Genomic DNA, 137,195 nt, shown 5'->3' with positions numbered 1-137,195 from the left:
ATTTGCATCCTTCACTCTCCCCTTTGCAGGGACATCAAACCTGACAACATCATGCTGACGGCGGAGGGCCACGTCAGGCTGGGGGACTTTGGTTCCTGTCTGAGGGTCCAGGAGGATGGCATGGTGAGAGACCCCAAAGGGCCACAAAATACTCACAATTCACTCCACAATACTGTTGTGCAAAAGTAACATGAGTGGGTATCGAACCTGGGTCTACTGTGACTCACAAGGTTGTGTAAGCCCTTCGAGCTAAAACCAAGGCTCAGGGAGCTAACCCGAGGATAGAATTCTAACTTTTGTAAATGCTCAGGGAGCTATCCCGAGGATAGAATTCTAACTTTTGTAAATGCTCAGGGAGCTATCCCGAAGATAGAATTCTAACTTTTGTAAATGCTCAGGGAGCTATCCCGATGATAGAATTCTAACTTTTGTAAATGCATTGGTGTGCCTTGACATGTGTCTGTGTATTTGCAGGTGTACTCTTCCCTGGCGGTGGGCACACCCGACTACCTGTCCCCAGAGATCCTGCGTGCGGTGGAGGGAGGGGGAGGCTACGGCCCTGAGTGTGACTGGTGGGCCCTGGGGATCTGTGCCTATGAGATGCTGCAGGGGACCACACCCTTCTACGCAGACTCCATCTCTGAGACCTACGCCAAGATCATGAACTTCCAGGTACGATGATGACTTTATACAGAAACTAATCTTACAGATTGATCAAGAGAACATGTTGAGGGTCATCAGAACATTTTCCATATGTTTCTGTAGATATCAGTGCAAAAAGTCATAGGAAATACGAAGAGGGAAGGATGTCGAACAAGAACTACAATCCCAAATCTACCCCTAAACCCTACACTTGTGGAGATATTAGAGAATTAAATAGTACAAGCAGTATGGTGAAACTTCCACATAGCTTCCTAGAGCTATTATAATATTGCTTACACCTGTCAAAACCAATCAGATCTCTGCAAGTGCATAGGGCGTATAACTTTTTTTTGTTTAAATATATATATTTTTAAAGTGTATGGGTTTAGGGGTCAATTTGGGATTGGGCCATAGTGATCTTTGAGACCATTTTCTTATACATCTGCAAGGAGTGCAAAGAGGTATGTATTGAGCTCAAACCTAAAGAACTCTGAAGAACTAAGAGGAACCAACCATTATGTCCCCCCAGGAGCACTTTGAGTTCCCCCCGTCTGGCCCCGAGGTTTCAGATGAGGCCCGTTCCCTCATCATGGGGCTAATCTGTGAGAGGGGGGATCGTATGGGGGCCAGGGGTTCTGGGGACTTCAGAGCCCACCCCTTCTTCTGTGGACTAGACTGGGGCTCCCTGCATGAACTTCCAGCACCCTTCCAACCTGAAGTCTCCAACGCCACTGACACCTCCAACTTTGATGTGTTGGATGACTGCCTCAGTGAAATGGTATTAATCTGAAAAGTCAATATACAATCTACAATCTATATACGATCCATTTAAATGTAAAGGAGTCTAATACAGAGCCTTAAGGGACTCCACAGAATATTACATGGCTCCAGAAGCAAGCCTGAAAAGCAAATATGGCAGATAACATATAAACATATAAAGCACTCTATTTGTAATGCTGTCTTGTGTTCTACAGGAAACACTGAGTGATGTTATGGACAAGGCCCCTATCGGAGTTCACCTGGCTTTCGTTGGCTACTCCTACACAGCTACAAGGTCACATTCATATCATATACTGTCTCAGTATCAAAGTACCCCAAATTAATGGGGTATCATACAAAACTATATCAACACAGTTATAATGTTTTCTTTGTCTTTTGTTCTTTCTGGGGTTTTTTGTATCTCTTACAGACAGACAGGTGCCTTGGATCGCAGTCGTGACATCATGATGGAGATTGACCACCAGCGACACCTTGGGTTGCCAAGCTTCAATTTCCAGGATAAGCTTGTAGGTTGACTATCCACACCTAACAACTAGCTGAGTTACGTTTTAACAATCAAGACTAGAATGCTAACTGCTAGATTGGCTACTAAGGACAATTTGAGTAGTCGGGTAAGCGATGTGGAACCACTAGCTAGTTAGCTGTAGGTTGGGACTCCCACCCTGTTACACATACAGTCCATTTATTTATGCAGGAACGCTAAGTGCTTTCCTCATCTCGTGTGTCACTAAGCAGTGAAAAAATGCTTAGCTCTTCCTGAGCTAGCAACATATTGAATGTGTTTGTGGCATACGTCAAAGTTAGGCATGCAATAAATACTAACGGCTGCTAGATTAGGTTATGCTGAGCACAGGTGGTTGGTGGCACCTTAATTGGGAAGGACGGGCACGTGGTAATGGCTGGAGCGGAATAGGTGGAATGGTATGGTTTGATGCCATGGTTTGATGCCAACACATGGTTTGATGCCATTCCATTAGCTCTGTTCCAGTCATGATTATGAGCCCGTCCTCCCCAATTAAGGTGCCACCAAACACCTGTGCTCAGCATAACCTGTGCTCTCCCCTCAGCAGCCTCCACTGATGCTGAGGGCTACACAATGTTAACCTATATCAGGCGGTGTATGTCTAACACTGAGAGGGGTGCTGTGGGCTTTCAGAGTCAGATGTGGCAGCTCAGAGATGTCCTGACCACGCCTGACAACCTGCCTGCCCTGCTTGAGCTCCCCCTAGCCTTGGAGCAGGGTACTGCAGAGTCGACTCACACCACAACAGAGGAGGAAGAGGAGGAGAACGACCAGAATTCAGTACTTGATGAGGATCTGCATAGGTTAGATCACTTCTGAGTGAGACAGACAGATACATATATAAAAAATTTTGGTAACCTTTTTTAACCTTTATTTAACCAGGCAAGTCAATTAAGAACATGTTTTATTTACAATGACGGCCTACCAAGAGGCAAAAAATAAAAAACTTAGACAAAACACACATCACGAAAAGACACACGACAACAATACATAAAGAGAGACCTAAGACAACAACATAACATGGCAGCAGCACCACATGGCAGAAGGACAAACATTGTTAGGCACACACAGGTAGATATGGGGCCTATGCTTTTATTTCAGTTTTGCTCTACTGCTAAAATGAGTCTTCCTCACCTTTTCCTTTCATACTTGACAGACTCAGCAGACAAATGGGTTGCTTTGCAAAAGTTTTTACTATTTTGTTGCATTACAACCTGTAATTTAAATGGATTTTTATTTGGATTTCATGTAATGGACATACACAAAATAGTCCAAACTGGTGATGCGAAATTTAAAAAATGACTTGTTTCAAAAAATTCTCTCTCAAAAAAATGGAAAAGTGGTGCGTGCCAATTCCCCCCCCTCTGCTACGAATTCCCTAAGTAAGATCTGGTGCAGGCAATTACCTTCAGAAGTCACATAATTAGTTAAATAAAGTCCACCTGTGTGCAATCTAAGTGTCACATGATCTGTCACATGATCTTAGTATATACACATCTGTTCTGAAAGGCCCCAGAGTTTGCAACACCACTAAGCAAGGGGCACCACCAAGCAAGTGGCACCATGAAGCCCACGGAGCTCAACAAACATGTCAGGGACAAAGTTGTGGAGAAGTACAGATCTGGGTTGGGTTACAAAAAAATATCAGAAACTTTAAACATCCCACGGAGCACCATTAAATCCATAAAAAAATGGGAAGAAAATGGCACCACAACAAACCTGCCAAGACAGGGCTGCCCACCAAAACTCACGGACCAGGCAAGGAGGGCATTAATCAGAGAGGCAACAAAGAGACCAAAGATAACTCTGAAAGAGCTGCAAAGCGCCACAGCTGAGATTGGAGTATCTGTCCATAGGACCACTTTAAGCCACACACTCCACAGAGCTGAGCTTTACAGAAGAGTGGCCAGAAAAAAAAGCCATTGCTTAAAGAAAAAAACCTAACACCTCTCATCACCCCGAGAACACCATCAGTGTTCAATCCCCTCCCCTCCCACAGTGAAGCATGGTGGTGGCAGCATCATGGTGTGGGGATGTTTTTCATTGGCAGGGACTGGGAAACTGGTCAGAATTGAAGGAATGATGGATGGCACTAAATACAGGGAATTCTTGAGGGAAACCTGTTTTAGTCTTCCAGAGATTTGAGACTGGGACGGAGGTTCACCTTCCAGCGGGACAATGACCCTAAGCATACTGCTAAAGCGACACTCGAGTGGTTTAAGGGGACACATTTAAATGTCTTGGAATGGCCTAGTCAAAGCCCAGACCTCAATCCAATTGAGAGTCTGTGGTATGACTTAAAGATTGCTGTACACCAGCGGAACCCATCCAACTTGAAGGATCTGGGGCAGTTTTGCCTTGAAGAATGGGCAAAAATCCCAGTGGCTAGATGTGCCAAGCTTATAGAGACATACCCCAAGAGACTTGCAGCTGTAATTGCTGCAAAAGGTGTCTCTAGGAGGGGGGGGGGGGGGGGGGGTGAATAGTTATGCACCCTCAAGTTTTCTATTTTTCTGTCTTATTTCTTGTTTGTTTCACAATAAAAAATATTTAGTATCTTCAAAGTGGTAGGCATGTTGTGTAAATGAAATTGTACAAACCCCCCCAAAAATCTATTTAAATTCCAGGTTGTAGGGCGACAAAATCGGGAAAATGCCAAAGGGGGTGAATACTTTCCCAAGCCACTGTACATTATATGTAGCTAATACAAGCTATAATGTAATGATGCCTTTTGATATTTAGGTGAGTATTCATAGCCAATACCAGAGCCATTGTATTCAAAGCTGATCTTATCCAATCATCTACGTAGGCGGCTGCAAGAGGCAGAGAAGAGGAATGGAGAGCTGGAGAAAGAGATGGAGAGACTGAGAGGGGAGATCCAGGGCCTGAAGTCCCCCAAGGAGACAGGCAAGGGACCCAGCACTCATCCCTCCTCATCTCCTCTTCAAAAAAACCTCATACTTGAATCATTGCCTGTTCTATCATCATTCCTTGGGTTTCTTTTCCAACCATTTTGAACTTTTGACCTGAAGGTTGTGTCGTGTTCATAAAAGTACACAACTGAAAAATTGTAAAACTGTTTTGCAACGGAAAACTAAAATGAGCTTTTCTTATTGGAAGAATCCAGCTAGTCCCTCCCTTTTTCAAAACATTTTCATACATTTGATGCCTTATGAACACAACCCTGGAATTGTGTAGCAGCATTACCTCATCCTATAGACATCTATAAGTGCTATAGTATCTCTTCACAGGCAACAGTGTCTAACAACACAAATGTGATATGGTAGGATTTCCAGACCATATGAGCCACATACTGTGAAAAAATAGTGTTTCATAGCAGGAGCACCAAGCAGCATCTGCTTATGTTGGAGCCCTTGGCCAGAACAGAACAATAAATATCCCCTCTAAGAATAGGCCTGGTATGCAGCCATTGGCCCTCCCTCTCTATAAATCAATACAGTGTAATGAGACTTTTAAAGATGCAGTGTTTGGGGGTCTCCTTCAGGGTAGGTTTCTAATGGATGGATGTGTGGATGGAGGGCTGGATGCATTCAGTCCCTTAGAGGACTCCAACTCCCAGAACGCACCAAATGACAGGCGCTGTTGACAAGCAGATAACCAGGACCGGCGAGCTTGTTTAAAGGGGAAACAACATTGTTAATGAAATAATAAACATATTTACGTACTATACTTTTAAAAAGTTGCCAAGAAATACTGGCAAAGCCTCACGCCCTTTCCAATCACTCCATTTTCATCACATTCTCTCTTTCTCTCTCTCACTTCCACACACCCATTCACTCACGCAATCACTGCTGCTGAAATTGTTTGCGTTTTTGTTGTTGTTGTGACTTTCACAGCTGGCTCGTCAGCAGTGCACCCACCCAAAAACAGTTTCCTGCAAAAGTGCAGCTACTCAGTCCTGGGCCACGTTCAGTAGGCAAACATTGAGGAATGCTGCAGATAGAAATGTTATGCGGAATAGAACTCCCAGCTATTTGGCTCCTTGGAAGTTGTGTAAACATACGTTTTTGGTTTCCTATTGGTTCTGGGAACGAAGTCATATGTTTCCTGACAGGTAAAACTGAATGTTTTTAAAGCATTCTGAGAACGGAAATAAACAATTTGCCTGTTCTGGGAATGTTCATTTTTGGGTTGTAGGGAGGTTCTGAGAACGTTTTACTACTTTCCCTGAAAGATTTCATTAAAGTTCTGAGAACGGAAATTATACGTTATTTCAAGGTAATTAAATAATATTCTGAGAAGATGTTTCAATAAGACTTTTAATAACACTGTTTTGAACTTCAAGTACAGATAGCAAATTCATTTCCATGTGTCCTAAGGCATTAATCATGCAAACACATGTATTTTTATTGTGGCTCAGCATCAGTGAATTTGAACCGATGATCTTCTGTTCTCTATCCATGGCATTAGTCCACTGCGCCACCAGGATGGAGCTAGCATGCCATGTTCATTTTAGTCTATTCAAACATACCCCATTTCAAAGGAAACAAGCACTCATCAAGATCAGATGTGGCCAATTAGTGGGCGTGGCCAACACACCTGAGCATACAAGATAGAGGATATAGTTTTGTTGATGCTCAGAGCAGAACGTATATGTGTTTAAACTTTTTTTGAATGTTACTAATGTTTTCTTGTCATTTATATGGAATGTTTTCCTGATGTTCTGAGAACATGACTTTAAATAGAACCATGAGGAAACCCGTAGAAATTGTTATGCTGATGTACAGAAATTCCCACCTAAGAAATATATGGTTCTCAGAAAGTTATGTGCTAGCTGGGTATCGTGCACCATTCCCAGAATGTTGTGGGAAGGTTTTCTGCAAAATAACAATAGGAAAACCACGCTCTCACCAAGCGCTAAGAAACATACCGTATGGTTCTCAGAACATAATGTGCTAGCTGGGCTGACACGATAGAGCTAATCCTCAATTCTGGGTGACAGACAATCATATCTGTTCTACACAATATATTTATATCTGAACATTCCTGTAACTTTTCACCCTCCTGAACAGGCCCCTGCTCTCTTGGGCTAGGTTTCCCAAAAGCATTGTAGGACTAAGATCATCATTCGTCCCTTTAGTTTCAATGGAATTAAAATGATCTTAGTGCTACGATGCTTTTAGGAAACCCAGCCTTGGGCTGTTCTAATGTACCTCTCTCTTCTCCAATCACAGAACTGCGTGTCTGCCCGTCGTCTCTTTCTCTGCCTGCACACTGTCTGGACGATGTAAGACTTACTCTCTTTCTCTTTCTCTTTCTCTCTCTCTCTCTCTCTCTCTCTCTCTCTTTCTGAGATGATCAAAGTCTTTCTGAGGGCAAACAAACAACCTATTTGGCTGTCTGCTTGGTCATTTTGGAAACATCTTGTTTTAGCAACTAACATTGGCCTTATTTGGGGTATATAAAGAGAATGTGTGTACATTTCCATGTGGATATAGAGGTAGTGCAAATAAAGCATAACAAGCTCTTACCCCACTCACACCCAGCCCATATTTCTGCTCATGCAATGGGTCCCACTTTATTTGGATAGTCCTCTATAGATGGTTTACAACTTGCCGGTCTATACGCCTTGCTGGTCTACAGCTAGTGTTAGGGGTAGGGCGAGAGTTAGTGGATAACTGTACTATCCGGTCTATACGCCTTGCTGATCTACAGCTAGTGTTAGGGGTAGGGCGAGAGTTAGTGGATAACTGTACTATCCGGTCTATACGCCTTGCTGATCTACAGCTAGTGTTAGGGGTAGGGCGAGAGTTAGTGGATAACTGTACTATCCGGTCTATACGCCTTGCTGATCTACAGCTAGTGTTAGGGGTAGGGCGAGAGTTAGTGGATAACTGTACTATCCGGTCTATACGCCTTGCTGATCTACAGCTAGTGTTAGGGGTAGGGCGAGAGTTAGTGGATAACTGTACTATCCGGTCTATACGCCTTGCTGATCTACAGCTAGTGTTAGGGGTAGGGCGAGAGTTAGTGGATAACTGTACTATCCGGTCTATACGCCTTGCTGATCTACAGCTAGTGTTAGGTGTAGGGCGAGAGTTAGTGAATAACTGTACTATCCAAATAAAGCATTACAGGTGCAGTCTTTTTTGGGCACGTCACAGCACAGCATGCCACACTCGCCTGGCGAAATATATTTCACTGCATTAATCTGAAATAACGAGTCCTCGTCATGCCCAGGGCCAATTAAATTATTTTGTGTCTGCCTTTCTCTCACGGATTTTGACCCAGGCGAGTGCGGCAAGCTGTGCTGTGCTGTGCTGTGACTCGCACAAAAAAAAGACTGCATCTGTACCCTGGCCTGCAATCCTGTTCAGTTCGTGACTGTGAGTGTGTTTCAGGGGAAGAAATCGCCCCCTGCCTGTCACTACCCGCTGGTGATCCCTCTCCACCGCCACCTGCTGCTGTTTCACAGGGTAGGAGATTTGAAACATGAGGACTGGAAATTATGCTTTTGTCCCAAATTATACCCTAATTCCCTATTTAGTGCACTTTTGACCAGGGACAACAGGGGTCTGGTCTAAAGTATAGGGAATAGGGTGCCATTTGAAACACCCATATACTTGATGAAAAAAATGACTGTATGACTGCATCTCTCTCTCTCTTTGCACTGTTGCTCTATCTCCCCCTCCTTCCCACAATGGCGCCACCTTTCTTTCTCCACCTCTCCCCCTTTATACTCTCTCTCTCTCTCTCTCTCTCTCTCTCTCTCTCTCTCTCTCTCTCTCTCTCTCTCTCTCTCTGTCTCCCATCTCTCCCCCTTCATGCTCCACTCCCTCCCTCCCCTTTCCTCCTCTATCTTCCTCTCACCCTCTCCCCCCCTTCCCTCTCCTCCTCTGTCTCCCTCTCTCTCAGATGCGCTGGCCACAGCAGAGAAGTGAGTCCTACTTGTTGGTGTGTGCGGAGGGGGGAGATCTCCAAGCCTGGGACAGACACTGCTGTACTGAGATCTCCTGAACCCCCCCCCCCCTCTTTGTTTAGCTACCTCCCCCTCTTGGGATCGAGGGGCGACCCAGATGTGTCACCCCCTACGCTACAGCTGCTCCCTTCCCCCAAACACCCCCTCGGCTAACAGGACAGGAGCACCACATGGCTGGAGGGATGAAGGGTGGGGATGAAATGGGCTTAACGTGAAGTGGACAGAACACACTGGAGTGGCAGCAGCATGATGCTACTCTGCATCCACCACAGAGTCCTATTACAGTACCTCTGAAGGAGAGAGTTTTGAGCTAGTATGGTGGACGGGCGTTAAAGCGAATGCTATACTCATTGCACTTGTCCCATTTATAGAATTAAGAGTGAGCAGAGTGCTGGGCATGAATGGGGTAACGGGGAACATGGAGCAGTGGGATAACCATAGGAAAGCTAAGGACTGTCACTAGCTTAAAATGAATGGGGAGGTATAGAAAATGTTAATGAAGGACATCTCCTCCTGGACTACTAATAGATGCCTGTTGCTTTCCGAGTGTCGCTATGTGGGCACTTATATCTCTGAGCGGACTGAGGTAAAAGCAAGCTCTGACAACAAGAAGACACCACAGCAAAGAGACATTGCTGGTTTAAGTGACAGCCAGAGGGGACAATCAGTCCACTCCATAAGCACACACTCTCCAGCACACCTGGACATTATTGGTGCATTTTGTCCAATATTATTGTGGTACAAATGTTCAGTCATTAATTTTTAACAGCATCATCTAGTGGTTTACTTTGTATATATACATGTAAGAGTGGATTGTGTTGAATGTGAGAGGTATTCGTTGCACTACAGGCTTTGATGAAAGCATGCTATTAGATGGGCCTGTTTGGAATACATAGATGACATCTACAGAACAATACCAAGCAAATGTTGACTGAAGGCTAAGGACAGAGAGATCGGAGGTTGGTGTGTTTTACGATTTCTGGGATTGCAAGGTTACACTTTAAGGTTGCACTTAGCTCAGGTCCAGGGCTTGCTGATGCTGAGCCTTCCTACATCAAGGCTGTGTAGGATGTAGGAAGGCTCTGCGTCAGCAAGCCGCATGTAAAGCCTTGAACCAGTGCTAGGATAGGTGATGTACAGTTTAAGTCGGAAGTTTACATACACCTTAGCCAAACATTTAATCCTAGTAAAAAGTCACTGTTTTAGGTCAGTTAGGATCACCAATTTATTTTAAGAATGTGAAATGTCAGAATAATAGTAGAGAGAATTATTTATTTCAGCTTTTATTTTTTTCATCACATTCCCAGTGGGTCAGAAGTTTACATACACTCAATTAGTATTTGGTAGCATTGCCTTTACATTGTTTAACTTGATCAAACATTTTGGGTAGCCTTCCACAAGCTTCCCACAATAAGTTGGGTGAATTTTGGCCCATTCCTTCTGACAGAGCTGAGTCAGGTTTGTAGGCCTCCTTGCTCGCACACGCTTTTTCAGTTCTGCCCACACATTTTCTATAGGATTGAGGTCAGGGCTTTGTGATGGCCACTCCAATACCTTGACTTTGTTTTCCTTAAGCCATTTTGCCAACTTTGGAAGTATGCTTGGGGTCATTGTCCATTTGGAAGACCCATTTGCGACCGAGGTTTAACTGATGTCTTGAGATGTTGCTTCAATGTATCCACTTCATTTTCCTACCTCATGATGCCATCTATTTCGTGAAGTGCACCACTCCCTCCTGCAGCAAAACACCCCCACAACATGATGCTGCCACCCCGTGCTTCACGGTTAGGATGGTGTTCTTCGGCTTGCAAGCCTCCCCCTTTTTCCTCCAAACACAACAATGGTCATTATGGCCAAACAATTCTATTTTTGTTTCATCAGACCAGAGGGCATTTCTACAAAAAGTATGATCTTTGTCGTGCAGTTGTGCAGTTGCAAACCGTAGTCTGGCTTTCTTATGGTGGTTTTGGAGCAGTGGCTTCTTCCTTGCTGAGCGGCCTTTCCGGTTATGTTGCTATAGGACTCATTTTACTGTAGATATAGATACTTTTGTACCTGTTTCCTCCAACATCTTCACAAGGTCCTTTGCTGTTGTTCTGGGATTGATTTGCACTTTTCGCACCAAAGTACGTTCATTTCTAGGAGACAGAACGCGTCTCCTTCATGAGCAGTATGACGGCTGCGTGGTCCCATGGTGTTTATTCTTGCGTACTATTGATTGTACAGATGAAAGTGGTACCTTCAGGCGTTTGGAAATTTCTCCCAAGGATGAACCAGACTTGTGGAGGTCTACAAATTATTTTCTGAGGTCTAGGTTGATTTCTTTTGATTTTCTCATGATGTCAAGCAAAGAGGAACTGAGTTTGAAGGTAGGACTTGAAATACATCCACAGGTACACCTCCAATTGACTCAAATGATGTCAATTAGCCTATCAGAAGCTTCTAAAGCCATTACATAATTCAATGGAATATTCCAAGCTGATTAAAGGTACAGTCAACTTAGTGTATGTAAACTTTTGACCCAGTGGAATTGTGTTACAGTGAATTATAAGTGAAATAATCTGTCTGTAAACAATTGTTAGAAAAATGACTTGTGTCGTGCACAAAGTAGATGTCCTAACCGACTTGCCAAGACTATAGTTTGTTAACAAGAAATATTTGGAGTGTTTGAAAAAACGAGTTTTAATTACTCCAACCTAAGTGTATGTAAACTTCCGACTTCAACTGTATAGTTAGAATACATGATTGGGGGCAATGGGGCACAAGGAAGGCAATGGTATGAAGGAAAGTTTGCTATTCTGGTTAGAGTACAGTATAGCCAATTAATAATGGCAAGAATATTGGTTTAAATCCACAAAATGTATACTGTGGTAGCTATAGATCATACAGCCAAAATGCTATGCACCTTGCTGTTAGGTAAAGCCATGTTAAATCATATAGGCCTAATATGGTCCTTTGGACGGTGAAGCATGCGAGAGAATAATACCGGATTTTGGTGAGAGAATTGCTGTATGCTACAAAATATTCACCATAGCTTTACAAGGCCTTTTCTGTGTGAGCAATATTTGAGATGTGCATGAGGCATTACACGACTGTTCAATCACTGGGCACTAAAGGTATTTTTTTCTTTTTCTTACTTAATTTGCTTTAAAAGAAGTGGTATTATATTTGATTACTGAGATGCCTTAAAGTTTTTCTGCACATATTTAATAATCTTTTGGAAACCATATTGATTATACTAATAAAGTATTTATTGTGGATCTATCTCTTGGCTCATGAATGAAGTGAGACGTAAGCCAATATCGCCCCTATGTGGTCGAAAAAGGATAAAACACGCATATTCATTTTGAAGGGAATTACAACACTTTTTGCTGTGATTACTATTTCCTATTAACATTTTTCCTGTTGTCAACATTTTCAATTGTGTTTCAAATCATTTAAATTCAAATTATGATCATCAAATGTGCTAAGGTCTATATTAGGTTATTAGGCTACCAACAATCAAACCTTCAATTATAGTGATTAAAAGGAAGGGGGGCAAGGAGTCCATAGAGAAAGCAAGAACAAGATGGGTGTCAGGAGTGGGGCAGCAGTATTATCATAAGGAGACTTATACTTGGAAAACTGAGGAGGAATGGAGGGAAAAAAGAGAGGGAGAGAGGTCTAAGAGAGAGAGGGAAGAAGAGGGTGAGCTTGAGTCGGAAAAAAATGGTGGGAAAAAGGGAGATGGTTTGTTGAAGAAGAATGGTAGAAAGTGTAAGCAGATGGAGCTGAAGACAGGAGGAGAAAAGGAAGTGAATGAGGGTGAAGTATCGGAGGCCGTAGGTGCTGTGAAGTTATCGGAAACCGAGGTACCTACCGAGGATCAGGAAAAAAAGAGTCTGTGACAGTAGGAGTGAAGTTTATTGTTAAAAGTGGACTCTTGCCTTTTGGCTGATCCATTTGCGGTTTCATGGTGGGTGAAAAAAGAGTTGGGTCATGTGGAATCGATGAGGGTAACCAGAAGTGGTCTAATGATAATTGTTAGTGTTTCTGTTGGGCAGAGGGAGAATGCGCTCGTAGTAAAACGAATGGGGGCAAGAAAAGTGACTTGTTTTGTTCTCAAGATAAGGGCACCAATGAAAGGGGTAATAACTTGGGTAGCAGTAAATATAAAAGTTGATCAGCTGAGGGGAAAGATTCCCGGTGTATGTGATGCTCATCGTTTGATGTGACGCAGACAGGGTGGCAAGAGTGGGGAAACAGAAGAGTCATTGTCTGTTCTTTTGAGTTTTGAAGTTGAGTCTTTGCCCGACAAAGTGAAGTTAGGATATATGTTATCCTATACAAGTGTATGTCCCGAATACATTACGATGTTACAGGTGTCAAGCTTATGGGCATGTGGCAGCAGTGTGTAAGAGGGAGGGTCCAATGTGTGAGAAACGCTCAGAAGGGCATGAGACAAAGGAATGTGTAGTATTGGGGAAAGTAGTGGAATGTAGAGGTCGACCGTTTATGATTTTTCACCGCCGATACCGATTATTGGAGGACCAAAAAAAGCCGATACCGATTAATCGGCCGATTTATATATATATATATATATATTTGTAATAATGACAATTACAACAATACTGAATGAACATTATTTTAACTTAATAAATACATAAATAAAATCAATTTGATCAAAAAATAATAATGAAACAATTTGGTTTAATAATGTAAAAACAGTGTGGAGAAGAAAGTAAAAGTGCAATATATGCCATGTAAAAAAGCTAACGTTTAAGTTCCTTGCTCAGAACATGAGAACATATGAAAGCTGGTGGTTCCTTTTAACATAGTCTTCAAAATTCCCAGTTAAGAAGTTTTAGGTTGTAGTTATTATAGGAATTTGTAAGACTATTTCTCTCTATACCATTTGTATTTCATATACCTTTGACTATTGGATGTTCTTATAGCCACTGTAGTATTGCCAGCCTAATCTCAGGAGTTGATAGGCTTGAAGTCATAAACAGCGCTGTGCTTCAAGCATTGCGAAGAGCTGCTGGCAAACGCAGGAAAGTGCTGTTTGAATGAATGCTAACGAGCCTGCTGCTGCCTACCACTACTCAGTCAGACTGCTCTATTAAATATCAAATCAGAACTAATTCTATGTCATAATGTCATAATTATTTAAAATTCTGGCAAATGAATTTGCAACGAGCCAGACGGCCCAAACTGTTGCATATACCCTGACTCTGCATGCAATGAACGCAAGAGAAGTGACATAATTTCCCTAGTTAATATTGCCTGCTAACATGAATTTATTTTAACTAAATATGCTGGTTTAAAAAAAAAATACTTCTGTGTATTGATTTTAAGAAAGCATTGATATTTATGGTCAGGTACATTCATGCAACGATTGAGCTTTTGTTAAATCATCACCCGTTCAGCAAAGTAGGCTGTGATTCGATGATAAATTAACTGGCACCGCATTGATTATATGCAACGCAGGACAAGCTAGTTAAACTAGTAATATCATCAACCATATGTGATTATGTTAAGATTGATTGTTTTTTCATAAGATAAGTTTAATGCGAGATAGCAACTTACCTTGGCTCCTTGCTGCACTCGCGTAACAGGTGGTCAGCCTGCCACGCAGTTTCCTCATGGAATGCAATGTAATCGGGCCATAATTGGCGTACAAAAATGCCGATTACCGATTGTTATGAAAACTTGAAATCGGCCATGCCAATTAATCGATCAACTTCTAGTGGTATGGGTTAATTGTAGGGGTGCCCATGGAGCTCGAGATCAGAAATGTCTCGTGCGAGAGAGGCAGATTGAGGTTTACAGGGTTAGAGTAGAGCAGAAGCTGTCATATGTTGAGGCAGTGAAGAAAGTAGAGGAAGATGGGTTAAGGGGGAGGAGTGGTGAGAGTAGTAGAGACATACCAGTACAGAGGGATAGGCCAAAAAGTGATATAAGTTTCAGTAAGATTGGATTTTTAGCATTTATATTAATGGTTATCAACTGTACTGCAGGGATGGATCAGAAGTCTCAGAATATTGAGATTGTGGTGGCAGCTGCAGAGAGGTATTTGGGTGTGTGAGACTTGACATCAGAAGAGTTACAGGGTGTGTTAAGTGGTGATGTCCCACCCTTTCAGGATGATGGCATGAGGTAGGAATAAATACATTTAATTAGAGGAGTAGGGTGGTGTTCATTTTATTTCATAGAATTTTGAAATTAGTGAGTGTAGTGTTAGATGGTAGCGTATTTACTTAGTACATTTATTTTTTCAAGCAAAGTATTAGGGAGTTGTACTCAAGTCTAGTAGGTGGCAGTAATGCAACAAATTAGATGCCAACCGCCGTTAAAACTCATAGAAGAAGAAGATAGTAATTAAAAGTTCTGTGCCAAACGAACTGGTTCGAACAACACCTGTTGATATACAGGTAACTGACTAAATTAAGGAAACACCAAGTGTCTTAATAGGGCGTTGGGCCACCACGAGCAAGAACAGCTTCAATACACCTTGGCATTGATTCTATAAGTGTCTGGAACTCTATTGGAGGGATTCAACACCATTCCTCCACGAACAATTCCATAATTTGGGATTGGGTGAATTGTCATCCTATGGCAGCAAAGCCATGGTAGCCAAAATAATGGCCTTCCCAGCATTTCATACATGACCCTAAGCATGATGGGATGTTAATTTCTTAATTAACTCAGGAACCACACCTGTTTGGAAGCACCTGCTTTCAATATACTTTGTATCCCTCATTTACTCAAATGTTTCCACTATTTTGGCATTTACCTGTTAAACCAACTGTCATGAAAGTGCGCCCACTTAATTAGGCGTGTCGCAGTCTATCTGTATGACCTTATAGCCTACCTGTGGACGGGGGTGTTTGGTACGAGCACCTTGGATCTTTCCTCTTCATTTTCCCCCGCTTTTTTGTACAGGCGGACTGTGTGTCTCTACTCCGTTTTTTTTGTGATAACAGCTCGGGGAACTGGCAGATAGTCCTACCGCGAGCAAGAGATGGGGAACACGGTAACGAGGGATGACTTCGAGTGGGTATATACGGAGCAACCGCACTGTAGTCGGAGGAAGCAGATATTAGGTAAGCAGCCCATTCTCTGTCTGTTTCAATCGCCTACTGCTCGAAAATACATTGGCCAAAGGAATGTCATTTTGTTGTCTTGTCGAATGGCATAAATGCTTGTTTACTCCTGTAAAGTCCAACAGATGCTTCCTTAGGCTTAGCCATATAGTCTAACTAGGCTATATACATTTCACAATATGGATAAGACTTTACATAGTCTCTAACTTTTTTTAAAAATTAATCACTTTTTCTTTAACCATTGGTTATGCATGTTTTCACTGATTTACTCTTAATTCAATTAAGCCTGATCATGTTGTACCACCAGAAAGATGCCGTTCCCATGCAATGATGAGTGATCACCATCATTCACATCCTACATCAATAACCTATACTTTATCAGTCAAGTGGTCATCAGGTATTTTGATTTCTTGGGACATGACATCCTACTACTCGTGTATTCCTCCTGTTATCTATAGCCTAGTAAATATTGTCTTAGAGGCACAGGATATAGTCAAGACCGAAACTGGTGTAACCACCTGTTTGACAGGTAAGACAAGTTTTCCTTGCTAAGTAGTTGGAAACTTGGGTTCAAGGTGAGGAAATGCAGATACTACTTTTGAATGGGAGCTTCTTTATTTGAATGATTGTGGCCATCTTGCTCTGAGGCGCTACAGACAAATATTCATACTATTAGTTAGCTTTAAGTTTATTTCCTAAATTGCAGTCCCATAATTTTGATTTGAGTTTAGCCCAATGGACAGATGTAAGTCATTGTATGATTCTGTTGGCCAGTGTTAAACCTCCAATGACATGTATTTGTATTTATGAAGCCCTTTTTACATCAGCAGTTGTCACAAAGTGCTTATACAGAAACCCAGCCTAAAACCCCAAACAGCAAGCGATGTAGAAGCACAGTGGCTAGGAAAAACTCAATAGAAAGTCAGAAACCTAGAGAGGAACCAGGGTCTGAGGGGTGGCCAGTCCTCTTCAGGCTGTGCCGGGTGGAGATTCTAAGAGTACATGGCCATTTAAGGCCAGATTGTTCTTCAAGATGTTGAAAGGGTCATCGATGACCAGCAGGGTCAAATAATAATCAGTGGTTGTAGCGAGTGCAACAGGTCAGCATCTCGGGAGTAAATGTCAGTTTGTTTTTCATAGACATGCATTCAGAGGTCGAGACAGTAGGGAGAGTTGAAAACAGCAGGTCCGGGACAAGGTAGCACGTCCAGTGAACAGGTCAGGGTTTCATTGCTGCAGACAGAACAGTTGAAACTGGAGCAGCAGCACAACCAGGTGGACTGGGGACAGCCAGGAGTCAAAGGGCTGTTCAATATCCAAATAACATTTTATTTGTCACACACACTGTTAGCAGATGTTAATGCGAGTGTTGCGAAATGCTTGTGCTTCTTATTCCGACAGTGCAGTAATATCCAACAATTCCCTAATACACACATCTAAAGGGGTGAATGAGAATATGTATATCTAAGTATTAGAGGTCGACCTATTAATCTGTATGGCCGATTTAATTGGGGCCGATTTCAAGTTTTCATAACCGGTAATCAACATTTTTTTGGGGCGCTGATTACGTTGCACTCCACGGGGACACTGGGTGGCAGGCTGACCACCTATTACATGAGTGCAGCAAGGAGCCAAGGTAAGTTGCTAGCTAGCGTTAAACTTATCTTATTAAAAAAAACAATCAATCTTAACATAATCACTAGTTAACTACACATGGTTGATGATATTACTAGTTTAACTAGCTTGTCCTGCGTTGCAAATAATCAATGCATTGCCTGTTAATTTATCACCGAATCACAGCCTACTTTGCCGAAAGGGTGTTTTTTATTTTTATATATATATATATAAACAAGCGCATTCGCTAAAAAAGCACTGTTGCACCAATGTACCTGACCATAAACATAAATGCCTTTCTTAAAATCAATACACAAGTGTTTTTTAAAACCTGCATATTTAGTTAAAATAAATTAATGTTAGCAGGCAATATTAACTAAGGAAGTTGTCACTTCTCTTGCGTTCTGGGTATACAGCAGTTTGGGCCGCCTGGCTCGTTGCAAACTGTGAAGACCATTTCTTCCTAACAAAGACCAAAATGAATTTTACATAAATATGACACAACATTGAATGTTGTGCAATGTAACTGCAATATTTATACTTCTGGATGCCACCCGTTTGATAAAATATGGAATGGTTCTGTATTTCACTGAAAGAATAAGTGGTTTGTTTTTGAAATGACAGTTTCCGCATTTGACCATATCAATGACCTACGGCTCATATTTCTGTGTGTTTATTATATTAGAATTAGTTCTGATTTGATATTTAATAGAGCAGTCTGACTGAGTAGTGGTAGGCAGCAGCAGGCTCGTTAGCATTCATTCAAACAGCACTTTCCTGCATTTGCCAGCAGCTCTTCGCAATGCTTGAAGCACAGCGCTGTTTATGACTTCAAGCCTATCAACTCCTGAGATTAGGCTGGCAATACTACAGTGGCTATAAGAACGTCCAATAGTCAAAGGTATATGAAATACAAATGGTATAGAGATAAATAGTCCTAATAACAACAACCTAAAACTTCTTAACTGGGAATTTTGAAGACTATGTTAAAAGGAACCACCAGCTTTCATATGTTCTCATGTTCTGAGCAAGGAACTTAAACGTTAGCTTTTTTACATGGCATATATTGCACTTTTACTTCTCCACACTGTTTTTTGCATTATTAAAACCAAATTGAACATGTTTATTTGAGACTAAATATATTTTTATTTGTATTATATTTGGTTACAATAAGTGTTCATTCAGTATTGCTGTAATTGTCATTATTACCAACATATTTAAAAAATTGTCAGATTAATCGGTATCTGCTTTTTTTGGTCCTCCAATAATCGGTATCGGTGTTGAAAAATCATAATCGGTCGACCTCTAAGTATATGGATGAGCAGCATAGGCACGGTGCAATAGATGGAATAAAATACAGTATATGCATGAGTAATGTAATATGTGGCATTGTATAAAGTGACTAGTGATCTATTAAAGTGGCCAGTGATTGGGTCTCAATGTAGGTAGCAGCCTCTGAATTAGTGATTGCTGTTTAGCAGTCTGACCTTGAGGTTGAAAAACAGCTTCTGTCTCTCGGTCCCAGCTTTGCTGCACCTGTACTGACCTCGCCTTCTGGATGGTAGCCGGGGGAACAGGCAGTGGCTCAGGTGGTTGATGTCCTTGATCTTTTTGGCCTTCCTGTAACATTGGGTGCTGTAAGTGTCATGGAGGGCAGGTAGTTTGCCCGCAGTGATGCGTTGTGCAGACTGCACCACCCTCTGGAGAGCCTTGCGGTTGAGTGCGGTGCAGTTGCCGTACCATGCTGTGATACAGCCTGACAGGATGCTCTCGATTGTCCATCTGTAAAAGTTTGTCGGGATTTTAGGTGACACGCCAAATTTCTTCAGCCTCCTGAGGTTGAAGAGGCGCTGTTGTGCCTTCACCACACTCTCTGAGTGGACCATTTCAGTTTGCCTGTGACAAGTTCCTTGGCATACACAACTTTCCACGTTCTCCACTGCTGTCCCTTCAATGTTGGTCCTGGAGGGGCAAAGCACATCTGGTTTTCATTATTTTCTTATAAGGGACTAATTTCTGGTCCTAGAAACCAGGTGAGTGCAATTAACTGACTGGTAGAAACAAACCAGAAGTGCTTTTGCCTTCCTGGACAGGAATTGAACAGCCCTGTTTAGATGTCATAACACTCTAAGGAATCAATAACTATTTATATCTGAAATCAGCTGCATTATAATATTAAGTCTGTCACGAGAGACCAGTGTAAAAGTAATGCTGTGCCTCAATTTATTTTTATTTTTTTCCCTCCCTCTCCACAGCCAAGCACCCAGAGATCAAGTCTTTGATGGGCCCTGACCCCCAGCTCAAGTGGGTGGTGACAGCCATGGTCCTAACCCAGGTGCTCTGCTGCTTCCTGGTACGTGACCTCAGCTGGAAGTGGCTAATCTTCTGGGCCTACATGTTTGGCGGTTGCATCAACCACTCCCTCACGCTCGCCATCCACGACATCTCGCACAATGTGGCCTTTGGGAATAAGGACGCTATGTGCAACCGCCTCTTTGGCATCTTCGCCAACCTACCAATTGGCGTGCCCTACTCCATCAGCTTCAAGAAGTACCATGTGGACCACCACCGTTACCTGGGTGGCCATGGACTCGACGTGGACGTCCCGACCCACCTGGAGGCTCGTCTCTTCAGCTCCCCCGCACGCAAGATCCTGTGGCTCTTCCTGCAGCCGCTATTCTACGCGCTTCGTCCCCTGGTGGTCAACCCTAAACCTGTAGGCAGGCTCGAGCTGTTGAATTTAATGGTGCAGCTAGCATTCAATGCTTTCATAGTGTACCTCTGGGGGCTTAAGCCTCTGGTCTACCTGATAGCAGGTTCGCTGTTGTGTATGGGACTGCACCCGATCTCGGGGCATTTTATCGCCGAACACTATATGTACCTGAGCGGGATCGAGACGTACTCGTACTACGGGCCGCTGAACTATATCACCTTTAATGTGGGCTACCACATGGAGCACCATGACTTTCCCAGCATCCCCGGCAGCCGGCTCCCTCAGGTAACTCACTTTTCATGAAGGATAAACTGATTGTTTAGGATGAAGGTGATTTGTAAGATATTAACTAGACTTGGTTCAAATACTTAAAATCTTTCGTTACTTTGAGTGTTTGCTTGAGTCTGCCCGGAGTGCCAGATGGGCAGGGTTTGACTTATTTGTTTAATATGCCAGACAACAACAAATGGGCACAGATAAAGTATTTGAATTGATTTCAAAGTAACCCTGGATTGGATGTGAATTGTGATATAGGATGTGAACTTGTGTAGGATATCAATGGTGAAATGTAGCCACAGTTGTTTTCTGTTGACTAATGTGCCCTCAGTATCATTCCGTTTAGGGCAAACCCCTGGCCCTAATGATCGCTGAATCACACCAGTCACATGGCATTCAACTCTAAACCTTGCTGGCATTCCACTGACAATTGTGAAAGATTCAAGGCCCATATTCATAGTGTCTCAGACACGGAGTAAGTCACCTGTCCTTATAATCTTATTTATATGATCTAAAAAGCTAAACTGATCCCAGATCAGCACTGACAAAGGGCAATCCTGACGGACTGACATCAAAGGGACGATGGATACCGAAAAAGTTACTACAGTGGTGTGGTGAAACCGAACACATAGATGGCTTCATCTTGACTGCTGTTATGGGTGGAAGCACAACGCTGAGCAATTAGCTGTGTGTGGCTAACACTATGAATAGGAGCTAAGGTCTGTATCGTTTGTGTACAGCAGTCATTAGGGAGGACTGGTGACACACAAAACAACAGTTAATGAGAACCTCGGTCTTTGTAGAGATAGTAAAAGTTGTTAGCTTACAGTATCACAGGATCATAAGGTATAAGGAGCAATAAAGCAGTTATGGTTGTGATTAATGTCTTTTCAAATAAACCATCTCACCTAGCATAGTGGCAGAAAGTAGTGGTACTGAGGGTGCTGCAGCACCCCCTGAAAACAAAGTAAATAAGAAATGTTTTTAAATGTTTCTTTGGGAGGCCTTTATTACTCCTGTATGCGTGGACAAAAATAGTCCTCAGCAGTGTAGGGAGAATATCTCCAAGTTACTTATTTGTATACTTACCTTGAAAGCAGTCTATGAACAAGGAGAGACTGCAATCCACGCTTAAGGCTTGTTTACCTAGCCACTGCCAGCAGCTGTGCTAATAACAGTAAAATAAACATTTTGAACCAAGTCATTGAGCTTCACTGTCTTTCAGACTGACAATCTTTCACATTGCTTTAACTTTTGTGGTTATAAAATGCAATGGGAACAAATAAGTTACTTTGTACTTTGGGTGAACTATCTCTTCAAGCAAAATAAAATGTTATAAAACCTCAGTTATGGAACAAATCCCATGATGCCTCACAACGAGCCTCTAGATATGAGTTTCAGTCATAAACTGTGGAGGAATGCTGCAGGCCCACCCCTATGTTTTCTCGCCTGGCCATAGTGGTGTTCCTATTCTGTCAATACAGTATCTAAAGCCTTGTTCACACTGCAGAACGTAATGCTCCTTTTCAAATACGTTTTGGAATACTGACTGTCCAAACAGTTACAAGTGACAAAATGGGATTTGTGTTCAGACAGCAGTCATTTTCTGACATGGCTACTTCAGTCATGGTAGTGATGGGATGTGTGCACAGTGGTGTAGGATGATTGGTGCTTGTGCTTCATATCACCCACAAGTTAAGGTGAACAATGCCAGCCATTGACGTTGCTCTGAATGTTCAAAATCATATCGTAAGAACACTTTTAAAGCTTCAAAGGATAAGATGATCCAACTTTCAAAATAAGTCCTTATTGGCTAGCCAAGGCAGTCAACAAGCTAGCTCTTTAGTGTTGTAGCACATTCACAAATTTGTTTTGTAAACCATTAACAAGCTAGATGGTTTGAAATTGATCAGATTCCATGTGATTTCTGGCTGTTCAGACTGCAGGAAAATGAACAATCGGCTAGGCAATTATTTTATTTGAGTCACTTCAAACTGCCAATGTGAACATGGTTTAATAACTTGTAGGCCTACTTGTCAGACGATCCTGTTATGACAGTTAGACAAGACAAAGGCAGACAGAAAAGCTAGAATGACAGGGTGACATAAGCCTTCTTATGAAAGAGCTGATCTGGTTGGTCTAGTTCTATCCTGACTTGGTGACGTAGTTCGACAGCTTATACCATATTTTAGGATTGTTCACGTTAAAGTTCTGAATTTCATTCTTGTTAGGAGTGGACATTTTTTGTTTTCTGGTTACAGGCATGTGGCTCATAAATTAAACAACTGACAGGACACAAGCGGTAATGTGTTTTGAACAATGTTCTCCTGTTATGTTTTACCCCATTTATTACTTTTGTTACTATGGGTACAGGGATATTTCCAACCTGTTTGACATGTTTTATGTTTCAGAGTCTCACTTTTCCTCAAACTATTGGCATCTTGAAATGACCTAGTCTCTCCCACTGGTCAAGCTAATCAAATGTAATTTGTATACTAGTTCTTTGTACAGATGGCCTTAAAAAAAACATGTATCCCACACTCTGAGTAAGCTTTGTTTAGGCCCTTCTACCTGGGGTCATGATATAAAGATATACTGAACAAAAATGTAACTGCATCATGCAACAATTTCAAAGATTTTACTGCGTTAGTTCATAGAAGGAAATCAGTCCATTGTAATACATTCATTTAGGCCCTAATCTATAGATTTCACATGACTGGGCAGGAGCGCAGCCACCTGTGGGCCCACCCACTTGGGAGACAGGCCAAGCTAATCAGTGAGGTGTGTGTTTTTTTTTTTGTTTGTTTGTTTTGTTTGCCTCAGTAGACAGACTAGCCATAGATAAGGGGCCAGTATTCATAGAGTAGGAGTGCTGATCTAGGATCAGCCCCTGTCCCGTCCATGTAATCTTATTTATTATCATCTAAAAGGCCAAACTGATCAGAACTTACTGAAATGCTTTGTGAATATTGGCTGTGTACTTGTCTGTACACTAATGGATCCGTTGATTATCATCCTCTGTGTGAGTTCTCATTGCTGTGCTATTTACTCTCATCCCTTCACATTGTAATTAAAATGAACTTTATCTCGCTCCCTCTTTTGTCCAGGTGAAACAGATGGCTCCAGAGTTCTATGATGATTTACCACAGCATGACTCATGGACACGGGTGCTCTGGGACTTTGTGTTTTGTGATTCGCTTGGACCTTACTCCAGAATTAAACGCACCTTCCCATTGGCTAAGCAAGACTAAGAGCCCATGCTCTTGATCTTCTGACCAATGATCTTCCACAAAAGTGGCTTGACAACCCAGCTGGCGGGGAGTGAAAGGCTTCTCATTTCTTGTCCAGATCTTTTACTCTGTAGACAAGACTGGTGTGCTGGTGTCACATTCAACTCACCAGCATGAGAGGACTCTTAACACTTTTGAATGTTATGTTACCTTAGAGATACTGTAAACTATGCTATCCAGATGTATTGTATATACTGGGTAGAATAAAAGGTACTCAGCTGATTGTGATGAATAATTGATCATAAACTTTATGACTGTGATGGTAAATCTAAACAGTTGCAGTTGTTCCCCCAGAAAAGTCTTATTTGTACATTAATTTCCTGGGTCATGTTCTTTATGCACCAAATGGGATGAACTACCTGAACTTGTCCAATAACAAATATTATTTTTTATTGTTCCCTAAATCCCATCTTGGATTAATGATTCACGCAGACTTCTCATTCCTAACTCACAATATTGAACTAACTTGTTATAGTATTTACTAATTGTTATGGCTTACTGGCTTGATCTTCTAGAGTACAAATGTTACCATTTTTCCCTGATCTGTGTTGCAATAAGTAAATATGTGCCTAAGTTACAATCTGTTTTAGCTGGCTGCGCCTCAGAGAAATATGGTTGTTGACATACAATGATAAGCAAACACTAAAATCCTTTAGGCTCTTGTTTACATAATGCACTTCTCTCGTACCCTGCTTTAGAGTATTGCAGAAAGCAAATACTATTGAATAATGAGATTAATATAGTGTAGAAAGGCCAAGCTATAGAGCACCATGAGATTGGCTCACACCAAAGTTCTAAAACCTAGAGGGGTGCCGCTATCGTTTCCATTTATTGCTTTTGTGATGACACAAGGTAGCACAATGGAGGGCTGTGGCCAGAAGTCAATTCTAATTATGTGGCTCTATACAGGGTAGGCTGTCATGGTAAATACAATTAAAACATTTTTTTAACTGACTTGCCTAGTTTAAATAAAGCAACAAAAAAATGGTTTAATACAATGTGTCCCAAATGGCACCCTATTACCTATATAGTGCACTACTTTTAACTATATCCTTATGGGCCTCGGTCAACAGTAGTGCACTTTATTAGGGACATGACCCAAGTGGAACTTCACCTCCAAGGTGACCCTCTCTGTTAACAGGGCTGTGTTCAGTGAGGTGAAATGTTACAGATAGAAACAATGTATAGAGTTAGTGATTCCCAATTCTACTGAACATACAAATATATATGTTGAACATGATACGTTTGAAACATTTTGAACGTTTCACCTCACTGAACACAGCCCTGGTAACGTCGCATAACATTCAGATAGAAAGCAGATAGGCAATAATTTTTCTATACAAGGTATTTCTGATGGGTCTGTAATGTTGCGCCCTCCTGAACACAGCCCTGTTAACATACAGTATTATACAGTATCACATGCCATTCCATGTATTGAAATTAGGATTAAAAGGACTTTATTATCCTGAGATTATCCTTTATTATCCTGAGATTGGAACATTTATTTGGTATTTTATGCGGCACATCTTTAAAACACTATCATAATGAAACGTCAAACATGCAGCAGCAATACACCATGCAAATAAATAAGAAGCAAGTCAATATAACATGGGATGGTTGTAACTGTACAGGTGGGAGGATGGGTGGCAAGGAGAGGAGGGACAGGCATGTGTGCCAGGGATACCATTTATTTTGAAGGACACATCAATAAGTCACCACTCCACAAAAACATACCTTTAATCAACATTGACCGTAGTTGACTATTGACCAGACACACCCTCTCCTTAATCTCTCTGCATTACCTAAAGTGGACACCAGGAGGTGGTGTTTTTAAAATAGCCACACCAATGCTGATGATTTTCAATGTTATTTTGGCCTACTGGCCAGGCACTGACTGGGTGGGGAATAACCCCAAACATATTGTCCATTCACCTTACTGTAAAATTGATGTGTTAGCGTTGATACTAGCCTGTTTCTGCTCTGTGGCAAGGTTACAACGAAGGAATTGACTAAGGCAGAAACCGAAAAGCACACTTGAATGTTATTAGTGAATCTTCACCCAGGACTTTAAATCAACCCACATAGTACCCAGTGGGATACATCAAGAAGGGACTGAGTTTGTGTTCGGCAGGCACGTTGTTGGTGCCCTCGTGTGCCTGGCGACGGTAGTAGCGCCGCAGGGCGGGGCTGCCCGGGTGGCACTGGCGCACGTGGAGGAAGTACTCTTCGGGACGGTTGGACGTGTAGCCACAGTCCTCGCATACAAAGATCTTGGAGCGGCGCTGGCGGTAGGCGTACTGCTGGCGCACGCCATGGATCTTCCTCAGGTGGGATTCAAGGGAGCAGCGCTGTGTGAAGGCCTTGTCACATAGCTCACAACGGTATGGACGGATACCTGGTGGGAGGGGAGAAAGGGTGAGGAGAGAGTGTGTGTGTGTGGGGGAGAGGGGGGGGGTCAAGACTGAGCAGTGTGTGTGTCTGTGTTTTCACACCTCACCTGTGTGTGTGCGCATGTGCCTCTTGAGATCGAAGGTGTCGTTGAATCCCTTGCCACAGTAGCGGCAGGGGTGTCTCTTCACCATGCTGTGGCACTTGAGGTGACGCGTCAACATGCGTTGCAGGGGAAACACCTTGTGACACACCGAACACAGGAAGTCACCCGAGCTGGGGGGTACACGGGGGCGGGGCTGAGTGAGAGAAGGGACGCGGAGGTTAAGACACAGACACTGCTTCAATTTACTGTCAGCTCTTTCATAAGGGACTCTAGGACACATTCAGTCAAACATGGTTTTTCATGAGTTGTGAACCTCCTTTTACAGCATATCACTAAGTTTTCCAGGTTTCCTCTGAGTGATGAACACGACTTGGAAGGATGGCATTCCGAGACTATCTACCTATACATAACTGTGTTTCACAGCAACCAACAGACATCTCATAGACACCAATGTCTCATAGAAATGCAGTGGAAGTTTACCTTGGCTCGGGATGCCAGTGCCAGTGTAGCAGGGTGGTAGAAATGACCCTGGTGCTGGCCCATGGTCCGGGACAGGAGATTGGACCAATCTTGGCCCCTGTCTGGTCCAACCTCTGGTCCTTCCCCTGGTAATGGTCCTGGTACTAGTCCTGATACTGAGGAGGGGGTAGCTGGCTCAGGCAGAACCACAGGTTTAGGGAAGTCAGGGCAGGTGACTGTTGTAGACTGCACCTCAGCATTCTCACACACTGAAAAGGTAAGAGACACACACTCAAAACACGCCTAGACATTCATAAGAAATAACCAACCTATGAGGCAACACCAGTATCAAACTGCCTGTGAGGCTATTCTATAATATTCTGTCCTCTGACAAAAACAAACCTGTAACTTCCCTACAAATGACAACAATACAACTCAAACTAAATGCAAATATGGATTGTCTGTATAAATTAATATATTATTATTATTATTAGGGTTTATTGAACAAAAATGATATGTTGTAATAAATACAGTAATGATCAAACAAAATAACAATGCTCCAACACACCGGAAGTCCTACAATTCAGACATCTGTGGCATTGTGTTGTGTGACAAAACGGCACATTTTAGAGTGGTCTTTTATTGTCCCAGAACAAGGTGACCTGTATAACGATCATGCTATTTATTCAGTTTATTGATATGCCACACCTGTCAGGTGGAAGGATTATCTTGGCGAAGGAGAAATGCTCATTAACAGGGATGTAAACAAATTTGTTCCAAACAATTTGAGAGAAATAAGCTTTTTGTGCATATGGAACATTTCTGGGATCAACACTTTACATGTTGCATTTGTATTTTTGTTCAGTGGTTTTTCTTTCCCTTTTTTTGTACACATTTACTATTTTCTCAGATACTACTATTTACAACAGTAGTAGAAGAAGAAGAAAAATAAGAAGAATCCTTGTCTTCTTGAACAATATGAATAAACATATCCCGAACTGACCTGTTCTGTTGTCCTCTTTCCAGTCTGTCTGCTCTGGGTCTCTCCACCTCCATCCTCCACATGCCCCCTGTTTCTTCTTTTTCTTATTCAGTAGGAACGACCGTGGCATCCTCTCTCTCTCTCTCTCTCTCTCTCTCTCTCTCTCGTCTCTGTATGAATCTGCTACTTTCTGACTCTGAGGCTACTGTCAAATGCTCCTGCGTCCCACCACTTTGGTTTTGTGTTCAGCTACAGGACCATGTATCACTTTACACCCCCCTCCCCCCCACTCACCGTTGGCCATCCCCTCACCATCGTGCCAATACCCTCTATCCAACCTCTGTCCAGGTAGCTCAAGAAAATCACAGCGCTCATTTCCATAACACTCATTTAGATGGTTGGGGCGGGGTGGGGTTGCGGAGGGGGGAGGCTTTTTTACTGGTGCACACCTGCGTTGACTGTGCGCGTGCGCCTCTTTTAACTGGTCCCCCACTGGTTTTGCATGCCAGGCAGTGAGAATCTGGCCTCCACATTCAAGTGGACCCTGTCATGCAAATGTGGACCCGGCTGTGCCTGGACAGAGGGCCCGGTCGGAGTAACAGGAGCACGCACAGAAGAGCCACAGCCTTTTCTTCTCCCCCCTGCTCGGATTGTCTGGTGGATTTTGGTCTCAGACAATGGCCATTCAAATGCAATAGAAAGGGCTAACTCCTCTACTGTTTGTCCTCCGTTGACTGCTCGGTTTAGAGAAACTAATAACACTTGTGAGCGTTCCATCCCCACTCATGGCTGTTGATTTATTGAGTGAATTATTCTGTAAATAGACAGGTGAATGTGGCAGGTGAATGCACAGATATTCCTCCATTCAAACCACCTCCATTCAAACTGCCATTCAGAATTCACTGGAAACAAACTGTCATTGAAATGAATGATGAAACTGAAAGGAAATTATTGGTATAAGAAATATGTTGAAAACTCCACCTAATCTACACCTTCACTGATCAAAAAAGCTTCATAAAGCTTTTGGGAAGTAGTGAACGAGTGCACACTTCAGGAGAAATGTGATATTATTGGCACGCACCCAGTGTGTCCACCCATGTGTTAGGCTACCTTTTTCTATGTTATTGGTATCTACATATTAAGCCTAGTCCTGGACCAAAAAGTATTTCAGGGAGAGAGAGAGAGACATGGGGAGAGAGAGACAAGGGGAGAGAGAGACACAGGGAGAGAGAGACAAGGAGAGAGAGAGAAGGGGGAGAGAGAAGGGGAGAGAGAGAGAGAGAGAGAGAGAGGGAGAGAGAGAGAGAGAGAGAGAGGAGGGGTGAGAGAGACAAGGGGAGAGAGAGAGAGAGAGACGGACAAGGGGAGAGAGAGACAAGGGGAGAGAGCGAGAGAGAGAGACAGCGGGAGAGAGAGAGAGACAGGGAGAGAGGGAGCGAGCGAGCGAGAGAGAGAGAGAGAGAGGGAAAGAGAGAGAGAGAGAGAGAGAGAGAGAGACAGAGAGAGAGACAGACAAGGGGAGAGAGAGAGAGAGAGACAGACAGACACGGGGGGAGAGAGAGAGAGACAGAGAGAGAGAGAGACAGGGAGAGAGAGAGAGAGAGACAGGGAGAAAGAGAGAGAGAGAGAGAGAGAGAAACTTCCACAAAGCTGTGAATGATCTGAGAGACAAGGCAAGAAGGGCATTCTATGCCATCAAAAGGAACATACATTTCAACATACCAATTAGGATTTGGCTAAAAATACTTGAATCAGTCATAGAGCCCATTGCCCTTTATGGTTGTGAGGTCAGGGGTCCGCTCACCAACCAAGACTTCACAAAATGGGACAAACACCAAATTGAGACTCTGCACGCAGAATTCTTCAAAAATATCCTCTGTGTTACACCGTAGAACACCAAATAATGCATGCAGAGCAGAATTAGGCCGATACCCACTAATTATCAAAATCCAGAAAAGAGACGTTAAATTCTATAACCATCTAAAAGGAAGCGATTCCCAAACCTTCCATAACAAAGCCATCACCTACAGAGAGATGAACCTGGAGAAGAGTCCCCTAAGCAAGCTGGTCCTGGGGCTCTGTTCACAAACACAAACACACCCTACAGAGCCCCAGGACAGCAGCACAATTAGACCCAACCAAATCATGAGAAAACAAAAAGATAATTACTTGACACATTGGAAAGAATTAACAAAAAAACAGAGCAAACTAGAATGCTATTTGGCCCTAAACAGAGAGTACACAGCGGCAGAATACCTGACCACTGTGACTGACCCAAAATGAAGGAAAGCTTTGACAATGTACAGACTCAATGAGCATAGCCTTGCTATTGAGAAAGGCCGCCGTAGGCAGACATGGCTCTCAAGAGAAGACAGGCTATGTGCACACTGCCCACAAAATGAGGTGGAAACTGAGCTGCACTTTCTAACCTCCTGTCCAATGTATGACCATATTAGAGAGATATACAGTGCCTTGCGAAAGTATTCGGCCCCCTTGAACTTTGCGACCTTTTGCCACATTTCAGGCTTCAAACATAAAGATATAAAACTGTATTTTTTTGTGAAGAATCAACAACAAGTGGGACACAATCATGAAGTGGAACGACATTTATTGGATATTTCAAACTTTTTTAACAAATCAAAAACTGAAAAATTGGGCGTGCAAAATTATTCAGCCCCTTTACTTTCAGTGCAGCAAACTCTCTCCAGAAGTTCAGTGAGGATCTTTGAATGATCCAATGTTGACCTAAATGACAAATGATGATAAATACAATCCACCTGTGTGTAATCAAGTCTCCGTATAAATGCACATGCACTGTGATAGTCTCAGAGGTCCGTCAAAAGCGCAGAGAGCATCATGAAGAACAAGGAACACACCAGGCAGGTCCGAGATACTGTTGTGAAAAAGTTTAAAGCCGGATTTGGATACAAAAAGATTTCCCAAGCTTTAAACATCCCAAGGAGCACTGTGCAAGCGACAATATTGAAATGGAAGGAGTATCAGACCACTGCAAATCTACCAAGACCTGGCCGTCCCTCTAAACTTTCAGCTCATACAAGGAGAAGACTGATCAGAGATGCAGCCAAGAGGCCCATGATCACTCTGGATGAACTGCAAAGATCTACAGCTGAGGTGGGAGACTCTGTCCATAGGACAACAATCAGTCGTATATTGCACAAATCTGGCCTTTATGGAAGAGTGGAAAGAAGAAAGCCATTTCTTAAAGATATCCATAAAAAGTGTCGTTTAAAGTTTGCCACAAGCCACCTGGGAGACACACCAAACATGTGGAAGAAGGTGCTCTGGTCAGATGAAACCAAAATTGAACTTTTTGGCAACAATGCAAAATGTTATTTTTGGCGTAAAAGCAACACAGCTCATCACCCTGAACACACCATCCCCACTGTCAAACATGGTGGTGGCAGCATCATGGTTTGGGCCTGCTTTTCTTCAGCAGGGACAGGGAAGATGGTTAAAATTGATGGGAAGATGGATGGAGCCAAATACAGGACCATTCTGGAAGAAAACCTGATGGAGTCTGCAAAAGACCTGAGACTGGGACGGAGATTTGTCTTCCAACAAGACAATGATCCAAAACATAAAGCAAAATCTACAATGGAATGGTTGAAAAATAAACATATCCAGGTGTTAGAATGGCCAAGTCAAAGTCCAGACCTGAATCCAATCGAGAATCTGTGGAAAGAACTGAAAACTGCTGTTCACAAATGCTCTCCATCCAACCTCACTGAGCTCGAGCTGTTTTGCAAGGAGGAATGGGAAAAAAAAGTCTCTCGATGTGCAAAACTGATAGAGACATACCCCAAGCGACTTACAGCTGTAATCGCAGCAAAAGGTGGCGCTACAAAGTATTAACTTAAGGGGGCTGAATAATTTTGCACGCCCAATTTTTCAGTTTTTGATTTGTTAAAAAAGTTTTAAATATCCAATAAATGTCGTTCCACTTCATGATTGTGTCCCACTTGTTGTTGATTCTTCACAAAAAAATACAGTTTTATATCTTTATGTTTGAAGCCTGAAATGTGGCAAAAGGTCGCAAAGTTCAAGGGGGCCGAATACTTTCGCAAGGCACTTAATGTAAAGAAAAAAGTATTTCATAAGAATATTTCATTCATTCAGATCTAGGATGTATTATTTTAGTGTTCCCTTTATTTTTTTGAGCAGTGTATATCAACGAATTGTCGAGGGCACTAGAACAGTCTGCAGCACATGGCCTCACCGTACTAGAATCTGAAGTCAAATGTCTACTGTTTTCTGATGATCTGGTGCTTCTGTCACCAGCCAAGGAGGGCCTACAGCAGCATCTAGATCTTCTGCACAGATTCTGCCAGACCTGGGCCCCGACAGTAAATCTCAGTAAGACCAAAATAATGGTGTTCCAAAAAAGGTCCAGTCGCCAGGGCCACAAATACAAATTCTTTCTAGACACTGTTGCCCTAGAGCACACAAAAAACTACACATACCTTGCCATAAACATCAGCGCCACAGCTAACAATCTGAGAGACAAGGCAAGAAGGGCATTCTATGCCATCAAAAGGAACATAAAATTCAACATACCAATTGGGATCTGGCTGAAAATACTTGAATCAGTTATAAAACCCATTGCCCTTTATGGTTGTGAGGTCTGGGGTCCGCTCACAAACCAAGAATTCACAAAATGGGACAAACTCCAAATTGAATTTCTGCATGCAGAATTCTGCAAAAATATCCTCTGGGTACAACGTAAAACACTTAATAATGAATGCAGAGCAGAATTAGACCAGTACCCGCTAATTATCAAATCCAGAAAAGAGACGTTAAATTCTATAACCACCTAAAAGGAAGCGATTCCCAAACCTTCCATGACAAAGCCATCACCTACAGAGAGATGAACCTGGAGAAGGGTCCCCTAAGCCAGCTGATCCTGGGGCTCTGTTCACAAACACAAACAGAACACACAGAGCCCCAGGACAGCAACACAATTAGACCCAACCAAATAATGAGAAAACAAAAAGATAATTACTTCACACATTGGAAAGAATTAACAAAAAAACAGATCAAACTATAACACTATTTGGCTCCAAACAGAGAGTACATAGTGTCAGAATACCTGACCACTGTGAGTGACCCACACTTAAGGAAAGCTATGTCTATGTACAGACAGTGAGCATAGTCTTGCTATTGAGAGAGGCCGCCGTAGGCAGACCTGGCTCGCAAGAGAAGACAGGCTATGTGCACACTGCCCACAAAATGAGGTGGAAACTGAGCTGCACTTCCTAGCCTCCTGCCAAATGTATGACTATATTAGAGACACATATTTCCCTCAGATTACACAGATCCACAAAGAATTAGAAAACAAACCCGATTTTGATAAACTCCCATATCTACTGGGGGAAATTCCACAGTGTGCAATCACAACAGCAATATTTGTGACCTGTTACCACAAGAAAAAGGGCAACCAGTGAAGAACAAACACCATTGTAAATACAACCCATATTTATGTTTATTTATTTTCCCTTTTGTACTTTAACCATTTGCACATCATGACAACACTGTATATATACATAATATGACATTAGTCATGTCATTATTCTTTTGGAACTTCTGTGAGTGTCATATTTACTGTTTATTTTATTGTTCATTTCACTTTTGTATATTATCTACCTCACTTGTGTTGGCAATGTTAACATATGTTTCCCATGCCAATAAAGCCCCTTGAATTGAATTTGAGAGAGGGAGAGAGAAAAAAAGTTAGTGTGAGAGAGAGAGAGTGTGAGAGAGAGAGAGAGTGTGAGAGAGAGAGAGAGAGAGAAACAGAACTCTGTTTGGCTCATTTCACTGGACTCTGAATGGCAAATACAGCTGCAGCAGCCAGACACGAAACCCCAACATGCAAATGCCATAGAGGTCAACAGAAAAACATCCCAACACCAGAGCAAGAGAATCCTTCACCTTAGAAAGGTTTTCAATTGTCTTCACAAACTGTCAGTAGCAGAATGGGGCTAAAGAAAAAGTGTAAGCCTCAGAGGTTGCTTCAGTAAGGCAGGGGTGTCAAACTCATTCCATAGACATCCGACTGTCTGCTGTTGTTTGCTTTTTCATTTCAAATAACCCCTAGACAACCAGATGAGGGGAGTTCCTTACTAATTAGTGACATTCATTAATCAATCAAGTACAAAGGAGGAGCGAAAACCTGCAGACACTCGTCCCTCCGTGGAATGAGTTGACACGTGCTGTAAACAGTGGTGGAAAAAGTACCTGAATTGTCATACTTGAGTAAAAGTAATAGAAAATGACTTAATAGAAAATGACTGAAATAAAAGTGAAAGTCACCCAGTATAATTCTACTTGAGGAAAAGTGTAAAAGTATTTGGTTTTAAATATGCTTGAGTATCAAAAGTAAATGGAAGTGCTAAAATCTAGTTAAGTATCAAAAGTAAAAGTATAAATAATTTCAAATTCCTTATATTAATCAAACCAGACGGCACAATTTTCTTGTTTTTTTATTTACGGATAGCCAGGGGCACACTCCAACACTCAGACATAATTTACAAACTAAGCATTTGTGTTTAGTGAGTCCACCAGAACATAGGCAGTAAGGATGACCAGGGATGTTTTCTTGAAAAGTGTTTGAATTGGACAATTTTCATGCCAAAATGTAACGAGTACTTTGGGTGTCAAGGAAAATGTAAAAAGTACATTGTTTTCTTTAGGAATGTAGTGAAGTAAAAGTAAAAGTCGGCAAAAATGTAAATCCTAAAGTAAAGTACAAATACCAACAAAAACGACTTACGTCGTACTTTAAAGTATTTTTTGGAAACATTCACATAATGGTTGAACAACAGTCATCATGCCTGACTTTATGTATGTGTGAGAAAAAAAAATGTTCCATGTAGTTGAATATGTCATTCCTACAGGCTCCTGTAGACAGGTTTGACAGACATTCCACTGGGCACAGACGTAAATTCAACGTCAAATTTCTATTTAGGCCTACGTTTGATTGGACATTTCCGAAACTTCTTTACGTTGATGACTTCTTTCAAATCAAATCACTTTTGCACTTTGATTCAACATCATCAGAAGGAAAAATCTAGATTTGTTTTGTTAAAATGACAGTGAAACAAAGTTGATTGAAAAGGTTTGCGGGGATGGCTGCCTCTTTCAGACAACCAGAAGACTGTTGACTGTACTGTGTCCTGATGTCCTCCAGAGCTGCGCTGTAACTGTATGCAAATGTATGATGCAGCATGCAAATCAATAGGAGATCCACACCAGAGGGAGAGAGAGCGAGAGAGAGAGAAATAAATCCACTGAAACTGATTGCTCTAAAATGCATTTGAAAATGTTGCCATATTTCCTATTTCAATTCCATTATTAATCAATTAAATTATTAAACTTGTATGACACTTTTGTGTGAGAACAAGCCTACTACTGCTACATAGCCTAAATCAGGCAGAGATCACACATGCACTGCATTTGCACGTCAGTAAATCGTCTCGTGTGTGAGATGTGTGGACCAAGTCGGTTTAAACTTATTGATGATGATGAAAGACACAAAAGACTCAAAGAACCAGCACAGATACGCAGATACTACACTAGGTCTTATTTGCATAGTTAAATTTGCGCTGACCAGTCTGAACACGAAGGAAAGAGAGGGCATGTTTGACTGTTAAATATCTGTGTCTGCGGTGTGAGCCACGCCCGTAGCTAATTATTTTACTGAAAAGGATGAGAAAGAGAACTACATAGGTGACACCAGAGAGAGTGTGTGTGTGTGTGTGTGTATCACCATTTCAAAAGACATGCCAAAGAATGATGGTGCCTATGTTGTCAACTTTGTATCTGTAAAAGCGTTTTTTTAAATAAGAGTTCACAATACTTCTTATATCTTGTTCAGTTAATCATGATCATAGGGATGGATTACCACAAGATGAGTAGTCACAATGACATGCAATTTTCAGTACAATGCTAACCATAGGGCAAGGAAGGGTGACTGCAAAAACGGTTATGCTACCCATTGTTGCTATTTTGAGATCAATACGATACAAAACCTTAATTGACATGTATATCTCAATCAATACCTGAAATATATTTGGGGAGAAATTAATGAATGAGCTGTAGTGTAGTAGCATTTATACTCCTTGCCAGTAGATGCCGCCACATTGTGTCCATTGTTAGGACTGCAGAGGAGCCTTTAATTTACCCGGAAGTATTTGGTATTTTTCGCGCAACGTTTTCAGTCCGAAAGAATTTTCTCCTCATTCATTCAGAACATAAATAACACCAATTCACAAACATGTAAGTTCAAGAGTGCAGTTGAGTATTCATTTAATGTATCAACTAAATGCGTTTGTTTTGCAATGTGTGCTGGGATTTGGTTGTAATGAGCTTGCTCAAAGTTTACTGAATCGTTCTTATACAGGCTAGCTAGCTAACGTTAGTGTGCTTGAATCTGAATTGCTCACGTTAGCTGCAAGTTATAGAGAGCTAGCTCGCTAACCATTATTGATAGCTAAACAAAATAATCAGGTAAGGTTTAACTTTGTTACTCTTTCCCTTTGACCTCATCATTATGCAGTTTTTTGTTTAGTCTGATGTATTTTCTACAATTATTTATCGACTTTGGGTCCTTGAAAAGAGCTATATAAATCCCATGTTATTAATATTTTGCACATTTGAGTTACCTAACTAATACCTATAGCTAGGTTTTAGATTATGCGTTTTGACACATGTTATTTGGTCTTTCTAGGAGTTTGCTGAATAAACCCAAGTCTGAGATGACTCCAGAAGAGTTGCAGAAACGAGAGGAGGAAGAATTCAACACTGGACCACTGTCTGTGCTCACCCAGTCCGTGAAAAGCAACACACAAGTCCTCGTCAACTGCCGCAACAACAAAAAGCTACTTGGACGAGTCAAAGCCTTCGACAGGTAATGAATTGAATGAATAACTGAAAATGGCAGAAAATAAACTACTTTTCCATCACCTTCCAGATCATGACCTCATGTCTTGTTTGGATTATTATATTACTTGGTTCCCAAAACCCATTTCACTTAGCGTGTACACTGAACAAAAATATAAATGCAACATGTAAAGTGTTGGTGCCATGTTTCATGGGCTAAAATAAAAATCCCAGAAATGTTGTAGGCGCAACTAAAAGTGTATTTCAATCACATTTTGTGGACAAGTTTGTTTACATCCCTCTTAGTAAGCATTTCTTCTTATTCAAGATATTCCATCCACCTGACAGGTGTGGCATATCAATAAGCTGATTTAACACAATCATTACATAGGTGCACCTTGTGCTGGGGACAAGGCCTCTTTAGAATGTGCAGTTGTCACAACACAATGCCACATGTTTAAAGTTTTGGGGAGCATGCAATTGGCATGCTGACTACAGGAATTTCCACCAGAGCTGTTGCCAGAGAATTTAATGTTAGTTTCTCTACCATAAGCTGCCTCCAACGTCGTTGTCAGTACGTCCAACCAGCCTCACAACCGCAGACCACGTGTAACCACGCCAGCCCAGGACCTCCACATCTGGATTCTTCAACTGCGGGAGGGTGCTGGGGAGTTTCTGTCTAAAGCCATTTTGTGTGGAAAAACTAATTCTGATTGGCTGGGTCTGGCTACCAAGTGGGTGGGCCTATGCCCTCAAAGGTCGACCCATGGCTGCACCCATGCCCATTCATGTGAAATCCTTAGATTGGGGCTTAATGAAGTGGCCCTAAAATAAAGGGCCTTTATATAAACTGTAACTAAATTGTTGCCTGTTGCGCTTTATATTTTTGTTCTGTATAATTTCACATTGTCTTCTCTCTATGTAGGCACTGCAACATGGTGTTGGAGAATGTGAAGGAGATGTGGACAGAGGTCCCGAAGAGTGGCAAGGGGAAAAAGAAGTCCAAGCCAGTGAACAAGGACCGGTACATCTCTAAGATGTTTCTGAGAGGGGACTCTGTCATTGTTGTGTTGAGGAACCCTCTTATCACTGGGACTGGGGGGAAGTAGACTGACATCTCACCCAAAGTCTGTACCACACTGGGTCATAATAATTAGTACACACCGTCCCGCCCCGTTTTGGTCAGTTTTCTTCTGTTTCTAATGAATACTACCCTGCTTTAGCTGAGAAACTGCAAGAGCAGGGCCATGTTCATCAGGGCACAATGTTGTGGAATGTTCAAGCCCCTTTTTAGAATGAGCAATCGCATCAATCTAAAATGTTCCACAGCATTTGTCAAGTACATGAGATTGTTTTAGTCACTCGGTCTTTTCAATCTGTTTGCTCTCCACACCAGGGCTGCGTTCAACAGGCCACAATGTTGTAGAACATTTGGATATAAATCTACAATGTGGAACAAACATGCGTCTCTGACATCTAGAATAAGGAATCACGTCAGCTCTATTCATTACATTTCTATATTAAACGTTCCACAATGTTTGACTACTAAACGTGGCCCTGGGTCAAGTTCTGTAGGCATGACATGGAGAAACTTTTTTAGTAGTAGTGGTGGTATTTCTCGAACACTTTGTTTTCCATTTTTAAGTCTTATATATTTCTGCTTACTGAATTCGGCTCAGAACTCGATTAATCATGGATATTGGATCTCTTTCAGTAAGGCCCAAGTTTTCAAAAAGTGCTCTGCAACAGGACATCAACTAAATCAGAATTTATTTCTTCCAACCTGTTAGAGCTGAGAGATTAGTTTGACCATATGTGACCATAAGTTGCCCTTTTGAACATGACCCCTCTGTTTATGTTATGATTTAATATGGTTTGATATGATTCCAACATCCAACACACATAATGGAGACAAATTAATATTATTGGCTAATCTTGTCATAGTTTTTCAAACTGCTGAATTTTGTACTCAAAGCTCCAATCTGATCTCGGCCTGTTTTATTATTGAGGCGGTGATAAAATTCCTACAAGGAACATATTGTTTTTTCTCTTTGTTTACTATTTTAATAAACAAATGTTTTTGTTCTATATCTCTGAAAGCCATGCATTTAATGTAAATTAAGAAAACCTGCAAAACTAGCCATCTTGTGTGGAAGTCGCTTGATGGCCATGCTAGAAAGGACAAAATGGTTAAGTACACAGTGTACAAAACATTAGGAACACCTGCTCTTTCCATTAGACTGACCAGGTGAAGGCTATGATCCCTTATTGAGGTAACCTGTTGAGTTCACTTCAATCAGTGTAGATGAAGTGGAGGATACGGGTTAAAGGATTTGTAAGCCTTGAGACATGAATTGTGTATGTATGCCATTCAGAGGGTGAATGGGCAAGACAAAATATAAGTGCCTTTGACCGGGTATGGTAGTAAGTGCCAGGTGCAATGGTTTGATTGAGTCAAGAACTGCAACACTGCTGTGTGTTTCACTAAACAGTTTCCTGTGTGTATGAAGGAGATATTGACAACTGTGGGAAGTACTGGAGTCAACATGGCCAGCATCCCTGTGGAACGCTTTCGACACCTTGTAGTCCTTGCCCCAAACAATTGAGGCTGTTCTGAGGGCGAAGGGGGCTGCAACTCAATATTAGGAAGGTGTTCCTAATGATTTGTACACTATATAGAGTCTAAACTGTTGTAGGGAAGTAGGGAATGTTTAAGGTTATTGGTTAACATCACATTTGTGGTAAAAGTAAAACTTGGGTCCTTGCAAAGCCAGGAAATGGATGAGTCTCTCAGCCTTGAGCACAGTACAGCATGCAGAATGTGATATTTCAATGCCCTCTTGTGGTGGGCTAATCTGCATGATATCACTGAGGGTGTCTTACTAATGTTAGGTTTTGGTATACAGTACAGAAAAATAGACTAACAACACCACCACTCTTGTCAAGAGGGCGCAACCACATCTACTTTCTAATGGGGCTGAATAAATTCTGCATGCCTCCCCGGTTCCTCCAAATACAGTACTACCGAATCACCATCGAGAGCGTCCTGACTGGTTACATCACGGCCTGGTACGGGTTTTAATCCATACAAGACAGCAAGGCCCTCCAGTTGGAGGCTAAGATGGCCCAGTACATCACTGGAACCGTGCTCCCACCCATCCAGGACATCTACTCAAAACGGTGACTGAGGAATGCTCGCAGCATCATCAAGGACTCCACACACGAGCTGCTCTCTCCTTTGGTCTCGGAGCATGAGGTCTGATACCAACAGGCTCAGAGATTCTATCTACTGCTGCTGAACAATTTAAATGGACTGACGCTGCACCTTAGCACACATGCATTCATGAACACACACATTTACAGTTGAAGTCTGAAGTTTACTTACACCTTAGCCAAATACATTTAAAGTCAGTTTTTCACAATTCCTGACATTTAATCCTAATAAAAATTCTCTGTCTTAGGTCAGTTAGGATCACCACTTTATTTTAAGAATGAAATGTCAGAATAATAGAGAGAGTGATTTATTTAAGCTTTTATTTCTTTCATCACATTCCCCGTAGGTCAAAAGTTTACATAGACTCAATTAGTATTTGGTAGCATTGCCTTTAAATGGTTTAACTTGGGTCAAACGTTTTGGGTAGCTTTCCACAAGCTTCCCACAATAAGTTGGGTGAATTTTTGCCCATTCCTCCTGACAGAGCTGGTGTAACTGAGTCAGGTTGCCCACCAATTTTCTATAGGATTGAGATCAGGGCTTTGTGATGGCCACTCCAATACCTTGACTTTGTTGTCCTTAAGCCATTTTGCCACAACTTTGGAAGTATGTTTGGGGTCATTGTCCATTTGGAAGACCCATTTGCGACCGAGCTTTAACTTCCCGACTGATGGCTTGATGATGCTTCAATATATCTACATAATTTTCCTTCCTGGTGATGCCATCTATTTTGTGAAGTGCACCAGTCCCTCCTGCAGCAAAGCACCCCTACAACATGATGCTGCCACCCTTGTGCTTCACGGTTGGGATGGTGTTCTTCGGCTTGCAAGCCTCCCCCTTTTTAATCCAAACATAGCGATGGTCTATATGGCCAAACAGTTCTATTTTTGTTTCATCAGACCAGAGGACAATTCTCCAAAAAGTATGATCTTTGTCCCCAGGTGCAGTTGCAAACTGTAGTCTGGCTTTTTTATGGCGGTTTTGGAGCAGTGGCTTCTTCCTTGCTGAGCGGCCTTTCACGTTATATCGATATAGGACTCGTTTTACTGTGGATATAGATACTTTTGTACCTGTTTCCTCCAGCATCTTCACAAGGTCCTTTGCTGTTGTTCTGGGATTTATTTGCACTTTTCACACTGTTGTGTCTTTGGCTATGCTGGATTAAGTGATATGACATGCTATTCTATAAAATAATTTATCTGTAATTAATATTACCTGATTGAGCTAATCATGTAAATGTAATTAACTAGAGAGTCGGGGCACCACAAAATAATATTTATAGAGCTGTTAGTAGTAATATTTTACATCAATAGCAGTCAATATTAATCGTCACCTTAATTCAGTCTCATCTGAAAGTTGTACATTTTTGGTTATCTTCGCGAACCCTGGCTAACAAGTGGAATCAGCGATACAAAATTGGGTTTAATTATTTATTTACTAAATACCTAACTAATCACACAGAATTACGCATACACATAATTAATCATAACTTGATTACAAATTACGTCATAAAGGAAAACGTCCCTAGCAGGCGGAACAGATATGACAGCTTGTTACACAAAAGAAAAGGGTCTGGGTTTGAGTGAAAGAGCGGGAAGACTGAGGAACAAAGGGCGAAGCTGTGCTATTGTAAATACAGTATCTTATGCATTCTAGATTACTGCCGATTTGGAAAAGGAAAATGCAATAAATATTTACTCTGAGCTGCGCTTCAGTAGGTTGGTGGTAGATGGAAGGCCGTGTTGCCAAACCGAGTCCTTTGTCCTTTGAAGAATGTCTCTGGTGGTCAATTGGATACGTTGTAGTAACGTCGTTGTGTGATAGACGGGGTACTCTGTCTATTCCTTCCTAACCCTCGTTTGCAGCTGCTGTTGCTAACTCAACGGCTAGGAGATATCACTTCTGCAGTGAATAAGAGTTCAAAGTTCATACCATTCGCAACCAAAGCTCACGCTGATGTGGCTTCGTTCTGTAGTTATTATCGGACCGTCGTCCTCACAGTTCCTTGGAACAGGAGGTTATATTGTCGTCAAGGCTTTATATAGGAAGGGAGAGGAGGGTGTGTTTGAAACGTTTTATAGCCCATGTCCCTTCGCAGGGGCGGGCCACTGATTGAGCAGAGCCCTACCTTATGAAAACCCAAATATCACATTTTAGAAGCTAAAATCACATTTCATCCCATCACGAATAATTTCATATTCAAACATTTAAATTAAACAACAATTCCATTTGATTCCGATAACTCTGATGTGTAGACTTTCCACTGTAGAGTTTGTCATCTTATCATTGATGAGAATGTCTCAGATGCAAACCGAACTGACATCATATTCATTAAGTACCACCGCATATGTTCAATTGGTCAGATGACCAGAATATAGTTCATTTCCCCTCACCTTCTGATGTTCGCAGAATCTCTATGTTAACCAAGGGTTTTGCAAATGTAACATTAGTAGGATAGAGAGAGGAAAAATGGGGGTAACAGGTATTTATGACTGTCATAAACCTAACCCCAGGCCAACGTCATGACAACACCAAAGTACATTCATCTCTAGGACACAGAACACATCTCCTTCCTGAGCAGTATGATGGCTGCGTGGTCCCATGGTGTTTATTCTTTCGTACTATTGTTTGTAGAGATGAATGTGGTACCTTCAGGTATTTGGAAATTGCTCCCAAGGATGAACCAGACTTGTGGAGATCTACAAAAAAAATTCTGAGGTCTAGGCTGATTTATTTTGATTTTCCCATGATGTCAAGCAAAGAGGCACCGAGTTTGAAGGTAGGCCTTGAAATACATCCACAGGTAAACCTCCAATTGACTCAAATTATGTCAATTAGCCTATCAGAAGCTTCTAAAGCCATTTCATCATTTTATGGAATTTTCCAAGCTGTTTAAAGGCACAGTCAACTTAGTGTATGTAAACTTCTGACCCACTGGAATTGTGATACAGTGAGTTATAAGTGAAATAATCTGTCTGTAAACAATTGTTGAAAAAATTACTTGTGTCATGCACAAAGTAGATGTCCTTACCGACTTGCCAAAAGTATAGTTTGTTAACAAGAAATTTGTGGAGTGGTTGAAAAGCGAGTTTTAATGACTCCAATCTAAGTGTATGTAAACTTCCGAATTCAACTGTATAGACATTCATTCTACACACACATCACAACTTCTGCTACACATGTTATTATACTGCTTAATTTATACACTTGCCCACAACCTTCCCCAATACAGGTGTAAATATTGGACTATAAATTGTGCATTCCTGTATTATAATAAATGCTAACATGTTTATTCTATTCTAATGCCATTTACTTTGTATTCTCATATTTTATTATTTAGTGTTGCATTGTCGAGAAGGAACCTGCAAGTAGCATTTATTTGGACGATGTATACCATGTGTATCCCGTACATACAACTATGGAACCCTAACCTGTTCACCGGATGTGCTACCTTGTCCCGGACCTGCTGTTTTCGACTCTACCGCTCCAGCAGTCTCTAACTCTGAATGCTTGGCTATGAAAAGCCAACTGACATTTACTCCTGAGGTGCTGACCTGTTGCACCCTCTACAACCACTGTGATTATTATAATTATTTGACCCTGCTGGTCATCTATGAATGTTCAAACATTTTGGCCATATACTGTTATCATCTCAACCTGGCAAAGCCAGAAGAGGACTGGCCACCCCTCAGAGCCTGGTTCCTCTTTAGGTTTCTTCCTAGGTTCTAGCTTTTCTGGGGTATTTTTCCTAGCCACCGTTCTTCTACATCTGCATTGCTTGCTGTTTGTGGTTTTAGGCAGGGTTTCTGTATAGCACTTAGTGACATTGGCTGATGTTAAAAGGGCTTTATAAATACATTTGATTGATTGATTGAATACAATTTGAACATATTTTTACCATTTTTACCATATCACTTTTTAGAATGTCAATATATAGCCTAATCATTGGACAAATGTAATTTCAGTAAGTATTTCCCGTTTTTGAAGTACCCATGCATAAATGACCCAATTTGTCAGTAAACAGGAAGGTTTTTTTTGTGTGAAGATGTCCGGGAAAGGATATGAAAGCCTCAAATTTCAAAACTCTGAAAACACTGTTGGTGCAATACATTTGACATTTGCTGCAGAGCATAGCCATAGACATTTGTTGGCACGACAATGTTCTCGTTCGTGGCTACACAGTCTCCCATCTCTTTTCCCCATATGTGACTTCATTTCAGGCTTGTAAATTGTACTTTGATCTCATTCTCATTTAGGGCCCGTAAGTGACAACTAAAATGCTAACTTCCCAATGGGAAATGGATTTCCATAGTATGTTTTGCCAACATAAGCATCCTTCTATTTGTATATGTTCATGTTGAGTAGTAATAGGCCTATCACTAACCCTGATCCTAGAGTGTGCATGCACGTATTGTTCCACCTCTAACCTGATTCAACAAGACCCTGACTATTGTGTTTTAGTGCTGTGCTCTCCTAAAATTCTACAATAAAGAATACATTCTCTACCTTAACAATTGTTTTAATTCCAAAAAACATGGCAAGCCATGGGTGAAAAAGCTTATTTAGGCCAGGGAAAGTCTATTTGAACCCAGTCTGTAATACCTACACGTTTCAACTAGACAACCATAGTCCCTGTGCCCAAGAATGCCAAGGTAACTTGTCTAAATGATTATCACCCCGTAGCATGCACATTTGTAGTCATGAAATGCTTTGAGCTCAGGACCCTGGGACTAAACACCTCCCTCTGCAACTGGTCCCTGGACTCTCTGACGAGCCACCCTAAGGTGGTAAAGGTAGGCAACAACACATCCGCCACGCTGACCCTCAACATGGGGGCAACTCAGGGGTGTGTGCTTAGTTCCCTCCTGTACTCCCTGTTCACCCACTATTGTGTGGCAAAGCACAACTCCAACATCATCATTAAGTTTGCCGACTACAAGATGGTGGTAGGCCGCTTGGTATGGCAACTGCTTGGCATCTAACCGTAAGGTGCTACAGATGGTAGTGCATATGGCACAGTACATCCCTGGGGCCAAGCACCCTGCCATCCAGGACCTCTATACCAGGCGGTGTCAGAGGAAGGCCCTAAAAATGGTCAGACTCTAGCCACCGAAGTCATAGACTGTTCTCTTTGCTACCGCACAGCAAGTGGTACCGGAGCACCTAGTCTGGGACCGAAAGGCTCCTGAACAGCTTCTATCCCCAAGCCATAAGACTGCCGAACAGTTAATCAAATGTCTACCCTGATTATTTGCAGGACCCCATTTTTATTTGCATGGACTTTCTTGCGCTGGCTCTATGCACACTTACTGGACTCTACCCACACACTCACACATACTACACACACACTATATATGCTCACACACCTAAAACACACATGCACATTTACGCCACACCCACTCTTTCACATATGCTGCTGCTACTCTCTTTATTATCGATCCTGATTGTCAAGTCACTTTTACCACTACCTACATGTACATATTACCTCAACTATCTTGTACCCTTGCACATAGACTCAGTACTAGGACTCCTGTATATCATCTCCTTATTGTTATTTTATTGTGTTAGAATTTTTGGCTGACTTTTCTTACTTTATAACTGCATTGTTGGGAAAGGAAGGCTCATAAGTAAACACGTCACGGTAAAGTCCACCTGCTGTATTCAGCGCACGTGACAAATACAATTTGATTTGAATAGGCTCAAATGAACAGCAACAATGGGCTACGTGGATGGGCGTTCAGATCAACGCGAAATCTGGCGCCACGTGAAAGAAAATAGTTCCTCATTCAAATCGTAGCCCCTTTAGCACGATCCAAAACAATCTCTGCCTCTGTTTCAGGAGTAAACTTCAGTAATCGAATAGAAGCGGTGTGGCCTGAGGAGAGATGGTGATAGGATTTGACAAGCTTGCCCCACTACTCCATTCAGTCATCCATTGAAATATGTTCCTTTGAATGAGGGGTGTACTCCGATTCTGTTACAAAGGTTTCGTGTGTTGCAAAACGTTTTGCTACAGAAATCGTTTACTCCAAACTAAAAACCTTTTGTAACGAAAACGAGAGTTTCTAGTTGACAAATTCAAGTAGACCCCCTCCCCGTTTAGGTCCATTTGCTCGGTTTGCTTCCGTTTGGTTGTTAAACGGTAAATAGCCTAAGTCTATGGCCGGTGGTGCAATCATTATTCCAAAACGTTTTGCCACGGAAACGTTTTACTCCAAACGGAAATACCGCGAGAGTTTCCATTGGACAAATGCATGTAAATCCCTCCCCATTTCGTTCTGTTTGGTTCCTAGTGAATACACCCCTGGAAATTGTCGTGGTGTGTGCTGCTGTCTATTTCGCCCATTCGTGCACAGCCCGATTAGGGTGGCTAGATTGATACATGTGTGTATCACATCTTTACCATCGTTATATCTTATGTCTTCTATTTTTCTACACCGGCTTCTCATCGGAAACCAAACATCTAGCTTGGGAGAGAAGATTTGCAGTCTCGCCAAACAATGAGGTAAGGGCGTGGAAAATCTGATCTGTGCACTTGCCTGTTTTGTTTCGATATTCTATAATGTTACAATTTCGCGTTTGCAACCTTGATGTTAATTGTCATGATTCTTTTTTTTTTTATAAAGGAACACATTGTATCCTCACAATGGTAGAATGTCCCGTGTCATTTATTTTTTTATTCTCAAAATGACAAAATGTTCAACAAAAGAGGCTACGAACATGATTTATGGTTAGGCTATGCACATGTGGGGCATAGCATTAGCAAAATAGTAGACTACCGGTGTTTTATACCTATCTGATAAAACATGACCATACTCAGGCTGCTGCAGATGTAGGCCTATTTATCATATTTAGACGACTGGTTATAGCCCGCCCCCATACAGTGTAGTTTGTAGCCTATCTCAAGGGGAAAATATTTGCAATGTCACATTTTCTCCAGTAGCCTAGATTCTCGCTTTCAGCCAAGTTATGGTCCAAACGTAAGCTTCTTATTATACAAAATTCTGATTTAAAAACAACTCGCTGTGGCACTTCGCTAACTCAACTTCTTGAAGATGTTGACACTGAGAAGACACTATGGCCTTGATAATAGGATGTAGGCCAGGGATCATCAACTAGCTCTTGATCATTCATGACTCTCCGTTCCATTACATTACACATATGAGTCATTGGACGAAGGCATTTTCTTTAGGGGGGAGTTTTAAGAATCGCGACGCTCGGTCTGAACATCGCTTGAGGTATGGTTTTTGGAAACCATATCAGCAATAAGTCATTTTTGAAAGCAAAAGGTTACCTTGATACACACCTTTTTATAGGGTCAGGTTTCCCACACAGCAATATTTTCATCTTTAAAGCGCTTGTTTACGGAAAACAGACGACTACTTGCGCAATTAGCTACCTGCATCTCCGAACTCCTGTGTGTAAATAGAAGAGACTCCACAAACGTGTTGTCACTGAGAAATACTTTCGGCTGAAACTGTGTTGAAACAGTAAGTGTGTATTTTGCACTTGTGAAATTATTTAGATGTTATATGAAAGTAGATGGATTTGTTTATATATCCGTACCACAATTGACAATCGGTTCACATTTAGATGGTGTGTTTTGGCTTCCGGAGAGCCAATTCGACGCTTTAACAGAACCTGTAATGTCCTTGAACTAAGAAGTATCGTTAGGCACATTTAGTCCAATATTGGGTTAATCATCAACTAGATTCAGCCGAAGGTCGATTTTTTTTCTTGATTGGATGGTCAGGGGTCAGAACATAATTACAAATAACTTGTACTCTGCAAGAGTTCCCAAACCAATATAATATTTGACTAAAACATAATCCTTTCAAAACTTGCGTACATTTGTATACGATCACCTTTATGTCTCTGTTCTGCGTGAGAATACTTTGGAACAGATTTCCTAAATTCAATTCACTTTGAACCAGGGAGGTCACTAGGGCCTGGCTTTCGTGGCTTTAGCCCGAAATAATTTTGGGTCAGCCCAGAATCTTTGGCGCTCCTGCTATGGTGTAAAAAATAATGATTGCGCTTAGTTCATTGAGCTATGGTTCCGTGAAACTCCCAAATTCATCCAACCTTTATAATCCGCCACTTTTCAGAATGGTGCCATGTCTAGCAAGATCACTTAATGATTCATTAGTATTCTACATAACAAACCGATTATAATATCATGATAATGTTCGGCTACTCTTATACTAAAACACCACGTAATTTCTTGTGCTGAAATGTTGAATATGCTTTGATTGAAACAATACAGGTGGCTCTGTTAAACTCCATCTTCTCTAACATTCGATTAAACCGTAGTTAGGCTGATTAACCTACATCATTCAAGAGGATCGAAATGCATATTTCCATGAAATTGATTGGGATCAAATGGTTGGCATTCATGCAGCATGGACGTTTCACCTGTACTACTTGAAGAATTTGAATTCAAGATTGACAGTGATCACGTATAAATAAGGTAGGCCTAATTTTGTGTTTTAGGATTTAAAAAATTGAACATTTTCATTGTGCCACGTGTGGACATAGGCAACAGTGCAATTTGGATGTATGTATTGTGCATTGTATGTATATTCTAAAATTATTTTATTCAATAGGTTACATGTCTGCACCAACATTCATTCAGAAATTATGATGTAATAATAATAAATAATTATGCTCTGGTAGGCTACCAAAACAAACAGCGCTTCACCATTGGTTATAATAAATGTCAATAATAATAGATGTAAAACAATTGCCACCTGTGGTCAACTGATAATTCCAGCACTGTTTTGATTGGGACAGCATCATTGCACTACTTTAGGACAAGCATGGGAACTCCACTTGATAAATAAATCAATGTCAGATTTTTGTTTTCACTTCATCTCCGTTTGGATATTTGGTTTTAGAATTAGGCTGGGAAATCTAAGCTAAGTTGAGGTGAGTGATCATTAGTCAAACAATTAAAAGCAATGCAGATCTTCTCTACACACACATTACACCTATAGCCTACCTAATGAGCTTCCCTGATGTTTTCCTTTTCTGATTCATTTCAGTCACTTAGCCTACTTATGCAAATACACATTTTTACACTATTCCCATATGCTATTCAAGTCATCTGACATCTTTGTTGGCTAGGCTACTTGCTCATAGATCATTTAAAATATTATTGTAACAGTAGGACAACCAACTAAATAACCTCCATATGGGGTTACTGACCACAATCCATTGAATTTAATAATAATAAGTGTTGATTATTTGGCCTTGTGGAAAATTGCTGTAGATTGTGTTTTGTCACATTGCGAGCGCATAGCCCTACAGTCGGGAGTCCCGCAATTGGGCAGCCCGCGTAGCAAATATCAAGCATGCTGATTGTTGAGATGTGGTTGTCAGTGAACAGCAGGTGGCCCCTGAAAGGTCTTTTGCAATATTTCAAAATACAATTGCGGGAAAAAACAGTTTGGATATGTAAGTGCCAATGGAAAGTTGGTGGACTAATTTCCTCATATTTTGTCCACTCTATTCATGGGCCTATGCTATTGGTTGCACTTAAGAAATGGGTCATTCATTTTATTGATCTTAGTATGTCAATGTCAAAGTAACTTGTAATTTTGGTCATTTGTGTGGTGTAAAAGATAATTGTGTAATGTAATATGACGTCGAATTGCAGGAAATTATTTTAGAAAAGGCAATTTTTTTTCTTGGACCTGCAAACCCCTCAGACTCTGGTCTTCAGGACTGATCCCCAAATGTTATGAAACTCTGGTGACCGTCCTGCTCGGAGCTGATTTGCTGGTGTCTTTAGTCTTTTATAAAAATAAAAACATATTTAAATTTTTTAGCTCTGGGAACTTGGGGTGCCAAATAAAATCGCCCACAGGCCACCAGTTGGGCAACCCTGATGTAGGCTATGATAACATCATAATGCTAGTGTGTAGGATTACTGCAGGGTATGTGCAATTGCTTTTCTTACACTTAAAGTATTTCTTCACAACGGGAGAGACTAAATGCATTTGCGTTGTTATACAGAAAGGAAATGGACGTGTCACTGTGCAGTGTGCACCTATCCAAGCCAGAGTGAGTGAGGTGAGTGTATCTCCCCCATAAGGTTGGACCTCAGAGGTCAGGTCGTCCTTTAGAGTTCATTACTATCCCAGCAGCTGTGGTGTAATGGTGTGAGCAGAGACCCTCTCTCAACCAGCTATAGAGGATGAATGCAGAAGCCTAATCCCTGAGGTATCAGCAGAGAAGGCCCCAAAGCTCCCCACCAGAGTGGGAATCAGGTTCCATTAACACTCATCCTTGATTACATGACATCATGTGCAGACTAATGTCATAACCCCCAGGAAATGCTGCCAGTAAATGAAATTCAACCTGATGGACATGTCAATAGATAAAGTAGTGGATGGATGATAACGCTGTCTGAGAAGCAGGTATCCTGTGATAGGGACAGTTTCCTGGATACAGATTAAGCCTAGTCCTGGACAAAAAAGCTTGCTCAATTTGAAATAGTCCAGGACTAAGCTTAAACAGCGTCCAGGAAACAGTCCCAAATGTCAGATTTAGTCAACCATCTATCTACTGAAGCAAAGTTTGCATCTGCTGTTTTCAAGAGAGGGGAAGAAACCTCAAAGGAAGGAAGTACAAAGGGGTGAAACAGGCTTAGAGAAGAACTCATGCTAATGTATAAATGTTAAAGCTACATTACTTACAATATAGTAAACTATCCCATATGACTCAAATGATCACTTTGCCATTAAATAAATGCTTCATAAACTTGACTGAAGGGGATGTATGGCAAACAGACAGATGGGAAAGGATGAGGAACGAAAGGCTGATTGTGAGAGATGTCAGCACATTAACATCACTTCAAGCTGCAGAGTCTTTCAGTATGTGGCTGTCAGTGAGATGACCGTGGTTAGTCACACACATTAAAAATAGCTGTCACTCATGCCTTTCCTCAGGACTGGTGGCTTGCTCTCTCACCCGCACACACACCTCTGCAGTACAATAGACAGACACAGTCTCACATGCCACTATACACTATTATGGACACACAAGCACACAAAGGGTGGGGGACATTTCTGTCTGAGTTGATACAACTTTTCCAGTTATTTCTGAAGTCATGAGCCAGGGCTTGAAGGTGTGAGGCGCTTGAATTCTGTCTTTCTATTTTTAAATACATCTTGCTTCTCTATTTCTGCCTATGTGTATGAGTGTCTCGGTGCCTTCGGTTTTTACGTTATTATAGTGATAGCCTTTATACTTGTAGCTAGCAAGATGAAAAGTCACTAGGCTATTATTCGCTATCCATTATAGGTATATACAGAAAGCCTGTTTTCTTGAATTGTAAAGTTGGGTTGAAGGTGGAGCTGTGAGTGTTTGTATAATGCTCTATAGGTTGGAATATTCTGTGTCTCTATGCATTTATTTGTTTTCAGAGTGAAGTCAGACAGTCTGTGGCTGAAACACTGTGTCACCCAGGCCACATTCATAGTTGGCAATAGGAGTTGGCTAAGCAGCACGAACAGACCAGTGACCTGGCTAGAGTGAGTCAGGGTGTGAGTTGGCTCATTTAATGCTAGCTCTGGTTCCTCTTTTTGGGGTGAGCCTCAGTACTCAGAAGTGGCTTCATCTCCTTGTCTCCTCTACTTATTATGCACTGATCTGAAAGTATTTGAGAGGCGTAAATGCAATATGATGGATGACCTGCCAGGGTTGTGTTCAGTACGCCACGCAGCAGAAAACATTTTAAAAACGTTTTGCAACAGAACTCAAATGAGAACTATTTTTTGGATATATCCAGGTAGTCTATCTCTGTTTCAGTCCACTTTCTTCCGTTTAGTGCATAAAAAACACAAACCAGGTATTTCTAATCCATCTTTTTGAAATGCAGATGAAAGGAAACATCTTTAAATTATTACAAACGATCTTGGAAACCTCTACCAAAATATCATGATCTTTGACTCACCCTTTTAGAAGAACGATGGTGGCCAGCTGGTTTCTGTTATCTCAGTGCTACAACTAATGACAACCATACACATCAATCATAATATTTTATGACACCCACCTTCTAACCTTCTAACCCACCTTCTATATATCCCCACTTGTAATATAAATATATATTTCTTTGAAAGCAATTTTGGTGCATTGTATTAACTTTGGTTTATTACAAACTATAGACCATTTCCATGGTCTATAACCCAACCAAGCCGCACTGCTTAACACAGTGCGCATCCAACCCGGAAGCCAGCCACACCCATGTGTCGGAGGAAACACAGTGCACCTGGCAGCCTTGGTTAGCGTGCACTGCGCCCGGCCCGCCACAGGAGTCGCTGGTGCGCGATGAGACAAGGATATCCCTACCAACCAAACCCTCCCTAACCCGGACGACGCTAGGCCAATTGTGCGTCGCCCCACGGACCTCCCGTTCGCGGCCGGTTGCGACAGAGCCTGGGCGCGAACCCAGAGTCTCTGGTGGCACAGCTGGCGCTCTGGAGGCCCTCATTTCTATGGTCTATTGATGAGGTTTATGACTAAAGTGCATGGAGATGGAATTTCCTTAACCTAGAGGCAGGCATATGACTATCCGGTTTATGACATTTATGACAACAAAAACAACAACTCAATATTAGGAAGGTGTTTTTAATGTTTGGTTTACTCAGTGTGGTTTGTTTTATATTTATAAGAGCTGATAAGAGCTAACCCAGTGTGTTTGAAAGCATTCCCCAGTGAACAAGGCTCTGGAGTGAAATGTCCCCTAGTAGGTACAGATCTAGGATCAGATCTGGACCTAACCTTAACCATCAGTGGGGAAAATGCTTAACTCACTCAAGATCAGCATCTAGGCAACTTCACCCTAATGCTCACCTAGTGTGTTTGATAGCATTCATTACCCTAGTGAGCAGGAAGTTGCAGTGGCACCAACACTGAATTTGTGTCTACACTTCACTCATCGCATGTCTCATTCTGTAGCCGCTCCATCAATTATTTTCACACCTCTACCACCATCTGGCAATGTCTCTGTGTCTCTGTCAACTAGTGTCTGTCTGTCTCTCAACTAGTGTCTGACTGCTTGCGTGTGCGCACATGAATGTGTACTTCCTGTCTAAGCTTAGACACGAAGACAAAACTGTGTGAAAGTGATGATAATATTATGACCTCTCAGTAGCATACAGCACATTTGGCCTTGGATATGTACTGAGCAGAACGCTAAATCTGTCAGTACTCGAAGATCAAGTCAACACTGTAGTTGAGTCAGGCTCCCTGATTTACAGTCTGTATTTTAGGGTACATTGAGAGAACTGAAAGTAAGCCCTAAACACACTTGCCGCTATTCTTAGACACGTTCAATGGCTTTAGTGGCTCTGCTATTGTATGTGGGTGTTTCAATTACCTGTGTGTCTTTGTTTGTGTGTCTCTGTCAGACTTTCTATGCAGCACTGGTGTGTTTGTGTGTGACCTGTGTTTGTTGTCACTGCTGCAGGGCTGGACACACACACACACACACACACACACACACAGGCACCATGGGTTCTGTAAACAAACTCAACCCCTGATACAGAACAACTCCTAGAAACCAAGAGAGGTGGAGGGAGGGAGATGTGGGTGAAGACAGGGAAAATGGGTTGAGTTGAAAGGCACACACACACACACACACACGTGAGGAACAGGAATTTGCACTGCCTTTAGGTAGACCTGAGCATCAGATACTGTTTTTAGTCTTTAACCCTTTCATATCTGACTGCATATTACAGTTGACTTTTGTCACATTGTTGTTTTTCAGATAGCCTTTTAGTTAAAGGGTGTCGCCGAAACAGTTATGCAGTCATGTCATCATTTTTCATTAAAGAACCTTCAGAATTTAGGTTGATGTCATAATGTTTTTGTTTATCACTGTACTCAATCAAATGCCTGTCAGATAATGCAGCATGATAGATGGCAGAACTTCTCTGCCTGATTGAGGTAGATTGAAATAAGATTAAATCCCACCACCTCGGAATATAATGCCTTCTGTGTGTGCCTGTGTGCATGCTTTTTGGGTGTTTTTTTGGGGGGGGGGGGTGCATATCCTGGTGTACATTTGACATTTGCACCTTTTGTCTGTGTGTATGCCTGTGTGTTTGCAGTGTGTGTGCCTGTGTGCATGCTTTTTGGGTGTTTTTTGTGGGGGGTGCATATCCTGGTGTACATTTGACATTTGCGTATGCCTGTGTGTATGCCAGTGTGTATGCCTGTGTGTATGTTTACACTGTGTATGCCTGTGTGTATGTTTACACTGTGTATGTTTACAGTGTGTATGCCTTTGTATATGCTAGTGTTTGCAGTGTGTCGATAGGCAAAGCCAAGGGCACTGAGCCAGACCATATTAGGCTGCAGTTTGTGAGAGCAGGAAGTGTTCAGGGCTCGGATTCCCCGGGAAGTCGGGGATTGTTTCACGTCTCACACTGCCGCGGAGGAGGAAGTAGCTGAGACTTTCTCACACGCGTTACTGTGGTGACGCCGCATGTGACCTTGCATGGTAGCAGAGTCTGAGAAAACGAATCCACAAAGGCACACTCTGAAAGAGATTATCCAGTACATTTGTATTCTTGTTATCCAGTAGTGGACTATACCCAAAGATCCGATCTGGGACCCGAGCGGGTACGGATCTGACGGTTCTCGGGTAGGTGTAATTTTATTTATTTTTGTATTTTACTCCCCAATTTTGTGGTATCCAATTGTTAGTAGTTACAACTCCCGTACGGGCTCGGGAGAGACTAAGGCCTTGCGTCCTCTTAACACAGCGCGCATCCAACCCGGAAGCCAGCCGCACTAATGTGTCGGCGGAAACACCGTGCACCTGGCGACCTGGCTAGCGTGCACTGCGCCCGGCCCGCCACAGGAGTCGCTAGTGCGCGATGAGACAAGGATATCCCTACCGGCCAAACCCTCCCTAACCCGGACGACGCTAGGCCAATTGTGCGTCGCCTCACGGACCTCCTGGTCGCGGCCGGCTGCGACAGAGCCCAGGCGCGATCCCAGAGTCTCTGGTGGCACAGCTAGCGCTGCGATGCAGTGCCCTAGAACACTGCGCCACCCGGAAGGCCCTGGGTATGTGTAATTTTAACGGACTTATCCTGAAGGACCTGTACAGATACGTACGTGACTGATACAGTTGTGAGAGAGAGAGAAGTTGTATAATTTATGCTGCTGCTCTTGCTTTTCACGAGAGTGGCACGTGTAGCTTGTTGATGTTGGCCAATCATAAGTCATCAAAGCTGCAATAGGCTACAGTCATAGAGCATCGTTAGGAGATGCCTAATCAATGGAAAATGTTATTAAACATTCAAGTAGAAGGATAGGCTACAATGAACAAGAGCCAACAGGTAGGTTGCTACTTAATATTCTGAATGGAGTTGTTGTTTGTAACTGTGTAGGATGAGAAACTGCATGTTGCTTCAATTAGCCTAGCTAGCTAGCATAACTAGCTTCTCACGATTTTGATGCAGTCAAGACTGGTACTAAGACTGGTACTATGTAATCATATTGGATGATAAATAACCTAGCTACTGTATGGCAGCTATTAGTCTACTAAAGTGTGAGTCGGCTTGGTTGGTTGGTGTATCATCTCTCCCGCCGTCCTCCCTGCTCACCGCGTCACTCGCTCACACTCACAGTAGCCTACACACACAGCATGGCCCCTCGCCCCTCTCTACCTCCTCTCCCTCAAGCTTTATCAGCTCTGGTTAATAAAGTTGCTTCCTTCACTCAGATCCCACCTGGTGTGGATCCGACCAGGTCTATACGGAATGAATTTAGTTGTCCTCGGGTCCGTTAGGAACGGGTGTCCTATATTTAGTGTATGCATATTGGGTCCGGGTGGGAAAGCCCCAGGCACATTTCGGAACAGGTCAACATTTTTGGACTAGAGGTTAAGGCCTCTAGTTCTTAGGGCCGGGACGATACCAGTATTGCGATATTCGTTTGTATCGTGGCAAGGAAACAAAACACAGAGGATTTAACTTCTTTAGGAAAAACCTTAAGTTGTCATCCAGAGTCACGTATTTATTTCCCAAGCTATAGCGTACCATATTTTACATACAGCAGGTTTTAAAGGTCCAATGTATAAATATTGCGATACTGATATCTTCCCGGGCATAGTAGTTCTCAAAGTAGTGTTCATGAGCCAAAAGTGGTCCCTGGAAATTGCCTACACACACACACCCCTTCAAAATAAAAATCAAAAATGTATTTATCCTTTATTTAACCAGGTAGGCCAGTTGAGAACAAGTTCTCATTTACAACTGCGACCTGTCCAAGATAAAGCAAAGCAGTGCGACAAAAACAACAGATTTACACATGGGAAAAACACACGTACAGTTAATAACACAATCGAAATATCTATATACAGTGTGTGCAAATGTAGTAAGATTAGGGAGGTACGGCAATAAATTGGGCATAGTGGTGAAATATTTACAATTTAGCATTAACACTGGAGTGATAGATGTGCAGATTCTGATGTGCAAGTAGAGATACTGGGGTGCAAAAGAGCAAAAATAAATAACAATATGGGATGAGGTAGTTGGGTGGGCTATTTACAGATGGGCTGTGTACAGGTGCGGTGAGCTGCTCTGACAGCTGATGCTTAAAGTTAGTGAGGGAGATATGAGTCTCCAGCTTCAGTGATTTTTGCAATTCTTTCCAGTCATTGGCAGCAGAGATGAGTGGATTCAGTTATTTCAGCCACACCAGTTGCTGAAAGGTGTATAAAATCGAGTGCACAGCCATGCAATCTTCATAGACAAACATTAGCAGTAGAATGGCCCGTACTAAAAAGCTCAGTGACTTTCAACGTGGCACCATCATAGAATGGCACCTTTCCAACAAGTCTGTTAATCAAATTTCTGCCCTGCTAGAGCAGAATGGGAGTAACTCCCCAAATACAGGTGTGCCAAGCTTGTAGCGTCATACCCAAAAAGACTCGAGGCTGTAATCGCTGCCAAAGGTGCTTTAACAAAGTACTGAGTAAAGAGTCTGAATACTTATGCATATGTGATATTTCAGTTTTTTTTATTTTATACATTTGCACTAATTTCTAAAAACCTGTTTTTGCTTTGTCATTATGGGGTATTGTGTGTCGATTGATAAGGAGAGAAAAAAACATTTTAATCCATTTTAGAATAAGGCTGTAACGTAACAAAATGTGGAAAAGGTCAAGGGTTCTGTATACTTTCCATGCTGTCACTCAAATGGATAGGGGCCTGGCCCACGTGGGGGAAAATGTCGCCGCACAGCTTCCAGAAAAATGGTGCTGAAAAGTCACTCGTGATTGTATCTGTTTACTGTAAAACATTGCTTCGTAAGCTCTTTTAAGCGTCCTGAAGTTCCTCGTCTTGCTCTTACTGGCATAAAGCAACATCGACAACAAAGCAATGTCCACAACAGTGCATTAACTGCACTCAAAACCCAGATATGGGCGATCTCATTATTTCCTTGTCGGAGATGACTGAATTAACTCCTTCCCTCTTTCTTTCCCTCCACACACTCCCTGTTTCTATCTCTCTTCATCTCTCCTCTTCCTTCATCTCTTAATCTCTCTGCCACCCTTTCCCTGTTCATCGCTCTCTCTCTGTCCCTCTCCTCTACCCTTCTATTCCTTTCCCTCTTTCCTCCATCTTTCTCTCTCAGTGAGTCCAGTATCTGCCAGGCGCGGGCCACGGTCATGCTGTACGATGATGCTAACAAGCGCTGGGTGCCAGCAGGCACAGGGGGCCAGGCCTTCAGCAGGGTCCAGATCTACCACAACCCCGTGGCCAACACATTCCGAGTGGTGGGACGCAAGATTCAGGCCGACCAGCAGGTAACTAGTGTACACACACACACCATGAACAGAGAAATTCCGAGGAGGCACTGTCAGATATTCGATTGAGCAAAATGGCTGTTTTGTTTTACTTTTTTTAAGCTTTCACGTCTTTCATCAAGTATTTCTGTCCGACTTCTCACTAATCAAACTACTGGGCACAGATGTCAATTCAATGTCTTTTCCACGTTGGTTCAACATCATTTAATTGAAATGATGTGGAAACAATGTTGATTCAACCAGTGTATGCCCAGTGGGTATCTATAATGGCTACAACAGCTGTTGTGAGGTTGGGAGGAACCACTATGGTGGCTCATCAAGATCAAACACATTTTACAGTATTTACTGTATTAAACATTTTAATCTGTGATGTCTTGAATCAATAAGTATTCAACCCCTTTGTTATGGCAAGTCTAAATAAGTTCAGGAGTAAAATGTTGCTTATCAAATAACAAGTTACATGGACTCTATCTGCAATAATTAGTTTTTAACATAATTTGGAAATGACTACCTCATCTCTGTACCACACATACAGTCATCTGTAAGGTCCCTCAGTCAAGCAGAGAATTACAAGCATTAATTCAACCACAAAGATCAGGGAGGTCTTCCAATGCCTAACAAATACGGGCACTGAATATCCCTTTGAGCATTATGGAGGTATTAATTGCACTTTGGGTGGTGTATCAATACACCCAGTCACTACAAAGATACAGGCTTCCTTCCTAACTCCGTTGCCGGAGAGGAACGAAACAGCTCAGGGATTTCACCATGAGGCCAATGGGGACTTTAAAACTGTTACAGAGTTTAATGGCTGTGAGAGGAGGACACTGAAGGTGGACCAACAACATTGTAGTTACGCCACAATACTTGCCTAATTGACAGAGTGAAAAGAAGGAAGCCTGTACAGAATAAAAATATTCAGAAACATGCAACTACGCACTAAAGTAATACTTCAAAATAATGTGTCAAAGCAAATCACTTTTTGTCCTGAATGCGAAGTGTTATATTTGGGGCAAATTCAATACAACACTTTATTCAGTACCACTCTCCATATTTTCAAGCATAGTGGTGGCTGCATCATGTTTTGGGTATGCTTGTAATCGTTAAGGACTGGGGATTTTTTCAGGTTAAAAAAAGGAACGGAATGGAGCTAAGCACAGGCAAAATCCTAGTCGGCAAGCTTGGTTCAGTCTGCTTTCCACCAGAGACTGGGAGATGATTTCACCTTTCAGTAGGACAATAACCTAAAACACAAGGCCAAGTCTACACTGGAGTTGCTTACCAAGAAGAGAGTGAATGTTCCTGAGTTATCTGGTTACAGTTTTGACTTAAATTTGCTTGGAAATCTATGGCAATACCTGAAAATGGTTGTCTAGCAATTTTCAACAACAAATCTGACAGAGCTTGAATAATTTGGAAAAGAATATGGGCAAATGTTGCACTATCCAGGTGTGGAAACTCTTAGACTTACCCACAAAGTTGATAATAACATGAATGTTTTTTTTATGAATGTTTTACAAATGTTTGAATTTTTCTTGAACTTTGAAATTAGAGTATTTTGTGTAGATTATTGACAAAAAAATGACAATTAAATCTATTTTAATCCCACTTTGTAATACAACAAAATGTAGAAAAGGTCAAGGGGTTAGAATACTCTCTGAAAGCACTGTGTGTATATTTACACATTTACAGTACCAGTCAGAGTTTGGACACCTACTAATTCAAGGGTTTTTCTTTTATTTTTACTATTTTCTATTGTAGAATAATAGTGAAGACGACAAACTATGAAATAACACATATGGAATCATGGAGTAATACTTTAGATTCTTCAAAATAGCCACACTTTGCCTTGACTTTGCACACTCTTGGCATTCTCTCAACCAGCTTCACCTAGAATGCTTTTCCAACAGTCTTGAAGGCGTTCCCACATATGCTGAGCACTTGTCGGCTGCTTTTCCTTCACTCTGCGGCACACAATTGCCCCAGCGTTGTCCGGGTTTGACCGGTGTAAGTCGTCATTGTAAATAATAATTTGTTCTTAACTGACTTGCCTAGTTAAATAAAGGTTCAATTAATAAAACTCCAGGCTGTATCACAACCGTCTGTGATTGGGAGTCCCATAGGGCGGCACACAATTGGCCCAGCATCGTCCGGGTTTGGCCGGTGTAGGCAGTCATTGTATAAGAATTTTAAGATTTAATAAGATTTAAATACGTTTTTTTTCTTCTTTAAAAAAAATTAAGATCATCCCAAACCATCTCATTTCAGTTGAGGTCAGGTGATTGTGGAGGCCATGGTGATCTAATGAGGCATTCCATCGCTCTCCTTCTTGGTCAAATAGCCCTTACACAGCCTGGAGGTGTGATTTGGGTCATTGTCCTGTTGAAAAACTAATGATAGTCCCACTGAGCGCAAACCAGATGGGATGGCATATCGCTGCAGAATGCTGTGGTAGCCATTTTGGTTAAGTGTACCTTGAATTCTAAATCAATCACAGACAGTATCACCAGCAAAGCACCCCCACACCATAACACATCCATGCTTCACGGTGGGAACCACAAATGCGGAGATCATCCGTTCACCTATTCTTTGTCACAAAGACAAGGCGGTTGGACAGATTTCCACCGGTCTAATATCCATTACTCTTGTTTCTTAACCCAAGCAAGTCTTTTCTTCTAATTGGTGTCCTTTAGTAGAGGTTTCTTTGCAGCAATTCAACCATGAAGGCCTGGTTCACGCAGTCTCCTCTGAACAGTTGATGTTGAGATGTGTCTGTTACTTGAACTCTGAAGCATTTATTTGAGTTGCAATTACTGACGCTGGTAACTCTAATGAACTCATCCTCTGCAGGCAGCAGAGGTAACTCTGGGTCTTTCCTGTGGCAGTCCTCATGAGAGCCAGTTTCATCATAGCGCTTGATGGTTTTTGCAACTGCACTTGAATTGACTGACATGTCTTAAAGTAATGATGGACTGCCATTTATCTTTGCTTATTTGAGCTGTTCTTGCCATAATATGGACTTGGTCTTTTACCAAATATGGCTATCTTCTGTATACCACCCATATATTGTCACAACACCACTGATTGGCTCATTCAGGAAGGAAAGAAATTCCACAAATGTAACTTTTAACAAAGCACACCTGTTAATTGAAATGCATTCCAGGTCATGAAGCTGGTTGAGAGAATGCCAAGAGTGTGCAAAGCTTTCATCAAGGCAAAGTGTGGCTGCTTTGAAGAACCTCAAATATAAAATAGTTTTATTTGGTGACTACATGATTCCATATTTCATAGTTTTGATGTCTCTATTTTACAATGTAGAAAAGAGTGAAAATAAACACCCTTGAATGATTAGGTGTGTCCAAACTTTTGACTGTTACTGTACATACATATGAACACATACACGAGACAACAATGCGGTGCTTGGAGGGTAACATTTTTACTACTGGTCTGGAACCTCTTTGGAGTGTCTGACTGACTTGGACATTATTAGACAAACTGATCTGTAAATCTTGTGAGTGTTGCTATAACACCATATGGGAACCAGTCCCCTTGGTGCTTCCTTGCCCTGTCACACTCAAAGATTTGTAGTTAGGCTTTGTCAATTGTCTGTCTGCTGCAGACCGTGAACATGCAGCCATCAGCCTCTGCTCCTTGAGGTTAGTGTCATTAGTATAGTTTGGGTTGTATGTGTCAGATGTCTTCCTCTTTCTCTCTGGCTTCCCTATCTCACTTCTGTTTACTGTGTGTCACTACCTCTGCTCTCGCACTAACACCTTCCTCTCACACTAGGGTAGTGGAGGACGCACACTAAGACGAAAGAGACCTAGTGTAGCCTAGCCTAACTTGAACCAACTTTTAGTTTAGTTTATCCTAGCCTAGCATCTTAGCACAGTTTACAAAAGCTCTATTGCTTTGGAAAGGGCAATGGAAGGGTCCACACTACTAGTAGCACAAGTGACTAGAGAGACTTAGCCCAGCATATTAGCACAGTTTCACTAATAGCTCTGTTTTCAAATGCACCTCCGCTTCACTGATTCCACAGATGGGGCCAGGCAGGTCACCCGTGATACAAGTCAGTATTCAACGTCCATCCATGTCTGAGGACGTTGGGAGGAGATATGGAAACTGGACACTAGGGGAAACAGTGAGCGCTGTTACCTTCAAGTAGTGTTGTGGATGGGTATAAGCATCTGCCTCTGGTTCAAAAGGTTGCATGTTCAAATCCAGTGATAGAAAGTTATTTTTCAAATATTTATTCAAAGCATATTCTAAACCTTACCCACTAACCATTCAGAGTTAATGGCTAACCTTAAGAATTTTGCAGCAATTACAGCTGCAAGTCTCTATAAGCTTGGCATATCTAGCCACTGGGATTTCTGCCTATTCTTCAAGGCAAAACTGCTCTAGCTCCTTCAAGTTGGATGGGTTCCGTTGGTGTACAGCAATCTTTAAGTCATACCACAGATTCTCAATTGGATTGAGGTCTGGGCTTTGACTAGACCATTCCAAGACATTTAAATGTTTCCCCTTAAACCACTTGAGTGTTGCTTTAGCAGTATGCTTAGGGTCATTGTCCTGCTGGAAGGTGAACCTCCGTCCCAGTCTCAAATCGCTGGAAGACTGAAACAGGTTTCCCTCAAGAATTTCCCTGTATTTAGCGCCATCCTTCAGTTCTTACCAGTTTCCCATTCCCTGCCAATGGAAAAACATCCCCACGTTATGATGCTGCCACCACCATGCTTCACTGTGGGGATGGTGTTCTCTGAGTGATGAGAGGTGTTTGGTTTGCGCCAGAAATAGTGTTTTCCTTGATGGCCAAAAAGCTCAATTTTAGTCTCATCTAACCAGAGAACCTTCTTCCATATGTTTGGGGAGTCTTCCACATACTTCTCCACAACTTTGTCCCTGACCTGTTTGGAGAGCTCCTTGGGCTTCATGGTGCTGCTTGCTTGGTGGTGCCCTTTCCTTAGTGGTGAGAGTGAATACATATGCACGCACCACTTTTCCGTTTTTTAATTTTTTTAAAATAATTTTTTGAAATGAGTTCTTTTTTTTCTGCTCCATTTTACTTTTACTAATTTTATGTCCATTACAAAAAATAAAAATCCATTTAAATTACAGGTTGTAATACCAAAGGGGAATGAATAGTTTTGCAAGGCACTGACTGTAGCACTAGTTGAGCATAAAGGGATACAAGGATAAAAAAAAATTGAAATACAAGGTACAAATACAATCTAGGTTCTCTCTCCAGTGTTTACTTACCTACACATGCTATATTCCACACACATTCTCTCAGTGAATGCATACTCTCATTCCACTCATAGTTTCTCATTGTCTTTTACTTCCTGCCTGACACTCCCAGGTGGTGATCAACTGTCCAATCGTCAAGGGGCTGAAGTACAATCAGGCCACAACCAACTTCCACCAGTGGCGGGACGCCCGGCAGGTGTGGGGGCTGAACTTCGGCAGCAAGGAGGACGCCACCCTCTTTGCCAACGGCATGATGCACGCCCTGGAGGTGCTGAGTGCTCTCGGCGACTCGGGTATGACCCACAATATAGGACAAAAATACAATGCATACCAAAAATATATATCGAAAAATAAATGAACGTGAAACGCATTTTGTTTGTTCACTGTGAATTTTTTATAAATTGAACGGAAGGTCGCTCGCCTGTTATTTCTTTCTTGCTGCAATCAGTGATCTGTAATCCACAGTAGGGGAAACTGCACCACTGTGCTCCTCACCACCATTGTTGTTATTATTTTTATTTTTTGTCGAAGCGGAGGTGAGGAGCGTCGCGCAACGTGATATATATATATTTGTTTACAGTGATGTCAGAGGAGGAAAAACAGTATTTGTTGTCTGCAGCCACTTCTTCTAATATCGCAAACGAACGTGGCTGTTTCACCATTAAGGATTCCAGCCTTTATCTAACACCATTGGATAGATTTTGTCAGAAAGGGAGAAGGGAAAGATACTTAAAAAATGCATTTAAACAGGACCGCTAAAATACACATTACTCACTCACTCATTGTCTTTTTCTATCCTCAGGATACTCCTCTCTCCCTCGCCCTGTCCAGAATGGACCCTCCCCAGAGGAGCTGGAGCAGCAGAGGAGGTACCGTTCACATGATTTTAGGGTTTCTTCAGGTGCTGAGTAGTACAGCACCAAATATAAGTTCTCTATAGCTCCAGGTTAATAATGTTCCTGTTGCATACCAACTTACCCACATCTTCATATTGGTTGTGCACAATTATTAGTAAAACACACTCTCTACCTTACAACTTCACACATTTTATATGTCTAAAACACTCTGCGCCTCCCGAGTGGAGCAGCGGTCTAAGGCACTGCATTGCAGACCCATGAGGTGGCACACAATTGGCCCAGCATCATCTGGGTTAGGGGAGGGTTTGGCTGGCTGGGATGTCCTTGTCCCATCGCGTTCTAGCGACTCCTATGGTTGCCAGGTGCATGCACGCTAGCTTCGGTCACCAGCTGTACGGTGTTTCCTCTGACACATTGGTGCAGATGGCGTACGGGTTAAGCGAGCAATGTGTCAAGGAGCAGTGTGGTGAGGTCATGTTTTAGAGGCCGTGTAGCGAAATGCTTGTGTTTCTAGCTCCAACAGTGCAGTAATATCTAACTAACTGTTTCACAAGAATACACACAAATCTAAGTAAAGGAATGGAATTAAGCATACAGTGGGGTAAAAAACAATTTAGTCAGCCACTAATTGTGCAAGTTCTCCCACTTATAAAGATGAGAGGCCTGTAATTTTCATAATAGGTACACTTCAACTATGACAGACAAAATGAGAAAAAAAAAATCCAGAAAATCACATTAGTACGACATCCTAGAACTTTTGGCATACTAACTATATTTACGTCACAAATAGTACTGTTAGTGTAGTTAGTAGGAGTATTCAAAAACCGTTACCTATATTTTTTTATAAATGAAAATGTAGTCTAAAGCTTTTTCAAATAGCAGACATAGGCCTACTACTCCCCTGTTCTTAAAATAAGTATTTTACATGCATCAGCCTGAATTTCCAATTCTCCTGATAGGTTAACTCATTGGGGTGGGAATAAAGATTCTAGACAATAGCTTCAGCTGTCTGGTATCAACAGAAGATCAGCTTAATCACTGGTTTATACTTGTGGGTTTTTCGTTTTAGTGAAGCTTATTTTAGCATGCTGGTGCATGTAATCTCCCTTTAGCACTGGTTTTCATAAAAGTATACTAATACTAACTCGTTATTGTTATGCAATTTTGTGCTACTTTAAATTGTTTACATTTTATTTAGTCATTATTTTCTTACCTCTATTTCTTGAACTGCATTGTTGGTTAAGGACTTGTAAGTAAGCATTTCACAGTAAGGTTGTATTTGGTGTGTGTGACATATAATTTGATTTAAAACACTAATCTACAGTACCACACACTAAGTTATAATAGTGATCTTACATTGTACATGGGTGGTATGGTGTGTAGATGATGCGAAGATAATGTGTACATAATATGCAATCATGAGTCTTTCATTTTTTGTGTGTGCGTGTATACACCTTTGTGTGTGCCTGTTTATACAGATGTAGGATCTTAATTTGATAACCCTGTTGCAGGAGAACTTTCTGAAGTTCCATTTTGAAATTTCAGGCTTTATTTTCCCATACGATAATCATTTGCATTTCCTGTTGCTGCTGGATTTTTGTCCTGCTGTATCAAACTGGCTCAAATGAAAAGCTCCTACATCTCTGTGTGTGAACATTAACCGATATAAAGAACCCTGTCTGTGTCTCTCCCCTCGTAGAATGGAGCTGCAGAGGCAGGAGCAGCAGGAGAGAGAGAGACAGGCCGCAGCCATCCCTCCTACAGCCCCACCCGCCCCGCATGCCCCTCCCTCAGCCCCCGGTGGACCCCCGCCTCCCCCAGCCCCGCCACCACCCCCAGGCCCCCCACCTGCTGGCCCTCCACCCCCACCTGGCCCCCCACCACCCCCTGGGTCCGGGGCGCCACCTGCCCCACCTCTGCCAGGAGGAGGGGGGGATGGAGGGGGTCTCGGTGATCCCGGTGGACTAGCTGCTGCCCTAGCAGGAGCCAAACTACGCAAATCCACGAAGGTGAGACCAGTGTCAGACGTTTTCTAGGTAGTCTTCATTGCAGTCATGCTGTGCATATGACCAGATCTGACGAGGCCTGGAGAAGTATTTAACGTCTCAAGAGCCACGGCAATATCATATAGAAAATCTTCTTTGAATTGTGCAGGCATCGAACCTTCAGAAAAGACCTGGAACGCATCTCTTTTACTCGATATTCCATTGTTGATGCATGTTGAAAATTCAGTGAACACCTTGTTGATTCAGTGAGTCGAACAACTTTCAAATGCATCTTTTCTTCCACCCTTTTCTTGAGGTAATCCCTGGTCTTTAAGTGCATGGATATACTGTAGATGAAGACGTGGTTTCGACCTTTCTCAAATCTTAGTCCCAGATTAGTGATTTCTTCACGGAAGGTAGGAAAGAAGGGTGCATTTTAAAATATTGAAACTGAGCCTGTCTTTCTCTGTAGGAAGATAGTGGTGCGGCGGCACTTCCTACATCGGGAGGAGGTGGTGGGGGAGGTGGTGGGGGAGGAAATCTGATGGGGGAGATGAGTGCCATCCTGGCCCGACGGTGAGCCACTGTCTCAGTCTTTGTTAAATGTGGGCCTGGACGTTGTGTGTGATGTTTACGATCATATGACTGTGCATGTCTGTGATTGCTGAGGCTTAGACCTCGTCTTCATTGTGTGTCTTTGTATGCAGGAAGAAAATGTCAGATAATCCAGGCGCAAAGAAGGATGAGCCCGGCAATGTAAGTCTCCTGTCAATGATCTTTGTAGAGACAACAATCCTCCTCTCATAAATCCTTAAAGAGATTCTCCGGTAATTGTGTACTACGTCACGTATGCGTACCACGTTATTACTCTCTGTCTCTGCTGTGTCAACTGAGCCTTTGGGCCAGCCCTGTAACTTCACTGGATTACGCTGGGCAGACCTCTTGCTAGCTGTCACTCAAATGCAAGTGGTTGAAGCTCATAGGCTGGAACTCGAATTGCTATGGGGCTGGCCCACGTGGGGGGCAATGTAATGAAAATGGCCCGAGACAACTTTAACAAAAGTCTCTTTCACACTAGGGATTTCGTGGCTAACTGAGGTAAGCAGTAATTCTGCTCATAGATTATGTATGTATGAACTAGACATTGGAAGAGAAGGAGGTCCGCACAGCGTCAAAAAATGTTTTAAATCCAAAACTGAGGCTTGAATGCAAACTAGACCTTGACACATCCAGCCCAAAGCGGGAGGTTTAAAAAACGTAGGCTAATGCGATTAGCATGAGGTTGTAAGTAACAAGACAATTTCCCAGGACATAGACATATCTGATATGGGCAGAAAGATTAAATTCTTGTTAATCTAACTGCACTGTTCAATTTACAGTAGCTATTACAGTGAAAGAATAACATGCTATTGTTTGAGAAGAGTGCACAATTTTGAACATAAAGTTATTAATAAACAAATTAGGCACATTTGTGCAGTCTTGATACAACATTTTGAACAGAAATGCAATGGTTCATTGAATCAGTCTAAAACATTGCACATACGCTGCTGCCATAGAGTGGCTCAAATCTAAATTGCATCTGGGCTGGAATAATACATTATGGCCTTTCTCTTGCATTTCAAAGATGATGGTACAAAAAAAATACAAAACAGTTGTTTTTTTTTCTTTGTATTATCTTTTACCAGATAAATTGGGTTATATTCTCCTACATTCCTTTAATATTTCCACACATTTAAGTGTTTCCTTTCAAATGGTACCAAATACTATGCATATCTTTTTTCAGGGCCTGAGATACAGGCAGTTATATTTGGGTATGTCATTTTAGGTTAAAAATCTTTTAAAAAAGGGGCGGATCCTTAAGAGGTTTTAAGCAGTGGTGGAAAAAGTAAACGTAAAGATACTTTTTCTTTAGTTATTTTTTTTATTAAGGTAAGTCACCCAGTAAAATTCTACTTCAGTAAAAGTCTAAAAGTAGTTGGTTTAAAATATACTCAAGTATCAAAAGTAAAAGTATAAATAATTTCAAATTCCTTATATTAAGCAAACCAGATGGCACCATTTTCTTAATTAAAAAAATATATATATTTTTACGGAAAGCCAAAGGCACATGCCAACATTCAGACATAATTGACAAACGAAGCATGTGTGTTTAGTGATTCGACCAGATCAGAGGCAGTAGGGATGACCAGGGATGTTCTGTTGATAAGTCTGTGAATTTGACCTTTTTCCTGTCCTGCTAAGCATTCAAAATATAACGAGTACTTTTGGGTGTCAAGAAAATATACTTTTTACTCCATGCATTTTCTTTAAGGAATTTAGAGAAGTAAAAGTAGTTAAAGATATATAAATAGTAAAGTACAGATACCCCCCAAAAATACTTTATACCTCTGCTTTTAAGAATGTGTGTGTAAGCTGCAAGTCAAGTCACACTATGGTTAAAAACATATGTGCATAGTAAAGGGATGACACAATGTAATTTTCTTTCTCTGTGATTTTAGGAAGACTCCTCAAAGTCCTCAGGCCAAGGTGGTGAGTAGATCCACTGAAGTCTTCAGTCCATTCTTTTTGTGTTTGACTCAGCATATACCTGGGAGCTGTTCCAGAAAGCAGGATCAATGAGTTGGCCCGCTAACTGTTTCAAAAATGGCTGAATACATACATACATACATACATTCATACGTACATACAGTTGGAGTCGGAAGTTTACATACACTTAGGTTGGAGTCATTAAAACTCGTTTTTCAACCACTCCACAAATTTATTGTTAACAAACTATAGTTTTGACAAGTCAGTTAGGACATCTACTTTGTGTATGACAAGTCATTTTCCCAACAATTGTTTACAGACAGATTACTTCACTGTATCACAATTCTAGTGGGTCAGAAGTTTACATACACTAAGTTGACTGTGCTTTTAAACAGCTTGGAAAATTCCAGAAAATGATGCCATGGCTTTAGAAGCTTCTGATAGGCTAATTGACATCATTTGAGTCAATTGTAGGTGTACCTGTGGATGTATTTCAAGGCCTACCTTCAAACTCAATGCCTCTTTGCTTGACATCATGGGGAAATCAAAAGAAATCAGCCAAGACCTCAGAAAAACAATTGTAGACCTCCACAAGTCTGGTTCATCCTTGGGAGCAATTTCCAAACGCCTGAAGGTACCACTTTCATCTGTACAAACAATAGTATGCAAGTATAAACACCATGGAACCACGCAGTCGTCATACCGCTCAGGAAGGAGACGCATTCTGTCTCCTAGAGATGAACGTACTTTGGTGCGAAAAGTGCAAATCAATCCCAGAACGACATTAAAGGACCATGTGAAGCCGCTGGAGGAAACGGGTACAAAAGTGTCTATCTATATCCACAGTAAAACGAGTCCTATATCGACATAACTTGAAAGGCCGCTCAGCAAGGAAGAAGCCACTGCTTCAAAACCACCATAGGAAAGCCAGACTACGGTTTGCAACTGCACATGGGGACAAAGATCATACTTTTTGGAGAAATGTCCTCTGGTCTGATGAAACAAAAATAGAACTGTTTGGCCATAATGACCATCGTTATGTTTGGAGGAAAAAGGGGGAGGCTTGCAAGCTGAAGAACACCATCCCAACCTTGAATCACGGGGGTGGCAGCATCATGTTGTGGGGGTGCTTTGCTGCAGAAGAGACTGGTGCACTTCACAAAGTAGATGGCTTCATGAGGAAGGACATTTAGTGGAATATTGAAGCAACATCTCAAGACGTCAGTCAGGAAGTTAAAGCTTGGTCGCAAATGGGTCTTCCAAACGGACAATGACCCCAAGCATACTTTCAAAGTTGTGGAAAAATGGCTTAAGGACAAAGTCAAGGTATTGGAGTGGCCATCACAAAACCCTGACCTCAATCACATAGAACATTTGTGGGCAGAACTGAAAAAGCGTTTGCAAGCAAGGAGGCCTAAAAACCTGACTCCATTACACCAGCTCTGTCAGGAGGAAGGGGCCAAAATTCACCCAACTTATTGTGTGAAGCTTGTGGAAGGCTACCCGAAACGTTTGACCTCAAGCTAAACAATTTAAAGGCAATGCTACCAAATACTAATTGAGTGTTTGTAAACTTCTGACCCACTGAGAATGTGATGAACTAAATAAAAGCTGAAATAAATCATTCTCTCTGATATTATTCTGACATTTCACTTTCTTAAAATCAAGTGGTGATCCTAACTGAGCTAAAACAGGACATGTTTTACTTGGATTAAAATGGCGCCGGAAGAAATGGCAGCAGTTTTACGGGCACCCAACCAATTGTGCTATTATGTGGGGGTTTCTCGCGTTATTTGAAACTCATTTCGTACATAATGTTTCTGCAACCGTGTCTTATGGCAAAAAAAGAGCTTCTGGATGTCAGGACAGCGATCACTCACCTCGGATTAGACGTAGATTTGTTCTTCAACAAACAAGACGCACAAGACATTCTCCAAACATCCGGCAGGGCCGACATCCCCGTTATTTGCAAGAGGAAGCGACGCAGGTGTAGAGGACAAAGAGCTGGATGCCTGGTCAGGACCCGGAAAAGGTGAGTGGGAAAGCTGCCGTTACCGTCAATACTACTCGCCAACGTGCAATCATTGGACAATAAACTAGAAGTACAATCACAAATATCCTACCAACGGGACATCAAAAACTGTAATATCCTATGTTTCACGGAATCGTGGCTGAATGACAACATGGATATTCAGCTAGCGAGATAGAACATCACACTCCGGTAAGACGAAGGGGGGCGGTCGGTGCATATTTGTAAACAACAGCTGGTGGACGAAATCTAAGGAAGTCTCTAGATTTTGCTTGCCTGAGGAAGAGTATATTGTGATAAATTGCAGGCCACACTACTTGCCTAGAGTTTTCAGCTATACTTTTTGTGGCTGTTTATTTACCACCACAGACAGATGCTGGCACTAAGACCGCACTCAGTCAGCTGTATAAGGAAATAAGCAAACAGGAAACCACTCACCCAGAGGAGGCTCTCCTAGTGGCCGGAGACTTTAATGCAGTGAAACTTAAATCAGTTCAAACGAGTTCACCTGTACTCCACACACAGAGATGCGTGCAAAGCTCTCCCTTGCCCTCCATTTGGTAAATCCGACCACAACTCTATCCTCCTGATTCCTGCTGACAAGCGAAAATTAGTAGAGCTGCCTCTTTCAAGTTGTGGGACTCTAACCCGGAAGTTTACAAGAAATCCTGCGATGCTCTGCGACGAACCCATCAAAAAGGCAAAGCGTCAATACAGGGCTAAGACTGAATCATACTACGCCGGCTTCAACGCTCATCTTATGTGGCAGGGCTTGCAAACTATTACAGACTACAAAGGGAAGCACAGCCGCGAGCTGCCCAGTGACACGAGCCTACCAGACAAGCTAAATCACTTCTATGCCTGCTCCGAGTCGAGCAACACTGAGGCATGCATGAGAGCATCAGCTGTTCTGGGCGACTGTATGATCACGCTCACCTTAGCCGATGTGAGTAACCTTTAAACAGGTCAACATACACAAGGCTGCGGGGCCAGACGGATTACCAGGACGTGTGCTCCGGGCATGTGCTGACCAACTGGCAAGTGTCTTCACTGACATTTTCAACATGAGTTGAACATGATTGAGTCTGTAATACCAACATGTTTCAAGCAGACCACCATAGTCCCTGTGCCCAAGAACACAAAGGCAACCTGCCTAAATGACTACAGACCCGTAGCACTCATGTCCGTAGCCATGAAGTGCTTTGAAAGGTTGGTAATGGCTCACATCAACACCATTATCCCAGAAACCCTAGACCCACTCCAGTTTGCATACTGCCCAAACAGATCCACAGATGATGCAATCTCTATTGAACTCCACACTGCCCTTTCCCACCTGGAGAAAAGGAACACTTATGCGAGAATGCTATTCATTGACTACAGCTCAGCGTTCAACACCATAGTACCCTCAAAGCTCATCACTAAGCTAAGGATCCTGGGACTAAACACCATCTGCAACTAGATCCTGGACTTCCTGACCAGCCGCCCCTAGGTGGTGAGGGTAGGTAGCAACACATCTGCCACGCTGATCCTCAACACTGGAGCTCCCCAGGGGTGCGTGCTCAGTCCCCTCCTGTACTCCCTGTTCACCCACGACTGCATGGCCAGGCATGACTCCAACGCCATCATTAAGTTTGCAGATGACACAACAGTGGGTAGGCCTGATCACCGAAAACGACGAGACAGCCTATAGGGAGGAAGTCAGAGACCTGGCCGGGTGGTGCCAGAATAACAACCTATCCCTCAACGTAACCAAGACTAAGGAAATTATTGTGGACTACAGGAAAAAGAGGGCCGAGCACGCCCCCATTCTCATTGATGGGGCTGTAGTGAAGCAGGTTGAGATTTTCAAGTTCCTTGGTGTCCACATCAACAACAAACTAGAATGGTCCAAACACACCAAGACAGTCGTGAAGAGGGCACGACAAAGCCTATTCCCCCTCAGGAAACTAAAAAGATTTGGCATGGATCCTCAGATCCTCAAAAGGTTCAACAGCTGCAACATCGAGAGCATCCTGCCTGACTGGTTGCGTCACTGCCTGGTAATTTCTCGGCCTCTGACCACAAGGCACTACAGAGGGTAGTGCGTACGGCCCAGTACATCACTGGGACAAAGCTGCCTGCCATCCAGGACCTCGACACCAGGCAGTGTCAGAGGAAGGTCCTAAAAATGGTCAAAGACCCCAACCACCCAAGTCATAGACTGTTCTCTCTACTACCGCATGGCAAGCGGTACCGGAGTGCCAAGTCTAGGACAAAAAGGCTTCTCAACAGTTTTTACCCCGAAGCCATAAGACTCCTGAACAGGTAATCAAATGGCTACCCGGACTATTTGCATTGTGTGTCACAAATTATGCGTTTCTGAAATAGCATCGTTTTTAAGATATATAGACTTGAAATTAGCATGGTATAATTGACTCTACAACCAACAACCCATATCCAAGTTTAGCTTTCTAAAATCAAGAGATATAGTATTTTACTGCTTATCAAAGTTAGCTGGTTAACTTAATAATGGTCCTGTTTTCTGGAACACTCCACTGATCATAAAATTATGTACAATGCATTCGGAAAGTATTCAGACCCCTTCACTTTTTCCACATTTTGTTTCGTTGCAGCCTTATTCTAAAATGTAATAATTTTATTTTTATTCCTCATCAATCAACACACAATACCCCATAATGACACAAATAAAACAGGTTTTTATAAAAAAAAATTGCAAATCTATTAAAAAAAATAAAAAAATACCTTATTTACATGTATTCAGACCCTTTGCTATGAGACTCAAAATTGAGCTCAGCTGCTCCTGTTTTCATTGATCATCCTTGATGTTTCTACAACTTGATTGGAGTCCACCTGTGGTAAATTAAATTGATTGGACATGATTTGGAAAGGCACACACCTGTCTGAATGCCAAGCATCACGTCTGGAGGACACCTGGCACTGTCCCTACGGTGAAGCATGGTGGTGGCAGCATCATGCTGTGGGGGATGTTTTTCAGCGGCAGGGACTGGGAGATTAGTCGGGATCGAGGGAAAGATGAATGGAGCAAAGTACAGAGAGATCCTTGATGAAAACCTGCTCCAGAGCGCTCAGGACCTCAGATTGGGGTGAAGGTTCACCTTCCAACAGGACAACGACCCTAAGCACACAGCCAAGACCACGTAGGAGTGGCTTCGGGACAAGTCTCTGAATGTCTTTGAGTGGCCCAGCCAGAGCCCGGACTTGAACACGATCGAACATCTCTGGAGAGTCCCGAAAATGGCTGTGCAGCGACGCTCCCCATACAACATGACCACTTGAGAAGAATGGGACCAACTCCCCAAATACAGGTGTGCCAAGCTTGTAGCGTCATACACCAGAAGACGCAAGGCTGTAATCGCTACCAAAGGTGCTTCTACAAAGTACTGAGTAAAGGGTCTGAATTCTTCTGTAAATGTGATATTTCAGTTGTTGTTTTTTAATACATTTGCAAAAAATCTAAGCTGTTTTTGCGTGGTCATTATTATTGTGTAGATTTGAGGGGGAAAAAACTGTTTAATTAATTTTAGAATAAGGCTGTAATGTAACAAAATGTGGAAAACGTGAAGGGGTCTGAATACTTTGCGAATGCACTGGAAGTCTTAAGTTAAATGTGTACAAACATGAGACAGCTAGTGTAGTGTCCTGGGTCATATTCATTAGGTACCAAATTAAAGAAAACACACCAAAACGGGGAGGGACTACCTAAACCTAGTTTTCCATTTTATTTTGCTACAGTGTGCACTAATGAATACAACCCAGATCTCTTTGCCTCATATTAATGATCTATCCTTTGTCTGATTTGAGCTGTGAAGCACTGGTTGGCCTTTTTACTGAATAAAGTATAATATAGCTCATAAACATAATATAGATTTTGATGTTTCATCATTTTCATGATCTACTTTTGCCATGACAGACACCCTCAGGAGACCGTGGGAGAAATCCGCCACCATGCCAAGGTAGGCAATTCACCCGTCTGTTGAATGTCCACACAATAAACACCAACACGCTGTCTCGCATACCTGTGGTGCAGGAAATTACAGTCCCCCCAGTTTAATTCACTACAATAACTGTTTTTATGTTTACTATGAGAGACAACTGTGTGGGCATAAATTCCATCTGTGACCCCCGTGGAGCCAGCCCTGCCCCTCTCTATCCCATCTTTCTGGCACTGTAAAGAGATTGTGTTTGAGAGAAAATCTTGCATGTCTCAAACAGGACTAACTCAACCACCAAGACCCAGGTGCAGGAGAGCAGCCCAAGCACCACCACCTCTGCCCTTCCTCCCGTTCCCCCTTCTCCATCCTCTACCCCAGTGTCCAGGTACCCCCTATCCCCCCCCCCCCCCCATCCTTTTCCCTTATGCCGGGACTCCACGTCTGTCTGCTGCTATGCTACAGTCTCACTAGTAGTGCTGAGCAATGAGTGCTTTTTGAAGTCTGTTTGGATTCTATTATGGAAAAATTCAGTTTTCTATTTTTTTATTTTATTTAATGCACTGTGCATTATTTTGGTTGCAAATCTGGGTATTAATTTGATTAGGTGGTCAGGAGTCTTATGGCTTGGGGGGTAGAAGCTGTTTAGAAGCCTCTTGGACCTACACTTGGCTCTCCAGTACCGCTTGCCATGTGGTAGCAGAGAGCACAGTCTATGACTAGGGTGGCTGGAGTCTTTGACAATTTTTAGGGCCTTCCTCTGACACCGCCTGGTATAGAGGTCCTGGATGGCAGGAAGCTTGGCCCCAGTGATGTACTGGGCTGTTCACACTACCCTCTGTAGTGCCTTGCGGTCGGAGGCCGAGCACTTGCCATACCATTCAGTGATGCAACTCTCGATGGTGCAGCTATAGAACCTTTTGAGGATCTGAGGACCCATGTCAAATCTTTTCAGTCTCCTGAGGGGGAATAGGTTTTGTTGTGCCCTCTTCACGACTGTCTTGGTGTACTTGGACCATGTTAGTTTGTTGGTGATGTAGACACCAAAGGAACTTGAAGCTCTCAACCTGCTCCACCGCAGCCCCTTCGATGAGAATGGGGGTGTGCTCTGTCCTCTTTTTCCTGTAGTCCACAATCATCTCCTTTGTCTTGATCACGTTGAGGGAGAGGTTGTTGTCCTGGCACCACGCGGCCAGGTCTCTGACCTCCCTATAGGCTGTCTCGTTGTTGTCGATGATCAGGCCTACCACTGTTGTCATCTGCAAACTTAATGATGGTGTTGGAGTCGTGCCTGGCCGTGCTGTCATTAATAGCATTCTCACATAGGTGTTCCTTTTGTCTAGGTGTTAAAGGGTAGTGTGGTGTACAATAGAGATTGCATCATCTGTGGATCTGTTAGGGCGGTATGCAAATTGGAGTGGGTCTAGGGTTTGTGGGATAATGGTGTTGATGTGAGCCATGACCAGCCTTTCAAAGCACTTCATGGCTACAGACGTGTGTGCTATGGGTCGGTTTTCATTTAGGCAGGTTACCTTAGTGTTCTTGGGCACAGGCACTATGGTGGTCTGGCTAAGACATGTTGGTATTACAGACTCGGAGAGGTTGTAAATGTCAGTGAAGACACTTGCCAGTTTGTCAGCGCATAATCGCAGTTCGCGTCCTGGTAATCTGTCTGGCCCTGCGGCCTTGTGAATGTACATGTCCTGGTAATTCATCTGGCCATGTGGCCTTGTGAATGAACGAACTCACTCCTCTGCCAGTCCATGGTGAGTAATCGCAGTCCTGATGTCCAGAAGTTATTTTCAGTCATAAGAGATGGTAGCAGCAACATTATGTACAAAATAAGTTAAAAAAAAAGAAGTTACAATCGGTTGGGGGCACGTAAAACGTCAGCCTTCTCCGGCGCCATCTTATCAATCACTTAGATCATGTATTTCCCGGTTCGTGAAGCAACTGCTTTCTATCCCTTTCAGTCTCGCGTTCTCTCTTCTCTCAGTCTCTGTGGATTACTCTGTACAGACCAGACAAGTTTAAGCATGCACGCAATGAATTATGGTCATTGCAGTTAATTGACACGTTTTCAAAGCTAAACTATGTAGAAAATTGGCCTGTTGGAAACTACAACTCTCTACTATCTCGCAAGTGTTCAGGCTTGATATAATTTATCTCTAGAGAAACTCTGCATTGAGCTCACAGAAAAAAAAGGAACAAAATGAAATTCGAACCAACGTGCGTCAACTAAACTCAGCAAAAAAATAAACATCCTCTCACTGTCAACTGCATTTATTTTCAGCAAACTTAACATGTGTAAATATTTGTATGAACATTCAACAACTGAGACATAAACTGAACAATTTCCACAGACATGTGACTAACAGAAATGGAATAATGTGTCCCTGAACAAAGGGGGGACAAAATCCCCAAAAAGTCAGTATCTGGTGTGGCCACCGGCTGCAATAAGTACTGCAGTGCATCTCCTCCTCATGGACTGCACCAGATTTACCAGTTCTTGCTGTGAGATGTTACCCCACTCTTCCACCAAGGCACCTGCAAGTTCCCGGACATTTCTGGGGGGGAATGGCCCTAGCCCTCACCCTCCGATCCAAAAGGTCCCAGACGTGCTCAATGGGATTGAGATCCGGGCTCTTCGATGGCCATGGCAGAACACTGACGTTCCAGTCTTGCAGGAAATCACACACAGAACGAGGAGTATGGTTGGTGGCATTGTCAAGCTGGAGGGTCATGTCAGGATGAGCCTGCAGAAAGGGTACCACATGAGAGAGGATCCCGCTCCTGAGTACAGGCCTCGGTGTAACGCTCATTCCTTCGACGATAAGCGCAAATCCGACCATCACCCCTGGTGAGACAAAACCGTGACTCATCAGCGAAGAGCACTTTTTGCCAGTCCTGTCTGGTCCAGCGACGGTGGGTTTGTGCCCATAAGTGACGTTGTTGCCGGTGATGTCTGGTGAGGACCTGCCTTACAACAGGCCTACAAGCCCTCAGTCCAGCCTCTCTCACCCTATTGCGGACAGTCTGAGCTGAAGGGTTTGTGCATTCCTGGTGTAACTCTGGCAGTTATTGTTGCCATCCTGTACCTGACCCGCAGGTGTGATGTTTGGATGTAACAATCCTGTGCAGGTGTTGTTGCACGTGGTCTGCCACTGCGAGGACGATCAGATGTTCGTCCTGTCTCCTTGTAGCGCTGTCTTAGGCATCTCACATTATGGACATTGCAATTAATTGCCCTGGCCACATCTGCATGCCTCCTTGCAACATGCCTAAGGCACATTCATGCAGATGAGCAGGGACCCTAGGTCAGTAGAAAGTCCTCTTTAGTGTCCTAAGTTTTCATAATTGTGACCTTAATTGCCTACCGTCTGTATGCTGTTCGTGTCTTAACGACCGTTACGCATGTTCATTAATTGTTTATGGTTCATTGAATAAGCATGGGAAACAGTGTTTAAACCCTTTACAATGAAGATTTGTGAAGTTGTTTGGATTTTTACGAATTATCTTTGAAAGACAGGGTCCTGAAAAAGGGACGTTTCATTTTTTGCTGAGTTTAGTTGTTTAATAACACAAAATGTTGGTTTATCGCTCAGCACTACTCACTAGGTGTAGGGTGAAGTTCCCCCTAGCAGTGATCTTGGGTCATTTTCCCCACTCATGGTTAAGTTTACGATTGGGGGTGGGAAGCTGATCCTAGATCTGTACTTAGAAGTTTCATCCTGGAGTGAACTGACAACAGCGCTGTGTGGCCTCTTGTGCCAAGTGATTAAGCAACACAATGCTGTGTATAGCTGTGAACATCTTTGTTTTTGCCATAGCACTAACACACCTGATTCTAATCAAATGCTTGATGATTGATTGGTTTAATCAAGTGTTAATTAGTGTTAGGGGAAAATACAGTGGGGCAAAAAAGTATTTAGTCAGCCACCAATTGTACAAGTTCTCCCACTTAAAAAGATGAGAGAGGGCTGCAATTTTCATCATACTATCACAGACAAAATTAGAATTTTTTTCTCCAGAAAATCACATTGTAAGATTTTTTATGAATTTATTTGCAAATTATGGAGGAAAATAAGTATTTGGTCAATAACAAAAATGTATCTCAATACTTTGTTATATACCCTTTGTTGGCAATGTCAGAGGTCAAACGTTTTCTGTAAGTCTTCACAAGGTTTTCACACACTGTTGCTGGTATTTTGGCCCATTCCTCCATGCAGATCTCCTCTAGAGCAGTGATGTGTTGGGGCTGTTGCTGGGCAACACGGACTTTCAAGATTTTCTATGGGGTTGAGATCTGGAGACTGGCTAGGCCACTCCAAGACCTTGAAATGCTTCTTACAAAGCCACTCCTTCGTTGCCCGGGCGGTATGTTTGGGATCATTGTCATGCTGAAAGACCCAGCCACGTTTCATCTTCAATGCCCTTGCTGATGGTAGGCTTTGTTACTTTGGTCCCAGCTCTCTGCAGGTCATTCACTAGGTCCCCCCGTGTGGTTCTGGGATTTTTGCTCACCGTTCTTGTGATCATTTTGACCCCACGGGGTGAGATCTGCGTGGAGCCCCAGATCGAGGGAGATTATCAGTGGTCTTGTATGTCTTCCATTTCCTAATAATTGCTCCCACAGTTGATTTCTTCAAACCAAGCTGCTTACCTATTGCAGATTCAGTCTTCCCAGCCTGGTGCAGGTCTACAATTTTGTTTCTGGTGTCCTGAATTGCTCCCACAGTTGATTTCTTCAAACCAAGCTGCTTACCTATTGCAGATTCAGTCTTCCCAGCCTGGTGCAGGTCTACAAATTTGTTTCTGGTGTCCTTTGACAGCTCTTTGGTCTTGGCCATAGTCGAGTTTGCAGTGTGACTGTTTGAGGTTGTGGACAGGTGTCTTTTATACTGATAACAAGTTCAAACAGGTGCCATTAATACAGGTAACGAGCGGAGGACAGGGGAGCCTCTTAAAGAAGTTGTTACAGGTCTGTGAGAGCCAGAAATCTTGCTTGTTTGTAGGTGACCAAATACTTATTTTCCATCATCATTTGCAAATAAATTCATTAAAAATCCTACAATGTGATTTTCTGGGTTTTTTTTCTCTCATTTTGTCTGTCATAGTTGAAGTGTACCTATGATAAAAATTACAGGCCTCATATTTTTAAGTGGGAGAACTTGCACAATTGGTGGCTGATTAAATACTTTTTATATAAGTATATACATAAATGACCAGGATTGGGAAACACTGCTTTAGGGCCTAGCAATTCTCAAGTTCTGGCCATGTCTTTGGTACTCTCTGTTTTTGTCTTTTCGGTCTTGCTGAGATTTAAAAAGTATCACAGGAAAAGCGCAAGAGATGGTTTCAGTAAATTTAATTTTTTGCTGCCGCCTTGCTTTGAGCTGTGTGTCTTTACTATGTCTTCTGACTAAGCGTTTCTGTCCAGCTTCTGCTAATGACAGTACCCTAGTCCAGAGCACGGTCCAGAAACAACCCTCTATACACCCTAGGCACTGGTATAGATTTGAACGGATTGGATATGTATAAGCAATATGGGGAAAATTCCACCTAGCCTACCAGAGGGCAAGGTGGTGGAACTACCATATTACTTATACTTATCCAGTTTTTTCAGATCTTTTTTTTTGTCAAATGCCAAAGGGTTAGGGTATGTTTCTGGACTGGGGTTTCGCTCAAGTCACCACTTGAGTAAAACAATTCTCTCTCCCTCAGATGTGGAAACAAAACTGATTAACTCAAGGCCAGTGGCTATGATGAAATTCTATCTGGTGTACTAGTGCTTGGTTGGATCAAACCATTGCAACTAATGTAGGCAAATTTGACCCATTCAGTGAAATGGTTTGAACCTCCAATACTAAAAATAATACACTGACCATTGAAAGTACTTAAGTGTCTATGTTGGTACAACAGTCTGCAGCTTTCCGTTGCGCTTCTGCTGTTAACGGTGACAAGATGGCTGGTTCGTGGCTCCTGTCAAGATCGCCATTTGTTGCCATGGCAGCACAACAACCCGCCACTGTTGCCCGAACTGAGCTTCCATATCCTTGGGGTTTGTTGTTGCCCTCCCTCTCTCTGCCCATCTTTCCAGTCACTCCTTTTTTCATTCTCCCTCTCCTCACGCCTTTCTCTCTCTCTGTATCTCTATCTCTCTCTCGCTGTATCTCTCTCGCTGTATCTCTCTCTCTCTCTCTTAGGATGAAGGCAGTGAACAGTACCACGGACAGCACAGGCAGTGAAGACACAGAGATGGAAAGAATCAAACAGGTGAGCTCCACCATTACCTGTTAATGTTGTTTAAAGGATTATTGGTATGTAGGCTAGAGATAACAGGGTGGCCATTGCTCCCCCACTGATGGTGTCAGATGAGGATGACTATTGGCATCATCCAGGCTGAATCACATCCAGCCGTGATTGGGGGTCCCATAGGATGGCGCACAATTGGCCCAGCATTGTCCGGGTTTCGCCAGGGTAGGCCGTCAATGTAAATAAGAATTTGTTCTTAGCTGACTTGCCTAGTCAAAGGTTAAAAATACATTTAAATTGTCAGTTAACACTATTTCATTTTTTGTATTTGTGGGAAAGCAGGTGTTCTTGGTTTCAGAGTATATGCTTAATTGATTGGCGATGATCAGAATGATAATGACTGTGATGATGAAGATAATTTGTGTGTTTAGGACATCCTTGAGGAAGTGAGAAAAGAGCTCCATAAAGTGAAGGATGAAATAATCTGTGGTGAGTTCCTGATTTGTCCATCCATTTCAAGGAGCACTCCCTAGCTTGTATGTCTTTAGCAGTACAGTCAATAAGAATCACAATACAATGTTGCTCCAGCTGCAGTAGTATATTCATATGCCTCTAACACAGTGGAGGCTGCTGAGGGGAGGACGGCTCATGATAATGACTGGAACGGAATCAAACGCTTTCAACCCATGTGTTTGTTGTATTTCCTAACATTCCACTTATTCCACTCCAGCCATTACCATGATCCCTGTGCTCTAACACTACATACAGTGCATTCGGGAAAGTATTCAGACCTCTTAACTATTTCCACATTTTGTTACTTAACAGGATTATGGATTTAAAAAAATGTTTAATCAATCTACACACAATACCCCATAATGACAAAGTGAAAGCAGGTTTTTCTAAATGTTTGCAAATGTGTTAAAAATAAAGAACAAATACCTTATTTGCATAAGTATTCAGACCCTTTGCTATGAGAAATTGAGCTCAGGTACATCCTGTTTACATTGATCATCTTTGATGTTTCCACAACTTGATTGGAGTCCACCTGTGGTAAATTCAATTGATTGGACATGATTTGGAGAGGCACACACCTGTCTATATAAGGTCCCACAGTTGACAGTGCATGTCAGAGCAAAAACCAAGCCATTAGGTTGAAGGAAATGGCCGTAGAGCTCCGTGACAGGATTGTGTTGAGGCACAGATCTGGGGAAGTGTATCAAAAAATGTCTTCAGCATTGAGGGTCCCTTAAATATAAGAGGTTTGAAACCACCAAGACTCTTCCTTGAGCTGGCCGCCCAGCCAAACTGAACAATCTGGGGAGAAGGGCCTTGGTCAGGGAGGTGACCAAAAACCCGATGGTCACTGACAGAGCTTCAGAGTTCCTCTGTGGAAATGGGAAAACCGTCCAGAAGGACAACCATCTATGCAGCACTCCACTAATCAGGCCTTTATGGTAGAGTGGCCAGACGGAAGCCACTCCTTAGTAAAAGGCACATGAAAACCGGCTTGGAGTTTGCCAAAAGGCACCGAATGACGCTTGGCATTCAGGTTTTATCAGACCAGAGAATCTTGTTTCTCGTGGTCTGATAAAACCTGAATGCCAAGCGTCACATCTGAAGGAAACCTGGCACAATCCCTACTGTGAAGCATGGTGATGGCAGCATCATGCTGTGGGGGATGTTTTTCAGCGGCGGGGACTGGGAAGCTAGTGAGGATCAAGGGAAAGATGAACAGAGTAAAATACAGAGAGATCCTTGATGAAAACCTGTTCCAGAGCGCTCAGGACTTCAGACTGGGGCGAAGGTTCATCTTCCAACAGGACAACGACCCTAAGCACACAGCCAAGACCACGCAGGAGTGTCTTCGGGACAAGTCTCTGAATGTCCTTGAGTGGCCCGGCTAGAGCACGGACTTGAACCCGATCAAACATCTCTGGAGAGACCTGAAAATAGTTGTGCAGCGACGCTCCCCATCCAACCTGACAGAGCTTGAGAGGGTCTGCAGAGAAGAATGAGAGAAACTCCCCAAATACAAGTGTGCCAAGCTTGTAGCGTCATACTCAAGGTTGTATTCGCTGCCAAAGCTGCTTTAACAAAGTACTGAGTAAAGGGTCTGAATACTTATGTAAATGTGATATTTCTGTTTTTATTTTTTATAAATTTGCTGGGGGAAAAATAAACTCTTTGTGCTTTGTCATTATGGGCATTGTGTGTCGGTTGTTGAGGGGAAAACGATTTAATCCCTTTTAGAATAAGACGAATGTAACAATGTGGAAAAAGCCAAGGGGTCTGAATACTTAAAGTATTTTATTTTATATTATTCTCTCAATTCACATATTACAAATCATATATTTGGACTTTTTATATAATGACTAATTCACAAGACAATGTGTAAGGAATTTTGGTGCCTTTCTCTTTCTCATGAATTCCCTTCCTCTTTCTCTTTCAGCATTTATCCAGGAGCTACAAAAGAGAGGACCAGTATAGTCTCTCAACATACAGCCACTGGGGGGGGGGGGGTGGAAGGGGGGGGGGGGGGGGTGGAAGGGAGAGATAGCCATATGGAGGGGTGGATGGCTCATATATTTCCTTCAATGTTACACACACGCATACCTATACATTTAGGACTGTACCAATCGGCAGTCTTCCAAACTTTTTTAGGGGCTGTTTTTCTTGTTTGTCTTATGGTTTCAAGAGCTCTGCTGTGCTGTGCTTCTCTCTTGCTCCACCATCACTGCCTACCTTACTCTACTCTCTCCCTGCCTCCCAAGTCAACGCCCATATCTTACCTGGACGTATCTAGCCTTACTTTTCACTAGTGCGGAGCAAGGTTTGGCTCAGTTCGAATTTAAGGCAGTCAACTGAAATTCCAATTCAATTATTGAAAAAGGGCATCTAATTTCAATCACTTCTCAATAAACTGAAAAGGAGAAGCTATTTATGTCAAGTTTTACACATTTTGGATTTTAAATTCACTTTCTGAATTTACTGACTTCAATTCGAATTGAGCCCAAACCTGATGCAGAGAATTCAGGGAATACCGTCAACCACACCATCGAAACAGTACATTGTCAACAGTCGCACATTTCAGTCTCACACCAACCCATCTGTGGGGAAACGGTTCAGCTGCAGCGGTTGACCACACGGTGGAGCTGTGAAACAGGAGAATCGGATCAGAGGGCCTGCCTTTTTCTGTAGTCTCTGTACAACCCCGGAACAGTCGGAACTACAAATCCCAGCTTGCAACAATAAGAGAGATCTGGTTAAATATATGTCTGTCTGTCTACTGCACCTAATAGGAGTAGGGTGAAGTTGTTCCTAGACCCTGATCTTGGGTCAGTTTTGCATTTTCTCCACTTATGTTTAACTTTGGGGGAGAGGAAGCTAATCCTAGAACTGTACTTAAGGAAACTTCAACCACCTTACACTGCCACCTTATACTCTAATAGCGAACGGGTTGCCAACTCCTCTGAGCTCTTGCTACACCTCACATCAATTGTTTGTTTTTTCCAAACTCAGGGATTAGAGGAAGCATATCAGTTAGTGCTAGATAGGACCGTCTGCAACAGGTCCTATACTAGTCACCATGCCCACTTCTCCTTAGCATTTAGCACAGAGGATCGCAGCAGACCACCTATGGATGACAAACAGGTCCAATCCCAAATCAACGCCTACCCCCTACAACCTTTGCCTCCCTTCTTCACTAGTGGGGTTGTGAGAAGATTGTATTTGTGTAAGCAATATGGCATCCAGCCAATCAGAGCATGTTGAAACTATTACCATATTACTTATGTCTATCTTATCCTTTCAGATCTCCACAAGTGCATAGAGTCAGGGGTTGATTTTGGTATACGGTGACAATTCTCACCTAGTCACAGAAACAGAATGATTAGAATGGGCATTATCCTCTAAAAGCAATTAGCTATTGCTGATAGGATCTTAGATTATTTTAATTGTATCTATTTAAGAATGAAGAATGAATTCTTAAGCACTCCAATGTCCGTGACATTTCCGAGCTCCCTGTGCAGCACATCCAACAGGTTGCCAACCATATCCATTTCCCAATGACATGGGGAACCATGCCTGTTCTGTCCATTCTTTTTCTACCCTCCTAACACTGCCTACTCTTCTAGTAACCGCATAAGAAAAGGGGGGAGAGGAGGAGAGCAGGTAGGGGACTGTACCTGGTATGATTCTGCTGCAGTGCAGGTAACTGCAACATATCACAGTGCGACAGGGACTCTTACTCGACTTTGTATGTTCTTATAAAGATACTTAATACCCATTATGTTAGCCGCCTCTGTGGCCTCGTCCGATAGAGATGCCAATCTTCGCTAATGCAAGTCTGCCTCACCTCCTGAGCACTCTTACAATCCTATAGATTAAGCTAAAAAAAAACGTAGTACTTAAAAAAATCCTTATGGTTTTCTATTTCCATTGGAAATTCTGTGGTAATGAAAATAGAGGCCCACTGGGCAAAAACTGGTTGAATCAACGTTGTTTCCATGTCATTTCAACAACAACAAAAAATCCATGTGAGGTTGAGTCAACATGGAATACTGATTGGATTTGAAAAAAATCATAAACTTAAGGGAATTTTATTTTTCTTTTACCCAACTTTTTGTCTAAATCCAATGACATGGTGACATTTGTTTATTTCACTTTGAATTCACATTAGTTGACAACTCAACCAAATGTAAATCAAAACTAAACATTGAAATGAAGTATGTTCCCAGTGGGAGGAATCTTGATTTATTTTTAGATACATTATAATTGTTATTTTGGATTTATTGAAGGTGATTTTCTATTATTAGAGTGAAGGATTTTTACACTGAAATGTTGTGTGAGAGAAAATGCTGTAAAGACACTGGATTGGAGATACCTTTCTGGTCAAATACAGCTGCTTCTTGAATCAAACTGTGGTTCGTCTCATCTGTTGGTTTGGGGTGGGGGGAGAGACCATAAGGGAAGTATTTAACATTAAGCGTCATGGCATCATCGGGGGAAAATCTAAACTAAAGATAATTACTACTTGATATAATATAAGGTGGAGCATATTGAGAAATGGCTGGAGCTTAAGTAATGTAACAAACAATATTCTACAGACCCTATTGATCTAGCACTCAAGTCTATATGTGATGTTATTTGTTGGATGAATGTGGTCTAAATACCCAGCAGTCCTTTCTAGTCCACACATTTCATTGGTCCCAATGCAGTACACTGTAGGTCTATAAATTACATATTGTCTTTATAGAGAAAAAAAGCTATGCCAATGTAAAAGTGTGGTTGGGAATACTTAGCAGGGTCTGTAGACTTAGTATATGGTGTCATTTAATGGGACTCTGAATAATACGGAGAGTTGCTGGCCTTTTACTGTGGTCAAATAGCTTAAAATGGGGTGCCTGAACAATTTGGTACAAATTTAGCACTGTACAGGAAAAATATTTGGTCTGTGGGAGGTCTTTGTGCATGCAGGAACAGTAATGTATGCTTTTTTTTAGAGAGAGAATAGTGTAGGAACACAGAATAAACCAATATCACGATATGCCTTGCTCATATCAAACGGAATCGATATATCAAATTATCGATATTGGTGCCAACCACCACTAAATCACTTCATAATTAAGCATATAGCTTCATTTCATCCGTCTGCTATATTGTTCAAGCTTAAAACCTTAACTTCTTTCAACTAAGTAATTTCCTCCGGTAACTCATGTAAAACATGCTATGCCATTGTGAGAAAGTGTATTCACATTGCCCTCTCATAAGACTACTTTAGAGAACAAGCGTGCATAAACACCACAACTGAAGTTCTCAGCGGTGTAAATAGGCCTCCCATGAGAACTTTTTTTTAACCTTGTTTCTGAATGGACCTCTCTCATTTGTCACGAGTTAACATAACACACCATTGTTTGGAGTACGCCTGAACCCTCCAAACGTTTCCTCATCTGGCAAAACACATTTCAGTGTATCCTTGCTTATGTCAACCTTTCCAGTTAACTGAATCAGATGAGCAGCATTTTTCATAGAGTTTAAGATTTCCTCATCTGATAAACCTCTACCCCAACTTTCTGTCTTTAAGTGGTAGTATTAATTTTCAGATTTGATTGAGCTGCACCACTGACACTCCATCATATGAACTATTGGCTATATCAGGGTGAAGATGAGAAGCAGGTTCTTTAGCCTCAAGTGTGTACATTTTGCATATTAAGTTGGCAGTCTGAGGGTCTTCTCTGAGCACTTGACATTCCTTAATTTAAACTCATTTTACATTGGACAAGAGCATCTGCTATATGACAGAGTGATTTACAGTTGGTGCATTCGTCTTAAGGTGGCTAGGTGAGGCAACCACATATCACAGTCATAGCAAGCTACTTGTTTTGGTGAAAATGTACTAACAGCAAGGTCAAAGCAAGTGGGGGGGGGGGGGGGGGGGTAAAGTGTGAGTGTTCGGTTGCCAGAGATGCGACCTAGTTGTTCAGTCTTTTTGTTCTGTATCTATGGACGCGACTCAGTCGTTCGTTCTAGGTGTGCTATCTATCATACTGGCAGGCAGCGTTCTTATCCATTGCTTGCTAGCTTGCCAACTACGGCTAACTTACAGTCACGTCAAACATTACAGCAAAGTATCTGCATTTGCGTTTGTTTAAGCTGTTTTCTAGTGACATTTATTTGGATGCATCCATAACAATGAGCTCATGATGCGCGATTTCGACTGGCGTAGAAAATGTGCTCTCCTCAGGACACTGTTTTCATGAGGAGCTAGCCATTGTTAGGGTTGCGTAAATTCGAATCTGGTATCAGGATAAATATAACAATGAGTCACCGATTGTATACTATGTCTTTTTTATTAGCTAAGTAATAAATGGCAAATGCAACTTTCGTATATACGGGCTCACTGTAATACCACGCAGGGCAGAACAGAGAACTGACAGGATGTATGTAAACAGAATTCTTTATACTGTGATAGACATAGTTCCAACCCGTCTGTTGGCCTACCACACTAGAGGCTGGGCGTGGTTTAAACTTGCCCAGCCTATCGCAGGCGCTCAGGCGGGTCCCCGCTTCTTGGAGTCCTCCCTCCGTCGATGTATAGATTCCTACTGTTCTGGTATCACCCCCTAGTTATAACAGTTGCTCAGTTCCTGCTATTGTGTTGTTCAGTATTTTTCCATCTCAGTTAAACCTCGTGATGACCACCCCTCCCTATCACAACTTTGTAAGATACAGCAAGTCACACCATGTGCTCAATATTGTTACATACAAACACAAGGACAAAGCATCTGCTGGGCTGTTATCTACAGTTTTGCAACATGCAGGTCACACCATGTTACTCAGTTCTTGTCACACACAAACAGGCAAGTAGCAAGCAGTTGTTTAATCTCATAATGATGCTCCAGTGCACAAATGCAGACACCTCACACAACCAACATCAGATAATATTTAATCATATATATGCTAATGGCTATCATGTAAAATACAGAATCCAACACCAACAACACAGCTAACACAATCACTTCAAACTGAAGCTGGAAAGAATGCAATCTAGCGGCACTTCGTTTTGTTTTACCTGTTTTCTATTGATAGTTCTTTGTATATATCCATAAAAATGATGCTGATTCATGATTTCGACTGGCTGAGAAAAGCTGCCTGCCTGTCTCATCCTGACTCCCGACAGGTTCACATTACTATGGAACAGCTGGGGATTGAATTTGAATATTGAAACAATGTGGGTCTAATCCTGAATGCTGATTGGTTAAAAGCGCATTCCAGCCAGTGTCGATTCCACAAATTACCACCAGCTAAATCTATAACGTTAAAATGCCTATTTACTCTGTTCCATCTGACTGCGCAATCCACTGCCTCATCAGCCCAGTCAGGTAAATTATAAACTTGATCTCCACTATAAAAAGCATCTAGACATCTTTTAGACTAACATTTAGTTTTCAACTTTGCTGTTTGTCTCTCCGACATTTGCAACATGGTTTCAACTCTCAAATTCAATCTCCAGCTGTTTGGAGGATGGCACTGGTGTTGTTAGGCAAACCGTGCCAATATATCCTCCAAACACCTGCGTCGAGGGCATTATCACTTGTATACAATGGATTACTAACATGTTCAAATAATGATTGACAGGTCTTCATTAAAAACTTTATTTTGATTTATTTATTCATACTATTTCATCCTTCCACAAGATATAGTACCGAAACAAATCTAGGGTTGCTACCCAAACCGGCTAGTCTTTCGTTCTATTGGTTCGGTTGCCAGAGACGTGACCCAGTCCTGTCTTTTTTGTTCTGTATCTATGGACAGAACAGTTCTAAACGTTTCATTGTCATGCTGGCTGGAAACGTTCTTATTGTTAGCTACAGTCACGTCAAACAGTGCAGACAGTAGCTGCATTTGTTTAAGCTGTTTTCTAGTGACGTTTATGGATACATCCATAACAATGAGCTAATGAGGCGCGATTTAGCCTGGCATAGAAAATGTGCTCTCTCCTCAGGTCACTGTTGTTCAGGGGAGCTAACCAAAAACACAGCTAACACAATAACTTCAAACTGAAGCTGGAAAGAATGCAAACTGGCTCCACTTCGTTTCGTTTTACCTTTTTCAATTTACATTTCTTTGTATATATACATACAAATGATGCCAGCTGATTCATGATTTCAACTGCCTGAGAAATACTGCCTACCTGTCTGTCTCATCCCGACCCTACATATTCATTACTATGAGACAACTAAACACCGGCTTCGATGGCATTATCACTTAATTGGAACATGTTAAAACCCACATTTGATGCAAATGTCTCTTAAATATGAACATGAATAATGGTTCATGGTTAGACAATTATTTTTCATTTTCCAATATATACAGGTTATTCACACTTTTCTACTATTACATGGGGGGCTTTTATTTTGAACAGTTCTGAAATTCTGTGACCCGGAAGTACTTTTTTAGTGTTGCTGACGAGACGCTGATGTATTTAACAGCAAGGCATAATTCCAACAAATGTGACTTTTCAGTTGCATGCAGAGCAGTAGAGGCTGCTGAGAATGGCTCATAATAATGGCAGGAACGGAGCAAATGGAATGGCAGTAAACACCTGGAAACCATGTGTTTGATACCATTCCAAAGACCCCGCTCCAGTCATTACCACGAGCCCGTTCTCCCCAGTTAAGGTGCCACCAATCTCCTGTGATGCAGACGTTAGGATTGTGTTCTTGTCAAGGGTTGTCAAGGTTTCTCATAATATGCAATTTGCCAATCAAATACATCCCATTCTTCAGCTTGTTGGTGCTTGCTTCTGTGCGCAAATCATTTGATCGTTGCAGTTTGAGATTATGTAGCCCTATTCCCTTCACGAAAATAAGATGGTAGGGCTAACTGGAATTTATTATTCACGATTTATTTAACTGCATTAAATTGATTGATCTGTGTTTCTATTCCAATAAAAGCACAAATGCATTTTACAGTGGCATACATAAGCCTATAGCCTACCTAAAACATCCATCATTACATTTCAAGCCCATACATTTCATAGAAATGTGTTCCGAATATTGTATGAAATATTCGGACGGTTAAAGGCCGACATTTGGTGGTTTAAATTTTTTTTAAACACCCTTTGTAACATGACTATAGGCCTATAAATGGTAAACATTGTGATTTTTGTGGAACGGCTGGCGTACTCGATTAATACCCGTTTCTACAGGGTATTTTCGTTTTATATATATATATATATATATATATATATATATATATATATATATATATATATATATATATATATATATATATATATATATATTTTTTTAAATCTTGTATCCATGTTTTCTGAGTAACACCAACTTCTGCGATGTAATCGCTTGCATATACAAATTCAAATGGTTTTGTGTGTCTCAGTCAAAGTAGTTTCGATCACCAATTAGCTATTATGAGGGTTTCAGCTAGCCAACTTAATGGCTCGTCAAGGCATGAATTGATTGTGTGATTGTGACCTATGTCCATCACTACTGTAAGCCCAGTACTGTATTCAAACAAATTTAAACACAGCATCTTTTATTAGTATTATTTTTTTATTTAAACTTTATTTAACTAGGCAAATCAGTTAAGAACAAATTCTTATTTACAATGACGGCCCCTATCTCCAGTAGTAGAATGTATATTATTGAGTTCGATACAAATAAAATAAAAAATACATTCAAAATATGGATGTTTATTAGGCCACTGTAAAGTGTGACAAAAACAACAAACAGGGCAACTATAATTTTACTAGCCTACATACTGTAGACATATGCCTAATTCAAGGAAAACAGGCCATGCCATATCCAGACTTCCTCGGCTTCCTCAAATATTAATTTACTCTATCTTTTATGCTTTTTCGGGTTGCATCACTCAAGGAGAGAAACATCTGAGACATATTTTTCATGATGAACACTCGGAGATTCACTGGTAAGCCAAATTTGCCTCTGGATCCATCCCAATTGGTATTCTGTGCCCACTCGCGATATCTCTCTTTGGTTACGCATTCTTGGAATAGCACAACAGCATAACGGTCCGGGCGGCACATGCTGTGCTCGGTGAGCAGTTTGTTACGTTCTGGTGTCAGTCGAGGAATGAAAATGTCAGGGTGAACTGATGAACTGCCTGTTCTGAAGTGGAGTTCCGGAGCTCACATGGATTGGCATGAATTGTGACTCCATCAACTCTTCCCTCGCCCTCTTCAATGAGCCATTCTCTGTCTGACTTTCCACCAATGCGGCCTGGCACTCTGTCAATGCCACCTGGCTCTGGACCAATGCATCAGCCGTAGCCCGTATCTCTGCCCTCAGAGAATGTTTCTCTTTCTGCTGGTCTACCTTCAATGACTCGATGTCAGTTTTCAAAGTTTGAATCTGCTCCATGTGCAACTTTATCAGCTGAGCGGAATGGTACTGCGCTGGGCCCCCATCAATCATGGCCTATGATAGAAACAGTAGATGCATTAGCTCACTCAATCTTAACAATCTTAAGTGCCTGTTCTACACAAACGCTGCATACACAAACACGTTTTAGGAATCTAGCAAAACTCACCGCTTTCTTTGGAACCATGCGTTTTTTCATTGGGTCTAAACTACAGAACAAGAACACACATGGTTAATGTTCTGTAAAACAAAAAGCCTACAATACCTTCAAAAACATATGTTTCATACCGAGCCTTATTCTTATAAATCCACCCAAGTTTCTTCAACTGCCTTCTGACTGTGATTAGAGCAATGTTGATGTTGTGCTGTGATGCCAGCAGATTCCTGATCTCCTTCGCCGATCGCTCATCACCTTCATCAATCAGTGAGTAGATGGCTTGAATAGTCTTGCTGGAAATGGTATACAATCTAAACATGTGCAGCATACAGTAAAGACTAACAGTAGATGTATTTAAACATTATGTTTAGCATTATTAGGCGTACTGCAGCCATACTCTACCTGTTCATTTTCCTGGGCTTTCGCGTTCGGCGTAAAACAGGCATCTGACGATAGTGTTTTCGAATAGCACTGTCCGTGACTGTAATCCCCAAATCTAACAGTATTTTTGAAAGCCCTAATCTGATCACTTAAATGAATAGAGATCTTGGTCATGGTGCTAAGTGCTACAGTATAATCAAAGTGCATGAGGACAGCAGGTAGGTTGGTACGTAGGACTGGATCCTGAAAGTGAGGACAGTGGGAGGTCTGTTGTATACTAATGTCCTATTATACAACTGGTGGGTCTAATGCTGATTGGTTAAAAGCGCATTTCAGCCAGTGTCTATTCTACAAGTTACCACCAGCTAAATCTGTGACGTTAAAATGCCTATTTACTCTGTTCCATCTGACTGCACAATCCACTGTCTCATCAGCCCAGCCAGGCAAGTTATATAATTGATCTCCATTATAAAAAGCATTAAGACATGATCTCACATTTATTTTAGACCAACATGTAGTTTTCAACAGCAGATATTTGTTTAAACATTGGCTCCTGTCTCTCTGACATTGGCAACATTGTTTCAATATTCAGGAGAAGACAGGCAGGCAGCGTTTCTCAGCCTGTCGAAATCATGAATCAGCGGGCATCATTTTTATGGAAATATACAAAGAAATGTAAATTGCAAAAAGTTAAAACGGAATGAAGTGCATCTAGTTTGTAGTCTTTCCAGCTTCAGTTGGCTGTGTTGTTAGCTTGCTCCTCTGAACAGTGTCCTGAGGAGAGAGCACATTTTCTATGCCAGGCGAAATCGCGCCTCATGAGCTCATTGTTATGGATGTATCCAAATAAATGTCACTAGAAAACAGCTTAAACAAATACAAATACTGTCTGCACTGTTTTACGTGACTGTAGGTTAGCTGTAGTTGGCTAGCTAGCAAGCAATGGATAAGAACATTGCCAGCCAGTATGACAATGGAATCCATAGATACAGAACAAAAAGTCTGAACAACTGGGTCGTGTCTCTGATAACCGAACAAATAGAATGAACGACCAGCCGGCTTGGGTAGCAACCTTAGATTTGTGTCAGGACTATGTCTTGTGGAAGGATGAAATGACGTGAATAAATTAATAAAAATAACGTTTTTAACGAAATAATATTTGACTATGTTGGTAACCCGTTGTATAAAAGTGATAATGCCATCGAAGCTGGTGTTTGGAGGATATAGTGGCACGGTTTGCCGGCCCTCGATATAACCTCCAAACACCAGCTTCTTAGGTATTATCACTTAATTGTTAGCTGGAGTAACACCATTCCAGTTCTTCTCACCCCAAACTCCGCCCCTAACACAATTATTCGTTTAATTTGGATGATTACAACTTTCAACGAGACCTGGGCTGGGTTTCCCAAAAGCATTGTAGCACTAAGATCATCATAATTCCTTTTAAACTAAATGGAAACCCAGCCCATAGAGAAGAGACAGAATGGACACCGTTTTCAGAAAGCCCGCTCTTTTTTACGGTGCTACCCGTTCCAGGGTTAGGACAGTAACCAGCAGATGACTTGAAAATGATCCCGAACCTGACCTATCACCCATCACATATTTAAAGTGATAATACCGGTGTTCGGAGGATATATTGGCACGGGTGTTGTTACCGTGCCAATATATCCGCCAAGCACACGCTTCGAGGGCGTTATGCAATGGGTTACCAACATATTCAAATAATGATTGGATATTTTAATTAAAAACTTTATTTTTGTTTATTCATACTATGTCATCCTTCCACAAGATACAGTCCCGATACAAATCGAGGGCTGCTACCCCAGCCTGTTTGTCGTTCGTTCTATTGGTTCTGTTGCCAAAAACGTGACACACTCATTAAGTATTTTGTTCTGTATCTATGGGCGCGATCCAGTCATTCGTTCTATTGTCATACTGGCTGGCAACGTTCTTATCCCTTGCTTGCTAGCTTGCCAACTACGGCTATCTTACAGTCACGTCAAACACTGCAGCCAGAATAACAGCAAAGTAGCTGCATTTGCATTTGTTTAACCATATAACGTTAACTAGCTCTAGTCGGGAAACAACTTTAAGTACAGAGATCTCATAAAGTCTGCTTGATTAACAAAGCATCACAGATATTTCAAGGGAAATCAGATGACAAACCAGTTTTTGAAATGGTGAGTGATGGAACAATATTAGTTGCATATTTATTACATTTTACTAATTTAGCAGACACTCTTATCCAGAGCAACTGAGCAATTATGGGTCGCGCACTGGCCTGACTGTCTTTAACAACTAGGCTACCTTCCGCACTCATTTATACATTTGTTTCATATATAGGCAAGTCATTTAGCCGTTTTAATAAGCTATAAGGTCTCACTTCTACCATTATAAGAGAGTTTTGGTAATGCTGTGCCATCAATTTGTTTGAATGTATTTTCTCTCATCAACTTTGTAGGACAGTGAGGACAGACGCAGCCTGCCACTCTCCTTCCACACTGAGCCCAAACCAGAGTCACTGGTTCCTGATTGTGACAGTGGAGTCCAGTGTGCAGCGCAGGATCCAGAGATGACATCAGTAAAGCTGGAAGACTGCAGTCAAACACTGGGGCTGATTAAAGATGAGGAAGAGATTGTGAAATATACTAACCATTGTCAGAGTTCACACGAGATAAACCATACCATTGGTCTGACGGTGGGGATGGTTTCTCTCAAATGGATACCTTAAAACAGGTACATTTGACACATTTGCCAGAAAATACACACAGGATATACAGTTGAAGTCGGAAGTTTACTGTAGAAAAGGCCCATGGAGTTGGTGGAATAATCCTTTAATTCATTGCCACTTACTCAGCTGGGCCAGGGGCGCTTTAATTAGGTCAGGTGGAAATGTCAGACAGAGCTCAACTCCATAAAAGGAGGAAATTGCCATCGCCCGAGCTACCTGCTTTCTCTTCCTTAACTCCATCTGATCCAGAAGTTCTGTGTGTCCATGAATCCATGTAAGTCCACAGACTCTGTTACCTTTCATCTGAACTATCTGTTGCGATCCGGAGAGTGGGCCATCAGTTATTGTTTATAGTTTTTACTGCGGAGCACGGCTTGGAGCGCACTCTTCAAACATAGTGAGATGTTTGACTTTGATATCAAACTAATGGGGATTATAGATTGAATAACCACTCTTTGTATTCTTTCATGATTTATGATAAATAGTTACGAGCCTAAATGACTGGAGGAGAGGGAAGAATTGTCTCCACTGGAAGGAAGAAGAGAGGAGGAGAGAGCAGCTGAGGGAAAGGTCTTGGAACAAAGGAAATATCCAGGAGCTAAGCCTAAAGCAACAAATCAAATCAAATTTATTTATATAGCCCTTCGTACATCAGCTGATATCTCAAAGTGCTGTACAGAAACCCAGCCTAAAACCCCAAACAGCAAGCAATGCAGGTGTAGAAGCACGGTGGCTAGGAAAAACTCCCTAGAAAGGCCAAAACCTAGGAAGAAACCTAGAGAGGAACCAGGCTATGTGGGGTGGCCAGTCCTCTTCTGGCTGTGCCGGGTGGAGATTATAACAGAACATGGCCAAGATGTTCAAATGTTCATAAATGACCAGCATGGTCGAATAATAATAAGGCAGAACAGTTGAAACTGGAGCAGCAGCACAGCCAGGTGGACTGGGGACAGCAAGGAGTCATCATGTCAGGTATTCCTGGGGCATGGTCCCACAAAGGCTTCATCCTCAACCACCAGCAGCACCAGAAGAACCAGGCAAGCACCTGGTTATCTTAAGGATTATGTGGTCGAGTTTCTGATATCAAAGGGCAAGCCCACCAGAGCTCAAAGTGGTGATGGATCAACTGTAAGTTTCAGCCATCAACCATCCCCTCTGAGCCAAGGACCGGAAACTGCGTTGGAGCAGGAAAGTAGTCTACAGGAAGAACCCATGGAGGTGACTCCAACAGCACAGCACCAGCTTCCTGAGGCAGCCTCCGCTCACCCCTTAACTAATGGGAAAACGTTGAGGCACTCTAGACGGAGTGGGAATTCGACCAGTGGATACCCCTTTGGAAGTGGCCATGGCAGCCGCCATTCACTAGACCTCAGCGATTCACAGACCGCTGTCCTACAAGAGAAGATTAAATGATTAGCTTTGGAGGAAATTGAGCGTCAGATTGAGGAGGAACAACAGGCTGACGAACGATGTTACCAATTGGATGTGCAGGCCCGTAGAGCTCTACAGGAATGGGAATTCATTGCCAAGGACCTGGCACAGCGGCGACGGCACTGTCAAGCCAGAAGGGAATTGGAGGAGGCACGGATGGTCTCATCCTTCCTGGAGAGGAACGAACAGGGAGTTGACTTGACCACACCTCCACATGGACCTGACCTATCTGCCTTTCTTTCCCAATCTGCCCCTCTGGTACAGCATGGCACACAGTCGTCAACAGCCATCACGGAGCACGGGGGACAGACTGCTCCACCAACTGCCTCTATGCCAGTGACACAAGTTAGCATTCCTCCATCTGGACAAAGCATCACTCCTTTGCCTTTCCGCCAATTACCAACCACGGCAAATCGTTCCTCTCGTCCAGGGCCACGCCAGTCCTCAAACATCACGTGGGAGGGCTCTCACCCAATTCCGGCTGCACCAATGGAGGGTCTGGGACATTAGGGGACCGGCCCAATGAGGCCACAGTGGGCTCATTCGAAGTCCCGGGTTTATCCTTCACGCAACCAGAAGAGGGAGCGAACATTATGAAACTTCTAGTAGCCTCAGCCTATGGAATTCCCAGACCCAAACTACCATACTTTGAGAGCGGAAAGGAGAGTGAATTTGGCATTGGAGAGCCTACTGGGTATTCACAGTCATCTGTCAGAACACTACAAATACCAAATACTAATGGATCATTTGCGGTTTCCCAGTGCGTACTGGCTGGCCCAATCCTTTATGCACTCCGCAACACTGTACACTGCCGCTCTCCAGGCCCTGAAGGCGAGATATGGTGAGCCACGCCAGCTAGTCCAGAATGAACTAAACAACATCCTGAACACATCTCCAATTAAAATGAGAGACCATGCTGCCTTCCAAGAGTTCTCCCTGGCTGTCCAATCACTGACCTTGATGCTCCAATCCATTGAAGGAGAAGACTGGAACGAGCTTAAATGTGGTTCCCACGTGGACAGGCTTCTTAGCAAATTTCCAGTGTACCTCAGAGACAGTTTCATTGAACATTGTTTGAACAAGGGCATCCTGAGAGAGGGCTCGAGAAGCACCTATGCTCTCAGAGACCTGGCCGCATGGTTGGAGGTGAAGGCAAAGGCGAAGAGCATCGCTCACCAGGCCACAATCTCAGCCACCGGGTGAAGGAAGGAGTTTGAACTCCAGGAGAGACCGAAAAGGCCAAATCCCCCTACCATGTACTTAAATAGTGAGGCCGGGGAGGAACCCGGGAAGAAGACCCCTCTCAAGAGCAAGAACATCAAATTCCAGCCTTACTGCCCATATTGCAATAGTAAGGGGCACTTCCTTGGCTCATGCCCCAGGGTAAAAAAGCTCACTCGAACTCAATTGAAGGCCTGGATCCCCTCAGGCGAGCGATGCTACAAGTGTGCCCGTAGCCGTAAGGCGGGGAGACCTGCACATTGAGGAAACCCTGCAATCGTTGTAAGGAAATCCATCTCACCGTGTTGCATGATGTAATTCCCCAAGCACAGAAAGAGCAGAGTATGCTCATGGTAGGAGCTGCAAAGGAGGTGTACCTCAACTAGCAGAACCGGTCTCCAAAGGTCATGTTGAAGGTGGTCAAGGTCACTCTGCAAAGTGAAGGGAAAAGCATTGATACATTCGCCATTTTAGATGATGGGTCAGAAAGAACAATCATTCTCACGGCGGCCACCCATCAGCTTAACCTGGAGGGAACCCCTGAGTCTCATAATCTCAGAACAGTGCGACATGATGTTATTCAAATGAAAGGCTTTGCTGTGACCTTTAGCATTTCACCTTCAGGAAACAGGGATGTGTCCTATAACACATAGCACAATCCCAAACACTGCCAGATCTGATCGCCGCCACAAACCAGACCTCAGATGGGGTGGCTTCTATACCCACCTCCCTTGCGGCAGAGACGCCTACTCCTCCAGCATGCACAAGCAATTAGCTTCCCTGAGGAGCTAAAAGCTCTGAAAGCTGGGTAGGGAAGTTGCTAAGGAGAGCCGTCCAGAATATGATCAAATCCTTGGAGTGATCAGAGTCGATTTTGGACCCCGATGCTATCCACCAAATTATCCTTGACTCCAGACACCCTCTTACCAGCCTCCTCATCAAGAGTTATGATGAGAGGCTTCTCCACCCAGGGCCAGAGAGGGTCTATGGGGAGATGAGGCGGAAGTACTGGATAATTGGAGGACAAGGAGCCATTCATAAGCACCAATACGCCTGCGTAGAATGTCAGAGATGGCGGGCCGGAGCCAAAATGGCAGATTTACCCCCTGCTCGCTTGCGCCTCCTCAAACCACCCTTCTGGTCAACAGGAGTGATTGCTTTGGCCCATTGACGATCAAGCTTGGTCGTCGAGTGGGAAAGCACTGGGGCATTCTATTCAAGTGTTTGACAACTAGATGTGTTCACCTGGACCTACTGGAGAGTTTGGATACTGAAGCCTTCCTCATGGCCCTACGGCGGTTTATCTCCCGACGGGAAACCCAACGAGATCCTGGCTGACAGAGGTACAAACTTCAAAGCAGGAGAAGCCAGGTTGGAGGAAGCTTTCCAAGCCATGGAACCCAGCCTTCAGGATCAGCTGATGGACCAACAAATCTCATTCAAATTTAACCCCCCAGGAGCTCCTCATTTTGGAGGAACATGGGAGCGAGTGATCAAATCTGTAAAGACGGCCTTATGAGTCGTACTGGGGGACCAAACTGTCACTGAAACTGTCTTGGGGACCGTCCTGATAGAGGTGGAAGGGATACTGAACTCCAAACCCTTGGGATATCTCTCTGTAGACATCGCTGACCCCGATCCGGTTACAATAAAGGTAAAATAAAAAAAATCACAAAAAACACTAAATATGCTCTTAATGGGACGCCGAAATGCGTCACTTCCTCGAGCCATGTGTGCTGATACCAACCTCGTTGGCAGACGCCGGTGGCGACACAGATCTTAGCTGACCATTTTTGGGCCCGATTAATTCGGGATTACCTACCAAGTCTACAGCACAGAGGGAAATGGCAGAGAGAAATGGCCAGCCTGGAAATTGGCCAAGTAGTAACCCTCAGCTGCCTCGAGCCTCCTGGCTGGTGGGCCGTATCACTAAGACCATGCCTGGGACCGATGGTCGTGTTAGATAAGTGGAGATCCAGGTGAAGAACCGGACATATATCCGGCCAGTTGCCCGACTAATTCCTTTCCCTGAGATGACAGAGGATGGGGAGCAATGAGCCTTTTTTTAGGAGTGTGGAATTTAACACATTTCCGGAGTGGCTGTAGAAAAGGCCCATGGAGTTGGTGGAATAATCCTTTAATTCATTGTCACTTATTCAGCTGGGCCAGGGGCGCTTTAATTAGGTCAGGTGGAAATGTCCGACAGATCTCAACTCCATAAAAGGAGGAAATTGCCATCGCCTGATCTCACTGCTTTCTCTTCCTTAACTCCGTCTGATCCAGAAGTTCTGTGCGTACATGAATCCACGTAAGTCCACCGACTCGGCCTCCCGGGTGGCGCAGTGGTTAAGGGCGCTGTACTGCAGCGCCAGCTGTGCCATCAGAGTCCCTGGGTTCGCGCCCAGGCTCTGTCGTAACCGGCCGCGACCGGGAGGTCCGTGGGGCGACGCACAATTGGCCTAGCGTCGTCCGGGTTAGGGAGGGATTGGTCGGTAGGGATCTCCTTGTCTCATCGCACACCAGCGACTCCTGTGGCGGGCCGGGCGCAGTGCGCGCTAGCCAAGGTTGCCAAGTGCACGGTGTAGCCTCCGACACATTGGTGCGGCTTGCTTCCGGTTTGGATGCGCGCTGTGTTAAGAAGCAGTACGGCTGGTTGGGTTGTGTATCGGAGGACGCATGACATTCAACCTTCGTCTCTCCCGAGCCCGTACGGGAGTTGTAGCAATGAGACAAGATAGTAGCTACTACAACAATTGGATACCACGAAATTGGGGGTAAAATAAAAATAAAAATTACAAATTTAAAAAGTCCACCGACTCTTACCTTTCATCTGAACTATCTGTTGCGATCCGGAGAGTGGGCCATCAGTTATTGTTTATAGTTATTTCCGCAGAGCGCGGCTTGGAGCACACGCTTCAAACATATTGTGTAATGGGAATTGTCAATGATCACGGCCCTACGGATCCTCATAGGCCAATTATGCAATCAATATGGTTAATATGTAATGAAATTGATTACATGTACACATGAAGACAATTGAAAGGGTGAAATGAGAGGTGTCATTGTTTGCTAACTGATCGACTTCGATATCAAACTAATGGGGATTATAGATTGAATAACCACTGTTTGTATTCTTTCATGGTTGATGATAAATAGTTACGAGCCTAAATGACTCACGGATGATTACTATAGGACTTCTTAATGAACTGGATTGTTGACTTCCCTAATTATGTTAATCATGAATGATTGGTATGATATGATCTTTGGGATGATGAATTTGATCGGATACATGTCATTTGTTTCCTTTGTTATGCAGCACAGACTACTCAGTAAATATACCACTTTATGGTTAAAGGAATTCCTGCCTCAGTCTCATCCATTCCTCTGTCACCTGTCACCTGTTCACCTTCACTGTCAGTCATCCTACCTGTCCAGCTACCCACACAGATTCCACTAATCTTTCATTTACATACACTTAGGTTGGATCCATTAAAACTCGTTTTTCAACCACTCCACAAATTACTTGTTAACAAACTATAGTTTTGGCAAGTCGGTTAGGACATCTACTTTGTGCATGACACAAGTAATTTTTCCAACAATTGTTTACAGACAGATTATTTCACTTATAATTCACTGTATCACAATTCCAGTGGGTCAGAAGTTTACATACACTAAGTTGATTGTGCCTTTTAAACAGCTTGGAAAATTCCAGAAAATGATGCCATGGCTTTAGAAGCTTCTGATAGGCTAATTGACATCATTTGAGTCAATTGGTGGTGTACCTGTGGATGTATTTCAAGGCCACCCTTCAAACTCAATGCCTCTTTGCTTGACATCATGGGAAAATCAGAAGAAATCAGCCAAGACCTCAGAACGAAAGTTGTAGACTTCCACAAGTCTGGTTCATCCATGGGAGCAATTTCCAAATGCCTGAAGGTACCACGTTCATCTGTACAAACAATTGTACGCAAGTATAAACACCGTGGTACCACGCAGCCATCATACCTCTCAGGAAGGAGACGTTTTCTGTCTCCTAGAGATGAACGTACTTTGGTGCGAAAAGTGCAAATCAATCCCAGAACAACAGCAAAGGACCTTCTGAAGATGCTGGAGGAAACAGGTACAAAAGTATCTATATCCACGGTAAAAAGAGTCCTATATCGACAACCTGAAAGGCCGCTCACCAAGGAAGAAGCCACTGCTCCAAACCCGTCATAAAAAAGCCAGACTACGGTTTGCAACTGCACATGGAGAAATGTCCTCTGGTCTGATGAAACAAAAATAGAACTGTTTGGCCATAATGACCATCGTTATGTTTGGAGGAAAAAGGGGGAGGCTTGCAAGCTGAAGAACACCATCCCAACTGTGAATCACGGGGGTGTCAGCATCATGTTGTGGGGGAGCTTTGCTGCAGGAGGGACTGGTGCACTTCACATAACAGATGGCATCATGGGGTAGGAAAATTATGTGGAAATATTGAAGCAACATCTCAAGACATCAGTCAGGAAGTTAATGCTTGGTTTCAAATGGGTCTTCCAAATGGACAATGACCCCAAGCATACTTCCAAAGTTGTGGCAAAATGGCTTAAGAACAACAAAGTCAAGGTAATGGAGTGGCCATCACAAAGCCCTGACCTCAATCCTATAGAACATTTGTGGGCAGAACTGAAAAAGCATGTGCAAGCACGGAGGCCTACAAACCTGACTCAGTTACACCAGCTCTGTCAGGAGGAATGGGCCAAAATTCACCCAACTTATTGTGGGAAGTTTGTGGAAAGCTTCTCTAAAGGTTTGACCCCAAGCTAAACAATTTAAAGGCAATGCTACCAAATACTAATTGAGTGTATGTAAACTTCTGACCCACTGGGAATGTGATGAAAGAAATAAGAGCTGAAATAAATCACTCTACTATTATTCTGACATTTCACATTCTTAAAACAAAGTGGTGATCTTAACTGACCTAAGACAGGAACTTTTTATTAGGATTAAATGTCAGGAATTGTGAAAAACTGAGTTTAAATGTATTTGGCTAAGGCGTATGTAAACCTGAGCTGCAAAGATTAGACTCTAACAAACACTTCATTCTCACCTTATAGGTGAAGTTGAGGGAGTAAAAATTATTAAATAAAGAAACTGTTCCACACTTGTAATCTCATTGTTCTTCATGAAGAATGGTAGACGACTACTACTAGTGCCCAACTGGTTGTCTCGCCTGGGCTTTGACTAGACCATTCCAAGACATTTAAATGTTTCCCCTTAAACCACTTGAGTGTTGCTTTAGCAGTATGCTTAGTCATTGTCCTGTTGGAAGGTGAACCTCCGTCCCAGTCTCAAATCTCTTGAAGACTGAAACAGGTTTCCCTCAAACATTTCCCCGTATTTAGCGCTATCCATCATTCTTTAAAATCTTTCCCAGTCACAACCGATGAAAAAGATACCCACAGCATGATCCTGCCACCACCATGTTTCACTGTGGGGATGGTGTTCTCAGGGCGAGGTTTTGGGTTTGCTCCAGACATAGCGTTTTCCTTGATGGCCAAAAAGCTCAATTTTAGTCTGATCTAACTAGAGTACTTTCTTCCATATGCTTGGGGAGTCTCCCACATGCCTTTTGGCTAACACCAAACATGTTTGCTTATTTCTTTCTTTAAGCAATGGCTTTTTTCTTGACACTCTTCCGTGAAGCTCTGTGGAGTGTACGGCTTAAAGTGGTCCTATGGACAGATAGTTTTGGTGGGCAGCCCTCTCTTGGCAGGTTTGTTGTGGTGCCATGTTCTTTCCCTTTTTTAATAATGGATTTAATGGTGTTCCGGGGGATGTTCAAAGTTTCTGATATTTTTTTATAACCCAAACCTGAACTGTACTTCACATCTTTGTTCCTGACCTGTTTGGAGAGCTCCTTGATCTTCATGGTGCCGCTTGCTTGGTGGTGCCCCTTGCTTAGTGGTGTTACAGACTCTTGGGCCTTTCAGAACAGGTGTATATATACTGAGATCATGTGACAAGATCATGTGACACTTAGATTGCACACAGGTGGACTTTATTTAACTAATTATGTGACTTGTGAAGGTAATTGGTTGCACCAGATCTTATTTAGGGGCTTCATAGCAAAAGGGGGGAATGCATATGCACGCACCACTTTAGCATTTATTTTTTCCATTTATTTTTTAAACAAGTAATTATTTTCATTTCACATCAACAATTTGGACTATTTTGTGTATGTCCATTACATGAAATCCAAATAAAAATCAATTTAAATTACAGGTTGTAATGACACAAAATAGGAAGAATGCCAAGGAGATGAATACGTTTGCAAGGCACTGTATGCCCAATATACCATGGCTAAGGGTTTACTACAACTCCATTGTATATTTGGCCTTGTGTTTTAGGTTACTGTCCGACTGAAAATACAATTAATCTCAGTGTCTGGTGGAAAGCAGACTAAACCAGGTTTTCCTGTGCTCATCCCCAGAATCCTTTCACATGTCTATTTTCAAAGGATAATGCAGACAGACAGACAGACACACAGACACAGAGAGAGAAAGAGAACAACTTTCTGCAACTATGAAAAACTCTGCCATAGCCTGTAATAAAAGCAAAAGCATTTATAGCATCAGAGAATCTCTAAAGTAGGGGCCATCTCTGATAGCTATAGAACCGCAGAGACTGTCACAAATTGTAGCTTTTAATGACCTATCAAACTTAATGACTTAGAGGTGAAATATATCAAATGTCTTGGTTTTTTAACATTTGTATTTCATCACCTGCCGAATTAAAACCTCAAATAGCTCTGAAGCTCAATTCACCGAACCCTTCTTAATTGGAAAAATAAAATATGATTTTTTCAAATTCAAAACATAGGTATATATTTTACTGGTGCACAAAATGAACCGTGCATCAACATCACTGTGTTCAAAGAACTTAATCATAAAAACATGATTTTCACACAAAAACATAATAATGAATATTTACTGCAAATCAGTGTGACTTCTGCTGTTGCCTTTCAGAGACCAGTTCAGAAATGCGCGGCTTCACCTTGGCAAGTGCCACTCTCATGTCATTTTTGCAACAAAGTCTGTTCCTTTTCTTCGTTTTTATGTCCAGCATCCTCGAAAAGGATTGCTCGCAAAGATATGTTGTAACAAACGGTATGAAAATCTCCAGAGCTTTTTTAGCAATAACAGGGTACGTTACCATTTGTTGACACCAAAACGTTGAAAGCGTTGTTGTTCTGAAGAGTTGCTGTTGAACCTGGCTCTGCTGAATTTCAATGATTTCATCGAGGTATTCATTATTGACATCTGTTGTCTCAACACTAAACGTGAACGACTGTCTCCCCCATGCTGGATATGACTCTCTTTTAGAGAAGTATCCATCGAGAGACTTTGCAAGCTCATCTAAGTGCGTGGCAATTGCTTGCTTCAGTTCCGCGGGTACAGAAATGTCTCCGATTCCAGATACATCTTCGATCTTACTTACACAGTCGTCCAGCAGGGGAAAGTTTGCGAAGTTTTCGTTCTCTGTTCGTCGTTTCCATAACCATAGCTTTTTTTGAAAAGCCTTCAGGTTTTCCTCCGCATTGATGATGTTGACTCCACCGCCCTGCTTCTTTTGATTGAGATGATTGAGAGCTGTGAAGATATCAGCCATGTACGCTAAAATGAGAATGAACTCAGAATTTTTGAAGCAATCTGCATGACAATGTTGGTGCTCTTGCAAAAACAGGGCTAATTCCACACGCACAGCAAAAACACGATTCAGCACCGGTCCCCGGGATAACCAGCGAACGTTAGAAAGGTACAGAAGTACCTCGAATTCAGAGCCCATTTCTTTACACAGCTCACTGAAGATGCGGTACCTCAGTGCACTAGTTCGCACATAGTTCACGCATTCCACTACAATTTTTAATGCTTCTGCCAGTTTCGGAGGCAAGGTTTTTGTTGCCATCGCATGCCTGTGCAGAATACAATGCGTAACAATGATGTGTGGTGCATCGGCTTTCACTAGCGCACCAAAACCAGACTTTCTTCCCAGCATGACTGGAGCTCCATCCGAACAAACTGCAGAAACCATATCCCACGAAAGATTGTTGTCTTTGAAGAAGTCATCCACAAGTTTCTTCACATCGGCTGCCTTAGTTGTTGTTGTAAGAGGCTTACAAAATAAAAAATCTTCCTTTATCAGGTCGTCTTTCACATAGCGCACGAATACAGCAAGCTGGCTTAGATTGGAAACGTCTGTGTTCTCATAGAGTTGAAGGCTGCATTTTCGGTTCGGTTTGTTGATGGGTGCAAAGCCGAGAACAGGCAGAGTAGCCTTTTCATCGAATCTGGCTCTCTTCACCTTGAATTCAGCGAGCGTTGTGTTCTTGTATTTTCCATCTCCATGCAGCTTAAGGAAGTGTTCTCTTAGTTTTGCCGGTGCTAGACTAGAATTGCTCAACTTGGCATTGCAAATCATGCAGTTAGGACGCTGACTCCCATCACGTTCCGTTATACATGTGAATCCATATTGTACATATTCATCCGACAACTTTATTTTTTTACTCGACATAGTAAGTATGAAGGGATTAAAATATTAAGAAAGAAATCAAAAGACGTACCCTCACGACAGTCACAAGTCTACTACTGAGCGCACCAAATTCCCTGCAGCACAGATAGGCCAAGCGATGTAGCGTGATCACCTGTGCAGCCAATGATGGCCTAGCGGGGCGTGATCATCACGAATCATATGAGTCGGATGTGTGTCTTGACCTCCGCCGAACCCCTGAGACTGACTCACCGAACCCCTGGGGTTCGATCGAACCCAGGTTAAGAACCACTGGACTATGCATAGATAATAAACAGAGAGTAGCATCAGCGTAAAAGAGAGGGTGGGGGGGACAATGCAAATAATCTGGGTAGCCATTTGATTAGCTATATATATATATATATATATATATGATATATTGTTAACATATGGAAACATAATTAGATATTGTACATAATATTACCTTCAACATACATTGATTCATTTAATTTCACATATATTTAATTGTTTCCAACTTCATTATGCATAATAAGCCTCATCAACAGGGGGAACATATTGGGTGATAAGCTGTAGAAAGAATATATTAATTTGTAAGATTTATGAACAAAATAATTGTTCATAAGAAGGGCCTGAGCTCAAAGTCAATATTCAGACCACTAGGGGTCAATGTTTTTAGACAGGATATCCAGTAGGCCCCCCTCTGTAGTAGTAAGATCTCAATGTTACCTCCTTTCCTTGGTAGAGCAACATGCTCAATGCCTGTGTATTTGAGGGAGGAGAGAGGACGGTTCGCTTCAACAAAGTGAGCTACCACTGGATAGTCAGTGTTCTTACTCCAGATTGAGCTGCAGTGTTCAGCAATGCGTTGATTTAATTGTCTTTTCGTTTGTCCTATGTGTAGGGTTTCCCGCATGAACAGGTGATGAGATAGATTACTCCCTGTCTTGCATGAGATGATAACCCTAACAGGGATTTTTCAACCTCTATGTGGGTGTCTGAAGAAGGATGTTTTTGTGTGCACATGGAATGAGTGTCAAGAGTGTCTGAGTGGGCTCATGTGGAGATGGCAAAAGAGATATTGGGGGTAACAGATGTTACTGTTGAAATGGTTGTTGACATCCTGAACAATCCTAAGGCTGGAGTGTTTCAGCATGATATAGATATAGTTTAATAGGGTTGGGGAGGGGTTTTGGGGGAGGGTGTGGTAGAAGTTAGTAGGGATTTATTTTGTTTTAGTTAATTTTTTCATGGTAGTACAGAATTGGGAAGATCATGATTGATCGTACATTCCAGCACAGTAGGTGGCGGCATGCACTTAAACGATTGTTTGAGGACCCCATTATATCATAGAAGAAGGGCTTCTATTATATCATAGAAAGTGGACCCCCATTATATCATAGAAGCAGGGCTTTCTCCAATAGAGCTCCATTTTTATGGAATGGTCTGCCTACCCATGTGAGAGACACAGACTCGGTCTCAACCTTTAAGTCTTTATTGAAGACTCATCTCTTCAGTTGGTCCTATGATTGAGTGTAGTCTGGCCCAGGAGTGTGAAGGTGAATGGAAAGGCACTGGAGAAACGAACCACCCTTGCTGTCTCTGCTTGGCTGGTTCCCCTCTCTCCACTGGGATTCTCTGTCTCTAACCCTATTACAGGGCTCAGTCACTGGCTTACTGTTGCTCTTCCATGCCGTCCCTAGGAGAGGTGCGTCACTTGAGTGGGTTGAGTCACTGACGTGATCTCCCTGTCTGGGTTGGCGCCCCCCTTGGGTTGTGCCGTGGCGGTGACCTTTGTGGGCTATACTCGGCCTCTCAGGATGGTAAGTTGGTGGTTGAAGATATCCCTCTAGTGGTGTGGGGGCTGTGCTTTGACAAAGTGGGTGGGGTTATATCCTGCCTGGTTGGCCCTGTCCGGGGGTATCGTCGGATGGGGCCACAGTGTCTCCCGATCCCTCCTGTCTCAGTCTCCAGTATTTATACTGCAGTAGTTTATGTGTCGGGGGGCTAGGGTCAGTTTGTTATATCTGGAGTATTTCTCCTGTCTTATCCGATGTCCTGTGTGAATTTAAGTATGCTCTTTCTAATTCTCTCTCTCTTTCTCTTTCTTTCTTTGTCTCTTTCTTTCTTTTTCTCGGAGGAGGACCTGAGCCCTAGGACCATGCCTCAGAACTACCTGGCCTGATGACTCCTTGCTGTCCCCAGTCCACCTGGCCATGCTGCTGCTCCAATTTCAACTGTTCTGCCTGCGGCAATGGAACCCTGATCTGTTCACCGGACGTGCTAACTGTGCCGTACCTGGTATTTTCAACTCTCTAGAGACAGTAGGAGCGGTAGAGATACTCTGAATGATTGGCTATGAAAAGCCAACTGACATTTACTCCTGAGGTGCTGACCTGTTGCACCCTCGACAACCACTGTGATTATTATTATTTGACCCTGCTGGTCATCTATGAACATTTGAACATCTTGGCCATGTTCTGTTATAATCTCCACCCGGCACAGCCAGAAGAGGACTGGCCACCCCTCATAGCCTGGTTCCTCTCTAGGTTTCTTCCTGGGTTCTGGCCTTTCTAGGGAGTTTTTCCTAGCCACCGTGCTTCTACACCTGCATTGCTTGCTGTTTGGGGTTTTAGGCTGGGTTTCTGTACAGCACTTTGTGACATCAGCTGATGTAAGAAGGGCTTTATAAAAACATTTGATTTGATATTCACTAATGATAGCCTGGTGGAGCCTACCCATAGAGTGATTACGCCCTCTGCTGGCGAGGAGACATCAGTATAGGCAATCATTAGTATATTCATACGTTGGCTTCACTTACATGTAGGCCTATAACATGTTATAGGATATGCATTACAATAATCCTCCATCACGTGAGAAACTATGGTTAAAGTGCACCTTTGCATGGTGCCACCTTGGAACGATGACAATAACAATATCCTACAGGACTTCTATTTGACCAATCCGTAAGGGTCTTTGTTTTTTTACAACATATGATAAACTTACAACATGGACCTCTTATCTTTTTTTCCTTAAAAGCACATGGATATGTGTGAAACAGATACACAAAAACGTGGGATTTTGTAATATATTCAAAAACTTAAATGTTGTCTAATGTTAGTAGTAGCTAGTAGCCTTGTCAATGATGCATCAATGCAATATTGGCACAGGATATTTTAGTCTTTTAAGATCTTTAATAGGCTGATGTGTCTAGGCTTGGTAATGGCAAAAGCTGACAGTTAAGAAAATTCTAAAGCCCTTAGAAGTCCTCTCCACCACTCCTAAATTAAGAGCTCTGTTAGAGGCATGTTGTCATTTCAGCGTTCACTAAATAAAATAAGATTGATTGATAAACGTAAGACTGGTAAGAAATCTTTATACTATTCGATAATCCTTTTAATGTACTTTAATTGTAACCGATATACAAGACTATAGTTCTTTAAATTGAACGGACACAGGAGCTTCCATTCATCAAAATCCCCAAATGTGTTTCATGAATGGAAAAAAAAGTAACAAAGCACATTGCATTTGGTTATAGGCCTACTGTAATTCATTATGATACTTACTTTTAATTTGTGAAATTTCACTTCAGACACTTTCCAGATGCTGCACTAGGCCACTGGGAATTCAAATGTTGGGAAGTATGTGGCGAACGTGCGCAAAGGGAGAATTTGTGAATTACTTTCAGAAAATGTATTACACTTATGGGAAAAATGACAGAATTCTGATAAGAATTGCTCCTAAGTGGCAAAGTTATCATTAGGCTGCTTTGTGAATATACGGATTAAGACTTTAGGCTCACCACAGAACATTACTTACTATCAGTCCTCAAAGGACTTGGGACCTTTAGTTTTCCATTTACTCTCAAATAACAACCCCATCATCTCTAAATCTACCACACACTATGTTAAACAATTAAGATCAGATGTTTTATTTGTTTTTTAATCAAAGTTATATATCTTCATAATAAATAGTTTGTGCTGTTGTGCCCTCTATCAATATAAATAGCAAAATATAATGTCACATTTCCTACACCTAAATGTAGATTTCCCCCTTAATTCTTCATTCTAATCAAAGCATCTTAACAATAATTGTATTCTTTAAGAAATAATCCGCACAACAACAAAAAACAATACAGTTGAGAATTCTTATTCAAAGAAAACATTTTCAAAAAATCTGAATTCACAAAATAATAAAAAAAAATAAGAAGAAGAACGTAAAAATAGGCGGATTACGATGAACTGTGTCCAAGGGCCATAGATGCTAAAGTCACACAAAATGTCAACTACTGATGTGAGGTGAGTGTCAGGGGACACAAAGTGCTAGCTGTTGTGTGGAGAGAAGCAAAAGAAGCTGATATTATTTCCTTCCCCTCCTTCATTGGCGTGGCGATCTTCGAATATTCATGTGAAATTCCACGCAGTGTCGACGTGAACACATGCCCTTGTTTATTAAATTTCCTTAGCATTTTTAAAAATAAAAACATGAAATATACAAACAGTCCATTTTTTTAGGCCAAAAATGTGTCTTAAACGTTGTGGTGTACATTCAGGAACATTCATATTGAAAGTGGAAAAAAAAGAAACTATAAGAAAAAAATCTGTTTAATTGGCTATAATTATGAACAATATAAATTACCATTACAGTTGAACATATGTTACAAAGTATGTTGTGAATCTAGCAGTCCAATATCCCTGCCAAAGTGGTGTGTTCTCATAATTTCTCTTTTGATGGGATCCAGATGTAGGGTCCTGAATGCTCCTCTATCACCATTTTGCAGTGGTTATAAATGTCTTCTAAGGTGTCTCCTTGAACAAGGGCTGCAAAACAAGGGGATACATTCAGTACAGGCAGATCTAACCATTTATAAATTATTTTCTAATAGAAGGAAATCTTTTTTTGTCATGTACATACTGTTCGTGATAATAATAAATTGCATCCATAGAACACATTGTGGTCCCACAGGTTAAGGTTGAAAAAGTCACTGCAAAAGATTAAAACATTCTGCTAACACCTGCTCTTTTGGTTTTTACTGCCGTGGTTTAGTTCTAATAGTTCCTAACCAAACAGCAAATGAGGGTCTAATTTGTCACCATAAAAGGTGAATGAAGGGCATTATCCAGGCAGGCTTGTAATGCTCATTCACATATGCAGAATTACAGTAGGGATCTGTTTAATCATGGAAATGATGAACATCAATAATGTTCATAATTCCCATTTAATTGTAGGATCTCCATGTAGGCCAATTTCTTTGTAATCCACAGAGGCTTGAGAAATGAGGCCCCAGGACTGAATACATTAACAACGGTTGAGACTACAACTTTCACATCTCTTTTGTCTAAAAAGAGGAACATTGTGCATCTTTACTCATGGATACTGTACCTGTGAAAAACTCGCCAAACTCCTGCTCCAACTTCATGGCCCGGTCAAATGTCTTCCTGGCCTGCTCTTCTGTTAATCTCTTATTCATCTCCCTGGGAACAAAGGTTTGTTGTGAGGCATCAGAGACCATGGGGCAGTTTCCTGGACACAGATTATGCCTAGTCCTGGACTAAAAAGCAAGCTCAATCTGTGTCCGGGAAATCAGTCCCAAAGGTTCTAATCTCTGCAACTGCATTTCCACATGTATGGACTACGAATTACGTTCATTAAGTTAATGTGGTATTTGTCAATTCAACTCCCATTTCCACTTAATTGCCTGATTTACCCCCTCCCCATTTAAAAATATATTCTGCACTCAATTTAATGATGTCAGCTCCTTCTCCTGTATTGGATATCCGTAATAAACACATCTGCTATGTAATATTTTCACGAGTTAGGATATGAGAGAACTCACATTAATGAATCAATGGACCTAGGCTTTATAAAGATGGCAATGGGGTAGAGTTGTGCTACTTGTAGTCGTTTTATGGCATTCCCTGACACGTCCAGTATGCAGTGTTTACCCTGCTGACAGAGGAAAGAGACAGTTTATACACGTACATACTCTATACAGTATACACTGAGTGTACAAACATTAGGAGCACATTCCTAATGTTGAGTTGCATCCCCTTTTGCCCTCAGAACAGCTCCCTTTATCTACACTGATTTGAAGAGTAGCTGCTACTTTTGCAACAGCTAATGGGGATCCTAATCAAATACCAAATACCAAATTCGTCAGGACAAGGTGTCGAAAGCATTCCATAGGGATATTGGCCCATGTTGACTCCAATGCTTCCCACAGTTGTGTAAAGTTGGCTGGATGTCCTTTGGGTGGTGGCCTATTCTTGATACACACAGGAAAATGATGAGCGTGAAAAACCCAGCAGCGTTGCAGTTCTTGACACAAACCGGTGCGCCTACCGTTCAAAGGCACTGACATATTTTGTCATGCCCATACAAACACAATCCACTGTCTCAACTGTCTCAAGGCTTAAAAATCCTTCTTTAACCTGTCCCCTCCCCTTTATCTACACTGATTTGAAGTGGATTTAACCAGTGACATCAATAAGGGATCATAGCTTTCCCCTGGATTCACCTGGTCATTCTATGTCATGGAAAGTGCAGGTAACCTTAATGTTTTGTACACAAAGTGTATATCATTGAATTTACATGATGTCCTTGATTGAGTCAAATAACTGTTTCTGACATAATACTTTATTAGAAGAGGTATTTAACACATACAAAGGAATAGATATGCTTGGAGACCATGGTTGTCCTTTTAGTTATTCGTCCAATAAGACACAAAGACCCACATTTTAAAATTCTGAAATTGGTCTAATAAAATAAAAATATTGGTATGATCTTTTTGTGTGGTTACATCACACATTTTGTCTGGATTAAATATAGATCAACACAACGCTATAACCACAGAGTTAAATGGAACCTGAATAGTGTTAAATATGGAAGTGTATTTTCGACCAGCAGAACATTTTTGTTAGTTAATGCATAGGGGTCGATATGTATTAAGGTAGTAGTAGGGTTAAGGTTAGTTAGGAATTAGGTTAGATATAGTTTCAGTGGGGCCTCCTGAGTGACTCAGCGGTCTAAGGCACTGCATCGCTGATCCCGGTCGCCAGTTGAACAGTGTTTCCTCCGACACATTGGTGCGGCTGGGTTAAGCTGGCGGGTGTAAAGGAGCGCAGTTAGGCGAGTCATGTTTCGAAGGACGCGTGACTCCACCTTCGCCTCTCCTGAGCCCGTTGGGGAGTTCCAGCGATGAGACAAGATCGTAAAATACAACAACAACAAAACATTTCAGTGAAGTTAATTAAGGAAATGGTTATGGCTTGATTTTTTGCGCAAAAGTTCAACAATCACCTTCTGCTACCATTTCTGTCAAGCTGTCGACGCATACAGTTTGACGCACACGTTCAATAAATCCAATGTATGCACCACACAGAACATTTCCATTGGAAATTAATGTACTTCTGTGGTACCAAAATGCAATAACATTGTCGGTGTGATTGAGGCATTAGGAAAAGCTATAAAAGTTAACATTGGATTAGCGCACCGCCGCCTGCCACCGTTATTTTTCTGCCTGTTGAAAACACACTGCCTAAATACAGTATATCTCAATGACAGTGACACTCACCCTCTCAGCCACATATTTGACCGACTGAACACTGGTTCCATATAGATTGTCGTTGTACTGGCCCGCCTCAATGAACTTGTGCTCTTGGATGTCCTGCTCCATCTGCTCTCTGGACATTACAAAATGGTAGTCCCGCCCATCGACCTCGTAGTCCCTCCTCGACCGAGTGGTATCTTTGATTCAAGAGGAGAAGACAATAAGCTAAAATAATACAGAAAGTACAATGTAAAGGGAGGAAACTGTTTAACTGAATGTGCAACTTTTTGATGAGCGAGTTATAGAGGGAGCAGCGTATAGTGATCGGTTTAACAATTTAGAAGTATCTCAGAAGGCACTACATCCCACACTTCGAACACACCGATAGAGTCCTTGCACAAAATAGTACGCAGCATCATCTGGATATGTGTGCAACAAAAGTTCAACATTCACCTTCTGCTACCATTTCTGTTAAGCCGTCTACACATACAGTTTGATGCATAACGTTCGATAAATCCAAAGGATGTACCACACAGAACGCACTGCAACCGCCTCTGTAACGCAATGCTGCAAGGCAAACGTAGCGTTTCATTGGAAATGAATGTAATTCTGTCGTACCAAAATGCAATGACGCTGTGGGTGTGATCGAAGCGTAGTACCTTTTATTTATATTATAGTTACATAGGCAGGTACAGTGTGACTACAGTATAGATACTGTACATAAACACAACTATTCTGCCTGTTTGTGTAAACAAACTCTAATTATGCACTGAAAATGTTTCAAAATACCATGATAGTGTTTTGAAAGCATAAAAAGTAGTGCACCTAAGCTAAGATCTGGTGTTTGCAGGGTGATTTGAATGTAAACCCAGTCTAACTGTTACTGATACTGTAAATGGGCATTTTGTTCAATCTGATGTGTTATGGTAAATGTGTAAAATAGGGAAATCTAGCGATTCCACTGGAAATCTATAGATTCTCCATCGCACTGTTAAAAAATGTGTAGATTTAATAGTGAGAAGGGAAATTTCCCCATTCCCCACAATGAATCTGTACATCTCCTGGTAACTATGTGTAGAGAGGCATTTGGAGTATTTTTAAAATGTCAATACTGCAATTTCTACTCTAAGTCCATTTTCAATCTACTACTTACAACAGTGTGGAACATATTCTACTTCCTTTCACTACATTGTATTAACCAATAACTTAGTTACACTACATTCTGTATACCAGCAACGAAGGGGCTCACTTACCTGGCTGCCCTGAACAGTTAGCCGCTTTACATGGTTTAAAAAATAGATGGAATAAAAAGATAAATCAATTAAAACAAACCAAATCAAAACAATGACGATCAAAATAAAAATATGACATCAAGTAGACAGTGGTGTGGACAGTTCTTTGAAATATACAATAGTATGAAATACTATCATTATACTGAAAAACTGTATTTAAAAGGTCATATAACTCAAACAATTGTTTGTAAATATTCCTCATTAAAAACTGGGTGGTTCGAGCCCTGAATGCTGATTGGCTCACAGCCATAGTATATGGTATATGATTAACAAAATCAAACAGGAGCAAAAACTCTCATAAGGATCCAAAACTTTTTCAGGAATGAATCATAGGCCTGCTATTAGGACCGCTATGAGGCTTGAATGTGCAAAATAATTGGATTGTGAGACCATACTAATGGTGTACCAATGAGAAATGTATGAAAAATGGTTTTAGAGTAAAATGCCAGAAGCACTCTACTGTCCATGAACCTTTGAACTTAGTAGTATGGTCACACTACTATACATAAACAGTATCTGGTCTACAGCCAAAACTCCAAATCCTGTTGTCTGTAAAACAAAATCCACATTTATTTGGATTTGTTGCCATAGCTTTTGTTGGATTTTGCCTTTCTCAGTTGGCCATAAAAATAAAAATAAACTTCCATTGATTATTACCTAGCTGTGGCTAAAGTTAGCTGAAGTTCATAGTCATTTCTTCAAGAAAAACCGAACCATGGATTACAGTTTCTCCTGGCCTATAGACTACTTTCAGCATGAGGAGACATTTAACGTCAAATTCTAAAATCCTGAACTTCCCCTTTAATGGTTCAATAGAATTGCACATGTGAATAGCAGGGTATAATAAAATCCTACATTATTATTGTCAAGAAATCATCTCTGGATAATTTAACCAAGTATGTATAATACAAATCAAAGAACCCAACAAAACATGTAAGGGGGGGAAATTAATAGCTTTTTGGTGAGAAATGAGGAAAAATAATGAATCAAACACTATAACAACATAGCAAATAAAGAAGATGGGTATAAAATAAAACTACAACGGTATATTGGCAGCACGGTGGAATGTATTAGGGAGAGCTAATCACAAGGGCACATGATCACACAATGTATTCTTGATGCAGCAACTGTGTCCACCCTGAGACAGCCTGGTAGACTGGAGCCATATGTATCAAGCGTCTCAGAGTATAAGTGCTGATCCAGGATCAGGGGCCAGATTCACAAAACACTACTTACGAAAAAAAATAAGAAGTCCATAAGAGAGTTTGTAAGTGCAATTCCTCAAAATGTTCTTAGGAATTCATAGTTTTCTGAAGAACTTCGTAAATATCTTGCCTAAGAACTATCTTCTTATGTGGCATTGACATTAGCGACGTGCTTGAAACCAATAAATAAGCTTATGTGACAGGGATGATAGGATTTGGCCCACTATAATAAAGTTTTAATATTTCCATTTTATTACATTTATTCATCTGCTTTATGTCTCGAGAATGTTTGTTGTTGTTGTTGGCTCGCAAACCCTTTATACACAAAAACAAATGTTATTTTTCACACATTACAGCCATCAGACTAGCTACTGTATATCAACACAAAAATGGATAACCAAGGAAAGCGCAAAAAAACAAGAGCTTGAAGTGATGGTGGAGGAAATAGCAGCCAGGAAAAGGTTGCTGTTGGGGAGACTCGATAACTGAAGGGTCATTGCAGAGACCAAAAGAGAGGATGGGCGAGAGTGCCCAAGTCTGTCTCCACCGTCGGGGGTATAGCAAGGGACAGTAGTCCAACATCAAGTTGGCTGCTAAGAAGGGAGAAGCAGGGAGTTGAAGAAGACTGGATGGGGGGAGGGGTATCAACCATTCATGTGGACCAGCTGGAGGAGAAGGTTTTGTCCATGATAGGAGAGGCAGTGGTAGAGGGACTGCGTGACCGGTAAGAGCTAACGCATAACAACATTAGCCAACATAGTTAACAATATTAACGTTAGCTAAGTTAGCCATGTTCTTCTTTGCAAATTAACAAGCTAACGCTAGCTATTTAATACTTCTACAATATTGTTAATTATTATTGTTCATTTAAATGTCCGGTAGCCAACTGTGTCTGTGGCAGTGGCGCAAGAAAACATTCATGGTTACAAAAGTATCCAGTTGTCACAAGACAAGGGTTTAGCACATTTTCAAGAAGATCCTAAAACATTATTTTCAAGAATCCCATTTCTTCTTAACTCTTTTCATAGGAAGAAACATAGGAAAAAACGTATGAACATTTCCAATAACTTTATTGAGGAATAGCAACTTCGCTTAACTTTCTTCATAAGTCTATACTTAAGGTGAAAATGGCAGTTAAGAAGAAATGTATTCCAAAGAAGGTTTTGTGAATCTGGGCCCAGGTTCCCCCTGTCCATGAAATCTTATCAATTTTGACCTGAGGCAAAACTGATCCTAAATCAGCGCTCCTACTCTGAGAAGCGTTATACTCCTTGTGATGGTAGAGGGACTTACGTGGCACGCAGGAGCCAAATTTGTCAGGGAATTCGGATATCAGGTCGTCGTTGATTCTGTCTTTCATCGGTCCAAGGATTATGACGGGTCTGGCGTAATTAACTGTAAGATAAAATGTGTCAATCAACTCATTTACAGACATAATAGGTTATAACTGTGCACTGAGTATTAGTCTCCACAGTAAATGTGGGCAAGCAATTTCACTACAACAACCACGCTATATCTGAGCAAGCCAATGCGTACTAGTGCCAGAGAGGTTTTGTTGTCTAGAGACTCAACAAGCGATTACTTCCTGTAAATAACTAGTACGGAAGAACTTTCCAGAATCTCCCTCGCAGGAGTTACAGGAAGTAATCAATTGTTTTGTCTCATTTTTAAAACCTCTGTGGTGCTTGTACACACTGGCGTGCATAGATATAGTGTGACAATGTGCAAGCGGCTAATGTTTCACTGACTGAAATAGTGCATTATCAAGGACCACTCTGGTAAAAGATTGGAAGAGGACTCACTCTCTTGTCGAATGACAGGCTCATAGGAGAGAATCATGTCCTCTTGACTCCCTGGTGACATAAAACAGTAACTAAAATAGTTACTATAAAACAGAAAAGTTACTAAAACGGACATTACATGCATGTTCATGCTTATTCTCTTGACCAAGTGTTCCAAGACAGGAGAAATGTCAATCTGGATGAATAAAGAAGTGATTAGAAGCATTCAATGAAAACGCTCAATGTAAATTGTGCCATACAAAAAAAGGGATTGAGACTGATTGTGGCCAAAGAGTAGTGACACAACACCCAACAGAAGGCAAGAAAGTTTATACTGCTTTCGAAGTGAATTGTGACTGTCTAGTGCACTATGCAAACATCCTTTTCAAGTATCCGTATAATCCCAAACAAACACAAACACTGAGGTTATTTTGTCTCGCCTGCAGTAATGACCAGTGGATGCGTTTTCATTTAGAGCTTGGGTTGGGAAATGTGTCAAGTTATATTGCTTCATTGTACTATTTGGTCGATACATTTTAATATTATGAGGGCAAATCATTTTCTCTAGTCAAAAGATTGTCAATATAGGCCTAATCTATTTGAGGTCATGACTGTAGCTCTCGGGAGGATGATCACTTTGTGTGCTTGTCTCAAAACCTTCCCATTCTCTTTGCCAGGATTAATTTAACCTTCTACTATAATTCTACTATAACACAATATTTGTCCTGCTTTAGTTTCAATGCTCAGCATAACACCTATAAAATCTATATGAACTGTTACCTTGCAACTCACAGAAAAGGTACAGCTGTATCTAATTGGTTCTGCTTTTAGAGTGCATGCTAAGTAGATTTGTATTTTATAGATTATTTTACTCCAGATACAAACAATTTACGGACGCACACAAATAATGGCTACATCTCATCTGGCCAGACCCGCATGTTCACACCCCCATCCCTAGTGGCTGCATTATGGTTTGCCACTTGGCCTTAAATTGTACCAATTTGTTTTTCCTCAGTCGCCCATACAATTTCAATAATAAATCATTAGATTTTTCCATTGTGTTAATGATGGCGGATTGATTGATTTCCACATTTTTTGTACAAGTTGATTGGTTAGTATTAGTTGATTGGTTAGTATAAGTTGATTGGTTAGTATTAGTTGTTTGGTTAGTATTAGTTGATTGGTTAGTATAAGTTGATTGGTTAGTATAAGTTGATTGGTTAGTATTAGTTGATTGGTTAGTATTAGTTGATTGGTTAGTATTAGTTGATTGGTTAGTATAAGTTGATTGGTTAGTATAAGTTGATTGGTTAGTATTAGTTGATTGGTTAGTATAAGTTGATTGGTTAGTATACGTTGATTGGTTAGTATTAGTTGATTGGTTAGTATTAGTTGATTGGTTAGTATTAGTTGATTGGTTAGTATAAGTTGATTGGTTAGTATAAGTTGATTGGTTAGTATTAGTTGATTGGTTAGTATTAGTTGATTGGTTAGTATAAGTTGATTGGTTAGTATTAGTTGATTGGTTAGTATACGTTGATTGGTTAGTATTAGTTGATTGGTTAGTATAAGTTGATTGGTTAGTATTAGTTGTTTGGTTAGTATTAGTTGATTGGTTAGTATAAGTTGATTGGTTAGTATAAGTTGATTGGTTAGTATTAGTTGATTGGTTAGTATTAGTTGATTGGTTAGTATAAGTGGATTGGTTAGTATTAGTTGATTGGTTAGTATAAGTTGATTGGTTAGTATTAGTTGATTGGTTAGTATGAGTTGATTGGTTAGTATGAGTTGATTGGTTAGTATAAGTTGATTGGTTAGTATGAGTTGATTGGTTAGTATTAGTTGATTGGTTAGTATTAGTTGATTGGTTAGTATGAGTTGATTGGTTAGTATGAGTTGATTGGTTAGTATTAGTTGATTGGTTAGTATTAGTTGATTGGTTAGTATTAGTTGATTGGTTAGTATTAGTTGATTGGTTAGTATGAGTTGATTGGTTAGTATTAGTTGATTGGTTAGTATAAGTTGATTGGTTAGTATGAGTTGATTGGTTAGTATTAGTTGATTGGCTAGTATAAGTTGATTGGTTAGTATAAGTTGATTGGTTAGTATAAGTTGATTGGTTAGTATTAGTTGATTGGTTAGTATAAGTTGATTGGTTAGTATTAGTTGATTGGTTAGTATTAGTTGATTGGTTAGTATTAGTTGATTGGTTAGTATAAGTTGATTGGTTAGTATTAGTTGATTGGTTAGTATAAGTTGATTGGTTAGTATTAGTTGATTGGTTAGTATAAGTTGATTGGTTAGTATTAGTTGATTGGTTAGTATAAGTTGATTGGTTAGTATTAGTTGATTGGTTAGTATTAGTTGATTGGTTAGTATTAGTTGATTGGTTAGTATTAGTTGATTGGTTAATATGTGCAAGAAAGTACCAACATGATATTATTCTGTAACTATTTGTATTCTGATCCAGGGATAGGGATTAAACACAGCAAGATAATAGTTGTATAAAAAAGAGGAGAAAGCTAACATTACAATAGATGGGTGTCTATTAATGTTGCAGTAAAATAAAACCTTTAACCCTTTACACTCATGGGATTTGGCCTATATGGATAGGGCTAAATTTAAATGTTTCTCACATAATTCCATATGAAACGCTTATGCATAACCATGGTAGCAATGGTAAAGTAACAGTTTGGAGAGAACAGGAAAATGTGTGCACAGTTCCTAAGCAATTTCAATACACTTAAGACTCAAAGAATCTTCAACTCTAAGGTACTTTTCTGAGCTCTCCTAGCTGTGCCATTGAGGAACTAAAGCAAGCAGACTTGTAGTTGTAGTTGTTTCATCCCCATCACACAACTACTGTTGTTGTTTACGTAATCTAAAAACGGTCCATTTTATAATTCACAATCTCAGTCAGGTTAGGCTTGTTCTATTACCAACATGACGTTAAGTTATAAGTTAGGCTTTCAGAAGGCAATTCAGAAAAACAGATTGTAATTTTGGTGCACATAGAAAGGAGTCATGAGTGCATTCAAGTGCGTGTTCCACAGCCAATGTTCTTCTCAATAAACAAACAGGCTCATTCTGTTCAGAACAACCAGGTTATGATGCCATGTCATCTTGTAACTGTACATCAAACATTATGATCATAAACATTGACACTGTATATGACATGAGTTTTAGAATCTGGAAATGTGAAGTGCACATTTGGACTCATGGTAGTTGGCCTTCTTGTATGACATCAAAGCGGTATTTATTCTAATCCTCAATGTCTCACCTTTCAAAATACATCAGGTCATCTTAATTTACAGCATTTTTCTCACTCAACAAAACATTTTCAAATGTTGCCCAATTAGCGGGACTGATGGGAGCAACTTCTTGTTGCGCTGTGCTCAAGTTCAGAACGGCTGTCAGTCAAAACCCATACAGCCTTGTGAAAGCACAGAGCCAGAGCTCTGACGTCATGTATAGCATATTACTGTACAGCCACCACGTTCCAATTTAGGCGCTTATTAGCAGGGGTTGGAACCGGTTCAGGGAACAGAACCGAAAACCTTTTATGTTTTTGGGGGGGGAACAGAAACGGAACCGGGAACGAAAGTGATCCATACTGTTCCGGGAACTGAACCGTTATTTTAAAAGGATGGGAACTGGATAATAATGTTATTTTACGTTCCAGGCATTTTTATTCTAGTCCCACAAAAAAAACACAACAAAGCGCCTATGCAAAGCCCTCACTCTCTCACTTATAAATCTATTATAGTGTCTGCCTGCATGCTGAAAAAAGGCTACCTGCCCCTCCCCCTCAGAAACATAGCTATTTCATTAAAACGTCAGTACAGTAGCCTAAAGAAGAATGGATTCAGTTTTCCAATGCTATGTAGGCAAGGATACTATAGGCCTAGTTATCACATTTCGGTTGGATTTATTAACTACAAAAAGCTAAGACGTGTTTTTAATTCAGGTGCCGCTCTGCACACACAAGCTTGTTAGCTAGCTAGCTCAAAGGACATTCAAAGTTCCTTCATAGAAACCACCCCTCTTAGGTATAATTATGTGGACCTAATTCAGATAATGCATGTCAAAACAAGATGCCCAGAGCTTTAAGCCTCCTCTTCAACCCTCACTCGCTCTCTCCCCACCTGACAAATTTCAGTCGCATCTTGCGCCATAGGCCACACTTGTCTTTCCATCACGCATGTGAACAACTAGCTTGCCTGCTGTATTCGCACTGATTGGTGAAGTAATTTAATGAGCTAAATGTAAAAAAAACTTTGATTTACAGGTTAAAAAAGGAACAGAACGGAACGATATAAACCAGTACTTTTTGGGGATTTGAACAGGTTCAGAATTTTATTTTGCTGGTTGGAACAGTGAAAGAGAACAAAAAAAAAATTTGTTTCTGTTCATAATTTTGGTTCCAACCCCTGCTTATTAGTGCCCAAATATGCCATTTTGAACCAGTATATGGGTACGAGTGTAAAGGGTTAAGAGACTACCGTAGCTAGCAAAACAAGAGCACTTTTCCCTTTCACTTTGCACCTCATATTTTCATGGGATTCAACAATACATCAAAATAGAGGAAGATCATGGATCATAGATTACAGAGAACATTAAAAATGTACAATGTGAAATCATTTAAAGACACAAATATACACAGCATTGACAGTACGAACACCTCAGCATGCTGGCCTAAAAATAGGTGATCACATTCAGCTGCCCAAGAGTACACCCAAATAGCTGTGTCTGTTATAGAAAGAGACAATGAACAGACTAGTTACATGATAAAAACACAAAATGTATTTCCAGACAACTCAAACACTTTTTTTTATGTCTTTCTTTTTTGTGATTTGCAAACAATGTCAGAGTTTGGATGGGAGGTGACAGAAACCAAGACAATCAGGACAAAAACTGAGAGGTCATACTGATGCATGCAAACAGGCTATCAAAATGAGTCAATAAGGGAACAAAAAAAATAAAGAGGGAGGAAACAAACACAAAGTCAAAAGAGAAATGTGTTGGGGGGAGGGGAGTGTTGCTTGACTGTACAGACAGGACCATTCCTCAACCAACTTACTCAGCGTCTTCGTCCCATACCCGTCGTCACCTATTCCTGGGATGTCCTACATGGCCGTCCCAAGAGAGCAAAGACAAGGAGACAGGGCAGGGATAGCCAGAAAGGTGGAAGGAAGAGGTAAGTGGCATTAAAGAGGGGAAGCTGTGAAATCCTGAAAGGCAAGATTAGTTAGCCGAGCTCAGATCATCTGTCTCAGTTCAGACACAAGACGACCAGCCGGAACCGGTCATAACCTGTCATAAACTGTATTAAAAAATAAAAAAAGTCATATCAGATAATTGGACCACTTTGTGATAGATGATGGCCGGGGTAGTTTTTGAGGAACCACTGCTCAGTGTTGATCCTGATCTGAGCACCCAGACACCATCACTGCACCAGAGCCAACAGAGAGAGAAAAAAGAAAGATAGGAAGGGGACCTCCGTGAAAACCCTATACCTGCACACGTCTCCACAATTTATATGTCACCTATGTGTACCTGTGTCGGTGTGTGTACCTGTGTCGATGTGTGTACCTGTGTCAGTGTGTGTACCTGTGTCAGTGTGTGTACCTGTGTCAGTGTGTGTGTGTGTTCAAGCCTACTTACGTTCTGAATCACTGCCATCCTGCTCACCCAACTCCTTGTTCTTGTAGAATGGGAACTTTCGTGTAAAGATGAAGTTGTTTTTACGCTTGTCATTGAATGACTGTGGAGGAAAGAAAGCATGGGGTGGGGCAAACAGGGAGCTCTAATTGTTGTCATATTCATGCTGACAAACCAACTAGCTGCAATATGTGGGACATGAAGAAATTATGGCGTGGTCACCAGAAATGGACTACAGGACTGACATTACACTAGATGATTCATCCATCAGAGCAGGGTTGAATTATAACCTAATCATATAAATATGTTGCTTTAGCTAATACAAATGATCATGAATTAATCATGACATTTCACAAATATCTCATTTTGTTTGTCTGTTCGATGATAACACTGTCAAAATGACTCAATGTTTGATAGAGAAGAACTACACTAATAATTTGCCATCATTTACTTCATGTGCACAATAATTGCACCCAAGACATTCTCAAACACTTGAAAATAAAACAAAATCAGAGAACACGTGTCAAACACACAGATAAATGCCAATATGTGGTATGCCATGCAGCAAAGACGTTAACAGGATCATGCTATGACATTAGGAACACGGCTGTGATACAAATGATGTCCAACAATCATGCAGGTTAGAACTCCAGGAGGTGGAAGGATGAGATCCCATGCCATGGCTGAAAGAAATCAGGTCATTTTTGCCTAAAACTATATATTTAGATAGGCTTGTGAAGATATCAAATCCTAAATTAACAAACATATAAAGAAATATGATACGAAGGGGTCAGATTGATCAAATGTTGTGAGTGTTAAATTACAAACAAACAAAATTAAAGGAGAGAAGTTGTGCATAGCGCTGTTTGAGAAGCTAGGAGGTGGCGTGGAGGAGAAAGAAGGAATTGCAGTTGTGATGTTTATTTGTGACGAATACTCATTTGCATGCATGTGCTTCATAAATCCGATTCTAAAGGTATAATCGTTAAACCAGCAATGATCACCGAAACTGGTTCAATACCAGCCTTAACTACGTACACTTCTGTTCAAAAGTTTGGGGTCACTTAGAAATGTCCTTGTTTTTGAAAGAAAAGCAAACATTTTTGTCCATTAAAATAACAAATTGATCAGAAATACAGTGTAGACATTGTTAATGTTGTAAATGACTATTGTAGCTGGATACGGCAGATTCTTTGATGGAATATCTACATAGGCCCATTATCAGCAACCATCACTCCTGTGTTCCAATGGCACGTTGTTAGCTAATCCAAATGTATCATTTTTAAAGGCCAATTGATCATTAGAAAACCCTTTTGCAATTATGTTAGCACAGCTGAAAACTGTTATTCTGATTAAAGAAGCAATAAAACTGTCCTTCTTTAGACTAATTGAGTATCTGGAGCATCAGCATTTGTGGGTTTGATTACAGGCTCAAAATGGCCAGAAACAAAGAATAAACTCATCAGTCTATTCTTGTTCTGAAAAATGAAGGCTATTCAATTTGAAAAATTGGCAAGAAACTGAAGATATTGTACAACGCTGTGTACTACTCACTTCACAGAACAGCGCAAACTAGCTCTAACCAGAATACATAGAGGAGTGGGAGGCCCCGGTGCACAACGGAGAAAGAGGACAAGTACATTAGTGACTAGTTTGAGAAACAGACGCTTCACAAGTCCTCAATTGGCAGCTTCATTAAATAGTACCCGCAAAACACCAGTCTCAACGTCAACAGTGAAGAGGTGACTCTGGGATGCTGGCCTTCTAGGCAGAGATTTAAAGAAAAATCCATATCTCAGACTGGCCAATAAAAAGAAAAGATTAAGATGGGCAAAAGAACACCGACACTGGACAGAGGAACTTTGCCTAGAAGGCCAGCATCCCAGAGTCGCCTCTTCACTGTTGACGTTGAGACTGGTGTTTTGCGGGTACTATTTAATGATGCTGCCAGTTGAGGACTTGTGAGGCGTCTGTTTCTCAAATTTTATTGGTCACATATACATGTTAAGCAGATGTTATTGCAGGTGTAGCGAAATGTTCATATACTATAGCGACCTTAGTTCAACACCTGGAGACCTAATCAAGAGATGTTAGCCTATTGGGGAGGCTAAAATAGGTATAGTTCAGCTATAATCCAAGGGGAAGTTGTGTATCTCTTTACTGGAAGCTTATGGACATTATTTTAGCTATAACCATGCAAAATGTCAGTACAACTTTTCAATATTTTTGAGAAATGTGAAGAGAGGCATCTGTTAAACATTTAAATACATTTGTATGATCAAACCCTCCAAAACCTTTTGGAACCTGTTTTAAAAAGAGCGCAGCGAATACAACACAAAATCTACTCGTTACTTGTAACATAGGCATGCAAAAACACTGAGGAACACGGCCAAATGTCCTGCTGCTATGTCCAAAATGGACAAAGAGTTTGAAGGATGTATGGTGATTTGGCTTCTGCAGAGGGTGGCCCAGGGACCGATATGACATTAAAGGAAAAAATAGCCTCTAATGCTTCACAAAAAAATCTAATTATACAATGTGCAATGTTTATTTAGGGTAAGGGCTGTGAGGTAAATCTGTCAGGGAGAAGGTGCTGCTGCAGAGATGTGATGTCTTTGCCACACAGGCAGAGAGACCTCGGGCTAATGCTTTAGATGAACATACATTACTATCACAACTTCTCCAAATGCGAGGGGAAATCTGAGAAACCTGATGTGAAATCTGAAAGTTGCTCTTGATAACGTTACACATCCACATTTCACGTGTATTAAGACAAAAACAAAGGTTTAGAGGTTTAGAAGCTACTCTCTCTACTTCATATCACAAAGGAATGTAATTGATATATGGGTTTACAACCACTTCCATTTCAGAAAATGTCTTCCATCAAAAGTTAAGTTGGCTTGCCAGTCCTTAGTATAAGATCTTAGCACTTACCCCTTTGGAATCGATGGTTCCCGGTTTGGCATTGAACTTCACTGTCTTTAGTCGAGCTCGTTCTTTCCTCTCAACCCTGTCAGTATCAGGACAGACACATGGACAAAAACAGTCATGCTACAGTGGCTTTTCCATTTCTCCAACGCTATCTGCTGGAATTGATTTGTTTTAAAACAATGTTTGTGCTTGTCACTCAGTTGTCATATGCAGGTGCAGCAGCACCATCTGGTCTACCAGGTGCAGCAGCACCCCCTGGTCTACCACACCTATTGCACCTCTTGAGATGGGTTAAATGCTGTAGGCTTGGATACAGTAGACCTGTATAATCTCTCACATGAAGCCTAATTTAAAAGTAGCTGTTGTAGAATTACGTTTTTCTTGCAGAAAAATGATACAACAAATGTTAATTTTGTTGCTGGAACAGGAATAAAGAAACTTTTTCTTTCAGCCACTCACAGGTACATTTTGTGAAAAGGTAGGGACGTAGAGTCCACTGTCCCCCAGAAGCTAACCTTTTGGTTAAGCACTTTGACTTTTAGTTTAGCAAATCCACCACTTACCTCCTCTTGCTGGGGATGACCCCCATCTCTTCGCTGTCCCCATCAGGGGTCACCCTCCGGGCCTGCCACCATTCATCGTCTGAGGCGTTGATGACGTGGAGGATGTCCCCATACCTGAAGCTGAGGCCCTGGCTAGGGAGTCCACTGTCTTTGGCCTTTTCATAGTCGAACAGTGCCCTGTGAGGGAGTCAGAGGGAGACATGCTATTATAGAAAAATGACGTTAATGCCATCTATTCAGGATGACTTTAACTAAGTCCAAAAGAGACCCACCTGACGTAAAGGGAGCGTTTCTGATTGGTTCGGAGGGATCCGGACCCAGAGCTCATGCTATGGTTCATCATCTGTTCCCGCAGATCATGGATTTTGGCCTCGAAACGCCCGTACTCTGCAAGTGAAAGACAACAACACCCAGGATTACAATAATGTTCTGTTTACACTCAATGTAGACTGCTCTACATTGCAAAGGAAAGGGAGGATAATCTGTTCAGAACAGTAACCTAGGTTGGCTAAAGGATTTTGGTGACATTTAATGTGCATCAGTAAACATTGAGAGGGAAACAAATTAAACTGCTTACATTTCAAATGGACATAACCAATGTTTTTAACTTCTTTATATTGATTGATGATGCATGTACAATATGTATTACCATGTAAAATACACCATATATACAAAAGTATGTGGACACCCCTTCAAATGAGTGTAATCGGCTGTTTCAGCCACACCTGTTGCTGACTGACAGGTGTATAAAATCGAGCACAAAGCCATGCAATCTCCAAATACAAACATTGGCAGTAGAATGGCCTTACTGAAGAGCTCAGTGACGTTCAATGTGACACAATCAAAGGGTGCAACATTTCCAACAAGTCAGTTTGTCAAATTTCTGCCCTGCTAGAGCTGCCCCGGTCAACTGTAAGGGCTGTTATTGTGAAGTAGAAATGTCTAGGAGCAACAATGACTCAGCCGCGAAGTGGTAGGCCACACAAGGTCAAAGAACGGGACCAGCTAGTGCTGAAGCACGTTAAAACGTCTGTCCTCGATGGCAACACTCACTACCGAATTCCATACTGTCTCTGGAAGCAACGTCAGCAAACTAATTATTCGTCAGGAGCTTCATGAAATGGGTTTCCATGGCCGAGCAGCTGTACACAAGCCTAAGATCACCATGTGCAATGCCAAGCGTCGGCTGGAGTGGTGTAAAGCTCGCCGCCATTGGACTCTGGAGCAGTGAAAACACGTTCTCTGGAGCGATGAATCACGCTTCATCATCTGGCAGTCTGACGGACGAATCTGGGTTTGGCAGATACCAGGGGAAGGCTACCTGCCCCATTGCATAGTGCCAACTGTAAAGTGGTCTGGTTGAGGAGGAATAATGGTCTGGAGCTGTTCCTGGATACTGCGTTCCCGGATACTGCATTGAAGGTAAATGCTGCATTTGTCGGCTCAATCTGAAATTACCTTTACATTTAAATTGCGCTATAGTGCGGATCTTCCTCTGTCCGGATTGAATCTAGCCTTAGGGAAACTTCCCCCTACACCTTCATATTGCGTGAACACTCTGAACATACAGTATAGAAAGCTCAGATAGTTCTCCTAAATGTTGCTCTTAGAACTGCTGTGAGGCCCCTTGCATTCCCATCCAAACCAAATGTCCACAAAAACCTTCAGAAATCTTCTTCCCATGAACTGTAAATCAGATTGACTCAACTCGGGTTTGTAATTCTGTATGCATAATGTAGATAGCCTGGTTCCTCTCTAGGTTTCTTTCTAGGTTTTGGCCTTTCTAGGAAGTTTTTTCTAGCCACCGTGCTTCTACACCTGCATTGCTTGCTGTTTGGGGTTTTAGGCTAGGTTTCTGTACAGCACTTTGAGATATCAGCCGATGTACGAAGGGCTATATAAATACAGTGCCTTGCGAAAGTATTCGGCCCCCTTGAACTTTGCGACCTTTTGCCACATTTCAGGCTTCAAACATAATGATATAAAACTGTATTTTTTTGTGAAAAATCAACAACAAGTGGGACACAATCATGAAGTGGAACAACATTTATTGGATATTTCAAACTCTTTTAACAAATCAAAAACTGAAAGATTGGGCGTGCAAAATTATTCAGCCCCTTTACTTTCAGTGCAGCAAACTCTCTCCAGAAGTTCAGTGAGGATCTCTGAATGATCCAATGTTGACCTAAATGACTAATGATGATAAATACAATCCACCTGTGTGTAATCAAGTCTCCGTATAAATGCACCTGCACTGTGATAGTCTCAGAGGTCCGTTAAAAGCGCAGAGAGCATCATGAAGAACAAGGAACACACCAGGCAGGTCCGAGATACTGTTGTGAAGAAGTTTAAAGCCGGATTTGGATACAAAAAGATTTCCCAAGCTTTAAACATCCCAAGGAGCACTGTGCAAGCGATAATATTGAAATGGAAGGAGTATCAGACCACTGCAAATCTACCAAGACCTGGCCGTCCCTCTAAACATTCAGCTCATACAAGGAGAAGACTGATCAGAGATGCAGCCAAGAGGCCCATGATCACTCTGGATGAACTGCAGAGATCTACAGCTGAGGTGGGAGACTCTGTCCATAGGACAACAATCAGTCGTATATTGCACAAATCTGACCTTTATGGAAGAGTGGCAAGAAGAAAGCCATTTCTTAAAGATTTCCATTAAAAGTGTCGTTTAAAGTTTGCCACAAGCCACCTGGGAGACACACCAAACATGTGGAAGAAGGTGCTCTGGTCAGATGAAACCAAAATGGAACTTTTTGGCAACAATGCAAAACGTTATGTTTGGTGTAAAAGCAACACAGCTGAACACACCATCCCCACTGTCAAACATGGTGGTGGCAGCATCATGGTTTGGGCCTGCTTTTCTTCAGCAGGGACAGGGAAGATGGTTAAAATTGATGGGAAGATGGATGGAGCCAAATACAGGACCATTCTGGAGGAAAACCTGATGGAGTCTGCAAAAGACCTGAGACTGGGACGGAGATTTGTCTTCCAACAAGACAATGATCCAAAACATAAAGCAAAATCTACAATGGAATGGTTCAAAAATAAACATATCCAGGTGTTAGAATGGCCAAGTCAAAGTCCAGACCTGAATCCAATCGAGAATCTGTGGAAAGAACTGAAAACTGCTGTTCACAAATGCTCTCCATCCAACCTCACTGAGCTCGAGCTGTTTTGCAAGGAGGAATGGGAAAAAATGTCAGTCTCTCGATGTGCAAAACTGATAGAGACATACCCCAAGCGACTTACAGCTGTAATCGCAGCAAAAGGTGGCGCTACAAAGTATTAACTTAAGGGGGCTGAATAATTTTGCACGCCCAATTTTTCAGTTTTTGATTTGTTAAAAAAGTTTGAAATATCCAATAAATGTCGTTCCACTTCATGATTGTGTCCCACTTGTTGTTGATTCTTCACAAAAAAATACAGTTTTATATTTTATGTTTGAAGCCTGAAATGTGGCAAAAGGTCGCAAAGTTCAAGGGGGCCGAATACTTTCGCAAGGCACTGTACATTTGATTTGATGATTTGATTTGATTTAGGTAAGGACAGTAGCCTATAGGAGTGCTATGGAAGCATTAAGCCACCTGGTGGCACTGTAGAAAATGTACATACTTATAGCTCTTTGCTCATTTGACATTTGGAAAAAGGCTCAAAGCTTAAAGTCCCCCTAGCAGCCCAAATCATCCCAGTCTCTGAAGTTTCTTTAAAGCTACTGTAAAACGATTTGTATGCGAGTCAACGATTGGTGACCGTTGCTAGGTAAATCAGATGGAAAAGAGGGGATTGCAGTCTACTTGTCCATATACAATCATTATATGTGGGAGAGTAATTTGGGTGAAGTATCCCTGTACTGAAACACTGCTGCAGCAATCGCCTCTACAGCGCAGAGCAGCCATGCAGCTAATGAGGCAGAGAGACTCACCTCAGCCTAAAGCCCACACGTACCTCGGTACAGCGGTCAGCTAGGCAGGACTGAGAGCGCATGACCCAGTCAATCAGACTAACCTTTGGACTGAGAGAGTTCATCATCTAGATGAACAGGTATAATCAAAAGGTTTTATAAAAAATAATACTACACAAATCATCCAAAGAGGGAATCTGAGTCTTAAAGCCTATTTCTTCCCAGACACGTGAAGTGCTTCCATCTGAGATTGCAGAGATTTAGGGGAGAACAAGAGCAGATTCGCACAGGCTTGGCTGGCAGAGCTGTCCCTTCAATGAGAGAGATAATAATGTGCATTGCAACCAGCAGGAAAACAATGCAGAGCGAGAGACAGAAAGAAAGAAAAATCTAGAAAATTATTCAGTGCTGTAACTAGATGAGGTTCTAAAACAGGTCTTGTAATGTGTCAACAGAGTAGCGTCATCTGTAGAAAAACCTTTGAGTGTCTCTAAAAACATTTTTTTTTATAAATTGTAAAAAGATCCATTCCTCAAGCTTTGTATAGTTTGACAAAGATGCAACTACCGTCTTAATTTGAGATGTGTCTAATCTTGCTTTGTTCCACTTAAGCTTTAGTCCCTGGAGTAAAACAAATGTTGGTACCTATACTCTTCATTACAACACAGCATGCAGAGAACAAAGCAATGCATACACACACCAACTTCATTCACAATTCTCCTTTCTTTCTCATACACAAGCACACACACAACCACACAACACAGGCACAGACACACAGCTGACTAGCACACATACCTCTCTGTGTGTGCTTCAGCTCCTCTATCCTCCTTTCTCTGCAACTACTAGTCTGTCTCACACTGGGTGCTGCCTTCCTGTCTTCTGTTCGCCTGGATACTGTATGCTCACTCACTCAGCACGCTCACTCACTCAGCACGCTCACTCAGCACGCTCACTCAGCACGCTCACTCACAGTCCTCTGACTTTGCCCACTGCATCAGTAAGCAAGCCAACATGCATGGGGGAAGGAATATCTTTCTCATCTGGCACGCTGAAGGATGGATAGAGGAGAGGCCAATTGGGAAGGTGTTTGTAACAAGGAGTACGCAGGCAGCAGTGTTAACATCCATTGGCTGCTATCCAAGTATAGTAGAGCACACTCCCCAAACACCTGCCCCCATGGGCTGAAGCTGCCTTGCCATGTAAAAAAGAGGAGGGAAGCATCTTCCCGTTACTATCTATCAAAATGACTTCTCGTTTTATTTCTCTGCTGCAGTACGAAAATGTATCTGGATAAGAGTGTCTGCTAAATTACTAAAATGCACAAATCAGATAAAGTTAATTGAGTGGAATGAATCCTATGACGGGTAGATTGGAAAACTAGTGGGCAGGAAGCAAATGAAGAAGGGGTAAAGAGAAAAGGATGATGCCACACCTCTAATAGTTTCTTATTCATTCATCATTCAGACAATTCAGACTCCATAAACGGGTGTCTTTCAGAGACACTACCATGAAGAAAACATGTAAGAAATGTATGATATAAGATTATATGATGTCATGTATGAAAGAATATTACAAAACAAGATGCCCGTTTGTGTCTATAAAGATAGTTTATCTCTGTGTATTGCTCCCTTTAGAATCACCTGATTCAAGCCCTCAAAAAGTAAATCTGGATAGTATTAGACAGCTGCCCAAATCTATTTCACAAGCACCCTCAACACTCGGATCATGATGGAGCTTCTTTCTGACACATGCATTGAGGGGGAAAATAGTCATGGCACAACATGTTACATAGAGACAGGGTTATCCAAGATCCAAGGTTATCCAAGTAACTGAATCCTCTGTAATTTGGAAAGCTTAAAATAATAACATAAAATGCGTCAGAAATAGTAATTATAGCAACTGAATTTCCAGTCACCTAAACCATTGTCTAGGTTTCCCTAGGGAAAGGGTGTGAACATGTGCTTTAATATTAAAGGGATAATTCATCCAAATTACCCATGTTTACCTTGCCACTGTCTCCAAATGCTAGCTTTTTAGCACTTTGACACAAAACCAATGCAAGTGAATATCTCTGATTTCAGATGTGTTGGAATTTCGTCAATCATCTTTAACAAACTTTATTGAGCTACACAATACATTTTAAACACCTTGGGAGGATTTGGACATGAAACGCAGAAATCAGAAAGATTTCTCTTTCAAAACAAAAGCACTTTGATATTTTGTAAAGAATGTATATTTAGAAAATATATGAAATACATGAATAAGGGAGACAGGAATAGTAGCTTATGTGCTACCGAAAATGACTTGTTTTTCTCTCTGCATGTACTTGTGTGTCATGATGACTGGGTTTGTCAGTTACCTATTTACATGTGTGGCAATAATAAAAATAAATCATATGAATAATAACAAAACAGGGACAAATACTAGGAACCAATTTACTAAGATTGTCCCTCGTTCAATGTTGGTCTCAAATTATTTTAAAGAATAAAACAAAACAAAAAAGCTTAAATAAATGAAGAATTAAACAGGCAATTAAATGGGTTGGCCTTGAGTTCAGCAAAATAAAGTGCAAAAAGTTTAAAAGAATCCAACTAAAAGAGGATGTGTAAATGGATGGATGGAGCAAGATGTGTTGATGGATGGAATAGAATGTGTAGATGGTTGGATGGATGAAATAAGATGTGTGGATGGATGGATGGATGGATGGATGGATGGATGGATGGATGGATGGATGGAAGGATGGATGGACGGAAGGATGGAATAGGATGTGTTGATGGATGGATGAATAGGATGTGTTGATGGATGAAATAAGATGTGTTAATGGATGGATGGATGAATAGGATGTGTTAATGGATGAAATAAGATGTGTTAATGGATGGATGGATGAATAGGATGTGTTGATGGTGGAATAGGATGTGTAGTTGGATGGATGGGTAGAATAAGATGTGTTATGGACGGGTGGAATAGGATGTGTTGATGGATGGGTGGAATAGGATGTGTTGATGGATGGGTGGAGATAGGATGTGTTGATGGATGGGTGGAATAGGATGTGTTGATGGATGAAATAAGATGTGTTAATGGATGGATGGATGAATAGGATGTGTTAATGGATGAAATAAGATGTGTTAATGGATGGATGGATGAATAGGATGTGTTGATGGATGGATGGATGGAATAGGATGTGTAGCTGGATGGATGGGTAGAATAAGATGTGTTATGGACGGGTGGAATAGGATGTGTTGATGGATGGGTGGAATAGGATGTGTTGATGGATGAAATAAGATGTGTTAATGGATGGATGGATGAATAGGATGTGTTAATGGATGAAATAAGATGTGTTAATGGATGGATGGATGAATAGGATGTGTTGATGGATGGATGGATGGAATAGGATGTGTAGCTGGATGGATGGGTAGAATAAGATGTGTTATGGATGGGTGGAATAGGATGTGTTGATGGATGGGTGGAATAGGATGTGTTGATGGATGGGTGGAGATAGGATGTGTTGATGGATGGGTGGAATAGGATGTGTTGATGGATGGGTGGAGATAGGATGTGTTGATGGAAGGGTGGAATAGGATGTGTTGATGGATGGATGGAATAAGATGTGTTAATGGATGGATGAATGGAATAGGATGTATTGATGGATGATGTGAGATCTTGATGCCTTACACCAGGGAAAAGCACAGTGGTCATTGGTTTGGGGCTCTGAGCTGGGGTATAGCGTCAAAACCTGAAAGACAGACTGTGACTGAAGTCTCCTACATTCTGTATTTACTACAGTTGGGTGCATTAAAATGTTTAGATGGCTGCGATTAATTTCCTCAAAAGATTGCAGCGAATTCATACACTGTTTATCAGTGATAAACAGTTTAATATGAACAAAAACCTGTATGATATGTAACTATTTGTAATTTGAAGTGATTTTTCATCGTTGCAAAGGCGAGAGATGCAATTGCCACTCCAATTGAAGAATGACCCAGGACATAGTATAAGAATTCGGTCACAGTCATATAGAAGGGGTGTGCATGGGTATGAGGTATGTACAGTTGAAGTTGGAAGTTTACATACACCTTAGCCAAATACATTTAAACTCAGTTTTTCACAATTCCTTACATTTAATCCTTAGGCCAGTTAGGATCACCACTTCATTTTAAGAATGTGAAATGTCAGAATAATAGTAGAGAGAATGATTTATTTCAGCTTTTATTTCTTTCATCACATTCCCAGTGGGTCAGAAGTTTACATACACTCAATTAGCAATTGGTAGCATTGCCTTTAAATTGTTTAACTGGGGTCAAATGTTTTGGGTAGCCTTCCACAAGCTTCCCACAATAAATTGGGTGAATTTTGGCCCATTACTCAACAGCAATGTATTTTATGGCAATGTACTGGTATTTACTAGACAATTACAGTTCTGGCCCTTAAAAAGTTATTTTTACTTAACACTTTCCTGCAGTGAAGGTGACCCGCGGAGATCCATATAACAGCAAGTGCTGTCAAATACTCACAAATGTTCCTCATTTGACCTGCTGCTGCCAAAGTCATAGGGAAAAAAGTCCTGACGTTCTTTCATTTGATTTTCAGCAATTATATTGGCATATTGTTCAGTTTGTGAACTACATTTACATTTGCTCTTATCCAGAGCGACTAGGGTTAAGTGCCCTGCTCAAGAGCACAGACAGATTTTTCACCTAGTCGGCTCAGGGATTCGATTCAGCGACCTTCCGGTTACTGGCCTATAGCTCTTAACTGCTAGGCTACCTGCTGTCCCAGCTATCTAACGTTGCAGCTGGATGTGCTCAAAACAAAAAGGCAATAGGTTCTCATTGGTAAAAACATTTCTATGACCAAATGTACCGTGTACTGATTCTGAAGACAATCTTCGGACAAACTGATTCGTAGCAGGACAACCTTCCCAGAATACACCTTTACAGGCCCATGACTTCCGCTTACTGCAGACATCCCATGAAGTATTGCCAAAGACAACCGCTGACTTTAATCCAACATGACATGTCTTGGCACACTACTCAAAGCAACTCAATGCACCACAGGCAATGTACTGGAGATTTACAAGACGGAGATGGACAGAAAATGTCCCTTGTGGGTTATTAGTGTTTATTTGCTTTTGTGAAATGATGTCAATATTTGTCCACAGGATTTGGTTATACTAGGGCAGTGGTCGCCAACCATTTCTGAGCCTATGCAACATTAACACAGTCTTTGTTGTTTATTTTACTCACGGTGCCGGTGCCGGTGTATCTGATCATCAGTCTCTCAGCGGATAGAGGGAGAAAGCAGCAGAGGGTCCACCTCTTACCGCCCAGGTAGCCGAGTTTGCACCTCCAGTTCAAAAGAGGACAACTTCACCTACCCGATGTGCCAGGCAGCTAAATAAAGTGTACCTACAGCTAACAGCACGAGAGAAATGTATAAAATAGGAGTGAGTATTTTTTATTGTTGGCCTTTTTACAGAAATGTTCAGCGATCGACTTGGAATGCTTTGACGGGTTGATGACCACTGTCCTAGAGTGTGTTTTGTCATTTGTCTTCCACCTTGATCATGAAGCTCAGTGATTGGCTGTTACAGCTGACACTCACCCTCGGGCCTGTACTGAGCAATGATGGTTACAGTTTGGCCCGCCCCCTTTAGTGCTGCAGCCGCTTGCTCGTGGGTGGCCCCGCGTAGGTCGATGCCATTAACCTGCAGTGACAGAAAGACACACCCATCTCTACATTAATTTTTTACAACTGCAAACAAAACATATCAGGTTAAATAGTGCCATCCCTCCTTCCCTCTCCCTCTCTTTCCACTCATCCCATTCACCTCAATCCATGTGTGTGTGTGTGTGTGTGTGTGTGTGTGTGTGTGTGCGCGTGCGTGTGTGTGTCTGTGTGTGTGTCTGTATGTGTGTGTGTGTGTGTGTGTGTGTGTGTGTGTGTCTATGTGTGTGTGTGTGTGTGTGTGTGTCTGTGTATGTGTGTGTCTTTGTGCTCACTGCTCCAATGCAAGTCTGACAGTGTGAGGAAGTGAAGAGATTGGGAAGTGAGAGACTATGTGCCTGAGAGAAAGAGAGGGAACAAGTTATTCTTAGACATGAAAATCAGGCCAGAGCTGAAATGCGCCTACTATAATGAAGGTACCAAGGCCAAAGAAGGCAAGGGCACCCCAACCACAGTTTTACATCCATTTTAATCAGGCATCCAGAGTGATTTGAAAACCCACCTTACATGGTTGAAATAATACAAATAGTGAATACAGAAAGAGGTGTGTCTAACACGAGGGCCAAACCTTTAAACATGTTTTCCAAAGCTGCATCACTCCATGTCAAATTGGTGATGAGTTATGGCCAC

General features: G+C 41.8%; 6 protein-coding genes across 35 annotated transcripts in view; 4 read left to right on the top strand and 2 right to left on the bottom strand.

Moving 5' to 3' along the window:
* Positions 1-10,132, top strand: part of LOC110533420 (myotonin-protein kinase) — a 23,146-nt gene extending 13,014 nt beyond the window's left edge. Inside the window, exons 6-14 of one of the 2 annotated variants that reach the window (XM_036989799.1) lie at positions 30-123; positions 475-672; positions 1,172-1,420; positions 1,617-1,696; positions 1,832-1,928; positions 2,579-2,748; positions 4,755-7,193; positions 8,308-8,382; positions 8,822-10,132. In XM_036989799.1, coding sequence (XP_036845694.1) covers positions 30-123; positions 475-672; positions 1,172-1,420; positions 1,617-1,696; positions 1,832-1,928; positions 2,579-2,748; positions 4,755-4,962 — 1,096 coding nt within the window. In that variant the 3' untranslated portion in view covers positions 4,963-7,193; positions 8,308-8,382; positions 8,822-10,132. Of the gene's footprint in view, positions 1-29; positions 124-474; positions 673-1,171; positions 1,421-1,616; positions 1,697-1,831; positions 1,929-2,578; positions 3,608-4,754; positions 7,194-8,307; positions 8,383-8,821 lie in introns of those variants that run through there. The other variant, XM_036989800.1, reaches the window with a different exon arrangement.
* Positions 10,133-15,609: 5,477 nt separating this feature from the next.
* On the top strand, positions 15,610-24,417 carry LOC110533418 (sphingolipid delta(4)-desaturase/C4-monooxygenase DES2). 3 transcript variants are annotated; one of them, XM_036989796.1, is made up of 4 exons: positions 15,610-15,757; positions 15,851-15,970; positions 19,840-20,582; positions 23,681-24,417. In XM_036989796.1, the coding sequence occupies exons 2-4, from the start codon at positions 15,889-15,891 to the stop codon at positions 23,822-23,824; spliced, it is 969 nt and encodes a 322-aa protein (XP_036845691.1). In that variant the 5' UTR covers positions 15,610-15,757; positions 15,851-15,888; the 3' UTR covers positions 23,825-24,417. The 3 variants fall into 3 exon arrangements, with proteins under 3 accessions (XP_036845691.1, XP_036845692.1, XP_021473268.2); XM_036989797.1 differs by adding an exon at positions 23,279-23,354 and having other exon boundaries at positions 15,631-15,970; positions 23,681-23,817; XM_021617593.2 differs by having other exon boundaries at positions 15,637-15,970.
* A 935-nt stretch (positions 24,418-25,352) lies between these two features.
* LOC110533419 (putative transcription factor Ovo-like 1) lies at positions 25,353-37,649 on the bottom strand. The gene is made up of 4 exons (XM_036989798.1): positions 37,244-37,649; positions 26,838-27,085; positions 26,361-26,550; positions 25,353-26,258 (listed from the first exon to the last, which is right to left on the bottom strand). Exons 2-4 carry the CDS (start codon positions 26,898-26,900, stop codon positions 25,936-25,938), a joined length of 576 nt encoding a protein of 191 aa, XP_036845693.1. The 5' UTR covers positions 26,901-27,085; positions 37,244-37,649; the 3' UTR covers positions 25,353-25,935.
* LOC110533417 (small nuclear ribonucleoprotein Sm D2) lies at positions 35,939-38,796 on the top strand. 2 transcript variants are annotated; one of them, XM_021617592.2, is made up of 3 exons: positions 35,939-36,093; positions 36,545-36,724; positions 37,622-38,796. In XM_021617592.2, coding segments are annotated over exons 1-3 (366 nt in total). In that variant the 5' UTR covers positions 35,939-36,091; the 3' UTR covers positions 37,806-38,796. The 2 variants fall into 2 exon arrangements, with proteins under 2 accessions (XP_021473267.1, XP_021473266.2); XM_021617591.2 differs by lacking the exon at positions 35,939-36,093 and adding an exon at positions 36,100-36,324.
* A 7,389-nt stretch (positions 38,797-46,185) lies between these two features.
* On the top strand, positions 46,186-85,509 carry LOC110534856 (vasodilator-stimulated phosphoprotein). 5 transcript variants are annotated; one of them, XM_021619791.2, is made up of 13 exons: positions 46,186-46,415; positions 57,569-57,740; positions 63,103-63,283; positions 63,793-63,859; positions 65,547-65,856; positions 66,305-66,408; positions 66,540-66,588; positions 68,331-68,361; positions 74,319-74,361; positions 74,621-74,725; positions 80,544-80,613; positions 81,024-81,081; positions 83,042-85,509. In XM_021619791.2, exons 1-13 carry the CDS (start codon positions 46,411-46,413, stop codon positions 83,077-83,079), a joined length of 1,233 nt encoding a protein of 410 aa, XP_021475466.2. In that variant the 5' UTR covers positions 46,186-46,410; the 3' UTR covers positions 83,080-85,509. The 5 variants fall into 5 exon arrangements, with proteins under 5 accessions (XP_021475466.2, XP_036845687.1, XP_036845688.1 ...); XM_036989792.1 differs by lacking the exon at positions 46,186-46,415 and adding an exon at positions 46,930-47,148; XM_036989795.1 differs by lacking the exon at positions 46,186-46,415 and adding an exon at positions 47,180-47,400.
* Positions 85,510-110,071: 24,562 nt separating this feature from the next.
* The window catches only part of LOC110533415 (disks large homolog 2), a 312,764-nt gene continuing 285,640 nt past the window's right edge, over positions 110,072-137,195 (bottom strand). For 11 of the 22 annotated variants that reach the window (XM_036989771.1, XM_036989783.1, XM_036989775.1 and 8 more), the window contains 12 exons: positions 136,443-136,545; positions 127,195-127,309; positions 126,923-127,099; positions 126,363-126,438; positions 123,432-123,531; positions 117,789-117,839; positions 117,280-117,381; positions 114,743-114,766; positions 113,514-113,686; positions 111,777-111,889; positions 111,323-111,414; positions 110,072-110,760 (listed from right to left, as the gene is read on the bottom strand). In XM_036989771.1, coding sequence (XP_036845666.1) covers positions 110,654-110,760; positions 111,323-111,414; positions 111,777-111,889; positions 113,514-113,686; positions 114,743-114,766; positions 117,280-117,381; positions 117,789-117,839; positions 123,432-123,531; positions 126,363-126,438; positions 126,923-127,099; positions 127,195-127,309; positions 136,443-136,545 — 1,233 coding nt within the window. In that variant the 3' untranslated portion in view covers positions 110,072-110,653. Of the gene's footprint in view, positions 110,761-111,322; positions 111,415-111,776; positions 111,890-113,513; positions 113,687-114,742; positions 114,767-117,276; positions 117,382-117,788; positions 117,840-122,847; positions 122,894-123,431; positions 123,532-126,362; positions 126,439-126,922; positions 127,100-127,194; positions 127,310-136,442; positions 136,546-137,195 lie in introns of those variants that run through there. The other 11 variants (XM_036989779.1, XM_036989787.1, XM_036989791.1 and 8 more) reach the window with 8 other exon arrangements.

The sequence above is a fragment of the Oncorhynchus mykiss genome, chromosome 10, assembly GCF_013265735.2.
Source record: "Oncorhynchus mykiss isolate Arlee chromosome 10, USDA_OmykA_1.1, whole genome shotgun sequence".
In the NCBI taxonomy this organism is placed as follows: Eukaryota; Metazoa; Chordata; class Actinopteri; order Salmoniformes; family Salmonidae; genus Oncorhynchus; species Oncorhynchus mykiss.
Note: the sequence above shows the minus strand (reverse complement) of the source record. Positions and strands in the feature narration are given on the sequence as shown.

What these genes read in the sequence shown, in the direction of transcription:
- LOC110533419 (XM_036989798.1), bottom strand. Translation starts at nt 26,900, where the DNA reads ATGGGCCAGCACCAGGGTCATTTCTACCACCCTGCTACACTGGCACTG. An exon ending in CACTGGCATCCCGAGCCAAG is followed by an intron (nt 26,551 to 26,837) that starts GTAAACTTCCAC and finishes TCTCTCACTCAG; the next exon opens with CCCCGCCCCCGTGTACCCCC. An exon ending in GCACATGCGCACACACACAG is followed by an intron (nt 26,259 to 26,360) that starts GTGAGGTGTGAA and finishes CCCTCCCACCAG; the next exon opens with GTATCCGTCCATACCGTTGT.
- LOC110534856 (XM_036989792.1), top strand. Translation starts at nt 47,072, where the DNA reads ATGAGTCATTGGACGAAGGCATTTTCTTTAGGGGGGAGTTTTAAGAAT. An exon ending in CGGTCTGAACATCGCTTGAG is followed by an intron (nt 47,149 to 57,568) that starts GTATGGTTTTTG and finishes TTTCTCTCTCAG; the next exon opens with TGAGTCCAGTATCTGCCAGG. An exon ending in GAGTGCTCTCGGCGACTCGG is followed by an intron (nt 63,284 to 63,792) that starts GTATGACCCACA and finishes TTCTATCCTCAG; the next exon opens with GATACTCCTCTCTCCCTCGC.
- LOC110533418 (XM_036989796.1), top strand. Translation starts at nt 15,889, where the DNA reads ATGGGGAACACGGTAACGAGGGATGACTTCGAGTGGGTATATACGGAG. An exon ending in TCGGAGGAAGCAGATATTAG is followed by an intron (nt 15,971 to 19,839) that starts GTAAGCAGCCCA and finishes CCCTCTCCACAG; the next exon opens with CCAAGCACCCAGAGATCAAG. An exon ending in CCGGCAGCCGGCTCCCTCAG is followed by an intron (nt 20,583 to 23,680) that starts GTAACTCACTTT and finishes TCTTTTGTCCAG; the next exon opens with GTGAAACAGATGGCTCCAGA.
- LOC110533417 (XM_021617592.2), top strand. An exon ending in CGAGTCAAAGCCTTCGACAG is followed by an intron (nt 36,725 to 37,621) that starts GTAATGAATTGA and finishes CTCTCTATGTAG; the next exon opens with GCACTGCAACATGGTGTTGG.